This window comes from Cololabis saira, chromosome 13 (genome assembly GCF_033807715.1).
Source record: "Cololabis saira isolate AMF1-May2022 chromosome 13, fColSai1.1, whole genome shotgun sequence".
Classification (NCBI taxonomy): Eukaryota; Metazoa; Chordata; class Actinopteri; order Beloniformes; family Belonidae; genus Cololabis; species Cololabis saira.
Genome location: NC_084599.1, coordinates 15,511,731 through 15,633,626, shown reverse-complemented (window position 1 = coordinate 15,633,626; position 121,896 = coordinate 15,511,731). Strand labels below are relative to the sequence as shown.

Below are 121,896 nucleotides of genomic sequence, written 5' to 3'. Positions count from 1 at the left end.
GCAGCCCCGGGGGTTGCGTGACTGGCAGGGTGCTACTGCCCAAACTAATAATTTCCAGGGAGCATCAGAGTAAACAGGGAGGATATAAAAAGTCTGAGGGGGAACCCCGCTCGAAAAACCACGAGGCGTTAGTTTTTAGCCTGCACTCTGGTGACAAGCTGTTCCTAATGTGATTTCAAGGTCGAAATTAGGAGATTTTATAAGCTTTGAGGAATCCACAGGCCCGTGGCTCTTTTCTTTTCTTTTTTTTTTTTTTTTTTTTACTCTGCGGGTCAGAAAGAACACGGTTTGATCCCCTACTTTTTTTTTTTTTCCTTTTCCGTGGCGTATTCCTGCAGGAGTGGGCTGGTTCTGTGACTTGGAGTTTAGATTGCAAGGGAAGAACACGAAGAAGAAGTTCGCACCAGTTTTGCCTCCAATCCAGAGGAGGTTTCATGAGCAGCGGCGCGGCAGGGGAGGGACGCACTGCCAGCACTCGGGATACCCGCTCACTCACTCACTCACACACACTCACACACACTCCCTCTCACACACACGCTCCTGCCCACCAGAGACCAGTTAAAGCCGCAAGAAAACTGCAAACACGCATCAGAGCAGTCGCCTAATCCGATTGATCTGCAGCAACAAACACGCGTGAAAAACTAGGGGGAACTACTGGACACCGGAGAGGACGAGCGGGTGTTTTGATTTCCTTTTTTCCACCCTTCCTCTCTGAAATCACTTGAGTTTTACTCTTTCTTTTATTTTTATTTCATTTTATTTTAGAGGAGTTTTAGGGACAAAGGACCCCATCCTTGACAGAAGTTGCATATACTCCTGGAGGTAAGTGTGTCTCATGTAAAGATTATTTTGCGTGGTTTTCCTGCAGTGCGTCTTGGAGCTTCCAGCTCCAATGTTGAAACCAGAAGAAAAAAATAAACTTCTTTCATTTTTTTAAAGAACTTTTCTGAAGGTTTCATTTAAAAATGTGCATAAGGATCTATTAAAGACCAGCGCCGACCAAACTCCTTTAACCAATGCCTTTGAAACGCCTGGCAGAGAGAAAGAGAGACAGGGAGGTTTTGCGGTTTACAACTCCGTGAAGTTGAAAGTTTCAGATACATTTCAGTCAAGCCCCAACTCGCGTGTTTTTTATTTTTTATTCCATCTTATCTTGATCTTGGTTATAACTGTGGCACAGGTCGCTAATTAGAGCATGAACTTAAAACAATCCTGTTGCTGTTTGTGTCTACAGACGGTTCCCATGCTCCCAAGGGTGACACGCACCCAGTAAATGCAGTTCCTCAATACGCGCAACATTTCTAACCGCCTGCGCTCCATGTGGCATTTTATTTTCTAATAACTTCAAATGCCGAATGAGAAAGTTTTTCTTTCACACGGTGTGCATTTTTTCCATACACGTTTGTGTCACCCATGGGTGCTTTTACGCACCTGTGAGAATCCTATCGGACCGGAGCGGAGCGCTTCTCGTGGATCGGCTTTTTTTTTTAATTTATCAACTTTACAAAGACACATATTAATAGTTTTTATAAGTGAATTATTCATTGCAGAATAATGACAGTTTGAATCTTGTTCGTAGTTGTTTTCCTCATCCGGTTCATGCCCGAGCGTCTCAGTCGGTGTCTAATGAGAGACATATACCCCGAGTGAGGATTTGAATAACTGTATTTAGCAGCCTGGTGAAGCCACACTGCCTCCCTTCTGCTTTCTCAGGATAATGAAAGATGGAAAAAAAAAAAAGTCTTAAAATGGGAAGGTCTGCGTCGCATACCGTAACTAAACCGTGATTTGCATATGAAAACTTGCTTGCCTGAAAGAATTCCGCCTGCGTTTGCGATATCCGTGTGCGTCCAGAGAGGTGACAGGCTTCACGTATACAGTCTCCTCGGGACTGCTGCCTTTTGTCACACATCCAGAGTCACTGCTATAAGATTAAGAGCTGCAAGTTTGGATATTCTTCTTAAATTATTCATCATATCCCACGCGCTCCTGCAACCCCCCCACACACATCACCCCACCCCATTCGGTCCCGGGCACGCTGCACTTTGTAAAGCCCCTCATTATGCTCCCTGAAACGGACAGAAGAAGAGGCCGAGCCTGCTCGCACTGGCTGCTGAACAGGCTTTTCTGTGCTCCACTTCCCTGCTCAACATCCCGATGGATGCGTTTCCCACGACGCAGGCCGAGCTGCATGCGTGTGCATGTGCAGCCACCCCCCTCGCCCCGGATGATGGGCAGTGGGTGGATGACTTTCCCATGCGGGGGCATTTTCTCTTCTAATCTATAATCACCCTCTCAGCCACAATGCCAGCACATCAGTCAGAGCCACCGTGCCCCCCCCCCCCCCCCCCCCCCCATCCTCCATTCATCCTGAATGCAGAAAGGCCCTGCAGACCCAGCCCTCCTCGCCGGAACATTCCAGGATGCAGTGTGAAAAGCCACATCCAGGGATGGACGGTAAAGAAAGGAGGAGGGGAAGGGTGGGTCAGGAGGAAATTGGGCTCTTCTTTCTTTCTATGACGCTGTTGTGCCGCCCTTCCACGGTTCTGATGATGTGGATAGAGCTCGGCACTTAAAACTGGAGAGTGGTGTTGTGGATGGCGAGGTGACAGGTTCTGATTTAGACTCATACACAGAGTGAAACGGAGGAATGTGATGGTTTGGCTACGCACACACCCACCAGATGAAAATCTCCATTCTTGGATCAGAGCTCTTACCACAGTCTCTACCAATTCATTAATGAACTGTGTAGTGGTCCAAAAGATCCAGACCTGATTTGGTTTGGCATGCCAGAGGTTCAGGACTCGTGTGGTTCTATCCTTGGCTCATCGTTTTCCCCTGCTTCAATCCCCACGTTGGCCCTGAAGTGACAGCGGTGATGGAACTCCACCGAGGACCCACCATAAATCTGCCTCCAGACTTCCTTTAAGAAAACACACATGGAGGCGTAAGGTCCTGCGAGGCCATGCCAGGCGTCTTGTTGGGTGGAATCCGAAATGTGTCTTTATTTGTGTTGAAATTAAACTGTCTTTTATTCCCCTCCCGTTCTGTTAATGAGCTCCATGTGGCAGCAGGCAGGCAGCTTATCCATCTTGACAACGAGCTGGAGGGAAGGAGAAAGAGGCCGGTTCAACAAAGTGAGAGGAGAAAGGGGAGGTCAGGGGCAGTTTGCTGTGCACGAGCACATGCGCGTGCGTGCACGTGTGACAGGACAGGATGCGTCCACGAAGTCGTTCCTGCGATCAGGAGCACCTCGCAAACATGGGATAACCTTTCTGCTGGGATCTCGGTCCTCCCCCCCCTGCACACTCACAGATCAGCTGGTGGAAAACTGTGTCTGAGTTGTTGCGTGTAATTGATATTTACTTGCTTTAATCTTTGGTGGATTGTGAATGATTTTAATGTTGCGGTGGATTGATGTTGTGCAGGAAAGATTGCATCCCTCCAGGGGATGCAAATGCAAAATGTGAGCGTTTTGTTTTTGGCTATTAGACAACATTTGCTTGTAATAACCCCAAATCAGAGCCGGGTCAAAGCTGTTAAGGGAGAAATTCTATTGAGGGAATGTCATTCTTAAGTGAGAGAATAAAGGGATCATTATTGTTTTTTTTTTTTTAAATCAATTTTTCAGAGAGCCCTGGGAAAATAAAGTGCTGCTTTTGTCCTTTAATCCCATTACACAGTTTTTTGAGGTTCCACTAATTTCCATTTCGTAGATACAGAATCTTTTCCTCCCAAAATTCTCTGTAAATCCCATTAAAAGTTAAATAAAAACCTAAAAATACACAACTGTTAAAATATAAAGTAACAACAAAACAAAGTTGACACGATTGTGGTTTCCGTTCCTTTAAAACTGCAATCATAGTTTTTTTCCCCCCCTTGATCTAATTAGATATTGGAGCTTATTTGCTCCAGATGCTGTTTTTTTAACGTGTTATTTTTGTAACGGAACTGTGCAGCACGAGCGTGGTGCAGGCCTGGATGTCAAAGTGGCTCCAGTGGCGGGACTGCGTTGACACTGATGGTCTGTGCAACTGCTCTGGAAGTCGGTGGTCATCTTTTTTTCAATATGCACGCTGGCAAGAGGGGATGAATGCTTCAGCTTGTGTGGGAGAAGTGTCACATATGAAGGCAACATCAAATGTGCTAATTACAGGGGTGATAAAACCCTCCGTGTATGAATGTCGTGACATCAGCGTGGCGGTCATATCTGTATGTGGGGGAAGGGTTCTTCCGGGCTCTTTACCAGGTCTCTGTGGTTTTTGGGGATGTTGGAATGAAAGACAGCTCTGCGCAGTTATGTACATACCACCTTAGCGCTGTCTTGGGTATTAATAGACACTTCTTTGTTCCGACTGACACGTTTTTGAAGTGGAATGGGACAAGCTGAGGCGATAAGGATCTCAACTCTCTGTGTGAGTCAAACCTCAAAGTACCACTTAGGCGGCTTTTCTTTTGCTCTCTGATGTCTGGCGGTGCGACGGGAGGCTGGGGTCAGACAACAGCAGAAAGCGAGACACTGACAGGAGCTGTCAAGGGATTTTTTCTCTTAAACTGAGAATTGCAGTAATGTTTGCAGTGTGGCTATCCGTCCATGCCGGAGTTCTCAGGTTCTACTTATCTGTCCCTGTTTAGGGAGGCACTGGAGGAAGAAGTAAAAGCGAACTGAAAGCGAAGAAATTATCTGTGCATAAGTGTGAAAGAGATTATTTTGCTGGGTGAAAAAACTGTGATCAACGGGAAGAGACAGACAAGGGAGGGTGAGCAGAGAAAAGGAGAGGGAGAAGGGTCATTAAAAGGACACCATCTCTATTGCAGTAAATGGCAGTAAAGTATCTGGCTAATCTGCCGTCATTATGCTGATTAAATCACAAGGGATTTGGCGTTCCCATCAGCTGCAATCAATGGGGCAAAATCAATAGACAGGAGATATGTGAGAGGCTCTCAGCCATGGTCAGCTGCACCTCGCCTCCACCACAGCTCCACCCGTGGAGTGCAGCACCACACGCTTTAATATCACCATCAATAAAACTTAAATGACACGAATTGGAAGATTTTATGTTCAGCGCTTTTATAAAATACAGTGGTGTGGTTCCCCGGGGCACCAAGTAATGTCTTTTCCTTCACACATTCCTGTTTAAATCGAATCCCTCCTTCCGTTCTGTGGCCGGGGTACCTATTCACGCTCTTCGCGTGTCATTCACTCGCACGCAGCGATTCATTGTCAGTGGGGTTCTGGTAAATGTTAATTAAAGGGTAACGCTGAGGTCAAAACATGAGAAGAAAACACATTTTTAATATGGAACGTGATATGTAACGAGGGTGTGGGTGAACGTAATAAAACAAAAACCTATATTGTCCAAAGTAAGTAATGCACAACAGCTATAACTTGTTAGGAACAGTTTTGATTTTAGTTGACAATGCTCAAATTAGTTGATTAGGAATTTTAATTAAATTGGTTTCTTGCAGTAGACAAAAAACTGAATGTATCTCTTATGTTCATAAATACATTTTGAGCTACAACCGTCATTAGTTAGTTGAGTTTAGTTTAACAAAGATGAGCACAGCTTAGTTTAGCATAGTAGCTAAAGTCAGTGACAGCGGTCACACCAGCAGGCCAGTCGGAAAGCTTTTCTCCAGAAATGTGTCTTGCTGTTAAGGGACAGTTTGACCTTTTTTATAAATGCTCTTATTGGAAACTATCCTGAGCATTAGCTGTGAAAATCTAGCCTTCAGGACTTGGGAACGCCCGTTTGGAGCATTTTGACCATGTTGGAATAATCATAACAAGCAACAAAACATGGAAAACTGTGCAAAGGTTATGGGGCGGAAAATGGCAATACCAAATTCATGCATAATCTAATGTGGACATACATAAAGAAATCATAGCAAAACTTCAACGTCGAATTGTATTTCAGTTTTTTAATGACGTCATGGATACGACACTGTTGTGTTGACTCGATTCAAGTAAGCAAATGAATAAATAAACTGCACACAAAACACAACATCCACCAGGCGTGCAGTGAAGCAGTGTGGCGGTCTACAAACATGATGCTGACATGTTTTTCTATACACAGGCGGGGCGGGGAAGTCATGAAAACTCCGTCCGTCGTCTTATTTATTTATTTACTTATATGTTAAATGAAGGCTTTGTGAAGTCATGCTTCTCTTAGCCATGCAACCAAAAGATAAACCGACAACACGGCATGTGGCTAGTATCCGCTGATCTACACAACCACCTCCGTAAACATGGCTGATTTCCCAGGAGTGCCATGACGACCCAATCTCAAACCCTATAGCTGGTTATTTGAAGTGGAAATGTTTGGCTCTAGCCAGGACTTGGCTGTCTTAACTTGACCTGGGTGTTAGCTTGCTTTAAAAATATAAAAAAACATTGGCATCACCCATGAAACCCTCACCTTCTTGTGCACTTTTGAAGTGTCTATAATGGGGTCTCTAACTCATTTTCCTTGATTAGTCTTTATGCTCAACTGCTTCCTGATTGCAACTCCATATCTTTTTATCTACACGCTGGCGAGGCAAAAATGTCAAACTATCCAGTATATGTACATTCATGATTGAAGTGAAGTCCGTTCCCTCTGTGTTACAGAATGAGGCAGTGTAAACGTTGGAGCTCGGTGCTACTGCTGCTGTTGGGGCTGGGATCTCTGGCCCAGAAACTGCCCACGAGAGATGAGGGCCTCTTCCAGATGCAGATCAGAGACAAGTCGCTCTTCCTCGACTCCTCCGTCATACCAGACGGAGCTGAGATCAGCGGCTACCTGTTCAGGGACACGCCTAAAAGGTAAGCACCTCGCACGCACATAATGACTGAAAGACTGACCTAATCCCGGTGATTAAGTCTGCCCACTTTTTTGTCAAGACAGCAGAAAAAAAAAAAAGGCAGTTCCACCTTTCACTGCTGGCTCATTCAAAATAAACATTGTGGAAGATATTAAACCCGGTGACCTCTTCCTGTAAATACATAGAAAGATCAGACGTTTCTCAGTAATGTGATCTTTTATGCTGACGCAAAAAAGTAAATAATAGATGAGAACGTCTCTCAGCTCAAAGGGGAGTGAACAAGGTCGACCGTATCACAATGTCACTGTTTTCTTGAGCATTTCTCCGTCAGTCGGCTCACACACTAAACCCTGCGCACCGTTTGGGATGACATCAAACTATGGTAAATCATAACTGCCAGCGCTGACATCGGGCCTGCTATTTTGTTTTTACAGGTACTATTTTGTGGTGGAAGAAGACAACACCCCCCTGTCTGTGACAGTGACACCTTGTGATGCTCCTCTGGAGTGGAAACTCACCCTGCAGGAGCTGCCAGAAGAGTCCAGTGGAGAGGGATCAGGTATAAGTGACATCAGGCAGCAGTGGAAGAGGTTAATGACATGTTACATGGAAATATCACTATCTCCCACACGTAATTAACCCACACAGAAATGTTTGCCTTTATGTTTTGGTGGGTTTTAATTAAGTTACAGTCGTAGTGTCTAGTCTGACCACTAATGAGGTCTGACTCGGCCCAAGCTGATGTCTGTAATTTCAGAGAGGGGCTCTACCTTAGCCAGCCTACTGAATCAAAGCCATTACATCCCTTTACTTAAAGCCTCTTGGTCTTCTTGGGGTAAATCCTGCAGCTCTCTGTCTGTCTTTCCTCCTTCCTCTTTCCCTTTATATATTTATCTTTTCTGTTGCCTCGCATCCAAACTTTCTCTGTATGGAATAACAGGACAGGGGACCTTGCCAGATGAATAGAGCATCGAGGTGTGACGTGAGCGGTTATTTTAATGCCTATGCACGGCTACCTGAGTATGTGTCTGTGCTCTTGTCAGATCAAATACTCCAAGATAATTTATTGTGTAGTTACACGGTCAAACTGACCTGAGCCTTACTTTAGGAGAAAAGAATTCATTCTCAACTGGAAGACTTATGACAAATTTGAACTAATCCCATGCAGTGCCAGCAGTCTGATTTCACAAGATGTGCTGCAGTGAAGAGTTACGCCGATGACCCCTTTCCTGCATTTGCAGCCCTTTCTGCAAGATGTCTCCAGTGGGAGTAGATCTTTTGCGCATTAATTTTTAGTACACCACTGAGCACACTCTCTGGTCGACAAACATAATATTATGGTTGCCTGCTCAACCTGGAGTACGAGCTCAGGCTGTTTCTCTCGCATGGAGGCTACAAGGCGCCTCTTTGTAGTGCAACTTCCCCGGGAGCACCAAGTGAATGGTGGCCTATGATCTTTGGGGATGTTTGGAGTGAAAACATGACTGCAGTTTGAGCGGGGCTGATCATCCATGAGACTTGCAGAGCGTCTTCATGATCTCATAGCGTTAAACATCCTTAGTTTGGTGAGAAATGTAGTTTTTGTCATAAAAAGTCAAAGAAGGAAAAGAAGACATGACTAGAAATGTATGTAAAGACCGGTAACATAGATCTGGAGCGGTACGAAGTCAGGAGCTCATGTTGTGCATGTTTGCTTTTCTTTTTCAGGAGAGCCTGAACCTTTGGACCAGCAGAAACAGCAGGTGACCGTGGATGAGGGCACGGAGCTCTTCACCTACAAGGGGAACGATGTGGAGTCCTACGTGTCGACCAGCACGCCCTCCGGCCTCTACCAGCTGGAGCTGCTCTCCACTGAGAAAGACAGCAATTTCAAGGTGTACGCCACCACAACTCCAGAGTCCGACCAGCCCTACCCCGAGCTGCCCTACGACCCCCGCGTGGATGTGACTGCGCTGGGCCGCACTACGGTCACCCTGGCGTGGAAGCCGACGCCCACGGGCTCTCTGATGGGCCAGCCTGTCCAGTACTGCGTCGTGATTAACAAGGAGCACAATTTCAAGAGCATGTGTGCTGCTGAGGCTAAAATCAGCACTGACGATGCCTTCATGTTGGCCCCAAAGCCTGGCAGGGACTTTAGTCCGTTTGACTTTGTACACTTTGGCTTTGTTCCCTCTGACAATGGTTTTGGCAAGGAGAGAGGCCTGACGAGCAACAAGATCTCACGGGCGTATGCAACCAAACCCAAAGTATCAGACATTCAGAAGGTGTGCATTGGTAACAAAAACATTTTCACTGTGTCAGACCTCAAACCAGACACACAGTACTACTTTGATGTGTTTGCAGTGAATTCTGCCACGAACACCAGCACTGCGTACGTCGGGACCTTTGCCCGCACTAAAGAGGAAGCTCGCCAGAAGACGTTTGAGCTGAAGGACGGCAAAGTATCAGACGTTTTCATCAAGCGAAAGGGCAGCAAGTTCCTGCGCTTTGCCCCCGTGTCCTCCCACCAAAGGTTCACGCTGTTCGTCCACTCGTGTCTGGATGCGGTGCAGGTGCAGGTGAGGCGGGACGGCAAGCTGCTGCTCTCGCAGAACGTGGAGGGGGTGCGGCAGTTCCAGCTGCGCGGGAAGCCCAAAGCCAAGTACCTGATCCGCTTGCGAGGAAGCCGGAAAGGAGCCTCCACCCTGAAGGTGCTCGCCACCACAAGACCCAGCAGCAAGCAGCCTTTCCCTTCTCTTCCCGAGGACACCCGCATCAAGGCCTTCGACAAGCTGCGCACCTGCACCTCCTCCACGGTGGCCTGGCTGGGCACACAGGACCGCAACAAATACTGCATATACCGCAAGGAGGTGGCTGAGAATTATGGCGAAGAGCAGCGACGCCGGGAACAGAATCAGTGTGCCGGGCCAGAGACCCGCAGGAAGTCAGAAAAAGTCCTGTGCAAGTACTTCCACAGCCCGAATCTGCAGAAGGCTGTGACTACAGAGACCATCACGGGTCTGGAGCCGGGCAAGACCTACCTGCTGGACGTTTACGTGGTGGGACATAGTGGCCACTCGGTGAAATACCAGAGCAAACTGGTGAAAACAAGGAAATACTGCTAAATGACTCTGCAAAGAAGAAATCTATTATATATATTATAAATATATAAAATAAGTTTATTTAACACTAAGTGATATTCTACTAAGGAGTGTATGCAGACTGACTACTCACGCACCTGATGGGCCTGTGGCAGTGACTGAACTGTTTGTAGAGAGAGAGATATCAACCTGTATATTTTTGTTTACATTTCGTTGTGGCATGTCTGAGTGGCCCGGAGCGCGAGCTTCTCTGTTACCAGGCCCGTCGTCTCGACATCACGCTGCCACCGGGGAGGCACAACTTCAAAGAAGGTCCTATTTCATCTTGTGTGCTTCTTTGTTGCTGCATGACATTTGCTTTTGTCTGTCATGTTTGTCAGGTCCTTCAGTTACAAATCACGCTGACTGGAGGAGATCCAGAGGCCTCCCACTTTATATAGATCTCTCACTGCATATTCACTACAAGTTGTAGGAGGAATTTAAATTATTTTGTACTTCTTGTCTATCTTTTTGATTGTCTTTTTATTGATGACAATAATAACTGTACCAAGTAAAGTCGCAGTTTTATGAGGAGGTTGTCGTAGTTCAGACATTCCCTGATGTATCTCAGCCAGTGTTTGCTTTAGAGCCCATCTTGTAAATGTGTTCTGTGCTAGAAATCTGTATTATCACTGTGTGTGTGTCACATGTACAGAGCTGTCCTGCCAATATTCATGTACATAAAGACTAAATATAGAACAAGTAATCCCTGTGTCACCCTGGGTGTCATGTTCTTTTGCCATGCAGCTAGGATCACAATTTGAGCTGAGCAAGCACACAATGCATTGTATCTAAAGACTCAAGCATGTTTATATATGTAGATGAAATGGAAAAGGCATACCTGTGCAAGAAAGTCCAGAAAAAATGTCTTTCAGCTCTAGGAATACTTAAAATACACTTGGATGGACAAGCGTGATGAGAGGGCCAAGCTTTGCATTTACAAAGAACTAAAACATTTGGTTTCATTGATTGAGGTGATTCATGTGGTATTCAAAATAGCAGATAATTTACATTACATATACCCTGGATATTTAGTGTTTTGTGTCATCAACTTTATTTAATCTATCAATACAAATTCCATATTACATTTTGGGTCTGCAGCACATTTCAAGTTACGAAGCATTTCAGCAGTTATTTTGTCCCGTTCTCTCTGCAAGCATGTATTACGATGTGCACTAGTATGGATCCTTATTTGATAAAAACCCTTTTATAAAGCGCTTCAAGGAAATTTTGATACATTTTTTTTACGTTATTATAAATATAAATTGTTAGGATCAGGAAGGTTGGTTTTGTTTTAGTCTTGAAATGGATGTAAATTAGCAAATGAAATGTAGCTGATAAAGCATAAAATATTATAGGTAGACGATAAAAAACTCATTATAGGTAGACAATAAAAAACAAAAGTAAATGTAAAAATCACAGTTTCAAAATGTCTTATCTTCCCAACTTTTCTTATTTTAAATTTTGGGGTTTTATTATTTGCAAAAACAACTGTTCTGTATCTTGTTAATACTTGACATAAATAGATTTTAACAGATACATATTTGTGCCGTTTCCATCTTATCGCATGAGAATAACACCTTTGATTTGGTTTGATAGTTTTGGGTTTTGTAAATCAAGACCAAAATGCATTGTTTTTCATGCTGTACGCTGTTCAGCCCAGACATCTGGTTCTCCACAATAGAAGATGTATAAAAAACACAAAATGTAGACACTGCTTACATTTAATCATGCATCTTTGCATCTTTGCTCTAGCGCTCTGGTCAAAATGACCCAAGCCAGCACGAGGGCCACAGTTCCGAGGGCTTGCCTAACCATTAGTGCCTTGCAAGGATTAAATAAACTACAATACTAGCCATTTTGGCACTAATAAGCTATTATATACATCTCGTATATGTTTAATCTAAACTTAATCTTTTAAGAGTTAGCCCTTTCATGAACTGCCATGAATACTCCACCACTTCTGGGTATGGGATGGCCCTACAAGTCTGTCTCTCCTCGCCTAGCCCCATGTACACACACATACTGTATACAAATCTCATACATCAAAGCCCTGCACTCATTACCAGGCAAAAGATAAACAGTGAATCCTGCAGATGGTTAGCCCTTGGATAGAGGTTTCTCTGTATGTCCGTGTTTGCATGAATGTTTGTGAGAGGGTCTCTTGACGCATGTTGGGAAAATAGGAGCGTCTGTAAACCTTGTTTTTTCTCCCTCCATCCTAAACTGGTTGAATTGACCAGAGAGCACACTATTTTTAAAAGTTTCACAGCTGATATCGTTCACATGTGCAGGATAACATTTGAGTATGCCTGGCCAGCTTTATTGGTGGTAGTTTACAGGGGATACCCATGACTCTCCTACAGCTCTCTGGAAGCCTCTCCACATTATTCCAGGGCAACGACAGGTTAATGGAAACCAGGTGGAGCCTCCTTGCATTTCCTGTGATTTGACTGACAGCGAGTTGCGCTGGTAAATCAGGGTGCAGCCCAGAATCAGTCAAGATGGAAATATGGTAATTCTTTGGAAGCAGCTGTTTTTCTTGGCTGCAACAGACAGAGAGAGCTTTTCCATCCACCTGAGACTATTCAGAGCGTACGGATATGAACACTGATGTGTGTCTGGCTTGCTGCTAATTATGACTGCAAGGCAAAGAATTCTATCAAAACTTACTTGTAGTTTAGGCACTGGAAAAAAACAAACTGTAAGTAACAGTGAATGCAAAGATTGGCTGATGTGCTGAAGTACTTTTCTTTGAATATGTTTCTTGCAATTTAAAAGCTGTCCAAAAAAAAGTTAATACACTCTTAATTTGCAATGAAGTTACAATTTTTATGTCTTTTTTTATTTATTTGCATTAACCCTACTGATAGACCTGACACATTGCCCATTAATGTTTAAACTTTGATGTCAGTTTTTAAGACAGAGCACCGTAAATCTGCTTTATTATGTGATGTGTTTTCAAACTGCGCTATAAAGCAGTTTATTTTTAACCCACCCACATCCTTCTCCTAAGCCCAATTGAGTAAATAGTTTCTCAAGCCAACTAACAGTTTTAGTTTCAAGATCTAATTAACCATTACTGTTGATTTCCACTGAAGTGGGTGATGAAGTGTACAGGGGCAACAGTTTATCACTTTAAATAATTTGTTTATTAAACATACTGTGCAGCATGAGGCTGCAGTAATTTAGGTTTAGCACAAAAAATGAAAACAGGGGGAAGCATGTAGTGTGCACAGCTGCAGCTCAAAAGTACACTTTTGAAAGTTTGTTTGAGACTGTGACTTCAATTTCAGTTTCCCTACTGCAGAACATCAGCGATAATGCAGATAAAAAACAAAATTGTAAAGAGAGATGATGTATTTGTTTGTAATCAAACATTTGCTAGAACCAACTTGAAATGTATGAGGTATGATGAAAATTTTCTCCTTTAAGCCAGTAATCATAACTGCTTAAATCAGCCCAAAAACAACAAAAACAACAACAACAAAACATCCTTTTGACTTTAACCATAGCCTGTATAAAAAGATCTGGACAAACCTCTTTTACAGGTTTTCTGAAGCTTATTTGAAGCTTATTTTTGGGAGCTCTGGTCAGTGCCATATTGGCAGGAGCTTACTTTGGTCAAGTGAAAATGGGTTTTAAGAGCAGACAGAACAAGTCCAGCTTTTGGTTGCAACACTTTACCTCAGTTACCACAAGCTGGATATTTTAGCTTAGCACATACTTACCAACGATGGAAACGTTACCTCGCACTCATTCTGATCAAATCTGTCCATCCATCAGTTTCAGAGTTTCAGATGTAATTTAAGTAGCAGCATCTGACATAAGGACTGCCGAAGCTGAAATGAGGACTAGCTACCACAATTGGTGATCTAGCAAGACTTAGGAGAGCTTGTTTTGCTGAGAATTGTACTAACATATTGCCAGAGATGTCTCCGCGACTGGATTGGTCTGGGACAAAGGTGGCTGCTGGAGGGCTCCTGTAGCCTGCCAAATTGAAAAGCAGTGCGGAGGTCTCTGCAGATTAGCCGGCAAAGCCTGTTTCGTACCCATGCATGCTATGAATACGGAGTGACCCAGGAAATGGAAAGGGACCCAGGTTGGGACCCTGTTGGTGGAGGTAGCAACCGTAGCTAATAATGCCACAACATAGTGCATGTCATTGCATTTTCTCCTTTCTGTTTAGGCCGGGACACACCGACCCGACACTAATCTGTGAGGTCGCCCATATAGAAAAAGAAAGAAGAACTACTGGAAATGACGGCTCACTCTAGTCTAGAGTTCTGAACAGAGACCGCTGAGATTGATCATAGAGACCGAGGGCTAGTGGTTGATTCGTATGCCAACACTGAAGGACGATGGAACGGAACTTAGGCCTACCAACCCCACTCGAGTCAATGACCTCGCCCGACTGCCCGACGGCAGATTATTGGATTGGTGTGTCCCGGCCCTTAAAAGCACCACATAGTTCGGTCCGACCTTGTGACTTAAAAGTCTACTCGTCATGACATTTTAGCTGAACTCTGTAGACCATATAGTCAGCACAAATTCCCTGCAGTTCCATGACTGACCACTAGTGTCTGGCAGCAAAATCAAGTCAATTTCCATTGACTCCCGTGTTAAAATGTCCAACTTTATAGCAGCGTATTTACAGCCAGGTTCAAAAAAACATTTGGGATCAATCGTTTGATTTCAGAATTTATGTAAAGCATTACATTCATTTCTAATATGATTGATTGACAGTCAGCTTAGCCAATGGCTAGCCGTTATCACTTCCTCATCCCTAATTGTCATGCTAACGCACTTAGCAAACCAACAACAGGTTTGTATTAACCCAGCGTCGGCTAAACCCAACTCTCATTTTTGTTTTTGCCATTGTGTCAACACAATAAATGGTATATTGTGCTGTAAACATCTGATGGCAGCTCTGATGTTGTGGTGGAGTTCGGCTAAACAAGCTAAAGTCCAAATCTAACTTTGATATGTGTGGTGTGTTCCACCAGCTTCTCCAGTAACATGGCTACGCTTTGTACGAAGAAAGACGGGCTTCCAAACCACTAATCACAAACCAGTGGGTCACATGACCTCATGCTTCATCCATTGTTTTATAGTCTATGAGCAAAACCTAACTCGAGATGTTAGCCTGAGTTAGACAAACAAGCGGGACCCTGCTAATAAAACCAAGGCCGTGTTTTTGAGTGCATAAATGTGTTTACATCAAATACCCAGACGGTGCACTCAAAACGCTCAGAAAATCGAGCGAGGAATGCTGTGCAGTTGGTGGACTCAATCATCTCCATCTTATTGGTGTAGAGGAAGTGGTGAGACACTCATGTGCACATTTTTGGTTTAAAAGAAGACAGCAGTTTGTCTTCAGTTTAAACTCTCATGAAAGAGACGAGAGATTAGACACAACAAGGATTAATTTTGTCTGGAGTTTACAATTGATAAAATGTTCAGTCTTGGTGGCGGCGTTGAGGTAACTCAGGTAAAAAAGTAAAAGAAGAAAGCCTTTGTCTATTATGATAAGCGTACAACTGCACATATGCTTTTGGAATACACTCGTTGCAAGGTGTGTTGTTCTGAGGAACAACACACCTTGATGTGACTGTTTCAAGTGAACCTGCCACCCTTTACGTGAAGGACTTACTCCACTAGATCTAGATTTGAGCTTAAAACTACATTTGGTGGTGTATTCTCGAAAAAAAGATCTGGCTCTTAACTTTGAAGAGACGTATTTAATTATACTTTCCTAATATTATATTTAATGTTGTGAAATAATTACCATCACACGTCCATTACGTTCTGTGGAGTACTAAAGAAAACAAAATTAAAACAGAAACTGACTAAGCTTTACAGAAAGTATGTTTCACCACAAATGTATTTTTTAGAGAGATTTTGCAGTCGACATTTGGGTGTGTGTGTGTGTTTTTTCTTGTTTCCGTGCATAAAAACGATTGCTGCTCAAATGAGTACTGAGTGACACATTTGGACAGAGACTGTGAAGAGAGAGCAGAGACTCCAACAGAATCCAAACAGACAGGCAGACGGCAAACAGGCGGACGTACTGGGAGGGCTCTGAGCAAAACTTCTGTGGCAAAGAAAAGCAGGGAATCAAGTTTGTGTGTAAAACCCTTTGTAATGACTAAAGGGCTCCTGGCATCTATCTGGATGGTACTAATTTTAGAGATGGTTAAATTAAATCAATCAGTCACATAGTGGTACAGTGTAGGGGAAAAAAAATCTTCAAAATAAGCAACGTAAAATGAATCATGATACTTGAAATCTCACACATGCACACAAACAGTGAGCCCCAGCTGGGAAGTAACAGGAGTATACGGAGATGAAAATGATTCACTTTAGCAGCTCCTGGGATAGATTATTATTGAAGCTTAAGTCCAAACCAGTTCTGCAAAGCTCTGATTCACCAGAGGGCCAAGTGAAAAATCTCAGGCTTCCCTCCAAACTGATCCTGACCAAGAGCCCATTCCCAGGAAGGGTGGAGAGGTACCAGAGGCCCTTGGGCATTGCTCGTCTCAGCAGATCTCCATTAGGATAACTCCAGCAGTCAAGATAAATGTATTTTCCATTTGAGTCCACTGAGTATTTAGCTCCCATGTCAGTTCTATTGTCAGATCATCACATCAGTCAATTAACCCAATCTTCACAAATCAAACACGTTTGAGGATAAAGACAGTTTTGCCACTGATTTGTCCTGGCTTGAAGGAGATTTCTGTGCATGTGTGTGTGTGGCTCTTGACATGTAATAGCCTTGTGTGTTTGTGTACTCAGCGCCATCACTCCCTTAAGTCGGAGCTGTCCAGGGGTGGTCCCTCTGCTCATGAAATCACATCTAAGTGCCTGTAATTTCTCACGCTTCATCAGTACTGTAATTTCAAAAGACTTGGTCTCAAGACCCTCCTTATACTGGGGACCTAAGGTTGTCAGATGAAAACATGGTTTATTTGGTGGCCTCGAAAGCTTCAGGAAATGGTTTGCTGGCTATTCAACGACAGCCTTGAAATAGGGGGCTGTGGTGAGGAACCGCCGGCGCTTGTGAAACATGAAACAAAAGGTGGTCTGGTCGTTCAATCTGCAGTATCAGGTTTGGGAGATTTCAGAAAAATGCACACATTCATTTGGAAAATCTTGTATGGAACCAGTTGTATATTTGCCAAAGTGAGGTTTCCCCTCAGTGAAAATATTTACTTAGAAAAGAAAAAAAAACTAAAAGTATTTATTTCAGTGCATTCCTTTTCTTCGCTGTGTCCTAAATGTGGTTTCTGTAGTCTTTGGCCCTCAGAGACTGGCGCACAGTCACCGAGTGGCTCAGCTCCAAGACCGGGTACATTCAGGGTCAGAATCTTGGTCCTCCAGGCCTGATCATGCAACGTCTTGTCCACACCCAAACAGGTATTTATTTTTTTCATTCATAACACGGGCGCACAAACCAAATGGTGACATTAAAGAGGTGTAATCCAACATTGTAGTCTGAATCTGTATTTTGGAACTTCTTGCTGCTCCAAGGTTTGACTGTATGTTATTCCTCTCTTAAAATGTATTCTGTTATACATATGTAATTCATCACATCAACATTTAGACAGCTGAAAAGTTGATTTTCATTCTAGACAGTTGTTAAATATGTGGCTTTCCATGAACTTTGGAAACATAAATTCTAGCATCACATTCCTTGGGTCATTGAAAATGGATCGTTTTGGAAATGTATTCCCGATGAAGAGGATTCCTTAAAGTCAATGTGGTAGCAAAGATGAAGTCCTACCTTAGAAGAAAAAAAAAGAAAAAAGAAAAAAAGAGCACAAAGTAAGTGTTGTTCCATGTGTATGCAGAATAAACCCAGTATATTCAAGTCTACGGTGGGTGACTTTACTTCAGTGAAGGGACATCAGTGAAATGTCATAAGGGGGAGATTGCCGTGATTGTTCTGATTCTATTATTGACCAAAGGGGCCAGGAGAAGGAGAGCTTCCAGGTCATGATGTTGATGGTTCAGCCGGTGGTTAAAAGGCGATATAGTCGCTCGATTGTTCTGTGTTTTGTACCTGAGTGCTTCCAGGACTCGTGGGGGCTATAAAAGTTTTACCACGGTTGTGATGACTCAGAATGGACACAGAAAAAGGTTTCTGCAGCCTGAGAGCAGCTATAACACTTTATATTTCTGTCTAAATGCTAAGTGTTTTGTATACTGCAAACTGTTCTGTTAATCTTATCTGTCACTTTTAGTGATTAAATGCCCTTTAATCAATGGCATACTCTTGAATTTACCATGAAGATGTTTTTTAGGCCTTAATTAATCAGGAAATCTTAAATTTAACAATTTCCTGTTAAAACAACAACAATACCCAGAGATCCAGTTTTTGCCCTTCTCTTTCACTGTAAATATCTTGTTTCAAGTAACCACACAGTCATACTCTGCTTGCATTAAGTAATATCCACTTTAATTTATGAGTTTATTATCTTGTTCTTCAGTCTCCAGTTTATCAGGAACCCAGAATTAAGAATTACTTGCTAATTTTCACTTGCTGGGGCAAGTATGTTATCAAGTAAAATCATCTAGCTGCATCGATGGCTAATTTCACGAGAATGTAATACTTTTCTGCAAGATTGTGTTGTTTATGTCTTTTATATTAGTCAGAATTTTTGTGGTGTACCAAAGTGAGTGTCTGAATTTCATAATTTCCAGCTCACACAACATGATGTTCATCGTCTCCAAACCAACAAGATGATAATGAGGGTAAAATCAATGCTGCACTTTGAACACACAACTCGCTCTGGCTTGGTTTTTAGCCAGTACCAAAAAACTGGGAATTCCTTCGAGACCAGTGCAGATTCTTGGTGATTTCCATCTTATCATATAAAGAGTTCCTTACTTGCAGAGAAAACCTATGTGTGTGTTTCAGTGGCTTCTTATGCAAGTGTTGGAGATCAGAGGTGGTGGGAATAACCCAGGCATTTTAGTGAAAGCTGAGTGAAAGTTAATGGATTGGAGGGTCCTTGGAGGGCACAAAGGAAAAAAAGGGTCATGACATTTATTCTTCCTGACCTGACAGGCCAAGGCAGTGACAGAGGAGTTGTGTGGGGGGTTGTGGTACAAAGGCCATGTCAGATCCATGATCGAGCTTTTCACCCAAGAGTAACTCTGTCTTATGGCTGAACTCGAAATACACGAGAAATATGACTCCGGGCAACTTATCACAATATCTCAAATACATTTATAGAGAGTAAGACATCCCTACTGAAGGAGATGTTTACCTCGGGTTTGAAACATAAACTCTCTCAAGATGGGACACTCGAGTGTACCGGCCCATTGATTCTGCAGTAAACATGTACATCATGATTCAGTCTTTACCATAATTGGCAACTGACTCTCGTTATTTGGACCAATCACCAAGCAGTTGGGCAGAGAGCCACAAAACAACAGGAAGCCATTGGAATAAACACAAGCTATAAACACGGTAAACAAAACCAAGAGAACACTGACAAATGCTGATTAAAGACTGGAGACATTTGATGAAGAGGTGTCTGAAAACAGAACATACACAAACAATCTGTGGTTTGTGATGATGATCTCTCGCTCTGTAGGGTAAAATTTATCAAGTCAAGGTGAGTGGATACAGACTGAACATAACAAGGATTGCATAAGGATTGAACCTTTTAATATTTTTACACCAGTGTATTCATACTTCCTAACAGGGAAACCACAACATTTGCCAAGTGTTTACATGGTTCATCAGCTTTGATTCGGAAAGCCAGTTTGCTTTACTCAGCATGGTTTTAATTTGACATCAAAAAACTTTTCCTCCTTTGTTCTGCCTCATCTGTCAAATAGAGACTGCTTTTTAAATGGGATTTGTTTTCTTTTTTTACATTGGGGTTAGTAGGGTTCATTTTAAGATTCTAGAGAATCTTTGATGAAACAAGTTTGCAGTAGTGCACATACAAGCTTGAGTAACTTTTTTGAAGTTTTTGAAGTCGCCGTTAATGCCGAACAATACCCATTCATGTTTTGCGGAATGAAGCCTGAGTCACCAACCTTCCGGTTAGAGGATGACCTACTCTACCCGCTGAGCCACAGCCGCCTCCGTTGTGGTTTTATTGCCTTTTGAATGGACTGTTGCAGGACGAAAACATCTGTCAGACCTGTAGTGTTTGCACGTTATGGTTTCTGAGGAACTGATACATTTAAGTCGAGGCAAAGAGGACATTACAATATTCTTAGGGTTTTAGGATTAATGGCTAATGGGAGAAATTGATCATGGTGGGTTTTCCTGAGTTACGTGAAACTCATGCATGTTATGGAACAATTCCCTGTACAATTACCTGTAAGTCTTAATGAGTCTACATCTGCAATGACAATCATAGAGAACCATCCATTTTCTGCACTCAAACTGTTATGAGTTTGCAATAAGTTTTTTCAAACCATATATTATTCAACAATTTGTATGTTATTGTAATTTACTCATGATTTTTGTGGCTCCAGTGGCCATGATGAGAGGAAAGAAAATCTCCTTCATTTTAATCACCTTTATTTGTATAGTGCAGGTTCAAAACAATGTCACAGCACTGCACGCAGGAAGACAAGTCCACTTCTATTATATATTAATTAAATCCAGTTAATTGTAATTCAGTTAATCTCCTTTATTCCAACAGTCAAATTGCACCAAATTTTCACTTTGATGTCCCATGTAACTTAAAGTAATATATCAATATATATCAATTATATTTTCACTTTCCCCTATTTGCTGTTATCAATATAATGATACAATGCTGAATAATGACATTAGCTATAAAACTATTTATTTCATATACCAAGGTAACACAATTTATGTGAGGCTGAAGCTATTAGCATATTATATATTCTTTTTGTTTACATGAAAATACATTATTCTTGGTATATTAATTTCGTAAAAAAGGAGTTCAACCTGTATAAATACAGACTGTAATTTAAAAACTAAATCTTCTATTTTGTCATACAATAATAGAGAAGTGTGCTTGAAATAGTCTCCTAACGCAGACACGCTGCTGTAGTTTTTGATTAAACGTTTATGAAGACCGTTGATATTTTGGTCCTGACTGAAATGGCCTTTGTTACACTGGAGTTGAACTAGAGGGTAAATGACTTCATAAAGGGCATGAGATGAATAAAGGCTGACTCGTCCAAAACTACTCAGCACATCAGGTTGTTGAGCCAATTCTAAACTATTTAGTTCACGCTGCCAGCCCAGATCTAATATTCGGCATATCTAGATTGTCGCTAGATTTCTATTTGAACAGCCAAACACCAGATGAAATGAGATTTTTCCTAACTGCATTCAAACCGCATACTGAGGTGGTTTCAGATGTGATTTCGATCAGCTTTGAAAAGATTAATCTCAGTCCGAATCGTCTGGTTACTCAAATAGCCTTTTTTGTCATTTGCAACGTGACATAAACAATGAATATGTTTACAACAGGAGTTACGGCATAGAGAGAGAGGAGGGATTTCTACGTTACCTCGCCTCAGTTGTCCAACAGCTACCCTGCCTGGACCATGCACGCCACTGTACTGACATACCAGCAGCAACAGCTGCCCCGAACAATACAACAAACAGAATCACCCGCCAACTCTGGCGCTTTTTTAATAACTTGTCAAAGATTTGTACCATGGCGCCATATAAGGATTAGCAACAGCAGCAAAGCCACTTCACCAACCTCAATTTTGCTTTGTTTACAACTTTTCCATAGCTATAGGTTGCTATAGTTACCATGAGGATTGGGATATGTCAACAAGGAGACACAGATCGGATTGTGATTGGATATCCTGAAAATTGGGTTTTACTGGCAGTGTGAACGCAGCCTTAGTCACACAATGAATATGGCCACCAGCAATATATTCAAAGTTTCTGTGGTACGCCCAAAAACTGACCACTTGTGTGGTTAAATAAGCAGAAATATCATTTTCAATCAGAATCATCTTTATTGGCCAAGTTTGAGCGTGCCAGACAGGGAATTTGACTCCGGTTGTTTTGCTCACTGTACCCAGATTTAAATAGTAGCAAACAGTAAATAAACAAATGTGGCTCTTATTAATATATATACAATTAAGGTGAAAGGTGCAGCAGTATGAAGTGGTTATTGAACATATGCTGCATTGTCACAGCATATGATTGTGGTTATTATTATTATTATTATTATTATTATTATTATTATTATTATTATTATACTATTATTATTATCATTATTGCACAGTGGTTGATTACTCTGAGACTTAGATTATTCTGAGGTTTAATATAATTCCTAAACTGTGAGATTATTCAAAAACATTTAATTGAACATGAACATTGTGCAGTAATGTTGTAGATATAGTCAGCATCCATGTTGTCATGGGAACACTTGACCCCCCCCCCCCCCCCCCTCCTTCCCGTTGGCTCAAGTGAGACTCCCTGGCCATTCCCTTCATGTGATCTGGATGAATGACACACAGTGCATACTGTATCTTCATTGCTGCTCAACTTTATTTATATTTTACAGATTTGTACTTCGTTGCTGAGGCACCATACTTGGAACCTCTAACATTTACAGGGGAACAAAAATGAATCTAGTCAACAACATCAGCAACATTTTTTGGGGTCTCTCTCATGTTAATTACAGGGTCATTAAAATGGTATTAAGAAATGTTCCCGTTTCTGTTTGTTTGTTCGTTTTCTCTCTTGCAGATTTCAAAGCCTTGTGTGCCCCTTGTGTGTTTCCCTGTGTTTTCTCTCATTTCAGACTAGCAGCGGATGCCACCCCCCACCACACTCAAATATTTTATATTAATTATAAAAAATTATATATAATATAAAAAAAGAATTATAGATTAGATTATATTAAAATGCATATATATGCTTTAGGTTTTACCAAACTTGGTATTAACCATTAATATTATGCAAACGACCCGTGACCCTGCAAAGGATATAGAGGGTATAGATAATGGATGGATGGATGGATATATGCAGACAAAAAAATGGTCTTAAGAAGTACTAAAACCTGTATTAAGATGAATATGATGCTTGCCTACCTGTAAATAAATCTAAATGCTGTTGGAGACCCCTTAACTATTTATTATATAAGTTAATTTTACATATTTATAATATGCTAGATCATTGTTTAAATTTAAACTGTACCACAGAAACTTTTTTCCATCTCAACAAGCTGCAGTTGTACAAATAGTAATATGCTTTTAAGTACATGTTGGTGTGATGTAACCAGGGGTGGAAAGTAACAAATTACATTTACTCACGTTACTGTAATTGAGTACTTTTATGAGTAATTTATATATTTCTAAGTAGTTTTTGAAATATGTAATTTTTACTTTTACTCAAGTATATTTTGAACCAAGTATTTTACTTTGCTACATTTGAACCCCCTCACGTTACTGAGTACAAAATTTATGGTGAAAATCTTGTGGGCATTTTATTTTGGTTTATTGTGAATAGCAGGATCCTGCGGGCATTGGGCACTTTATTTTGTGTTTGAATACTTTGATTCTGGTTTTAGTGTTGTCGGTTGGACAATATGTTTGCACTTTACAGTAGCCTACAGGTTGTGACTGTCCTTTTTGTCCTGTTCAGCGGAAGTAAAAGGATCATGTTACTGAGCTCAGCTGAGCTTTTACAAGTGTGGATGTGTACTTTAATATGCCTCGAAGTTAATTAAAACAACTTGTGCTGGATTTGATTCGTGACTCTTCCTTTTTTTGCATTAAATAACTGAAAGTAACTTTTACTCAAATTACATTTTAAATGAAGTACTTTTGTACATTTACTCGAGTAAATCTTTAGATGAGTACTTTTACTTATACTTTGAGTAGGATTTAAGCAAAGTAAAGATACTTTTACTCAATTACAATTTTTCAGTACTTTTTCCACCTCTGGATGTAACACATGAATGGTAATGGGGGTTTCAGGTGAAGTGTTTCTATGCTGTTAGTTGTTCCATCTGTAAGAAGCTGCAGGATCCAGCTGTGGATACAGTGCAGCTGTTGTGCAAACAGGCTGAATGGAGCGCAGGCTGCAGCGTGCCTGTGCTGAAGGGAAAGGTAGTAGCCTCTGGTTAGAAACTTTGGACCAATCAGGACGCCGCTCCGCTTTGCTGCAGCAGGAGCAACAGGAGTTCAACCTGGACCTCTTTCATGAAGAAAACTATCCGCTTAACATTCACACTGACCATGTCTTTTCATTCCCGCTGACACATGTGATAGCCAACTAAATGTCATTGAAGGAAACGTTTCCCAGTGATGACAATGTTGGGTATGTACGTGCCAGACAGATTTTCCCTGAAATCGTCAAAGGTCCAGGATGGAATCGGTCTTTACACGGCGAGACGAGTGAAAAAGGTTTGTTGTTTTCTGACTGACTGGGGGAAAACTCCGACACGCGGTTTACAGGACGGAGGCGTTTTGAGTTACGTTTTTTAAGCGGCTTTTAGCGCTGTCGACGCGTAGTTTTTACTCTCCTTATTCCTTACAGTCGCTGTCAAGAGAGTAGAGCCTGAATTATGGTTCCGCGTTAAATCGACGCAGAGCCTACGCCGTAGCATACGGCGTCGTTGCGCGTCGCCGCGTACCTTACGCCGTAAGCTCTGCGTTGGTGTACGCTCATGACTCCAGTGACGTCGAGTGCCACGTAGCTACAGTAACTGCGCTGCTTTCATGTCGGCCGACGCGCTCGTGCCGCGGACACACTTTAATCCTACATGTAAAACACTTGACTTTACTGAACAATACACATGTTCTTCTACCTCCTCACATATGTGCAGAAGGCGTATGAAGCTGTGAAATGTTTCAGAAGGAGGGGGGGCTGGCTGGCTTGTGTGTGTCACTTATATGTTCACAATGGGATTCAAATCTGTTCAAACCCTGGCTGAGGATGGTTATGAAAACAGCACGAGCTGCAACACATTTTGATTTTGTCACTCCCCTTGTTAGATCATCAGGATGCGTTCAAAAAATGTCACTTTAAGCAGTAGGCGTGTCCCACAAAGTCATTCAGCAGTTATCATCACTGCAGAAGTCATGTCTCGGACCGTCCTCCGCTGATGCGGATTGGGTTGCAATATAATGATTGTTGGCTGCCATTGTGTTTTACGAAGGCTTCATGCTCGAGGATTGATGGCTCTGTTTGTTTTCAAGGGAGAAAAGTTTGGCCCATTTGCTGGTGAGAAAAAGCTGCCCAGTGAGCTGGATGAAAGCTCGGACACCAGGCTGATGTGGGAGGTGAACGCACGCACATCCTGCATTGCTTTCTGCACAAGCACACACATTTAAAGCAAGAGATGATTCATATCTAGGCCTTTTTGACCAATTTATATCATTCAAAGCTGATTTAGTATGTATTTGTTTTTGTAGGTTTCTTTTAGTACCAGAACCACAACTTCAAAGCTTGGCATAAACTTGTCTTAGTGCAACAGTTGGAGGGCTGTTTGCTTCTGTACATTTACTCAACCGTAAAAACCATAAAAAGTAAAGTACGTCTGAAGGTCACTAGGAGCTGGCCCTAAAACATCTAAAGCATGGTTTATGTTTCTACGTTGCACCACCATTGTATGTGTGACCTAGTCGTGAACCCTGTGTCACAATGTCGACTGTACCCTCGTAGGTACCTCCTAACCTGAACCTCCTGTAACCACGATATGGTTGATATGGACTACATTAACTGTAATAGGTTTACTTGGTAGCATCCCTGATACCAAAATATGTGTGAATCAATGTTGAAATATGTTTAGGCAGAAACATTGAATCCATGTTGAGGCCATGTTGAATGGCGTTGTTGTCCGCGACAAACAGAATACATTTATTCTACATTGATTACACGTTGGCATTAGAATTGGATGATTAATTGTTGTTTGATCCACCATCAATCGTCGAACCATCCAAAAATCAACCTTTTTGACCATAATTGAACATTGATTTAACATCTTTTGCTATCTGGAATCATATTTCTATCTATGTTTTTGCTGCTACTACTACTTTTGTGTTATTTTCATAGACTGTAAAAGACAATGGATGAAGCATTAAGTCTCCTGACCCATTGGTTTCAGAAGAGAGGTTTTGAAGCCCATTTTTCTTCGTACAGGGCACCACCATGTTGCTGGGGAAGCCGCAACTTGCCCAACGCATGTCAATCAAAGTTAGCTTTGGTTACCAGCTCGTTAAGCGGATCCCCGTCGAGATATCTCCAGAGCTGCAGGCAGACGTTTACAACAGAATATACCATTTAACATGTTGACTCAATGGCAAAATCAGACATGTACTTCATGTTTAGCCAAGATTGGGTTAATGCAAACGAGTTGTTGCTTCAATAATCACGGCAGCATGACATTTACGGATGAGGACGTGATAATGGCTAGTCATTGGCTGAGCTGACTATCAAGAAATCGTATTAGAAGTAAGTTTAAAGGGGCTCATTCAGGCAAGCAGTCTTGAGCAGTGTTTTATGCTGACTTTTACCCCTCTACATGGTTTAGTCCAATTACTCCATCTGTTAATATGTCTATTTAAGGAGAAAGACGCACTAGTCTCTCACACGCCAAGCTCACCACTGCTCTTAAATCCCAACTCCCACATGTAAGCTCTGATCTAATCAATCTCTTAGTAGGATTGATGAGAAAGGAACGTAACTCAAGTGTTTTATCAATAGCAAAGTACTTAAAGTCTTCATTGTTCAAGTTCAAGTTCAAGTTTATTTGAGGTACATCATTGCATAACAATATGAATAATGATGTTTCTTACACTTTGACACAAGAGGACCGCTCTATTGAAAAAAAAAAACAAAAAAAAACAACAACAACAACAATAAATTGTGAGAGTTGACTGAATGAAATCATGCATTACGCTAGAAAAAACTCCATTTGCAAAAGCCAATGTTTTTCAAAATGCTCTCCATATCTAAACATTTGAAACCAAATCACATTTCAATTATTACTTCCAGTTCCAATCTCTTGTGGAAATATGGTTCCTTTGGTTCCAAAAACAAAGAAAAGATGACGGCAGCTCTCAAACCAGTTGTCATGGTGGCTTTTTCCTACTGCATCATAAAAACATTGAGTGGACAGTGATTTCCTTTCCTGAAACAGTGCAGTCTTCTCAGGACTGGAGCACGCACAGCCCTCAGTTCTGCATCGTCTCTGATAGATTGCCTCAAGTCATGTTTATTGCCTGTGGTTGTCCACTTTTCATCATTCCCCTCAGTGTTTTTTTATATAGTAACTGCAAAGATTTTATTTTCTAATAGTTTAATAAAATATGAGGAAAGTTTGATTTTGCACAATTTTAGCTCTTATGTATATTTAACCATGTACAACAGGTATTTGATATAGGTGCAAAAGAAAATAGTAAGCCTGATTACTTTTTACCCCACTTTGTCCAATAAATGTATAAAATTCAACAATGATATTATTTATACGTGCACATATATTCACTGTAAGAGTACATCAAATACATTTTTATTATTATTAATGTGGGATGTACATTTTGAAGTAAGGGTTTCATCAGTTAGACAAATAATCTTCAAGACTCTAAAATACAAATGAAAATACAAATCAATATCTTTTTTTATATATTAGACAGAGGTGTTCATATAAAAACACTAAGTTAAGTCTCCAGGGACCTTTAAATTGATTGGAAGTACAGTGCTGAAACGCTATAAGTAGGTACTTGAGTAGTTTAATATTTTCAAAAAGAAATATTGTACATTTTACATCACAGTATAAATCCATCCAATCAAGACATTTTGTATCTTAGACACATTGTTTAGATATTTAAGAATACATTTTTAACAAAGAGACTGGATGTCTGAATGCCCTTTAGTGAAGAATATGATAGAAGAAGAAGTGGTCGTACCTGCAACACATTCAAAAGGGCCATCGTAGAATCAGGAATGCTTGAAAACATGGCAGGATGCAAGTTGGACCTTTGTAGCCTGTGGATATAAATGGTTTAGTTTGAGTAAACACAAAGTGTAGTGTAGTAGTAAATACAAATATATTTTTTTATTTTCACATAAACATGTTACCATACACATAGTTACATACACATATATATACCATTGAACTATATATATTACATTTCTGCCTATATGTCTAAATGTTTTACTCTTGAGCTGCTACTTTTCTCATGGTCTCATGCAGTCATTTTTTTCTTTTTATTGTTTTGAGCTATATATTCTTTTCTTTTTTGGGCACTAATGGGCTAGAAAAGTATGGATACAGGAATGTTGGTGGAGAGAGGGAGGGGTGACATACAGCAATGGACCACAGGCTTGGACTCAAACCTGGGCCGGTTGCAAAAACTTTGGACGTCTGTCCATGAAGCACTCAGTCCACCAGTTGAGTTATGGAGCATCATGCATAAACTAAGCTTTCAACCCTAAAGAGATGCATTCATTTAGCATTTGGACTGAAGATTGAAAACAAACGCTAAAGGTGGGCAGCAGATCTTTCACTTCCTTTGGTAGTTTCAGGATCCATCAGATGTATCTAATCTGCCTCTGAATGGAACCTGCTTTAAAGTTAGGAAGCACTCTCTAAAATATGTGAAATGTATTCAAGTCCTTTAGAGCTATGAACACACAGAACAGCGACAACAGAAATGTTTTTAAAGTGTTCTTAAACACAAGTGTTAACTACAGAGAAAGAAAAAAAGTAAAAAAGGAGACTTGTATTATAAACCTGTATGAAACACATTTTAGTACATATAACAGGTTCTTGGACAAACACAGACTTATCCAATTATGTTCTCTTGTTCTCTATGATATTGAAAACTTAAAGGGGACCTATTATGTCATCTATTATGGCCTTGAATGTCTTAAAAACAATCTAAAGCTTGTTTTGTCTACATAAAACAGAAATTCAGCCTGTGGGCCATGTCTCTAGTTTTACCGCTTCTAACCTCTTTTCTGTGAGTGACCCTAAGGGGCGGGGAGGCTATGATAATGAGGCTCTGTGCTGATTGGCTGCTTGAATGACGTGTAGCAGGGGAGGGAACAAACCCTCGCTCCAGGAAGAAGAGCCGGCTGCGTACACAAAGCGTCTCCCATGCGAGAAGCTTCTGCGACAAAATAAGATTGAATTGAATTCTAAACAGGTACACCACAGTTATTTACTCCGATTCTTCATCATTTCATATGTTACAAGACAAATGAATCATGTTAACTGTAAAGAAATCACAACACTAAATTTTCACAAATGGCAACTTTATTGTTAAAAAAATAAGAACATAAGTTGTATATAAATAAAATGTATGCACTATTGCTGGCTCAAGGAAGGACCGTGCATCTTCTGAAGGTGTCGTTGAACAGCTTCAGGTGCTTGGAAGATCTGAAACCATGAACAGAAGAAAAATGTATTACGGTACTAATAGAGCTCCGGTGTTACCTAACACTCCGTTAGGGCAGGGGTTCTTAACCTTTCTGACCTTGGGGCCCAATTTTTTCAGTACAGAGTGGCCCGGTGGAGGTCCATTTAGAGAAAATTTACTCAAGCGAAGTTCCAGAACATCATAATATATATATATATATATATATATTATATTATATATATTATATATATATATGTCATATATATATATTATGATGTTCTGGACCTTCGCTTGAGTAAATATTCTCTAAATGGACCTCCACCTGTGTGTGTGTGTGTGTGTGTGTGTGTATTCAAGTATATTCAAGTAGCCTCATAGTTGTATCAACATCTGCATCTGTTATATTAAAAAAAAGTACATATTTGCCACTTAACATGTGTAACTTGAATTACACATTTTTTTCTCTTAAAAATAAAATACATTTTATTTTATTTTTCAAATGCTATCTTATTTTATTTCTCTACCAGCAGTTTGAATTTCCCCTTTTCTTTGTTAATTGTCTCAACACATTTTTATAATAAATTAATATAAACATTGGTGAGCCTGGAACGATATTTAGTTTTAATTATGTTCATTGTGGAGAAAGCTGCCTCACAGCTGTATCTGGACCCAAACATGGGCAGGATGTTTTAAGATGGTCAGTTTATTTTCTGTGACTTCAGTTCAGACTTGAGTGGATATGTTTGATGAAAAACTTTGTGTTTTGTTTCAGTGGCGTTTCATTTTCGCACTTTGAACGCCACGGCCTCTGAACGTATGAGACACTGGTTTTGTCCCAGTGTGAAGACTGAACCAGGATGAATCTGTCCATTCCGGGTTGAACTTCCCTTTCCACCTGTTACGGTTCTCATCTCTGTATATAAAGTCAAGATAATTACCGTATTTTGACGACCATACGGGCGCCGTGTGGAAAGGAGCACCCTCAGTTTGGTGTCATTTCTGTATTTAAAACACACACACACACGGCGCGCCTTGTGGAAAGGCGCCGTCTACCCACACGGAGCGCCGCCTTAACACACACACAAGTATACAAGTGTGCATATTTAAAAATAGAGCGGGAACAAAACTTAGTTTGACTGTACTTTATTTAAGATATTACATTAATCAGTTGTCAGGACTCAGCGCGTCAGGTTTCATCGGAGCCTTATCAGCTGCGACGGGCAGAGTCCGCAGCTCTGGCTGCTGAGCAGTCTAGTCACTTTCCGATGCTTTTTCGAAAGCCCGAACAGTAATCCAGTCCAGCAGACACGTCAGCCCTGCATCTACATGTACAATCCTTCAGCAGTTACGACGGAGCCGCCCCGAGCGGCACCGACCTCCCCGGCCACGGGGACGCGCCGGGATAAATTATCACGCCGCGCTCGCTCTCCGTTGGTGGGCGCAGCCGCAGACCCAAGTAATCGATCCCTGATCCTGGCGGGTCTAAACTCTGTGCAAAATGAAGGATTTACTCTGTAAATACACACAATTTCTCTTACTATTACACGTACAGCTAGCTGAGTGTCTTCTCCTCATTTGGTCGGGAGTTGCTATGCAGTCCTGCGGCCCCCGCAGCCCACACGTACAAAACAGATTTTTTTTTGCGGCCCACTAGGTGGCGCTCGCGGCCCAAGTGTGGGCCGCGGCCCTATGGTTAAGAATCACTGCGTTAGGGAACACTGGAGCCGCCGGGGCTCCTCACCGGTCCGGTCCGGTGAGTGGCCCCGGTGCTCCGGAGATAAGCTAAATACTTAGCCCATGCAAAAACAAACTTGTAGACAAATATAAATAACATAAAAAAATAACGTCACTTACCGCTGACTCGTGTGCAGTTGCCGGGTCCGTACTGTGGGAACTGATCCTTTTATGAGGGTAAATGTCGATGCAAAACCTAATTTTTACTGTCCCCTCGTTGCTCAAACAGTCACCGCTTCTGAACAATGGCTGAAGCTCCAGCCGGCGGAGTTAATTGTGGGCGTGGTTTCAGCAGTGGAGGCCGACCTATGGAAATCAGTGCTTACCGTTACGTAACGATAGGTGCTGATTCTGAACGGCTTGTAGAAATCACATGACACTGGAAGATTCAGCCGGGCCGGGTGTACAGACCTTGCAGAAATTCATGGGATTTCCTCTTTCCTGTGTTGGCAGGCTGAGGGGAGACCACTTTATATATGTTAAAACAAGAAAAAACATGTTTTTCATAATAGGTCCCCTTTAAATTATGTTGCAGATCTGTGATCTACTGACTGACCTAAAGTGATTATCTCCTCGTGTTGAATAAAAGCTGCTGCTGGTAACCAAAAAAGTTAGATGATTGAGTAGGTGTTCATATGTAAGGCCAGTACACTTTGTTGAACAGAAGACAAACCTTCAAGGCGATGAGAAAAAAAGATGAAGAATCAGATGTTCACTGCTGACTGCAGTTGGAGTTACTGTTTTTCTTTTTCTTTCAGGTCCGTGGCAGTAAAGGAGATGTGCTGTATATTCTGGATGCAAGCAATCCTCGCCATGCCAACTGGCTGCGGTTTGTCCATCAGGCGCCTTCGCAAGAGCAGAAGAACTTGGCAGCGATTCAGGTACATTTCCACTGCATGGACAATGAATCCGTCAGACCTAAATCCCCAAAAAAGAAAACAATAGATAACACAGGCTGTGCATGTCATTCTGGACCGACAAATAAAGAAACCTCCTGGAAAACCTTCAGAGAAAGATCAAAGCTTTTGTCACTTTTTCTGGCAGTTTAGGTCAAGAAAGCAGATGTTTGTTTTTGTATTGTAAGACAAATCTCATGATCGTGTTAGTTTAAGTGACTGTGAGAGTGAAAACTGTAGCATGAATAGGATAAGTCTGCAAACCCACAAACTGAAGGGAAAAGTAATCTAACTTGACAGTTATGATAGTTTTTCTAATGAAGATATGTTTAATGGAAAATGGGGAAAATCCATTAAATGAAATTGCCTGCAAAAGGATGGTTATTGTTCAATTACATTATAAAACATACATATTTGGCTCCATGTTCCTGTGTAGCCAGATGTTTAAACCATTATATATCTTTTATAAATGAGTGTACATTTGGTGTAAAATAGGAAAAGTAAGAAATGTTCTTTTCTCTTCATCTTTTCTCCATCCTTTCTTTTTTTAACTTCTAAAAAACTCCAAGCAAATATTTCTCAACATCAGTAGCCAGGAATACGAGTCCCTCCAAATCTGAACACCTATAAACAACAACAAAAAACAGAAAAAGGAGTAACTTCTGAGAACAAACAGAAAACACATTCACTCGCACTTGTGAACACGGAGCTCTCTAGATCTGGGAAACCTCACCTTTTGCACTCCTGTGTAGAAGATAAAAAGTATTGCTCTTTCTTGGTGGAAGAAAAATAGAAGTGTAAGGAAAATAATATGAACATGTCAGGTCTTAAGGCCAAGTTCCTGCCATTAATACTGGAACACACAGAGTGATTGGTTGTTTAAAGGTCATGCATGTGAGTTAAATTTCTGCGTTTCATCAACGGTGACATTTATTGTTTAGCTTTCCTCTTCTTAATCATTATTTATGTACATTTAGAATCCCATAATTAAAACAAAATGAAGCTTTGATTTTATTAACATGACCTTTAAGGACAGGGAAGATAATGAACACATTTTTAAAGCTTTGTGCCTTTGACCCTTGGCCTCAATCAGGCCTGTTGTCTGGGTGTAATAAGTTTAACCCTCAGTTAACTTCCATATCTACTCAGTATGTCTGACCATAAAAGGTTCCAGTGATGTTGAGCAATAACCTGACCATGACCATCTTTTGCTTGTTAGGATGGGGAGAACATCTTCTATCTGGCGGTGGACGACATAGAGACAGACACTGAGCTTCTCATAGGCTACCTGGACAGCGATATGGAAGAGGAGGAGGAAGAAGAGGAAGAAGTTATAAACGATGAAGATGAGAACAGTAAAGAGGCCAAGCATCTTGTGGAAATGGGTACCGTGAAATGTCCTTCATTATTTTTGCGAATTTTCCAGTTGTAGTTAAATCATTTACGGCACCAGCATGAAAGAAACAACAATTTGTGCCTCAGAATTCAGCAGTGTGTTCTTGGTGTGTGCCACATTTCCGTAGAACTTGTAATAAAGAAGGAGGACCACCCCTGTTTGCTGTGTGAGAGCAGTTTTCCAAGTGAGGAAATCTTGGCAGCCCACCTCCAGAGTCTGCACCAGCGGCCCAGCACGGAGGAGAAGGAGTTCAAGTGCAGGAACTGTGGCAAGAAGTTCCCCGTCAAACAAGCTCTGCAGCGCCAGTGGGTTTACTGTTACATCAGTTGACCCGTTGCAGAGTCGATTTATTTAATGGTGTTTTTCTTTCTTACAACCCTCAACAAGAGGCTGCTGAGAATCCTGAAGGCATTTAATCAGCCCACCGTCTCAGATTCTGTGCATGGTATTTTAGGAAAACTAATTATATTTTGAGAAGAAATTATAGTTGACAAAGACACTTAATTTGATTTCTTCAACATTGACATCATTTTCACATCAGGAGGCGGCAGCTGCTTTGTGTAGCTTCGCTGATCTTTGTGAGACATGATACATTTCTATGCAGCTCGCACAGCAGACTTCAAAAGCGCGATAAACAATTTTATAATGTTGTTGTTACCCTACCTGGTAGAATCGGGTATATTAGTTAGTTACTTAATATTTATTTCGGTCAATCACAAACATAAAAATCAACAAACAAGACAACACAGGTTTTTCCCTGGTCAACATTGTGATTATTTTGACCGAAAAGGTCTGGGCTTGAAGCATAAAGCTTATCTTGCCTACCTTTTAACAGAATAGAATATACAAAAAGAACAAATGAAGTATCATAAGTCTACACAAAATAATAATAATAGTAATAATAACAATAATGACGATGATGATAATAACAATAGTAATATTAATAATAATAGCAATAATAATGATAATAATAATAATAATAGCTCTGAAAACAGAAAGTGAGAAGATGCTAAAGAAACCGACAAAACCAATTTAGGTTGTCATTTCATCTCGTGCATGTGTACATTCTTCTTTGTTTGCTTATTGTGTTTCTATTCTATTGTGTATATTGATATCCTTGTCAGTCTCTTTTAAATCCAGAAACAAAAAAACAAAAAATTACTGTCACGACGGCTCTGGAGCCATATCCTGAATTTATTGGGGAACTTTTTGAGAGTGACAAAACATTTTGAAATCAGTTCCCGTCTCCTGCGCTTTGATGCACCGCAGTTCTCAGATATCACAGCAGGAAGGTTCATCAACATATTTTAATCCAAAGATTCAAAACAAAATGTATAATTAGTTTAATCAAGAATTAATCAGCTTAATTGATTCTGTCTGTCTGTTACTGACCTTTTGTTTTCTCTGTTATTGTAAGATTTCGTTTTTGTAACCTGTATGGTATCTCATTTGTTTTTTATTTTGAATTCTACTTTGACTTCCTCCTCAGTGTTTTGCATTGTTCTGAGTCACTTGATCCGTCAGCTGACTCTAAAGCTCACGAATGCTCCCTCTGCCACTACACCTTCAGCTCAGAATCCAGGTAACACAAACTGTACACTATTTATACAAAACAATGTAAAAACACACAAACATGTCATTCTAAAGCACATAACTTATACTGTTGAATGAAAGTCATTTCCACCTCTTTTATCAGAGCATTTCTTCTTCTTATTCCTCTTATTCATATTATTGTATCCCTTGTTGACAGTTTTGAACAGCATAAGGAAGCCTGTAAAGGAGATGCCAGATTCATATGTAAAGCCGAGAGCTGCGGGAAAAGATTCAAGAGCAAGGATGCACTGAAGAAGCACAAAGGCAACGTTCACACAGGTTGGACTCTCCGTCTCCACTTGATTTTCTGGGTTTTTCTCAGGTCTTCATTCTCTCTCTTTTTCTGGGGGCTCACATTTACAGGCGTATCACGCTGTGATTTTTCAAGACTTTCATGTAATAAATGTAATTGTTCATCAGCAGCTTCAGCGCTCAGCAATAGTGCGCAACCTTGATGGATCCAAATCTTTGCAAGACACATCTCTAATTACTTGAGCTCCACAATTGCTGACCTGTGTGTTCTGGGGCGGCTCACTCGGTCAGATAATTGGACCTCCGTAGCTATTTATGATGGGATGTAGGGCAGCAAGAATCTGCACAGCATCAGATGTGAATCAAGTATCAAGCTGAGATCAAGACATTCATCTGAAAGACTGATGGAGCCAGTTCTGGGTCCTTTATGCCTTTTCCCAAATGTGGTCAAGACAAAGGGCGTGTGTGGGTGTTTGTGTGCGCATAAAGGAGGAAGTAGATCAGACGGGACAGATGTTGATGGTGTAATTTAGATGGGGATAAATGGACGACGTCACTAGTCCCAAACTGGTGTTATCACTGTATCTGTGGTTATTACTGGCAGTTTTCCCTAACTTTGCAGTGATGTTTCATGAAATTGTTACTCAGTGTTGTCAGTCCTGTAGATTCCCATGGATTTGTAATCATCTCTTTTTTTTTCTTTCTTAGGGAGTGCACGGCGAAAACTCACGTGCACCATATGCAACAGAAAATGTTCTTCCTCTCTGAATCTTCAAGAACACAGAAAGGTGAAGTTTGTACAACGTCTGCTGTACAGCTCAATTAATCCCAGCGCATGCTTTGCATCGGATCTGGCAGGATTTATCCGGCTTGTGCAGTTTTGCATGATCCATTTTTACAGGGAAGTGTCCTTGATGCTGTCTCTCGCTGCACAGTGGTATCCATCACACTGCACTGTTTCTGTAACCCAGCCTAACCCCTTCAGCTCACATTCTCCTCCGCTTAACATGCTTCTGAGTTCACTTATTCCCCCTTTATGATCACGTTGTTGCAAATGTATTCTGGGTGACACCGAACAGAGGGATGGTTTCTTTTTCACTAGTTTATCCCACCGGTCTTGTGAAATGTAAGAGGCTCTTTTGGCAGGACAGTAAGGTTTTAACCTTGGCGTCAGAATTCTCCCTACTTATTGATGGATTGCAGATTTTAAGATGGCTGTTTAAATGCTGTTGAAAAGCATTTTCACACTGCTAAATATTTGTTTTGTTACTGTATATATCATCCCATTTTAAGTTCATAGTTTGGCCATTTCAGTCATTTTTGCTTGGGTAGTTCTTTCCAGACCGCATACCTCTGTTGCACACAGATGAAATGTTTCTGTAATGACCTGCTATTAAATTAATCACTTTAGATAATTATTATTAGCTTACATGTATGAATGATGGTTTAACTTTTGCTACAGCGATCAAAAGGTAAACAGTAGAGAGATGGTATTTATCGTAGAAAGTAAATGCATAGCCACAATTTGCCTCAGCTCCGCTTTTCTCCCACTGAAGCTCGAATGTTGCATCTCAGGCAGACGCTCAGAGTTGGCCTTTTGTTGGCCATATTTTTCAAGTTATTTAGCACAGTCAGATTGGTAACATCTTAAATGACAAAGTGAATAAGGCATTGGTGGAGTAACACAAAATGCTCGATGCTTCAAAGTCATCCGTTCATGTGGCATGAAGGCACGTTGAATGATTTGATAATATGAAAATGTAATCAGATCTCAAGCCAGTTAAACATCAGTCAGAGATTTTGGACCAACTTGCCAGTCAGTAATCTCCACTGACGCCACACAACACCAAACGTGGGATCATTTATCGGAAAAAAGGAGCTGCATCTCGTCAGTAGAGTGACAGAAACTTGTAGAATCAATTACAACGCGCTTTAAAGCGGTTCTGGTGGGCACATTGCCTCCCCGAGACGCTTTTTGGTTTTTTTCTCCACTTTACTTAGTCACCTGTCTGATGCACTGTGTTTACAAATGTTAGATTTTTCTCTTGTCATATTTGACTCAATTGAAACATGAGGGGATTAATCCTCACACCATTGGGAGCGATTACTTGAATGGTGGAATTCCAGCATTAATTCCTTCCTTGATGATGTTGCACTGCAGCACAGCTTGAGCCTGTTTGAACTTTCATGCCTGATGGCTCTGCATTGTTTTAATGCGGTCCCCCATGCGTTGGCATCCTCTATGTACGGGCCCCCCTCTCAAATGAATGAGAAAGCTGCCTTTTTTCACATGCAGCTCAAGGCAAAGTCCGTTGAGTTAAAATGCAAGACGGAAAATCTGTCTTTGCTGCTGCCAAGCATCCAAAGCTGCTTTTTCTTTTTTCTTAACTTTCTTAACTTTTTCTTAACAAGGTTTATGTCAAAATTGTCTTAAATAACACATCTTACCATTTCTTATTCCTCAACCTTCATGCAAACTTGTAAATGTCTAACGTTATTCTCTGGAGTTAACCTTCAGACATTATTGCATCCCTGTCAGGTTATTCCACTTTAGTCAAAAAAAAATTGTGAAACATTTAAGGTCACCTGGAAGTTATGACATGCAGTTGTGCAACAGTGAATCAGTTAACCTACTTCACATGTCCGCGAGACAGTATTCTCCTGTTTCAGATCTCTCGGGTGTTTTAAAATGGGAATATGTGATATTCCTGTGTGACCCACAAAGATGTCTACGTGCCAGTTTTACTATTATGTGACTAATGATCGTAGAGGTGTTTTTATACCTCTGAGTCGGCAACACCCGTGGTTCCAGGCGCAGTGTATTTGGGTTGCCTTTCCGTGCATTTGTCCCTTTCTTATGAACACGATAACTCTTGAATGCTTTGAGGGATTTTTTTCCAACTTGGTGCCGTCGTCCATTTGAGCTGGGATTTGGTTGGGATCGGAAAACAGCGTAAAGCAATGAATTAGATGACAAAATAGCACAAAGTGACGGTAATATTGTGACTTTTTTTTGCAGTAACATCTAAATTTGAAGTACTGCCAAGTGTTCAAAGTTGCTTCGTCCAAGTTAAATTAACTAAATTATTTTTAAAATCTTTTTTCTTTGAGTTCAAGACATCAAACAAGAGGGCAACACCTCTCATCCAAACACACTTTCTGAGCTGCATTCTGTTATGAAACCGAAATCAGTGAGGCAGAATGAACTCCGATAATTCAGGTCACCATTACATCATGTCTTAACAAATGACTTCTTTCCACCAAAGCATAAAGATGCGTCAAAGAACGGCTTCCAAAGAAAACATGAAGTGTTATTATAAATGTGGCACATTTATGGTTGAAAAATGTGCCCTGTTTTCACAGCTTCAATCAAAGTTGTTGGTGCATTAAGTATTTTTCGTGCAGAGGAGCAATCAGACTTTCCATAATGACAATTTAGCTCACAAGCAGCTTAACGCTTCCATTATCATCATTTAGCTGAACAAGCTTTTGCAGCGGCAGCTGTGACAAGAGGAGCCGTGTTACATTAGCATATGGTATTGTCGCTGAACACTGGGGAGCTATTGAATGTGCAATTATTGGAAGTATGCTCTGGAGCAGAAAAGCGATTGAAACTTTTCATAAATGTAATTGCTTTTCTGCATGTAGACATCAGTCTAATGGAAACAGACAAGATTTAGCCAACTTTGGCCACCGCAGACAGTTATCCTTCCATTTCCAGAGGCTGTGACTTTTTAAAATGACCACAAGGACCAAAACAATAAAAGCGCGTTCTCTTTTTTTCTCTCTTTTGTGTCGTAGATACATGAAATATTTGAATGCCATGGGTGCGATAAAAAGTTCATCTCTACCAATCAGTTGAAACGACATTTGATCACGCACTCTGGTAAGAGAATCCTTCACAAATTAACTGCTTTTTTTCATGTTCATCATGTCTGTTTGCCACAAGAACTGTGTCTTTATCTCGTCAGAGAAGCGACCGTACACGTGTGAGATCTGCAGTCGGACATTCAAGCGCTTGGACCAGGTGACGGCTCATAAGATCATTCACAGCGTGGACAAACCATATAAATGTAAACTGTGTGGGAAAGAGTTCGCTCACCGCAACGTCTACAAGAATCACAAGAAGGTGAGTACATGTGGAGTTGGAGCTTATGATAAACTTGTATCCTGGATCACGCAGGAATTTTAAATTATTCAAGACGACAGCCTTCTGGTGATTGTACAGCATCATAATTTGCATGCATTGTGCACATGCCCTCGTCCACAAGTGTACCGTCCCCAAACACACCTCTTTAAAACTCGCTGGCGTGTTCCAATACATGTTTGAGTAGGAAGCGGCACACTCACAGTAGCCAAATGAACCAGACTTCAGGGATCACTTGTGCTTGGCCATGGTTTGGATTGTGTAGTGTGAGTGTGGTGTGTAAACTGTAATCAATCAGGGTCTTGTTGGTGGCTGTTATCTCTGGGGTCCCCTTCCACCTCTAGCCCCAGTTTTCCCATGTTTACTTTTGGGATTGAGTTGTCATTCAGATGGATTGGTGAGAGGGGTTACCCACGGGTGCAGCGGGGTCAGAAAAACGGAAGTGTTTTAAACTTAAATCCCCTGAAGCTGCTCACCTTCATGAAGTAAACAAACCACACTAACTGCAGAACCTTATGCACCTTATGCCTCTATTTGTGTCCATTTTTCAGTCCTCTACGCGGTATAAACACTCTGATACTGCTCTGGTTTCTCTACAGACGCACTCTGAAGAAAGGCCTTTTCAGTGCGAGGAGTGCAAAGCGCTGTTCCGCACCCCCTTCTCTCTGCAGCGCCACCTTCTCATCCACAACAGTAAGTATGACTCTGCCACTGCAAAGCTGAAGCTGAAATCACATTTGTAGAGATTATTTACTGGATATAAAGATTGTGTTGTCACATATAAGTTGATGCTATCCAACTTAAATCGAACTTGTGTTTAAGCTTCTGATAGCTAAGTTCACAGGGTTTTCTGCGGTTCCACATGCCAACGAGCAGATATATTCTTCCAAGCCTTTTTCTAAGATGGTGGAGAGTGTTGTTCACCAGGTTCACTCACATCTGGTACATTTTGTAGCCTGTAAGTGTTTAGAAGTTAAAACTCTGATAGCAAACAGAGAAGCAGGAGTTGCCAGTAGGTAAGAGTCTGCTAAGTTGATGGTCAGTAAGAATAATGAGGTAATTTGAAGGAATGTTTCAAAGAGATGAGAGTAAACAAAACCCGTTTCACACGGATCTGAACAGAAAGGTTGCTTAAATTGGCCAACGAATGAGGAGCGATTTTTTTAAACAGTTAATTGTGTACTTATTGAGACCCAGAATAAAAATAAATAAATAAATAAATAAATAAATAAATAAATAAATAAATAAATAAATAAATAATCAATCATCATCATCATCATCATCATAAATCAATCTTAAAAGCTTTTCCGAGTTTGGGTCATACAGTGAACTTTCAGGCCAGATGTGATGCTAAGTGGTGCCGCCTGCTGATTCACTTAAAGAGTTGATAAATAGTACAATATTTATGTGATTTTGTGTGCGTATCTATTTATAAAGTGTAATTTAATTAAATATCCTTACCTATACAAAATTCCTGTTGATCAGGACCCCAAGAAATTTTATCTCATTAATTGGTAGTACTTAAAAATATTACCATACATCGAAATATCTTGTTTTTTCAAAACTTGCACCATCACCATTGACCCATTTTTCTAAAACCGTTTCCACCATCAAACGAATGACCTGTAAGATAAATATGATCAACATAAAAAAATGTTATGCCCTCTTCTGCTTTTATTTTTAGATTTGATTTAATTATTTTAACAATTATTTTCACAATTACTTTTCTTTATGTCTTTGTTCCTGTTTCAAATGATCTGATGGCAAAATTACAGCACCCTACTATGTAGATACAAGATATTGATTAAAAAAATGTAAAACTTTGTAGATGAACCATCACCTGAAACAGCCCTTCTCCCTTAACATGTGCTTCAGAGCACAGTTTCATGCATGCCATCGCCGGTAAACAGTAGCCTCGCACCGTACTGGTCATACCAGACCAAGAAAGGATGCAGCTGCAAAAGTCTTGAGTGTATTTTCAAGGAGTAATGACGCATGTAATTGCTTCTGAACTCAACTGTTCTGTCAGAAGAAGAATGCGTTATGTCTTCTCTCAAAAGTAACTTGATCTTGCTGTAAGACATTTTTTTAAGCTGCTCCACTGTGGAAAATGTTTATTTGTTGCAGGCCCGGCACTAAGTGTAATAAGGAATAAAATATCAATATGGTTTATTTAAAAAAATATATTGTTCTTACTTTTGTATTGAACCCAGATTTTCCAAAATTTAAAGTTGAAGAAAAAAAAATACAATAATGAATCCTGTTATTCTGATCATTGTCAGCTAAAGTATTGTATCAAAAAGGAATTAAGCAAAAAGTGTGTAAATGTACTATTAAAACCCTCCGCATGAGTTTTGTAGGTTATTGTCCCATATCTTCATTAACTGTCATCTAGCTCATCCTTTACCGCATGGATGTTTCCATTAATAACACACGCCTTCTGCCTGCGAGGACATGAGTCCCACATAAACTTTGTGTGTGGAGAGTGGAGCTGCGGTTGAGGCTTGGCAGAACGCAGCTCTTGTCCTCAAACTGAGCCAGATAACAAAAGAGATTGTAAAGCTCAAGGCATTTCCTGCCTCTGTCCCAGGCGGCCGGCAATATAATACCGTGACTTGTATTATGCATGTATCATGTTCTAGACGGTGTTTGTGGGACTTTGGGATTAAGGGTGTGATTTCACTCCACTGTAGGTGGGAAAATTAAAATGAACTGCTGATAAATTATTATGCCATGAAATAAATGTGTCTGTCTCTCTGGGTTAAAGCTGGAGCGCCACCCGATCCCTCTCGAAATGAAGCACATCTGTCGCAGAACTTAACAAGTGAAACTCCACAGGCTTCATTTTTATATTCTGGGAACATAACACTTCATAATCTGTGCATAATTCTGGCTAATTGCAGTTTTTCCTCTCTGAATCAAAGCAATGTTGTGCCGTGATAACCATAGAGAAAAGAGAGAATGGGTGAATCAACAGAGACATAGTTATACTTTTATTTTTTGTCCGGAGTCACGTATTGTAATAACGATTATTTTTAGAAAGTCTTTTGTTGTGGTAAAACTGCCCCAGATAACAGACTGTTGTTCTGCTGATTTAACCTTTAAATTGATCGGCAGAAATCTACAATAAGGTGTCATGATTGCCAGCTTATACGACTATTTGCCTCTTACGTGTAAACAACTTTTCGGTTGAGCCAAAAATGTGCAAATCTGACAGTAGAATTCAAGTAAAGGTTGCAACATTTGATTGCGAATCAACACACGTGCTTCTTGCAAGCGACACTGCACATTTGCAACTCAGCTGTGTTTCGCTTCCTAGACCCAGAGGAGTGTGTTTATGTGTGTAAATTACTACGACTGTCCATGTTCAAGTTGAAGCGTGTGCGATCTAATATGAGACCTGAAACCTTTCTCTGTGCATGAATGGACTCTGCCTGCGACAGCTTTGTTTATTTTAATTGTTATTAAGTGAATGTTTCATGGCTGAATGAAAACACAGTGAACCAACAGCACCCACTGGTTTTCCAGCGTACTGATCTGACCATCAACATCATCGAACTGGAGAATGAGCACAAAGTTTGTACCCACTTGCTGCCTCCACCTAAAGTCCTGTGGAAATTGAATGATCTTCATATAATGGAAACATGGACTCTACAACAATAGAGGCTGTTGTTTGGAGGCAGAGAGCAGGGGCGTGAAGGAAACATCAGGCTTCAGTCTGAGAACAGCTGAGACTGCACCACAATGAAAATGTCTGCAGACTGTCTGACTGCTATTTCAGCACGGCTCGGTGGAATAATGATTAAAAAAGTAGTTTTTTTTAACACTTTGAGAAAAATAAATCAGAGCCAAACCATTGTAAAGAGCATTGTTTGGGGCTGTCGGCTGCAATGAAACACTCTCTCTATGTCATTTTCTGCCCACACAATCACCTCGGTGAAATTGGGTCCTCTCTTGCTGTGCGTGATGACCGTGTTCAAAAGCACAACAATGGCTAACAGAAAAGTAGCGCCCACAAACGATCTGTTGTCCTTGCTGCAGGTGAGAGGACATTCAAGTGTGACCAGTGTGACGCCACCTTCAAGAGGAAAGACACGCTCAACGTCCACATCCAGGTGGTGCATGACGGCCACAAAAAGTACAAGTGCGATCTGTGCGAGAAGGCCTTTGTCACGCCGTCCGTCCTCAAAAGCCACAAGAAGGTGAACGAAAATGACTCAAGTCATACAGCCTCAATCACACGCAGTGATTACCTGTCTGCAGTCCCTTTGAGAGTGAATTCAGATGAAATTGTGGTTGTGTTTATTTGTAGAGAGTCAGACAATAACTTGTGAAACCTTGCAAGACTATACTGTAGGTATTTACAAAGATTTGAAATGTTCTCAGGTTTGACTGAAAACTAAACTTATTTTCCATCTTTGGTGTTCTGCTCGGCTTTGTTTACAGGCGAAGAAATGACAGCTTCACAGTCTCCTCTGCCAAAATACTTCCATCGTTTCAAATCTAGTCATATTCCTTGTTTTATCAAAGTGAAGCAGATAACATTAATAACATCGTGAGCTATCAAACCTACGGGAATCTGGATCCTAGCTGCATACAAACTAAATTCCTTTAATGATTAGAAATGGCAGTTAGTCCATTAGCTCCGCAGGGTTTCAAAGCCCCAAACAGATCCCTCTGCAGATTATGAGCCCCGAATCTGACAACGTCCGGCGTGGTTACAGATCAAGATTGAAACCAAGCAGCTTCTTGGCGCTCAGCAAAAGCATGTGTCTCAGAACAGTAGGACCGAAGACAGGCATGCTGGACTGTCTCACTGCCGCCGGTGTCTGGAGGCTGTTGAGATATCTGGCCGTGATCAAAGTCGGGTTGCCGTGGAGACAACTACTCGCTGGCTGTGTTCAAATGTGCAGAGTTCCTCGCCTTTTAGCCTTAATACTTTTGAAACTTTATTTTATTTGCACTTTGACATTCTGCAACAGCTTCTCTGTATAAAAGTTCTCGCCACAAATCATCAAAGATAATTTTCCCAGTCACGTGATTAGTGGAGCTCTGTGGACCATTGGTGCATATGGAAACTAATAATAGATAGTTACGTTATTACATGTTATTAAAATAGACAGTTGCGTTATTTTTCAGTAGTAGTAAACTTCCGACCAGGGTTCATAAGACCACAACATCAGTTGAACCCATCCATAAGTACTAAATTATGCTTCATAAGTCTTTAACCCAAGAGAAAAACAATTTGGATCATGTATACTCCCTGTAATATGTGTATATCCTAAAAGACACAACATGTATATATTCAGTTGTGTTTCATTTCTTCAGCCTTACAGAGTGGGGCCTCTACACACCTTCATACAGTATCAAACAAACACAGGGCCAGCTGAAGACCTGATGGTAAAAAATTGAAAGAAGGTCAACTTGTGTATATGTAGTCTCCTGACAGGATTTTATAAAAGTTTGCAGAATGAGAAAGGATTTAATGGGTCAGGATTACTTTTAACAACTTATTAAGCCTCATCAGAGTAAATTGCTATGTTGTATTTTTTAGTGGATACACCACAACAATTCAGTGTCATTTAAACGTGCTTCTGTTCCAGGGAAAGCTGAGTGAGCCTGAGTTGATTTTAAATGAGAGGGTGCTTGTTTGTGTGTCTGCGTGTGAGCATGTATGTGCATGCATTGTGTGATTTGCACGTTGTACAAGGAATCGTCACCTCTGGAAGAATGCACAAATGAATGAAAATTGCTGGCTTGCTGTTTGGAGCAGGCAGATATACAGCTCATTTTATATTGAGGTTTTTCTAAATATGTACGTTCATACCTGGTTAATTCCACACCTGGGATGCTCCCTTGTGAAATTTCCAACGTTCTTCCTGGCTGACCAGGTAAAGTGAAGGTAAAGTACCAGGGATGTTTCTTCTGTTGTACAAACAACATCCAGCAACGTTGCTCCATCTGGGCCGCATGTGTTTGTGTGAGTGAATCTGTTTCTGCGTTGCTGTGTGCGACAGAGCGCCTGAGTGTGTAGACATGTGTTTGTTAAAGTGCTTGTGTCTGTCGCTGTGCGAGCATGTGTTTGTGCGCGTGCGTGTGCGTGCATGTGTGTGTGTTGATGGAGGCTTTGTAACGAAACACCCGAGGTGTCAGACGGACACAGTGGGACGACGGAGGGAAAGATGGGGGCCCAGAGAGGAGGTGTTCCTGTATTGTTGTACTGCTGTTGAAACTGTCGCTCTGAGTTTGAGCCTTTCATTCTCATGATTATTCTTGGGAATTTACAGCAGGCTGAGAGGGAGGGACGGAGAAGCGTTGCATATGGAGCTCGCATGGGTGGATGGGGCTCAACACCGTGGACTGTTTTCAACTAAAGGGAGTGAAGGAAGAAGAGGGAGATGAAGGATTAGGAGATTATAGCATTTTTGCACCCTGGCCTTAAGGTCTCATCGGTTCTGAACCCTGAAAAATGTCCTCCGTCTGCATTTTTTCCCTCTGATCCCACTCTACTAATGCCTACATGTGCATCTTCTCCAAGTCTATTAGTCGTTAAGGAGGAATTATAAGAACTGTTACTTCCGACCCAACCGTTCAAGGCTGAATGTAGATTCTGGATTTGCAACTGCAGGAAAAAAGCATGAAATTAAATCTTGCTTGGATGTGTGGTTGTTTGAGTGTTTGTATTCTTTAAAACTTTAAAATTCCCACCACTTAACTTAAAACAAAGCAACGAACCGATAAGGCTTCAACAGTACTTACTTCAGTTGTATTGCTCAGATATGAAATCCGACATTGGACATTTGCTGATATTACAAATGCAAACTTATGAACATTAATCGTAACCCTTTTAAGCAACGTTTGCTTCTAAAAATGTGTAAACCCGGAGGAACGCAGGGACAGTGTGCGATGGAAGAATTAGTGTGTTTCTGTAACGTGTTTTTACTGGTGTATTCGCTGCTGGCTGGTCATTACATCACTTCAGCATTTCAGTATTTTAACAACCTTGGTTAGGCACATATTAATGTGAGTGAAAGAATCAAAATCAAGATAGGACATGGTAATAATCTTGCATGCAATGGAAGTAAACCTGATTTAATTCTAGTTTATTTTAAGCCTTTCTTCTCAGTCTTGCTCGTGCATTCATAACCGAAAGACACGTATAGTCATAGACTCTGTGATGAATATATTATGCAAGTATAAAGAGTATATTTTTTTCTAAAGCTAGATGCCATACAAATTCATATGATAAGATTATGCTTGAAGAGTTTGCATTTGCATGGATCAATTCAAATGGAAGCTCAGATCTGTGTCTTTATTTGTCCAACCATCACCTGATGTTCCTTTTATCATATATCTGCTAGACTCACACGGGGGAGAAGGAGAAGATCTGCCCGTATTGTGGACAAAAGTTTGCCAGCAACGGCACTCTTAGGGTTCACATCCGCAGCCATACAGGTGAGTGGTCCTCAGTAATGCACTGCTTCCTTTAATTCATGTCACTGCAACTTGTCCCACACAGCATTATGGCTGGGCGATATGGCCTAAGAATAAAAACACATTTTCCCTCTTTTTAATGTTTTTGATTTTAATCAATTTATTTTCTCTCTAATCAATATTAATTATTTAATGAAATAGATAAGCAAGTAAGTATGGGGACCTGGGTCCATTGTTACAGGCTATACAGTCCCTCTATAATAAGTAATATGTGTTTAAATAACACACATAAATTAGCAATAAAGGCTAATGTATTGTAACGTATTGTGCCTGGGGTCAGTTGTATTCAGCATGTGGATGAAGTCATTCTTCTCAACTGTAAATGGACACTATATCTTTTATAACTTTAATGTATACCCATCAGCTCTTCTTACGATATGGGAAACTGCGGGGAAACGATGCTTTTAACGTTGCCTTCCATTTTTAAATCTCCCACAGTCTTGTGCATCTTTCAGTGAGAACCGCACACTTTTCCCACTTTTTTAAGATACTGGAATAAGTCAGTCAGGCTGTCACTTTCTTCTCTTAATTTGTGATTATCTGGATCAAAAATACATTTTATTGGGGCTTGAATTGTTTCAAATGTTGATAAATATGGTAAAACTTTAGCAAAAGCAAGCATGACCTTTGAGTAGTATGTTTAAGATCCTCTGCTTTGTAAGATACTTGCTTCATCCTGAAGAGAGTAAAGCACCTGTTGTTTCAAAATACGCATTGCAATCTTCATGCCTTTCCAGAAAGCCTGATTCTTCAACTCACAAGTGCATCATAAAAAGATTGTATGATATGTTATAAGCGGGTCTTGCACCAGCCTTTGCACCGCTACAGAAATGCAGCCTTAGATGTTCATTAGACTGCCTTCAACTGGAAAAGCTACACATTCCTGTGTGTTTCCTTACCAACAGACTGGTGCAGAGGCCTGGCACATCCACACAGACGCTTCTTGGCTTGGTTCCCTCTTTTTTCTCCTTCCCATCTCCCTGCCTAGTCCTGCCTGTCCTCTTGTTCTCCATATTCCCACTTAAACTTAATCTCTCCGTTCTTTTACGTTCTTTCCTTTTTGTCTTCTGGTATTTTTATCATTTCTGGCCATCGACCCACCTCCCGTAAACCTCTTGGGCTCAGTTAATGTTGTTTGTTGTAAAAACTTACGTTTATGCAATAAAAGGTCAGTTATTAGTGCTGCATCCCTGCACACATCAGGGCCAAAAACGATTTCAGCTGTGCTTATGAAAACCTGTCAAACATTCTCTGCAGCTGCTTGTACGATTAGTTTGTCAAATGTTTACGTGCATTGAGTGGTGGTCCGTTAACAAGTCTACCACACTTTGTCAACAGCACCCTTTGTATCCGTGTGTGTCTGCTGTGTACGTGTGTTTGCATACATGTGTATGTGTGAAGGACAAACCAACAGAAAGAGAGAATGTATACCAGTGTGGTCCACAGGCCAGTCTGATTGTATTTATATAGAATAAACAAAAGGGAGGAATGCTGGGGGAGGGGTGGGAGCCGAAGGGACACCTAAAAGAAAGAAAGGAGCAAACAGAGAAAAGACTTCTCCAAGAAAGCATCCAGCCGGATGACCCGTGACCCTGACTGGCTGTAAATCTGTCCCCTCATTCTTTGGTCTGTTTTTTTTTCTTCTTTATTTTCTTGTTTGTTGTTTTTTTGTGTGTGTGAGGGGGGAAATAAGCTGGGATGAGCAGTGTGAGTGCTGAGTGACAACCCCTCCATCCTTTCTTTTAGTCACAGGTAATGTCACCCGACTCGTCCATTAAATTTAAAATCGTAAACTGTTAATGTTAAGCAAAAACTGAAAGGAGTGAAATGATGCCCTTTTTTCACGAGTAGTCACATTTTTCTGATGCGTTAATTTGCAAACTTTGGTCAGAATATTACAAAGACGCATGACAACAGCTGTTTAACCGTCACTTAACACAGTTGAGTGATGGTCAAAGTTGGAGCTACGCTGCAGTGTTGCCTGCGTTTGCCTTCGTTTGTCTGCGCTCATCTCCGTAGATTTTGAATGAGGTGATGTCATCCATAACTGAAATTAATCGTGAATACTGTGCGTTGTGTTGATTGCATTGTTTCCGTCAAAAGTTGGGAGATCCATAACTCTTCCTGCTTCAACACGTGCGTCAGCCAATCAAGTTACAGCCACAGCTCGAGCCTAACCACTGACCTCGAACATGTTGGCCAGGCAAAAGTGAAAAAGGCTCGTTCTGAACATGTCGGAAGACAATGGAGCAAAAATTCATCATTGCCGTCTTAAGCCGTGAAATTCACCTCTTTGCCTGTGCTTCTGATAAAAAACAACAGTTGGCAGATTGCAAATAGACAGCATAGAATCCCAGGCCATGATGACAACATGCAACATGATGGGAAGATAGGTGACGATGAACATGTGGAAGCAGTTCTAATCGATGAATGACATCATTTCAGATTTTAATGTGACTGGGTGTGTAACGTCTAGTTTATGAGGTGGTTGTCGTTTCAGACACCTAATTATGTATCCTGAATTGCAAAACAAAAATAGTTTAGCATTATATTATTATCTATTCTGAAGAAGTTTTTGTTTTTGGTCAGTGATCTCTTAAAGGTCACAAGCTTAAGTAGACGCCTCTATAAATCAGCTTGTCAGGATGGCAGACAGGAAAGCTTAATCTTGTTTGTCTTCCTGCTTCGCAGGAACAAGTCCGCATTGATTATTTACCTGCTAAACACTGAGGACTTTGTAAAGATTCCCTAGAGATTTCCTACCCGTATCGTTTTACCCCTGAGACAACCCCACAGTATGAGGAAACGTGGCAAGTAATGAGGATGAAGTGTGAAATATATGAAGGAAAACTTTGAGATAAAATCAACATGATGGTATGAAGCAGCTTCAAAGGCATGTGCTGTGTATTTGAGTTTGATTTCTTCTGCTGTTTCATTTGTTTGGAACATCGTGTTGAGCTAAAACAAAGATTACAGTCAACCCCATGAAATGTGAGCCGTCAGAAAGCTGGATGAAGATGTGAACTCAGTAGTGGAGATGGATGCTTTGAATGTTTTCTTTAATTGTTTTTTTTGACCACATGATGGAGCAGATATCTTACTCCATATCACAGCGCAGTGAGAGTACATTTTCACACCATGTTCGCCATGGTGTGGTGGATAAGTGTTTTGGAGTCATGAATATGATTTGGGTCAAGGGAGAAGTTGACAGAATCCAGTGACTTGCCGTCATATTGACATCATCAGACATGTCATTTTGGCAACAGTGATCAGTGTTTGCCCTCTGGCAACAACAGACTGCTTTATCCTGTCTAATCCTTGGAAAAAATAATCTGTTATGTCTAAAAAATGTCTAGCTCTGTTCATTTTTTTTTCATAATTAATGCATGGAAGAGCTAGTCAATACAGTTATTTCAGTATACAATGAAGTCCCATGAATGAGCCAGTTTGAAGGAGGCTATTCTGGGGATTCTTTGTTTATCAGATTAGGCTCTAAAAGCAATGTTTTCCTTCCGCACTGTGATCAGGTTAAGAAACATGATTAAAAAGAGTCAGACAACCTCAATGATAACAATAATCACTAGCCGTCTCTCTCACTCTCTCTCCTTATGCTTTCATCATTAGTTATTGCCAGATGCATGGAGGAATTAAGGAGTTGTTTTCTTTTTTAGCAAAAACATTTAGCCCTTGCGTGCGGACATGGAGGCTTTGCACAGTAGGCTGCAGAATTTACTGATTTAAACATCTTTTAACTGATTAGAAAGTTAATAAGGATTCACTGGACATAAATTGGGTCCGGTGTCCTGAGTTGACAGAGGTAGTTTATTAGGGATCCAGTGGCAAGCTGTCCTGCCATAGCACCGCTTTCCTTAGACATCTTTGCCACGTCTGAATAAAACCATATAATACTTTTAAACAAAATTTGTGCTGCAGTTATGGTTTACACCCAAACAGAGAGTCTAAGGTGCAGCGTTCTCACCGGCCCCACGCTGTTATTAATGCTCTGTTTACAGTAAATTATTTACATTCAGGAGAAGTCCCGGTGTCTGCTTCTCGTCAGACGTTGTGTTGACGTTAGCTCTGATAAACCTAAAGGTTTGTGTTAGCGCTCATGTGCTAAGGTTAGGTCTTTAATGCACGGAAACATTGCCATGTGACTTTTGAAATATTTGTTTAATTATATAAATGCTCATTCCAGAAAACTAACATTAAGGGGGTATATTCTGTTGTCTAGGTGTGTTGTAACATAGAAATGACCTCTGTTCTTCGTCTGAACCACGTTTTCTTCGGGGGACATAAAAAGAAAAAAAAGAGAGAACAATTTAAGTTGTTTTTTTGTTTTGTTTTTTTAACTTAGTGCAATAATTGCCTGGATCACTGTTCACTTTGTTGTGACAATCAGATAGAAGCATATTCCGATGCTTTTGAAGCTACGTTGCTGCATTAAGTGAACTAACGACAGAACAGCTGCCCTGAAACTGACATCTGGCAGAACTCTGCAATCACTGAACCTATTTACATGCACATGAAATTGTTTGTCTTAACGGTGGTCATGGTTACAGTCTTGTAAAGCAACAACACCGTGCACTGAGTAGTGGTCCATCTCTTTGAAGAAAAGGGCCTCACTGCTGCAGGTGCAGGGATGCTTGATTTATCGTGAGGACGGGGCTCTTAGACGTGTCCGGCTCTCATCTGCAGCATGTGCGCTGAGGCCCTGGCACGGACTTGTCTGGTAGCGGTACCTTAACGCTGGCAACTTTAAACGAATTGTTTGGGGAAGTGGAGAAATCTTCTGAGGCCGCGACTATGATGAAAAGGTCAAGTGTAAAAGTTGTTGGGTGTTCCTTGGACTCATCAAAGGCAGTCTCTTATCATCTTTTGCATACTGATATCACATTTCTTCCGTGGCCCCTGTCGGCATGTGCCACAGGGTGGAGGGGAGGACAGTGGAGGGGCACTGTCTGCCTGAACTGGAGGAAGCCAGGAATTAATTTCTGACGGGCAGCGCTAATGCCTTTCAGACCTGAGCCCCGAAGCTACAAAGGGTTCTCCGTAACACGAATGCTACGCGGCAGGCAAGACGACAAAGCCAACCATCTGCTAACCAGACATACGGCCTCATGTGCGCATATATACAACACACAAGGGGTGCCAAACGGATCGATTAGCAGACTTGGAGTGTGAGGGCCGCAGCGGGGGGCGGGGGGAGACACCCGGGGTCAAAGAGATGGTGTTCTGTTTCAGCACATGCTAAATCAGTTACAATCTCCACACACATAAAGCCCTGGCTCAGTGCTGCAGCCTCCCCTCATAATCCCCAAACAATCTGGCTCAATCTGGAGAATAAGTGGGGGGGTCAGTTACAGTAACACTCAGCAGAACAGGCGCGCAGCCTCTCACGTGAATACACGGATGGTGGAGGAATGTTACGATGAAGGTTTCTAATTAGCATTCGTTTATTTCCTGTTTTGTTAGGAGGTTGAGTCGCTCTCGCTTTATCTCGTTTTATCTAAAGCAGGCTCAAACAGTAGAACATGTTAAACCAGGAGTTGTGTTGAGGGTGCTATTTGAACCGTAAGTGAGCATACCTACGCCTGACCTCCCTCCGAATATTGAATACCATCATTTTCTCTGTTTGTATTTTCCAGATGAGATACACATGTTCAGAACTGGAGAGTGTATAGGTTAAGTAGGTGAAGTGGTGTGCACTTATTGCAAACATCAGCGTTGCAGGGCGTGGTCGTCTGCGCTGCGTATTAACTGACAATAGCCAGCTCCTGGGAGGGACGCGGTCCAAGCCGCACAGTACACCAGCTCACTGCGCCGCGCTGCTATTAGCGCACTAATGCCTTCCCCAGGTCTCCCCGAGGATAGAGTTGGGTCTTAACCCGACACCACACATGCTACAGAAGACATAGGTTTTGCTCTCCTGTTTCTCAAAAACACATCTGGGATTCAGATTTTCCTGTTTGTCAACAAAAGCCTTCCTAGAGACCGAAGTTTTGTCGGGTGGTGGGGGGGCTGGGGTTGTGACAGAGTGCTCTGTTGCCCTCATACACATGCTGTCGCGTGTGTGCGTGTGTGTGTGTGTGCGTGTGTGTGTGATCAGAGAACATATGTCACGTTAACCCTTTCCACACTAACCTGAGGTTACATGTTTTATTACTTGGTGTCACTGTGCTCCTCCTCGTGGACCCCTGAAACCCTCAAGCGGGTTTATGGCGGGTTTAGACCCCGACTTGTATATCTCCCCGATGACAGCCGTTGTAGCTTTCCTGTTGACAGAAACGGCCTCCGGGGCAGTAAATATACAGTGTCAAGTCTTGAACGTGCAAGAGAAATGTTCCTTTAATAACACAAATTTGTTGATAGCAGCAGGTTAATATTTCTCTTCTCACATATCCCCAAGGTGGATGTTCGGGTCTAATAAGCATCTTTGCATTTTAAATCCCAAAGAAACAAAGCTAATTAGCCTTATTACTTAAAGGAGCAATGCATCTCCCCCATCAATAAAATTACTTGCTTGCCTGTTAAAGATTTATTCACTGAAGACAGTTTATGTTACAGTGAGGAGGATAAGAGATTAGATTGTGGTGCTGAAGTGAAAATACAACATCATCCATTAGCACGTTTCTATTTTCAGAACTGCTTTGGTTAAATTGTGTTAACTGCAGAGACTCCCCCATTAGGTTTAGGAAAATATAGAGCAGTTTGGATGTCTGACATATTTTCTGATTTCTTGACATGGGAATTTAATTGTTATTTTGGAAAGTATGAAACTGTAATAAAACAAATAAATGTTTAGTAATCAGTTTTCCTGTCTGAATCTTTCAGCTAGGTTCTTCAGGTTATTGCGTCACCTCTTTTCTATATATTAGCAATCAACTGTGGGGCTCTATCTGGCCCGTGGATCAGCACGGTAAACAGATCCATGTGTCAGTGGAGTGTTTGACTGACAGCTTGTCACTTTCTCTTTGTCATCAGCGGTGTTTGGTCTGATAGGATCTAAAAGACTGCTTTTGATCCAATCAGGAGAAGCCGGGTTTCTTTTTCTAATATGTTTCTAAACTGATGGCTAGACGAAGCTCGGACGGCGAGCCACAAAGTGTAGCCAATGCAAGATTTAGCTCTACAGTGGAAAGTCAGAGAACTTCAGGCACGAACAGCTCAGGAGTGACTAAAACATGTTCCCCCAGTGTGTTGGAGCCCGTCATTTACATCTGCACAATACCGCTGTAATTTGATATATAGAGAGAGGATTCAAACCTCTCTGTGATGGCAAGCTCTAAAGATGAAATAATGAGCAGTTTACACCTGTTTGTAGGTGGTTCAATTTTGTTGAGGTGTCATGCATACATAATCATTTTTGTTGTCTAGGTGAACGTCCGTACCAGTGCCCCTACTGCGACAAAGCCTTCAGCAAGAACGACGGCCTGAAGATGCACATCCGCACTCACACTCGGGTAGGTTCTCTCCTCTCTGACTCAGCTCTCTTCGTTTGTGTATCCCTTATTTTGATATTTATATTAATATAAACTGTTGCTTGTATACACAGAGTTTCTCTTTCCAAATATTTGCATTTGTGAACAGCTGTGAACAAATGTCTATCAGGAAAAATACTGAAACGTGATGATATTGTATAAAACAAAGGACATTGATAATCTTCAACATATTATTCTAACGTCCTGTAAAAACGTAAACAAAGGAGCAGATACTGACATGTTGCACTGATCTCAAGTGTCCAAACTGTCCATTTATGTCCATTTTTTCAATACTTTGTGAAGGTATGCTTAAAAAACTCTTGATTTCACAAATTAATTAATATTCTCATTTGTCTTAGCTTTTGGCTTTTGGCAAAATGACATCATCAGTGCTTACAACCTCAACTAGAATGAGGAGCAACTCCCAGTAAATGACAAAATGGAAACATGGATGTAATCTGGGTCTTAACTGGCTGGTAGACATATAGTTGGGATGTGGTAATTCTACTTTTAAAATTAGACTAAGTATTTAGTCTCTGCTTTTCTATAATTTCTATAATTTTTGTATAATTTTCTAGGCATCAGTCTTTGAGTTCGACTGGATACTAAATCATAACAACTATAACTGAGATGAAGAGTTTTCACTTAATCTCAAAAACTAAGTAAAAGAGCATTAAATCAGTGATTCCTGCTCGGTATCATGTGACCCAATGATTATTATTGAATGATCTTGTGCAATGATTCGCCGCCTTGTCAAGTGAAAAAAGTGTGGCTCCTCTCCGTCTTTTATACGTACACTTGGTACGAATTGTGAAATAAAGTAGGGCCATATTTATAGAGATGAAAACGCGTGATCACATAGATAAAAATGCAAGATAGTGCTCAGGGTGGAGAAAGTAAAAGTCAGGTTCCTCGCTGGACGTTACGTCATGCATTCATTTCCTGATCGGGGACACTCCTTATTATCCTGTGACATATTTAAACTCATTGAAGTTCTGCATCAAAGCTCTCTGCAAGCACCTGGACATGTGTGCGCCTATGTCCCGTTTAACAAACGAGACTCAATATGTGTTTTATCTTAGTTTCCCATCATCAGTTCACACAGCAGTGGCGGTGGCGGTCAGGACCTGTCAGCGTGCCTCAGTGCAGAGATCTGCTTTCTCTTAATGCTCTCCAGCGTGCAACACGGCGCTGTAACAGTGCGTTAATAGTGGAAGTAGTCTGCCCAGGTTTCTGCGTCTGTGTAGAAACAGGCAGGTATAATTTTCTCGAGTGCTGTTGATTAAACTTGCTGATGTCTCGTTCCGAATGTTCCCAGATCTGTCTTTGCTCACATTTCTCTGAAATATGGGCTGAACAGTTACAAACAGCAGAGCCAGATGAAGTCACCGTTGAAAAAACTCATTCAATTTGGCTGAAGGAGCTGCAGCTCATTGTTAACGAAAAGATGATTTGAGATGGATGCGATTGGAGTTTCTGTGTTTATACCACAAACCACATCCCTGGCCGGCCAGAGAGAAACACATCTGATGCAGATTTGAACCGCTGACATTTGGACGTTAGAGGATTTTTTATTTTTTTTTTCAACTTCTGATGTAAATGGATTTACCTGCTCTGGACATTATACAATTACAGTGGGCTTCATTTGTTGTTGGAGAAAAGATTGTTCATTGTTTTTGGACCACTTATGAGGAAGTTTGAAGCTTCGTTTGTATGAATGAACAGAGGATTTGTCAGAATTAGTTCACTCCCAAACATATATGTAATTATTTTCACTTTGCATGATGATTGGTCTGTTTACTCATTCTAGTGACAAGATGAGAGACATGGGGTCAGTTTTGTGATTTTCCTTGTTTGCATTTATAAAGGGCAGCAATAGTTATACTCTCGTCCATTAAATTATCCTTCAGTTGGATCTACATAGTTAGTAGTTTCTTAAATGGACCTGACGATGGTGTAGCTAGTACTTGCAGGATCCTGGTGACTTTTTCGTGGCTATTGTGCCTGTAGTGCCTGTAGGCCAGATTTTAATTGGATATTTATCAGCTCGCTATTGTCTTGTCATTACCCAATTTTAAGTGTTACCACACAACTGTAAAGAGTTTAGAGCACTGCTTTTGCCGGGGCAGGGATTATATTATATATATATATATTAATGGTTCAAAGCTATAGAATAACCAGATATCTGAGTATTAGGGTTCAGTCCTTACAAAAGTCAGAGTCGCCACACGAAAAACATGAAGGCCAGCATCTATTTTCTTGTTGTTCCTGAGATATTTGACCTAAAATAGCACAATCTTACTGTGGCACCAGAAGCAAAGTCAGTAGATTTCCCTTTGGGGCAATAAGTGTTGTCACAAAATACTTCTATCAGTACTTCTAACAGGGTATTTCAATCTTGACTGACGCGGAGGACCAACTACTCAACAGGTTGACGCTGCCTACAGTCGTCCTGCTTGTCTAAAATTATTTCAACCCAGCATGGGGCTGCTTGTTGATTTCTAGCTGTAGCCCAAGGGTTAACGGTGCACGGCAACTTCCTGCTGGCGTGCTGCTTTACAAATACCTGCATATTGAGCATGTCATGTGAGAAGAGTGAATAAACACGACTCTGGCCTCGCATTTCTTGATGCGCTCTTTGCAGAGACTGGACAGATCCAGAGGAAAGGTCGGGTCATAGGTCACAGGATGAACAGCTGCTGAAGAGTGAAGGTCACTAGGTACAGATGTTCGATGTTACCAGGGTCACGGTGATGTGTTCTGGTTCCTCCCCATCAAATAAGTCTGTCCATGTGTTTTTGGACCTTTAAACTTTAACCCCTTGCTGTTTTTGTTCTTTTTTTTATGGAAAAAGATTATCTCTGTCAAAGCTGAGGATTTAAGAGGAAATTTGCATGACACTGATCAGGACTGAATCTGTTTGTGTGTGTTTGTGTGCGGTGGAGGGGTCTCTCTCCCTCTCACACACACACACACATACATAGAGAGCTTTATTTCCATTGTTTCCTTTTTTTTATGTCACAAACAGTTTCATCCTCAAAGCCCCTCACAGGCACGCTGGCAGTGAACCTGATCTTTACCTCCTTTTGTATCCTGAGTCACTGGGCACTCCTTGCCCAGCCCACATGATAGCGCCTTTCCCAGGACCCTTACTTCCTGCATTCAACCTGTTCCCATGACAACTAAGCCCAAAATGGGTAGAGCCTCTACTATCAGCCAGACTTGTCAAAAATAGTTTCCCTTGAGAGTGACACTGGGAACCAGCTCCTCGCTATCTCCTCATTTCTCTCCGTCGTTTGGGTGTCAGAGCCTTTTCCCCTCAGACTGAGCAGCACACACCTACTGTCCACTTCATCACTTGTACTGTTCATGAAGACACACACACACACTGAGACAGGCCTCCAAACGGCGGAGAGGAAATGTTCTTTGGTAAACTGATGAAGTGTGGAGACAGAGGATTGATATTCTACAGCCCCAGAGTGCCAGCACACTGATACACGTTCAAAGGGATTTTCTGTTCCATGTTTTCTTTCCCTTTTTTTTAGGAATCCATGTGTTTTTGATGGCCCCTCCGCCAGCTACTTCCTCCCTGCTGCAGGGGCAGCGCTGGCTTTCATTTCATATCTTCATAAAGTGGGGTGTGAAGTCAGAGAGCATCAGTGTGTGAAACTGAATATGTGTGCATTACAGGAGAACTTCCACATCTTGTGTTTTCCGCTGCTCTGTGCCTGCCTGTTTGTTTTTTTTCTCCGTGTGTGTATGCACTGACATGTGTGTGTCATTACACTTTTTTCCTCCAGGTTTTGTCCATATGTGATGAAAACTGGAGGATTATTTTTTTTATTTCACGTACTGCTCTGCTGCTCATTGTCAGATGAAGGGCCCCCTTTGATTTAGCGTGTTTGTGCCGCTGCAGGAGAAGCCGTATAAATGCAGTGAGTGCAACAAGGCCTTCAGCCAGAAAAGAGGACTGGACGAACACATGAGGACGCACACGGGAGAGAAACCTTTCCAATGTGATGTGAGTGTCCAGCAGCCTCTGCTCCACCTCCAACACAGACTCTTTCTTTCTTTTAATTGTTCTTTTATGTGTGTGTAAGTGTGATGAAGCCCTGGCCCGAGGCCAGATGGGGAGCTCAGCCAGAGACAGATAGGGATCTTGCTTCTCCGGAGGGGTAGAGTGGGCTGATCTCACGTAAACACATAGAGGGGATCAGGGGGATAATTTACCCTCTGCTCATAATACTGAAAGGAGTTATAATCATTCTCAGAGACTAGTGGGGAAATGCAACAGAATATGCTTGTGGTTTTTGTAATCCACTTTTTAAAAGCTTCAAAAAACCACAAATGGCTTCATCGCCATTTGTAAATATTAAAAACAAAGCGCCAGTTTAAATTTTCTTTCCCTCATTCTTTAAAAAAATGTATTTAAAAGCTCAACCTCTGTCTCGAAAACTCTTTAGCTGAAAATCCTATGATAGTTTATCTAAAACATTTAAACGGTATGAATTAAATCATACCAAAAAGCTTGCATATGACTCACATTTCAGGTAGCCTGTATGGTACCATTATTTTTCCTGGTTTGATTACAGAATAGTGTTGAGGAGATATGTGAGGAAGAAAGGACACGTACACGGTCCTGCGCTAAGGAAAGCAAAGAAAACAGATTTCTTCTGCTGATTTGATCTCCCAGTTGAATATATAAACGTGTGTACGTGAGTCACAGAGGTTGCAGCTCATATTATTGACTGTGCGGGTGACAAAGGCTCCAAATACGTCATTATTGCTGGTTTCCATCATGGATAGATTTATGAGTTTAGCTAAAAGTTTTAGGAAAACTCCAGTCGTAAATTGTCTTTATCCAAATGTAGACAAATAGAGGATTAGAAGTTGTGAGCTAGTTTATTTACCTTGCAAGGGTTCTTCTGAGGTCCACAAGATGACGACTATCTCATAATCCATCTTATGAGGTTTGTAGCTGTGTGTTTGTGATGAAGGTAAACAGATTCAAACCAGTCAGCATCTTGTATTGACAGAAACAGGCAGGTTTCAGGGAGGACGGCGGTCAGTAACGTATGTGTCAGCACACGCGCTTACAGAGAACTGGGGGTTATTCCCTCACACAATAAGAGAAGAAAAGATCAACTTTATAAAGTAAAAATAAAAAAAGGGAAGGTAAAAACTTGACCAACCAGCTCAAATGAAAGTGGTTCATTGATGTAACTGGAAGTTTGAAGTCTCCTGGTAGAAAGAGCTCATCCGAATGTCAAGCATTTTCATATTTTTCACATTTTCATCAACGATTTCCGTGATGCTTGTGGAGAACAAAAGAGCTCCCGTGTCTGGGTAGTAGCCATTAGCTAACTCACTGAAACCACAGCAACCTCACAAACGCAAAGCACATTTTTCCAACCAGAAGAAGAATAAGAACATTATAGTAAGAAATTCCATTAACCGTTTCATGCCATACTTTCATTAGTTTTGCTAACGTGATTAAGGCTCATATATTTCCCCTTTTCAGAAAAAATATACAGACCATCTGGGAGACAAACAGTTGAAGAACATTTGTCTCATTTTGCCCTCAATGTCTCAGAGTATGAAGGAAGTTTTTCTACCCTATCAATCACGCTCAAAACACTCCAGTACACTCAAATACTTTCTATTATATTTCATGAACTGACATCAAACAACATCAGACTCTTGATTCTCAGATTAAAATATCAGTTTGTATTTACACGCCACTAACACATCACTCCACAGCATCTCGTTGAGTTCTAAATCAGAAAATGCACCCAGAGCCTCAGAGAGTCATCTAAAGTTGTAGTTAAAGGCCACAAAATCAGTATCCCATTCAAAGTCAGTGAAGCCTCACCAAGACATGTCTGCCAACAATATCCAACATTCATCTGGATTCTTTTCTCTAGCTTTGTGAGATGTATATTCATGTAATTAATTTGACCTTAAACTATTAACTATAATAGAAATAACATGTTGGTTTTATTTGTGGGACGATTTTGAGTCACACAAAAGGTTTGCATGATTGCACGAACATTTTCCAGACAAGTTGAAGGAGCTCTGGATGTGGTGTCTGTCATAACCGCATTAAAACAATGTTGAATCATCCAATAACATCAGCTACAACGAAACTCTCATCAGCTCCTGTCACTGGAATAATGACTCTATTTTATGTGCGCCATCAGCGAGGGAGCACATCGGTGCAGATGTGTCCAATAAGTTACCTGCACAACCGCTGATTTGACAGTGTGTAACAGCGCTCCGCTTTCTTCCATAGATCCTGTTTTATGTCACACAGCCACAGTTATGAGCTGTCTGTTAGTTTTCCTGAATGCAGTCCAGAGATGGAAGTGAAGAGGACACACACTGTGATTCTCTGAGCTTCACGTCAAAGCAGGCACCAGCCGATGGTGGATTATCCTGATTGATAGAGGGGCAAGCAGTCATTTGTACAGTGTAAACGGGCTCATTTAGGATGGAGGTTAAAGCTGCACGCCGTGACTGGGAGGAAAAAGAGGGGAGATTTCCTTGGCTGAGCGTCTTACTTCCAAACCGGTCTGCGTCGCTGGCTGGCTGTTGCCTGCACGCTACAGCCAGCACAGACATGGGGGTTGGTGAAAGGGGTCAGTGGGTAACAGACTTGCATTAAGCGTGTTCATTTGCTGCAATTATGACTGTTATGAACCAGTATTTGTTGTGTTTTTGAAGGTTTGCGACCTGTCATTTAGCTTGAAGAAGATGCTCAGCAGACACAAGCTGACACACAACCCCAACCGGCCCATGGCAGAGTGCCAGCTGTGCCATAAGAAGTTCACCAGGAACGACTACCTCAAAGTACACATGGAGAATGTCCACGGGGAGACGGAGAGCTAGAGCCAATTATGGGAGCACGAATGAGATTTAGATAAAGTCAGGTCCTGTTTTTGTGTACCAGTAAACTACAAATACATACTGGCGTGTGCAGATGACTCGATAGCAGAAATGCTGACATTAATAATAGATGTATGTCAAAGACGGGAACCATTAAGACAAGCATTTTAAAATTGAAACATAGATTGTACTGTACATTTGTCTTTCCTTTTCCTTCCATCATATGGTTTCCACATTGTTTTCAACGTTTGAAGAAACAGATTCCCTGATATGTCGGATCTGCCTCTGGAGCCACTGTGTCTGCTCACAGAAACGCCTTACTTCCAGTCTTTCTGACTTGTGACCAGTGTTAATGCACATATTGTCTCAACTTAAACCTCCTCCATTATTGTCTGAAGACCTTTCTGTAGACAAATGTTGAAGAAAACCTGCATCCAAGAATCTTTCAGGGCACTTTTTTTTAAGTTTTATTAACATCCGATCCACATGTTTACATCTTTCTGTCACAAAAAACACTCGTTTGTAGGGAAGCTCAACATCCTTCATGTGTATTAAGTTATTCTAAGAGCGTACTACACTTGTAATGTAACAGTGCTGTCGATCTGCAGATGGAGGACTGCAGCTCTGAAAACGGTAACCAGCTGCGTAATCGGAAACAGCTCACAATTTTCAACTTTTGTTTACATGATAGCCAGAGAGTATAAACATGCTGTCGTTAGTCTTTCATTCAGCTTTTTCTAGATCTACTTGGGGAAAAGGTAGTTAAATTAGACCCAGATTTTACATGTTTTCTGTCTGTTTTATATAGGACTTGTTGTCATAGCTGTTGGATCTCCATCATTAGCCTGAGATGAATGCTTGCAGCCATTCCTCACGAACCCAACGTGTTTTCATACGAATGGCCCCGATTGTCATGGCTTATAGTATCTGTTTACATTGTTTTATATTAATCATTTCTCAATAAAGAGTTTGACATATTTCATTTAAAGTGCCTTCTGTACTAGTGCCTCTGCGTGCCTCCTCATTCAGTGTCCCGTGATTAATCTCCATTTCCCAGCTGTTTATTCTGCATCTTGACGCTGTGAATTCTCACTTCACACTCCTGTATTTTGAATTGTATAAAATCTCATCATCAACCAAACATCAATTTCCTCTACTTGCTCTAATTATGTGTTTGTGAACTGTGATAGAGAGAAAAAAAAATGGCTTTGAGAGTTGATTAAAAGCGCCGGGTTCTTGTTAATCTCGCCCCTATTCTTAGGCTGGCAGTATGACGGGAGTGAAGGCTAATTAGAGCTTTTTTTCCTCTTTCTGAGGCCACAGTCACCGCTCGCCTGATCTGTAAAGCCACACACTAAAGAGTGCCTCTGATGGTTTCTTTCTGTGGATGCGGGGACTCTTTCTCACGTCCATCCCCCCACAGAGGCACCCTGGTATCTCCTGATTTGAGTCTGAGAATTGCTCGAGCGGCCGATTGAAGTGGCTGCGACGTCTTCTCATCATCATACGGCCTGCTGTTCAGACTCGATAAATTTTAACATGTGGTTTAGGCTTCCTTAAAACCTAACTACTACAGTATGTCTTTCTTCAAGTAGTGCAACGTGGACTGTTTGTTCAACAATTAACTAATTTCTGGCGTTCCCATTGGATTTCTTCAAAGGTCACGGTGCAGAAATCCAAGATGGCAGAATGTTTCTGGGATCCGGTCGGGCTACCGGCGGGACATGGTTAGCCATGACTCTCAGATGGCATGCGGTCAGGTTAACCTGCCCTCCCACCGCATGGCAGCGCAGGGCGCGGCCTGAGCCACCCAACTGTGCTGAGGCCCGCTGGGCTCGTGCTGCTCGCTGCCAGCTCTTTAGCGGTGAGGTTTTCAGGCCCGCCTGACGCACTCCTGAACACAATGGCATTTATATTGCTATTGTAAACAGTAGCAGGAGTGTATCCAGCTGAAGTGAGTGGCAGGTCAGACTTATCGCACTGATCTTTCTACTAGTCCCTTGAACAATATGTGTTGCCGGTCACCTTCCGCTTCTCCGTCCTGGTCCAATTTTGTCTCACAAACATTCAATTTTATCACGGGACTTTCCCAGTCAGCCGTCGTCCTTGCCTTTCATTCCAGTTGCTCCTTTCTTAAGCCATGTGTGCATCCCTGCTCGTATGTGTCCCCCTTCCTGATGGGAGGATCACGCCAAAAGCTCCCAGTCAATGTGTTTCTAATTACATGTTTTTACTGGAAGCCCCAGTTTCCTGTGCTGCCTCCCCGTTTGTGAGTGTGGGCCAGACTGGGCTCCGACCAGCATCCACAGAGCTGAACGCCAGCCCCGCCCACTGCCCAGGAGTATCATTACCACGCCAGCCCCAGTTTATGGCAAACCACTGTCGCGTTAGGAATGGCACAGACACGTTTGTGTGACCTCCCTGTTTGGCAGACGTTGCACGGCAACAGGTAGCCGTCCCGTCCGCCGACCAGAGAAATGCAGGAACGTGTGCGTCCGCCGTCCAATGCCATGCGGAGGAATTTTAATACGGCTGAGAGGGGTGTGTTTGGGTATTCTGGTGCGCTCTTTCAGCAGTGATGGACATTCCCCCTGAGCCATGTTTCCATGGAAATAGTCAGTGGCTCTCGAGTAGCTAAAAAGATTTAATACTGAAAACCGACAAAAGGTTAAATGCTTTACGCGCGGCCAGAGGAAACTTTCCCATCTGGAGAAAGACGTACACCATTCCTGTGACATTTTTGTCTTACCCATTCTGGGTTTACTAGGTGGTTGTAACCCGCTCTTTACACTGGCCTCCAGGCGAGGTGCATCAGGTCAGGTAGACGGCACCATCCCACACTTATGCAAGGTTTACTGGAGCCAGCACAGAACCATCACATTCCTTCTTTACCTCACATTTTCATTGATTTTCCACAAGTTATGTTCAGCGCTAAGAAGTCACACGTGTAGGTGAAGAATTCAGCTTTTAATTATCTTTACATTAGTAATGTATCAAATGGAAATGGATGTGAAAACCCAACATCATTTTCATCGAATTCTATACTATGAACCATTTTAGTGTTTGTAAACTCCTTTTTTTAAATTTTATGGCCCCTGGTTTTGTTGTATTTGCTTATTTCGCCGCTCACATCATCACTGTTTAAGAAAAACTGCTTTAAAGGAGCTGTATGTAAGAGCAATAATGAAACAAATCACAAAATGACCCCGATATGTCAACAGACATTTAAAAATCATGTTAATTTCAAATACTTATGTCACTGACAACAGCACTCAAGCCAGGATATTCCAGTTTAAAAAGAGGAGTTGCAGCCCTCAACTGATGTTTATGTTGTCATTTTTTGTTTTGGCCTGAAGCTCCACCCTCCACCTATCTCCCAATCACCAAGTCAGTATTGTTTCTGAAGCTCCACCCTCCACCTATCTCCCAATCACCAAGTCAGTATTGTTTCTGAAGCTCCACCCTCCACCTATCTCCCAATCACCAAGTCAGTATTGTTTCTGAAGCTCCACCCTCCACCTATCTCCCAATCACCAAGTCAGTATTGTTTCGGCATCCGGGTTGCCAGCTCGGCTCTAATTATCGCAGCCATGACAGCCTACGTTCCTGCTGCATTCTGCAGCCTACCTGGCAACCTCTGGTCGGGGGGAGGAGGGGGAGGGTACACGCCGCTCAACAGTATTTTGAAAGTGACTGCAGTACCAGTTTTGGACATTTCTTACAGACGGCTCCTTTAAGCTTCGAGGAAGTCCAAAACGTGCCTCCCTGTGAAATATCAGGCTTCTGTAGTGTGCAAGATTTAAAATCCCAAATTCAAAAATAGAATTACAAAAAGATAAATATGGATAATAAAAAAAGAAAAATGTGTTCCTCATGTTTATTTTGGCACTCATGTCTTTTCAGACAGTGTTTCCGCAGAGAGCCATGTTAATTTGTTGCTATACAGTATATTTTTTGCATTTCAGACCTACAACACATTCCATCATTAAAGCACCTAAAGACTTGGCCCCGGCTCTTACACTTGTTGTTGATAGATTAACCCTCCCATCTTTGGTTTGCAGCAGCTGGTGTGTATGTTTTCTCAAAATGATTTGGAATACTGATTACTCTGACTACAAAGTACATTTCCACAAACACACAACACTCACAAACACACTCCGTGATGATCCAGACCAGATGCCTCTGAGGCCAGAGATGCTGATGCCACCTCTGGACAAGGTTTACACACATTTCTTTGGACAGCATAGTTTCAACTAGCATTTGTGACTGTAGCACTATACTGTAATGACTACTACTACTACTACTACTACTACTACTGATAATAATAATACATTACATTTATTTAAGGCACTTTCAGGGCACTCAAGCTCACCTTCGATGCAGTACTCTCTGCACATGTGCAGCATTGCACCCTCGCCCTTTACACCCTGAAGTTCCTCCAGGTTCGTACACTCATTCAGTGACATCATGCTTTTGTAGAAAAAGGAATAATCCAATCCAGTCTTGCTGTCAAGCATGTTGATTTTAAACATGTCAATGATTTTCTCATATGTTGACAAAATAGAAGTCCTCGGACCATCTCGGCTCCTCAAAGACTTTCAAGGATGCGGTTTTTGTGCCAAACAGTCATCACGATCACTTGTTGACATTTTTCTTTCAACATTCTTAAAACATTCGTCTTTTATTCACATAAATCAAACTGTTTCTTGTGGGATCTATACGTGTCTAAAGTGTTGCATTGCAGTTTGTCTCTGATGCCCCCATAAGGCCAGAGACATCCCTTAATGCTGGTTTTAATGGTACGAACTGTCACTTTTCCTGAAGGATTGTTTCCCGTGTGGGACGCTACATGATTAGAACTGCATGTAGTACTCGGAAAGAGCGGGATGTTCGTTTATACAGTACAAACCAAAAGTTTGGACACACTTCCCCATTTGTTTTTAATGAGAAGGTGTGTCCAAACTTTTGGTCTGTACTGTATGTTCAAACTGCTTGCAGGAAGTGGAACCACTTCTGACACACCGGTTGTTGAACTTCACCCTCAGTTCTGAGGCTTCAGGATTTGAGGAAAATCTAAAGTAAATAAATAAATAAATCCTCATATTTTTGCCAGGTTATGAAGTTGGTCGACTTTGGTGTTCACTTGCTGGGATGTATGCTCCTGGGAAGACAAGTCTTGTGATTAGGGTTGCCACCTTTCAGAAATAGAAATAAGGGACGCCCTGATTCCAGCAGCGCAGGAGCCAAAAAAAAGTGAATAAAAATGTGTTTATTTTATATGAAAAAACAAAATGCTTTGATTTAAAGTTTAAAGTGCTTTAATAGCATTGCATTTTCATGACTGTACAGACAGCCAACCATATAGCAGCTGAAATAGCCTCCTATGCTACGTATGTCCACATCAGCCCAGATGTAGAATATAGCCTACAGGTGAAGAATATGGTGTAAAAGTTAATTTATTTCAATAATTCAACTAGAATATGGTGTAAAAGTTAATTTATTTCAATAATTCAACTAGAATATGGTGTAAAAGTTAATTCATTTCAATAATTCAACTAGAATATGGTGTAAAAGTTAATGAAAATACGGTACAAATCGTGTCCCGTATTAATTCAATACGGGACGCAACATTTTTTTCTCAAATAAAGGACAATTCCGTATTTTACGGGACGGGTGGCAACCCTACTTGTGATTCATCTTCCTCGGCTTAAATCAAAGGCATCTGATTAGCAGCTGCTACTAACCTTCGATAAATGATTATACGGTTATACTCTTTCAAACTGTAATTAAACACGGGAGACGTTTGCAACATGGAGGCTTAATCTCAACCGCTTGAGAGTTTAAGACATTATTCAGTGTGCCGTTCACCTCTGGGGCCTGGGGCTGGCCGGACCGCTCTTGCTGTCTGCCATCACTCCTCGGCCTCTTTAGAAGCTGCCCAGCTGTCCTCACCTCAGACCCCGAAGGGTGTCCTGTGTCTGCCGCGCAGCCCGGCGTCGCACCGCCGAGGCAGAGCAGCTGCGGGAGATCTGAGAAAATCTGGGTAATTTTACATAACGGACAAGTGCTGAAGCTTTGCTCAACTTCAGCTGCGGTATTCCAAATTCAACTTGGCAGAAAACATACAACAAAACCGAAAATCCAATAAGATTATGACTTTTGCCAAGGTTCAACAAGACCCGCAAAAGACAACATCCGTATGATGAGCTGCCAAAAAACAAATCCAAGCCAGTCTTTTCATTAGTCTGTGAATATTTGCAAATGTAGTGCTAAAGGACGCCCCGTCCAGACCCGTCTCTCCGGGTACGTCCGTCCCTCCTGGGAGCCGCCCGGGGATTTATTGTCAGGTGATTAGCAGTGACAGAGACGACTCAACAGGTCTAGCCAAAACATTTGTGTGAACGTGACGACAGACACGACGTGATTCTTCTCTTTTCTCTCTGGTCAGCCAGTTGCTCATCCTCCCCCTCCCGCCGTTGTTATTGTCTCAGCCTGCATAATCTGTGGGAGACCCGTGTCACACGGCGCAACATAAATGGTACCAAGCTCCCGCTGGGCTGCAGAATCCGGGGTAAAGACGGCTGGAACACACACGGAGACGCTGAGAGGGACGGATCGCCCTGAGGAGACTTAAGCACACATTAAATCATTTAACTCTTTTGAGTACATTTTAATTCAGTAATGTGTGAAAAGATTGAGAAAATGCACATTTCTTTTTAAAAAAAATGTGGAGCGCTGATGTGTTTGGAGCAGCAGTGAGCAATCTGTGAGGTAAATCTAACCGGTGACACAACATTGGCCTTATTGTCCCGGCTCATGCTACGTTTCTGTTTTGAATTTTGCAGCATGTTTGAAACCGAGTCCCGCGTGTGAGCTTGGAGAAACCGTACACCGCAGCGAGGGCCTGCTTCCTGTCAGAGCAGCAGGAGGAGCAGCGCGGAGATACACACCTTTCATGTGCTGATTCGGGTTTCGCTCCAGTGAACAAACACACACACACACACACACACACACACACACACACACACACACACACACACACACACACACACACACACACACACACAGACGGCCAACATGTGCACGAGGCAGCTAACTTCATGGCAAAGAGGCCTCCAGTGTCTGTGGCCCTTCTGAAAAGTGTGAGGTGGGATCACGGGTTTCTGTCTGGTCTCCTGTGAATTGGCCACCCGGACCACACACACACACACACACACACACACACACACACACACACACACACACACACACACACACATAAGCAGACATGCTCTGAATGATAATTTCCTCGCCTTACAGGGACATCATTGGAGGGCCAGCGACTGTTGTCAGCGAGAACAGCTGCTCGGGCCAAAACACATCTATCTTCCACAGGAAGTTATCAGTCAAACAAACGCAATGCATCTATTGTTCTTGTCCTGTTGACCGTGACCATATCTGTCTCTACCTCTCACACACTCAGCCCACTCAGCCCACACACACACACACCGAACAAGCAGACAGGCCTGCGTGTTTGTACGCTCGCTCTCTCTTCCTCGTCCCCTCAACAGAAAGGGCCGCGCGGAAAGATCATCAAGGTCCCTCGTATGAAAGGAGGCCAGCACACCCCCACATCCATTCGGCTTCCGCGGTGGGTCAACAAACGCTCTCTCTCCGTAGCCTGGATAAACACTAGCAATTTGTGTGTGCATACATGAAGGCAGTATTATGTAATTGTTTGGAGGGGGAAAAAAAGCAGCTCATTCAGCAGCTTGTTCGGGCTTTAACAACAGCCAAGCGGCATCCTGATTCTTGTTTCTTCAATTTAAAGAAATAGTCCTCTGGGTTGAACTTTGATCTCCAGCGGTGCCAGGAGGCAGAAGAAACTGTATCTGGATGCCAGTGGATATGCAAACAGCCAATCAGAAGTAAAGACATGGGGCAGAATGATAACCAGGCCGATAAAACACATACACAATGCCGCTCAGTGCTGTAAAAAATGTTGGATCCAAGGTGTTGTTATCTAGCGATCTTGGTTGTTATGAGTCGTGAGAACAGCGGGGTACCAGACCTACGTCATGCGAGAGGTATGACTGGCCACGCTAATCCAAAGATAACGAAATAATACCGGTACTTAACGTTAAGAAATAACGCAGCTTAATTCAATTACAGTACTTTTCAACTGCCTTTCTGATGAAAGGTTTCACTTTTGTTACAAATATATAGGTTATAAGCTAATTTCCTGCTTGGAAAAATATGCAAAGCAAAGGAATGAGATCTCTTTTGTATTTTATGGAATTTTACTTGTAACAATTTCATTATGATGGATACTACAGGGGAATAAAAGTTTTTCTTTCATATGGGAATCTAACACAGATGTGATCTTATTCACAAAGCTGACAAATCAAAGACAGTTTAACACATTTTAATCATTTACAAAGAAACTATAGAACAGTTTCTTTTTAATTGAACTTTTTTTTGCCTTTTAAGCCAAACATAATGTATATAATGCCTAGCATGTAAGTATAATACACAGTATTATGGACGCAGATACTGATGTAAGTGTTAAATGACATAACAGCACAGGTGCTGATTAAACAATTAAGAGTCAGTCTATGCCCAGACTCTGCACATGTACTGCACCTAAACAGAAACACAAGGAGAATTCAGTCTGTCGTGATTTATTTCATATGAATAAAAAAAAGCTGGCACACATGCGCAACATCAGTCTGTGCTTTGCCTTCTTGCTTCTCAGCTGTCATCAGAACGGAGTGATTTATACGAGCCTGTGTTCATGCTCACTTGTTGGAAGGCGGATAAAATAAGGAGGGGCAGATACCTGTTCCCCTGAGCGGCGCTCTGTCAGGCATCAGCCTTGATCCCATAACTCCAGGAGCCCAGTCCTGTCATGCTGAAGAATGAGTGAGTTCAATCTGGGTTGTAGAGTAGTCGGGGCCTTCAGATTCTCATAAATTATGACCCTTGTTATAAATAAAATCCTGTCTGCAGAGTGAAGCGGGGAGAAGTGGAGAAATCTGGATGCTGCTCAATGCAATGAAAATCAAAGCATAACAGAACTCAGAGAATGCGCTGTTGTCAGCCATTACAGCGACATGGGATTGTCTTCTGATGACAATATCTGCTCAGAGGGACCAAATGCTTTTCTGTCTTTAAAATGAAAAGAACCAGATCGCATTATGAGAAAGACTTCACTTACATTCTCGAGTTTCAGCTCGTGCTGGGTCTGAGACAGTTTACCTCCATGTCCTTGAAGGAGTCTTTGATGCTGTAACCCTCAGTCTTTGTGCCTCGGTAGCACACAATGATGTTTGTGTAGGACTTCCCGCAAGTTTCGCCTGGCAAATGTGGGCTGCCCGTATATTTAACCTCTTTACAGCCACTTCTCTTACATCTCCTTTATCCTCTACCGCAGTTTACTGCTGATATGATCACGAGGTTATTCAAGCACACCACAGTGGAAGACTCAGCACATTGTTCTGGACTATCTGGGAGTCATTGCATTGTAAGTTGTTTTAAATATTATGTTTGCGGTAACTCGGTGAGGCTCCTAAGCTCCATTAAACAGAGGAGTTGTTATTTTCTGTATTTGTTGTTGTTTTTCTCAACTGTGGACACGGCGAGCTCCAGGTGCAGGCTGTGGTGGGAGTCCGCAGGGGCCGAGGACCACCACACACAACGTCTCTGGGGGGGAAATTAAGGAGTCTAGTCTGCGGCATGACTGGGATGCCTTAAGGAACAACATCTTTGAATTAATTTTACTAAAGAAACAACATTTCTAAGTGGCATGTGAAACTAATGACACAAATGATCCAATAACTGAATAAATCAATTCTATTAATGTTAAAAAAAATGAAGACAAAGTCATGCTTAAAACGTTTGTGAACTCTTTTTGTTTTTCAAAATATCTTTTTGATGCATTTGGATATATGTGTCATTGAAATAATGATAAAAACCACTCTCAACATGTTATACATGAAAGAACAATGATTTATATACAGTGCATGTTTTGCATTGTCTCTTTTGTCATGCATGCTCTAGATCCGTGGTCTTCAACCCTGGTCCTCTCAGGACACCTGTCCTGCATGTTTTACTTGTTTTTCTGCTCCAGCACAACCCTGATAGACATGACTGTGTCACTAACAGACTTGTGCAGACCTGGACGACCTGCTGCTAATGAGCATTAATTAGAATCAGGTGTGTTGAAGCACAGAAACACTTAAAACATGCCATGCGTTACCCACCAATAATCTAACACAAGACCATTGCTCTAGAGAGAAACTCAAGGAGCTGGCTGTTTAATTGATGGCATTGATTTGTCAGGATGCACCATCCTAGAGTTTGAACATAGACATAGTTTCTTTTTTTTTAAGTAACTCTTGCAACTCTTCACATCCTGTGGCCTAATTCTGACTTTACGAGTTCATTTTGCACGTACATAGGTCGAAGCTCTTGTACAACACACGCGTCCATTATACCAGTTGGTAGATTGTTGATGTTGATTAAAGCCTAATATTGATATTGTGGAGTTTCTGCCAGTGACATTTGTTTTTTGTGTGTGTTTTTTTTGTTGCTAAATCTCAATGTTGAGTAAAAGAAAATGTGTCACTTAAATTGTTTGAGGCGCTGAACTTGACCGGAGGACCTGACTGAAACAGCTGCTGCAACTGTCACTCAAAAGGTCACGCCCCTAAATACGTACAAGTTGTTGTCATGGATGTAAAATGTAGCAAATTATACATATTTTTTTGTACCAGGCTGTTTTTGCAATCCTGTAATGTTATGGAGGGATTTTTGTTTCCTTATTATGCAAGCAAAGAAAAATAAACTTTCAATCAAAAATCAGATTGATAGCAAAACTACTACTGTATAGAAACTGTAATTGATTTTTCTTTAAATTGAAAAAAAAAACAAAACATATTCAATTGAAATATAAATCCAAGATTTTTGTTTGCAAACTTTAAAATTTTGTTTGCGAATCTAAAAGTTTTGTTTGCGAGTCTGAAAGTTCTGCAAGCTTCGGTGCTGGATGTCCTGGGCGGGACCTAAACATGGAAGACGAGTGTTTATTGGTCAATTCCAAATAAAACCATCGTATCATTTTAAGTAGTAAAACAAAGGTTATCTACATTCGCCAGTAAAACCATGAAAGTCCTGCTGGCAGTAAGACAGAAAGTTTGGAGAGAACATATTTTTCGTACTCTGTGTTCTCCGCTCACGTGGAACTGGCCAATAAAGACTTGTCCCTTCGGTGTACAGTATAAGAACATTTTGGGAAGACACTGCTTTATTGCAAGGTAATGCAACATATTGCGATGGAATGCAAAACTGTTGTGAGGCAACACAAAGTATTGCAAGGTTATGCAAAAAAAAAATAAAAAATCACCCTATGTCCCACAGGGCTCTCCGTTGCTGGACATAAAAATAAAAAACAATTTTTCTGCACAAGTAGTGTAAACAGATACATTCACATCTCTCATGACGTCGCTGTTGTTTGGATATTTGGTCAAACTGTGTTTTTCCCCGTGTAAGAAGATGTGAGCAGTCCTGTAATACCTCTCAGGAGAGAGCTTCAGGTCACGCTGATACGTACAACGGTGTTCGTCTTCAAAGCATTCAGATCTTTCAGAGGTTTAGCTAGTTTCAGGTTTTGTGTCCCTCTCATCCCTGGGAGTAATAAGCAAACTAAATTTTAGTTTATCTATATGTCATGGGCTTTCAAAACAAACTGTAATTCTAGATAGCAAACGCACAAAGTCTGGCCACATTTGTCAGGTTGTTTTGCTGTATTAGGGGAACAGGAAGCTCGGATTGAGGCTTGTTTGAAGTCGGCCTTTTTGTGAGAAGATGGTGTTTGGAGTTGCAAGCACGTTTTAGTCCAGGTTACTTCTACAACAGCTTTTGACTCTTTGTTCTCCAATCAGAAATGTGTTTCAGTTTGACTTTCATTAAAAGCATGTCTTGAAACTGGATCCGTTTCTTTGTACGCCCGCTGAACAGGAACAGTGTGCAACATAACTGGAAGCAGATCATCCTAACCTTCATCAAACTGGGCTGCAGATGTGTTTGTGTGCGCCTGTGTGTACGTGTTGCGTGCGTACGTGAGTGTAGGTGCACAACCGTGTTGTTTGTGTGCAGCGTATATGTCGGTGTGTTACATCTCTGCTCTTCTGAGACACTGTCTCTCCAAGTGTCGGTCTTTCTTTTGCAAATGTTTCAAATGGCCTTACAGCAAATTGTCTTCACTGCGTATTACATCATTCACCCTTCAGACATGTTAATGCTTATTTCATTCTCTCCTCCTGCCAAGGAAACACCCTTGCTTGTAACACAGCAACACACTTAGCATGCATTTTCCACTGGAAACAGACATTAAGTGGCACTTTAGCTGTCTGCTGAAATATTGAAGAAACATTTTCGAGATTTAACGCTTTGCTTACAGTAGATGCAAGATTGTTGCCACGCATGCCACGAAGCCCCTCAACCTTGTCAACAGGCTTAACTCAGACCAAATAAGGTGTCTCCTAGCAATTTTGCAAACAGTTTGATCTCCGCTTCATACTTCCCTTATTGGAGGAACGTGATCCTGTAACAGAATGAGGAGGAAAGTCTCCAGAACGTATTGGTTTGCCCAGAGCTGTTATATAAAATCTCAAGTCCCCTTTATTCACATCGTTACAGGAGCTCCTCAATCAGGCCTCCTGGGGGAAAAAGAGAAAGTAAGCAGAGAAATGTCTTCCCAGCACAAGCAGGGAAGAGCTTCCAGATGTGACATGTCAGCATCAACGACAATCAAGGAGGACTTGGTGGTGGCTGACTGACTGACGGGCTCACAACGTGAACGGGAACGTCACCACAAGAAAGAGAAAAATAATCCTCCTTTCAATAGAGGCTTGTGTCTGTTCCCTCTGACATTTCTTGAGGTTAATGTTTATAAACCAGTTTTTCCCTGGAAATATGAGCCGTGCGAGTGTGTGTGAATGTGTGTGAAACCAACACGCATTTGCTTGCGCGCATTCGCAACATGTATGGATCATTTAATCATAGTGTTCGATGCCAGTGGTTTTTGTGTTCGGTACTTTTGTTGGCAAAGCGTCGTGGTGACATATGAATTGAGCTGATTGCACGGTTATGGATAGGCAACAAAATATTAGCTTAGAAAGAGGCTGCGGTTGTGGATACACAATGAAGCCAAACCTCTATTTTATTGTTCAAAAGAAATGGTTTGTAAATTTTTACCAGACAGGAAAAAGAATTACAAATATTTATTTTGTGTAAAACCATTAATCCTTTCTTTTGCTATTGTGCCTAGCTAAAAAGCTAATAAAGTTTATATCTGATTGATGGGTTATTTGTCTCATAGCTTAGAGAATTAACGGCAGGAGTCTTAAAACTTGAACTTTTTATTAACCAAAGTTGTAATCACAATAATCCAACATTCTCAAGGCTTTACTGGAGCCAGTATCTCATTTTTGGTTAACCTACCAACTAAAGGCATTCACCAATGATCTTCTGGCCTAACCGCTCTACGCAAGTGAATTCAATTTAGTTCAACATGGTAGCGGTTTACGTTTTTCAGTTAAAATCACAAAGTGTTTAGTAATAATGCCGTTTATATTGCAGCTGTGATCGAGCTTTCTGTTGCATGATACACTATCTGAACTGCATGCCACTGTCCTATGTCTTATTGTTGCAAAACATAATATTAACTGTAATGTACGGGAGATTCTTGCCTTTTCTCACTTTAACGCAAATTTCTAACAATAAAAACATCCATCAGCGGCCATTTTTAGGTCTTCGCTCAGAGTACTGAAGCAAAGCAGCTACAGTGAACGCCTCTATGGAGAAGGATCCACTATAGTGAGCTATACTGTGTTTCCACGTGCGGGGAAACACAGCCCCTTCAGCCAGCGTGTCGCAGCGACACACAAGAACTATTGAAGCGAACAAACAATAAAACTTACCACCTGATGGCGATAACACACGTTATTTTCTGTTTTCAAATGGCCAGCAGCATAAAAGGAGACAAAAAAGAAGAATGCAGCAAAAAAGAAGAATGCAACAAATAAAGAAAGTGAAGGAGAAACACATGAAAAAGGATGGGACAGAGATGATTCTTGGGTCTTTTTCTGTTGTCTAACATACAACGCGTGGTAGCGATAGAGATTAAGAGGAAACACCCCGCTGGACCTCTACATTGGTGTAATATACCAACAAGGCCCGAACCAAGTCGTTGATCCATCTGTGTTTTTTTTTTTTCTAGTAATCTCAGTCCTTCATCAAATGAACTCACAGCAAAATGTTTCTGGTCTAAATGGTTCAAATGAGCTGTGTTCACATAAGCATGCTGAACGTGATTAAGAAACGAGCAGGGACCCCCCTGTGAGGTAGTTCCTGTTGGCCAACCTGAGTACTTCTACTACAGGAACGTTTTTCGCCCAGTAAAGGCTCCTGAAGGCCACTTTTGCAGGACCGTTCCTGATAATGGAGACATTCACCAACGATCCGGCACCGGAAAAACTACCCGGATCCCCCGCTAATGGAAACGCTGCCATAGTTTCCTGCCAAAGTCTGGAAAACTACTCACACCATGTAAAAGATGACAGCTGATTTATCCAGGTTCAAACTCAAATTGCTTGACAGTGTTAGAGAGAGATACGCACCAGTTTCCCTTCAAGTATGACATGATACTGGCCATGTGGGCAGGAGGTGCATGAGAAAGTGATGCAAACGAGATGATCAGTGGGAAGACTGAAAACAAACCTTCAGCCTTTCATCTTCCTCTGGCGTGTGACCGACAGCGTATTAGATACGAGGTGACACACTCATCCATCTTCTGGGACTAATTGGTTTAGACTGATCCTCAGTAGATATCTTTGTGATGTCATACATACACGTAACTGTGTTCCTTCACATTCTGTTTGTAAGATTTTGAACGCTCTGATGAGATTTTAAACTGACAGTCATACATGTCTCACTTCAAAGGGTTGTTTTTTCTTTTGATTGATTAGGTTCCTTTTCTACTTCCTGCATTTCTTGGCTCTGGAAGAGATGCACAATCATCCATGGTAAACCCTGGAAAATAGGGATATCTCCAAAAAGCCTGCATCCTCTTCTGCTCAGTACACGGAAGATATAATTAGGTGGTGTAGGTGCATTTGTGCATGCAGTCACTAGGTCTGTGGGCCACGTGCACTGCACTGCACAGCCAGAAGGCCAGCTGAAGAAGTTGACAGTGCTGAGTTCCTAATGTGGAGAACACACATACACTTAGATTCAAGCACATGTGGGGAAAGCGACCTTGTCAAACTCAGTCACCAGGCTGGCTTCATTAGCACGCGAGTACAGCTAGGGCCACTGAGTTCTGGCTAAATGGGCGACGGAGATCTGATCAGGCCCACCGTTTCCTGCTGGGCACAAAGTGGCTTTCACAAGCATCAAAACATGTGTCAGCCAGATGCTTCTGGCCTAACTCCCCTTCAAAGAAACAATTAGGAACAATTATCGCAACATATAAATGAATTTCATCCATGATTAAAATGTTTGGGGTAGGGGCTGAGCAGGACGCCCAGCCAGGTGGTTGTAATCTGGATGGCAGTCGCACTGGGGCTTTGCTCAAAGGAGGCAAAGGAAAGAAAAACCTGCAGAACTGTTTATTCAGGCACTTGTGAGCCTGGACAAGTGCTCCTGCTCCCCCCCTTCTGCATGTTGGCCCTACCAGTGAATGCATCCGTCTCTTAATACCACTTTAATGAAGGTCATTCGTTTTAATGGAGCCTCATTTCAAACTCCAGCAATTAAAGCTTGCGCTGCACTCGCCTGTGAGGTTGTTGAGACAGTGTGAGTACCAGTTTTTCAAATAAACAGTCCCCTTGCAGACCAGCGAGCATCTGAAGCCCATAATCCAGCTCGCAGTGGAGGAAAGGGGAGAAGGCAGTCCACCTCCGAGGAGAGATCAAAACCATGTTCCAGAGATGAAAACCACATTTATTTAAGTGGCGAGCGGGATGACAGGTGGCTCCACTGCGCTCCCGGGATAACAGAACAATCATGAATAATCAGGTCTGAAAGGCTGAGAACTCAAAGAGGAACTGTGGAGTGATACAATGAGATTCTGATGTCAAGTGTTTGTCGGGCAGCAACTGGAACCCGCTCTGCTCCCTGAAGGATCAAACTCAGTGTGAGTGTTGGCTGTCGTGTGTGTTTACGGCATCCTGCGGAGGGAAAGTGATGTACGCAGAGTGTGTGCGTTGAGGTAAATGATGGAAACCTTTAAAGTTATCGCTCTGTCTCTCATTCGCGTTAGATGAATGAGGTCTCATAAAAAACAGCGCAGTTGATCCTACAGAGACGTGCACGTGCAGCATGGGGGAAAGACATGAAGATTATACAGTTTGATTCCCAGATGAAGGGTGTGACGAGGGACGCTGCTATATATTTACTGTGTTCCCATCAGTACTTTGAGGTCATGACATTTCTTTGAGACACACACAGATGAGGGTTAATTCTTCTAAGTCATTAACGAAAACTCCTACTCTTCAGTTGTTAACTGTATGCTGGTTTCACATTAAATATATGTAAAAAAAAAAAAAATGAAAAGAAAACTGTTTGCAACTGTCTTTTGAGAAAAACCCTCAGATGCCCAATCTCCGCTAAACTGAAACCGACTTCCCGTTCATGTGCTTAAATATATCCTTGGAAAAATTTATGTGCTCACTCCCCAGATTAAAGAGATCCATCTTTCTAGGTATGTCATCTACCCAGCATGCTTTGCAGCATCCTGGCGTCAGATGGCATAATGTTGATGTATGATCTGTGAAGAGGAGCCTTGTTTTATCTCCTTCTTGGTGACATGGGACGGTTGTTTTATCTCCCATTGCAGAGCCAGGAGATGCTCTCCCCGCTCCCTCCGACTATCTACTCTCCTGCTGAGGAGCTGATGAAAGTGCGGGGCCACCTTGTCCGGAAGGCTCACATCCATCAGAGAAGCAACATGTCAACCCACGAGAGCAGTCATCCTCGAGGGCTAAGGGAGCGTACCGGCACAGTCAGATGGAGTTTAAGTTTGACGAACAGCTCAGCGGAGAGGCTGTGGGTGAGGATGCTTGGCTGGCAGCAGGTCATTTTTATGTATTAGGAGATATTTCAGGGGTCTGCGCAGGAATACATCTTAGAGTGGCATTATTCCAGGGTGGACATTGAAAGGGTTTCAGTCAAGTTTTTGGCAATAAATAAATATTTGTGTTACTGTAAAAGATATCCAAATGATGAAAAAAAAAAGAAAAAAGAAATAAATCAGCCCAAGCAGCCACTAATTTCAAATAAGTAGTTTCCACTATACCAGGGGTTTTCAATTACGATCATCGTGTCCCCGTCCTGCATGTTTTAGATGTTGCCTCGCATCAAAACACCTGATTCTAATTAATGGTCCTCATTAGCTTGTCATCAAGGTCTGTACATCTCTGTTGATGACACAGCTCCTTGTATCACGCTGTGCTGAAGCAGGGAAACATCTCAAACGTGCAGGACAGGGGGGCCTGAGGACTGGAATTGAAAACCCCTGCACTTTACCATCTTGCTCTGCACAAGCATATTATTTCATACATTTTTACATTATCCCCACCTTGTGAATTTATTATTTATCTGTTTATATCCCATAATTGATTGATCCCGGATCTCTCTTTTCAAAGAAGAAAAAAGAAAAACGCTACTAACCCTCACAAAAGTCTGTAAAATAGCTGGTGTTTTTGGACAGAACTGTTTTATTTGAACTCATCCAGCATGTCAACACCCCAAAAGACAGAACTACACAGTCTTCCCCGGGGCAGCTGTGGCTATAGGCTACCCTATGTGTAGTTTACCATCACCAAGTATGAATGGAGGGAATGAATAACGTGACCATTGTGAGCGCTTTGAGGCTCCAGAAAAGTGCAACATAAATGAATGAAAAAAAATGAATGCTCGGACACTCCTAGCATGATCAGACGCACCGCTTGCCAATAGGCACGCTTGGTGTCCCAAGCTAAACGGCGGCCCCCGAGGGCCGACCAACTTTGAATCGCAGCAGACAGTGCTCGGAGAACTCTTAAAGAGGTCCAGCCTCGACCTCTCACTGTCGCTGGGTCTTACACACACAGACCTGATGACAGGTCTAACAAAATGAAAAGAAGCTATCCAGTTGGAAGTGAAAAACGAAAGGGAAAAAAACAGGAGGAGCAAAAAAAAAGCATCAAGAGGTAAGTAGTGCAGATCATACATACGCTAATTTGACGCAGAGCAGCTCAGTCTGTCCTGCTGATGTTCAGTGTCACAGTAAAGACACCTGCAATCAACTTGTTTAGTCAGCTAGCAGGCCAAAAATAAAGTAGCCATCTTGGACAAAACTCGTTCTTCAGCTATCCATTTAAAGCTGTGACCAGTTAAACTAAACTGTCAAGCTAAACATGCTAAGTTATAGGATTCATTGGCAAGAAATTTAGAATATGTGCTACTAAGGTCCGTGGGTGGAAGTACTTGTGTGTTGTGTGCCAGTTGTGTTTGTATTTTATTTTGAATGAACACAATGTGCACTATTCAAAAACACGTTTGTCCCTCACATTTTGCAAGAATACTGTTACACAATAAATGAAAACAGTTACATTTAAATAATTACATAGCACATGTGGTTTGTTGTTTTGTTCTTTAAAAGACGTTGTAGTTTTTAACATTTTCTTATAAGCCAAACCCACCAGAACAATTTGGGAACCACTGATTTAACCTGAAGGTTTGTGGAGGTACCTTTAACTGGTTAGTTTGCTTTTGGTCTGATATTTCTGTTCATACTTTGGTTCATTAAGGGTTGAGGACATTTGTTTGATTGTCAGCTCTATTCAGGTCCCGCCACTGCATCTGAACCCAGTTTAGGGTCTGGGCTTTGACTGGACCTTTGCCCGACTCAAGAGTAAGTTATAGATTTGCTGTGTACTTTGTGATTGTTACATTGTGATTCTGGTACATTAAGACACATTTATGATCAAGTTCTTGCCTGCAAGATGCCACTTAAAGGAGCATGAGGCTCCTTTTAAGAAATGAGACTCTGTAGCGCCACCCTTCACCGCGACGGCCGTCGGCGGTACTGCAGCCAACAGTGAACCCGGCACGGGAGAACAGGGAGAACGCACATGCAGCGTCATGTGACGTCACATCCGCAGCCCAGCGCGGGAAATTCGGGACCGAATTGCAGCACATTTGCAGCACACAGCCTGTTCAAGGCAAAGCAGAGATACACTAGAGGACTCATTCTTTTGGGTTTGGAACGCTTCATCTGACATTATTACTAGAAAACTTAAAATGTATACGGATTTTTTTCATAAATCTTGCCACAATCCGGCCTCAAGCTCCTTTAATCCTCGTCTGTCCAAAGGACATTGTTGCAGACTTCTCACACACCTTAATCATGTTGCTATGTTCTTTTAGAGAAAAGAGGTTTTCTGCTGAAGAAGCCATACTTGTTTGGGAAGGTTTCCTAGAAGTTCAACTTCCTTCATTAACTTTAATATCTGATATGTAAACTGAGCCCTGTTGAGTCTGAGATGCAGCACTTTTGGCAAAATCTATGACACTGGAGTAAATCTGCTGGGCCATACACTGGAACATATACTCTATGTGAATAATCTTCCTCATTGACTTCAAATTATCTGGAAATATCCTTACCACCCTTCCAAGACGGATAGGCAGCAACAAATGCGTCTAGACGATAATTGCTGTCTTTCCTCCTCTGCATTGAGTTAACACATACCTGAATGCACCAACTCAAACAGCCAAAATGTCTCTTCACACTTTAGGTGATGAATGAATTATGGCCACTTGATATGGAGCACCAACTTCCCACTTACCCTCTGCCAGGAATGGCATATATACGAATAATTCACACACTACTTCCACATTTTGGCTTGGGTTGTGTTCAGTACATAATGTCAAGGTTTAAAGGAACAGTCTGTAAGAATGTAGGTTAAAATATCCCAAAATAACCTAAAAACAGCAAGAGAATGAGAAGAAATAAGTGCAGTCATGTCATAAATATGACGACTATGTATCTGGCTGCTGAGATGTCTACTGAGTTAGCGTGCTAAATAACTAGCTTCGGTCTGTGCAGTCTTGTAATATCAGTTTTTGCCACGTGTGGCGGTCGTGAGCAACACAGCAGCCTCAGTACAACATGAAGAAGTTGCACGGTTTGTGGGCCTACGTGAACCTGAAGTCAGTCATGTAGGAACTGCCCCCAAGTTACCACCTTAGGATAGAAACAGCACCGATGGCTGAAGCTCTCGGAAGAGAACTTTACATACTTTTAATTTGGTAAATAAACCACAGATGATTTTATTTCACTAAACATTTTTGATGGTAGAGTAAATCAAGTTACTATGGCGTTAATTCAATGCCAAATGTATTGATCTTCACCGCGGCCCTCCTGCCCGCAGCAGATTGACTGATTTGACTCCTTTCAGAAATGCAACCGCAAAAAAAGGAAAAGCACAACGGAGAAAGACAATTCAGAAATGGAAATGGTTTTAGAAATGATGGCCACAAAAGAAAAGTGTAACTGAGAAAAATTAAATTTGGAGATTTTATTTTCCTGTTTATAGATTCTATGTTTTGAGTCTTAGATTTGGGGTTTTGATTTGAAACACCGTTGGTGTTGAATTAATATGATGAAGATAGAATTGATTACGAAGGACTGTTCTCGTATATTACGCGAGAGTAGACCAACTCACCATTCTGACTGAAGTGTGGAGTTTGGATCACACTTTGCTCCTTTGATTTCATGTACTGTTGTCCACACAGATGTTGTTCTTGGGTTTACGTGGTACTTAATTTTAGGAAATGTTAAAGTCTTAATGATTTAAAAAAAAAAATAAAAAATTTCCTGATACATACAACTTTTCAGTCCTTTACTGGGTGAGTATTAGCGACTTTAAGACAGTAGAACTGGTCTGTCCATCCATCCATCCATCCATCCATCCATCCATCCATCCATCCATCCATCCATCCATCCATCCATCCATCCATCCATCCATCCATCCATCCATCCATCCATCCATCCGTTTTCTCTCTACTGTGCACACTCTGCACAACGACACGGTGCAATAAAAACATTTGTGCTTGAGCAACAGCACTATTTCAATATATAGACATGACTAGGGTACAGCCAGATAATTTCAGACACATGTTTGTGAGACAATATTTTTATAGGCCTGTTAAATGAAAACAAATGTACACAAAGATGGGAAATCAGTCCAAGCATTTTCTTGTATTTCTCCACTGAGCGATCAACACACTTGGCCACTTTGAAGTGGTTTTTGAGGTCTAATGATCGGCACGTTGCCTATTCTCACAGACCAAATGCTTCTATTTTTGCACAGTGACACCCCTCCCTCTCTTTTCAGCAAATTAAGACAAAATGCAACATCCATTTGGAGGTAATTGCTCAAGCAGGCCAATCCTTTCAGTTTGGCCTCGTTGAATATCTGCACCTTATCCTCGAGGCTTAGTGACATTCAAATCTGCGAACATAATTTCTCTCCCTTGCGCTCTCCCTCTGTGGTGCCTGATTGCTTCCACACACTCGAAGCAAATCCAGCTGGAGACTGTAAAAATCAGCTTCATGTTTAAAATGGGTAGATTAGCCCTTTTAAATTGGTTTCTTTTCATGTTTTTTGCTTTCCTGTGTGTCCAGCCTAGCAGTAGTGGGCAGGCTGAGTGTGTGTGGGGGTCTGAGCGGCTGCATGAGAACATACGCAGACGAGTGCAAGGGATCACTAATTAGCAGGACAGACCTGCTCCCCACCAGATGTTTCTTTGAAAGCTGTTAGCGCAGGTCCACAGCGAGGTGTTGGAGTCCCACACGTGAACCAGAGAGCTGTCAGGATCTTAGGCCGCTCTCCTGAGGGAGACCTGGCTCTCAGCTCCCTGCGTTAACGCTGCACCGCTGCATGCAGCATCACAATCTGGCTGGTCCAAGCCCCCGACTATCAGGCAAAAACAGTGACCGCATGACCTCCTTCCCTCAGATTTATCACATGAGTTAGAGATCCTGCAGAACTTTATGATACCTTTGACGCATCTACATTGGAAGGGTAAGGTCAGGACAGAGATGGTTTTGAGTTTGGGTTTCTAGACTTTCTGCGTGCAGACTCTCATTGCCACCTCTCAATTTTCAGAAATCTGTCATTTCGTTCTACGGCTCATTCCGAATTACTCGTCACTCATCACTTTAAGGAGACAGACGGAGGGAGAGGCTTAGAGCAAACCTCAAGCAAAACCCATCTGGGAGGCTTAATTACAAGTAAGCTCTGTTTAATAAGCAGTGGATCATATATCCCAGCTCAGCGTGTAGAACAGGAGAGAGGAACCTCCAGAGGCTCAGGAATCTCGCTGTTTGTGTGTGAGCGTACATGATCGCATGCCAGCGGCGCTGCGCTGAGGAGCTGTTTTGGGCTGGCACTGGGATCAACTCTGGGAGAGGAAACCCATGACTAACTCGCTCCCCTCATCAAGGCCCACTGATGAGGTGCTCTTGAGCAAGACACCTTCAACAGGCCAACATGCTGAGTGCTGCTGTACAAGAAACTAAACATGGGTTTTTATCTACCTGCTTTAATGGAAATGGTTGGCTGGTTGGATGTCTGGCTACTGTTTCTCACAGGTTGAGAGTTTATTTGTAGTCAGCGATTTGCTACTATTGATGAATTTTCCCCAGAAGTTTGGCCTGAGTATTCAAAAAAATAGTTAATATATGATAACGGTTATTGCATGATGCCCCCAAATGTACTCTTCCCTTGTAGATGCTTTGGATTCACATCTGATAAATGAATGTAATGCAAACTCCTTAAGGTTAGCACAGTGCCACGCTAAAAGTGCATACAATAAACACTCGTCATGAAAGAGTGACACGCTTCGTCAGGGTACTAACATATTCCTAGTGATATTATTGATATGGTAATGGTTTTGATGCTGTTTTCAAACATAATGTTAAAGATTTTGTCTGGTCGTTGAACAGACTGATGCCTGACTATGTATTTTATTTAGTAATTAGACTATAAAAAAGGGATTTTTTATGTAACAATTGTCTTAATGTGACTACAATGATGTAATGATTTGGATTAATCGGAATCAATACAATTAACAATACATTATAAGGAACTGATTTAAGTCTGAATTAGAATTATTTTGATTTGATCGCATTAAACTTGTTTACCTTCTCTGTAAAAGGCAATTGGATGACATTTACTGTGAACTGATGATGAACAATGAACTGAAATACATTTAAAACTAAATTCATCATATTTCATACAGTCTTTCTTGTTAAGCTTTTAAAATACCAATAAGTACTTGTTAATTTCCATTGAAGTAGCATTTATAACTAGTCTTAACTAATATCTCCTGCCCATGTTGTCAAGTGACAACTACATTTTTCTGTTGATTACTCTGCTACTTAAAGGGAGTATTTCTGAATTTTACTTCATGATCACAAGCACGGACACAGATCTTCATCCTCCATAACCTGAGATGTGTTACTCTGACTTCGAGAGGGAGAAAGATTGACTGAGATGTTCACGTTAAATAGCTGATACTCTCTTATAACTCCTCTGAAATCAGTGAATTCACTCTTCACATTTATACTAATACAGGTGCTGTGAGTTTGCACAGCACTCTCACTTTCACACAGTGTTACAGTTTCATATGAAGCTATCAAGAGAGATCTCAGAGCAGCATTAGGCTCTGCAGCAATCATCGAGTTACACAATAAAAACCTTCACACCGAGAGGTTGCACTTACTGGTATCACAGGAGTGACACTTATACGGACATAAAACGACTGATTTCACTCTGCAAGGATTCATCCCAGGACCAGCTGGAAGCTCCCAAGTGAAAAAGGAGCTGTAAAACAAACCTCTTCAGTGCTATAGAAATCACGTGTGCATTTTTAGCCCCTGACGCTGTACTGTACTGTCCGTGCATCTGTGTTTCCTGCTGGTGTGTGTCTTCCGTTCATATTGGTAGCTTACGTTCCCAGCTTATCTTTGTTTTCAGTGAAATGTGATAGCGTTCTGTTGGTTGCAGTTGCTGTGGTGACATCATTCACACAGTGGCTCTGCGATGCACTCAGACATTCATGCTTGTGCCTCCAAACAAACAGAGGTTGTGAACGTCACTTTGCTATGACATATGCAGGACACAGCTTTTGTACAACAACCAGCATGATTTTATAACGCTAAACAGATTCCATCTAATCTATCTGTCAGCTTAAGCAAGTGAAACAAAATAAGGGTTTTAATGCAGTGTAACATTCGTGATGGGGGGATTGCCCAGAAAAGTAAAAGTATGCAGGTTTAAGAAACTCTTGTGTGATGTGTCACAAGATAAGATTATCACCTCGTCTGTCAGATGACATCCCCTTCCTCCCCTCTAAGCTTTTCCTTATATATCCACCCATGATCATTTAAAAAAAAAATCTTACAGGATTAGGAGAAAGGAAATTCCAAACATTTCTTTGAAAATCTTTCTTTGCCTGCTTTTAAAAAAAGGCGACAAGTAAGGAAAGTGGAAAAGTGAAAGAGGGGGAAACACATGCAGAAAAATGCACAGAGATCAGACTTGAACCTTGCAGCAAAGCCTCTGTACCTGGAGTACATGATCCATCCAGCGAGCGCCAAAGATGTCCTGCAACAGCCCTTGGCACTTCATCTGACAGCCTCCGCAGATTAACTAGAGGATATCAGCCAGTTTTTATACACGACACAAAGACCATTTGCTTTATAGTGGACATATTATTGGAAAAAAAAAATCACTTTTTTAAGGCTTGACTGTTAAAATCTGGTATCTGGGGCGCCTACGAGACCATAAAAACATCCCATTAAACTATTCAATCTGTGTTGAGAGTTCTGTCCCAGTCAAGACGACTGGGAGAAACTGAGTTGTTCAGATTTTGGTCCTGTTACGTCACACCAGGGCGTCCTATAACCAACAGTGTTCTGAAGAGCCACCAGATTATTTTCGACACGAGCAGAAGTTAATATTGGATCAGCTGCCATCAACACACGAGCAGGAGCCCTTGAATGGGACCGCTTCACTAACCTAATACAAAGCTGGATCTGTAGCTAAACTCATATTAAGAGAGGGATCAGTACCAACTGTTCATGATGAAACTGTAAGTGTTTTGTGTTTTGCATGTAGTGCATTTCTTTGGTGGTTTATCACAGGCTAACAGCTGCTGTGGTTTTCATATAAAGTTAACGGTGTTGTCAGCGGTAGTCAAATGTCTTATCAGCACACCCTGAAGAGGGAAAACTACACCAAGTCATAAACAATGAATGTGAGCTGATCATGTTTCTCTTGGACTGTCTGGTCAGGGCCCCCAGATGGTTTAAAAATAAATAGATCCATAAAATAAAATAAAAAGGAGTATCCAGTTGTGGATATTTCACTTTCTGTTTATTTTGTGAACCTGTGATCATGAATTTGTTATGATAATGACGCTCTTTGACACTGGATCTTAGAGAATTCAGATGGTGAAATGCTTCATACTTGAAGCATGTCAATGCTGTCATTGTGAGCAAGTAGTCAAGTATTTATGACAGCGTTAGAGCACAATGTCATATCAGAAAAGACGTTGATTAAGGTGACTGTATCTTGTGTTTCCAGAAATACCATCGTCAGCCGTAACTATAGTCTTCATCATCATCCTTCACTGTCCTGCGAAGGATGATGACAGCCAAGGCAAACTAATCCACCTGGATTTTCTTGTTAAAATGTACATCTCCGATTCAGTTTTAGTCTTACATTGTTCATCATACTGATCAAGTAATATTCGGAGTTATTGATCTTCTATCTGTGGACATTTTCTCTGTCAATCAGTGCGTTGTTCTCCTGGAAGTTTTGTTCAAAGATAAATCAAGGACTTCTGACTTGACTAATAAGCCTGGGCTCTAATCTGGACTGTTGATTGACACTGTCTTCATTTGGATGTTTACACAATGTCCCGCCGTGAGCGTCTGTCATCCAGTCACCTCTCATACATGTCATGAAGTGCTCTGCAACCCCGCTGGTCTGGCCCTGAGTCGATGTAAGATACACAAACTGAGCTCCTGTCGTCACTAACTAAACTTCCAAGTGCTCTTGGAAGTCAAAAGCATCAATGCTGTGTGTGTAGACCTTTTGACTGACCAGCTTTAGTATTTTTGCTAATGACTGGGCTTGTTTTTCTTCTGTTTTGGTAAAAGTTTGGTAACACCATGAGCTCTTGACAGTGTGAACTACATCACTACTACATTAATGACCTCAATAAGACTCATGGATAAACACAAAACCTCGATCTGATTTAGCTTTTCATCAATATCATACAGTGAACACCGCATGGAGAAATGGTACATCATGTTACGTAAAAGATGGTTTTAACATGTATTGTCAATATAAGCTGCAAATTCTGTTTTCTTTCCTCCATAAAATCTTCAGTTCCAGTTACCCTGTCTCTCCAAAACATGAACGAGAAAGGACATTTATTTTGGAAATATCTGTTATCTAATGTTTACACTTAAAAAATAATAAAACTTTGTACATTTCAGTCTCAAAAGAGCATCTGTTTGCTGTTCTCTTCATACTGTATCTACTTACAAAAAAGGAGGTGACAATTGAAAACAGATTCCACTTAAGAGCTCATTCCAACTTTTAGGAAGTAATTAGACCTTACACCTCAATTTAGCTATCAATGCTTGTTGGTACTACAAATATGCATGTAGCAAATCAGCAATGAGACATAAGACATTTGATGGGACATTTATTTTCAGAGACAGATGTGTGCAGCTGCATTGCAAATACAGTTGAAGTGGAGGTGCTGCTGTAACCTGCACAGGTGTTTCTAACCTGCACAGGTGTTTCTAACCTGCACAGGGGTTTCTAACCTGCACAGGTGTTTCTAACCTGCCAGCGGAGTTCTGAATCTGAGACGGTGAATCGGTTGTAATGAGGCTAAAAACACGTACAGTACGAGTGCACTTGTTCCCTCCTTTACAATGGAATTGTTAAAGGAATCAAGATTGACATTTGACTTATTTGTTACCAAATGTAATCGAATAGTGGTTTTAAAATATGCTCAGAACTGCCTCATATCTGTATGAAGGTTATTACAAATGTATTAACAGTAATAATGTGTTAACACAAATTCTGTTTGATACCACTATTTTTTTAAACAAGATTAACACGTAGACTTCTCAGGAAGTATGGCCCTCGGATGGGGACACGGAACCATATGTCAATCAAAGTCATGGCTGCCAGTTTTCACACTAGACCCCTGTTGGAGGAGCTGCAGGGCTGCTGGCAGACGTTTACGCCAAATATCCAGCCACACATGTTGTTTCACTGGTGTTGAGGCCAAAATTAATCTTGGTTAGTCTAATTATACTTTATTTACTTAATCCTTTATTTGAAAGAAGGTGTATATGAATTGGTTTGTGGGGGCATGGTATTGTTTGTGTTGTATATATTATGGACAGATAAGTTCAGAAGGAATCATTTTTTGTTGGTTTATTGCCTTGTCTTCGCCCCTCCTTTCTAGTGTCAGAGCGTCTGCAGTAATTTCATTAGTGACTATTGACACCTGCAGATGAAGGGAAGAGTGTGAGAGTGGGAAGCGGGACAGTTTTTTGACCGAATGTTGCGGCTTCTCTATCCAAACTTTTGTTTTTGACTGTGTTGACCCGCTCAGTAGCGGCTCACAAAAGTTTGGATAGAGAAGCCGCAACAACTGCCGATATCTAAAATTACCGCTGCATTTATAACAAACTGCTGGTTATGAACCATTGAGCCGATTGTCAATCAAAAGGCTACGTATCTTATTATAAATAAATGTATTTCTCTATCTAAATCACCAGATGTGATTGAAAAATTGAAAAAATGAAAAAGATGTCATGGATGTGAACTTATACAATACAAACCAAAGCGTTCTTTAAAAAAAAAAAAGAGACTGTAAATATGTTTATTAAAAATTGCCAAAAAAAATCTACAAACAACAACAAAAAGACTGGGGATATTTAATTTGACATTATTCTGAATTTCTCAGATCAACATCAGCTGTTGCATGTGGAACAATTAGAAAAATATATTTTTATGGTAAACAGCATTAGAAAAATTTACTATTATTTAACTATGAAAATCTTTCAATTAATTTCGATTAAAAAATGTAGTTGAGCGATGGTCCTCGTTGGAAGTTTTAACCACAGGTTATCATCATATCATTACGATGTAGAGATTGAAGACACAGCTGAGACTGCTGAAGTAAAGGAATTCATGCTGGTGTGAATTATCTGTGCATGTTCTGAATGACACCCATACTGCTCCTTCGTGGCAAAAGTTAGACGCACTCATGAATATAACATGCAGCGTGATCCACATTTCTCCACAATAAAAGGCTTCTTTTCAAACTCTTTCCTCATTTGTCATTTACAAGGAACGTCTATTTTTTCCATTCCTGCGGTGACATTGATACAGTGTGTGGGGTCTTAATGGTAGACTGAACTATATATTCCTGTTGGGTAATTACACACTACGGTACAAGGTTCTCCTTGCAACCCCCAGGATACGACTCCTTGCCTCTCTGACGAGATGGGAATTTCCCATTACAGTGAGCAGCCTGGTGTTTCAGGTGTTCAGTGCTGCTTTAATATGGAATATCTCCCAGAAATCCTCCCTTCAACTTCGCTTTCGTGTTGTTAAAGCCGGGTTTTTTCCTTTCTTGGAGATCCTTGATAATTTATACAAATCTCCTGACAGAAGATCTCTGGAGCTCTTAACCTCAAGAGTTTGTGCTCCAGAAGCAAGAGATGTGACGTTGTGATGCAGAAGAGTACAGAGGGAGAAACAGCAGCCTATCAAAACAAACATCTTCAATCTTAAGTGCAAGGATCGAAGCCAGACTGACAATGAATTGACTGTCGGTGCAGAATCACTCCTGGAACATTTCACATGAAGCACGTGGTCTGAGCAGAGCTCCTGCCAGGGAGAGTTTTATTGCACTGCATGGTGCCGGTGCTCGGAGCCCTGCCATCACAGTTTCCCCACTCCGGGTGCCTCTGGGCACCACAAAATGCCTCTGTGCACTGTGCATCCTTTGTGGGCACATTTGGACTTAAATACTCTTTATGCAACCCTGGCAGTATATTATACAGCAGGTCCCTGTGTTTTTTTTTTTCTTTTCCATGCTGGGGTACCACAGCTGCATTGAACCTTACAGACATGACATCATGCAGCAGACAGATGCATGTTAACAGGCAATCCTTCAAGAACACAAGTGTCTTTTGCATTCACTTCATTTTGAATTGCTTCAACCTGAAGTCTTGAAACCAAACTTCACGAGTGACTGAGCACTGAACAATCAAGACCGAAGCATTTCAAACTTGTTTGAATGGGTTAAGGTGATGAAAAGGCCTCCCGTGCCTAAACAAGCTCTTGTAGGTCACATGGTTTCCAAATTACAGCATTTGCTTTGGTTTTGGTGAGACAATATTACTTTGTATTACTGAATTACAATATTATAGGTGTTTTGCCCATTTTTGCGAGAGAGGGCCAAGAATACTGTCTGCATACTTCACAGGAGAGGCCAGAACCTCTTAATACGATGCTATCCAACACACACTGCTTTATGAGAGGCCAAAATGAGATCTTACCTGTGAGATGGCTGATGTGTAAACATGGTGGGAACAAGAGGGCATCTAAATGAGCTTTCAACATCCTCAGTTAACCTGTTTAACAACCAGCTAGAAAAGCTGTGGCAGACAGTAACACAATCATTTAGGTAAACATAATTACTGTGTCACCACAAGCACCGCTTTACTTATTCTGTCTGCAGACTGAAGTAGGTTATGATTTTGAGTTACCATTTGGAGTCAGTACAACAGTCGTTTTTCATACAAAATTAATTTGACAGACAACAAACAGTATTTATTTTGTGTAATAAATAAAGCACATCCATTTAATCTTGCTGTCATCAGGGTGTTGAAAGAGAACGGATGTGATGATTTCATCACACTCATCTACTCAGGCGCATAGTCTGGATTGTGCTTGAATTGTCATTGTTAACATGCACACTTTATGGGGCACTCATGTTACTGAGGCTGGCAGGACATGAAAGAGCATCCCCAACGCCGTAATGAGCCCCGCTCCCCTGAGTCATGAGGTCCTGGTGAAAACTGCTGCTGGAACTTTGGTGCTGATGGAGTTTTGCCAAGGCATCACTGCCAGTCGTTTCTAGTCTGGACCGTGTTTCTGTGTGTGTGTGCGCGTGTGTTTCTGTGGGGCTGTGTAATGATCCTGGTGAATAAACCATTCTAACTATGTATTTCTCTGTTGGTCTCTCATTTAGAGACCATGACTAATATGGACCTTCATACTATTCCTGGAAGATGGATATTCATATGAATATAATATAAAAAAGCACAAAAAAAGTTTTATTTCACAGCTTTTCTCACTGATGGCAGCTTGGTAATCACAACCAGAAGGTTCCTGGTTTGAATCCTGGCAGGAGTCTTTCTGTGTGGCGTTTGCATGTTCTCCCAGTGCTTGCATGGGTTTCTCAAGGTACTCACCACTTCAGGTTAACTGTTGACCTGTCCTTCTCTAGGAAGTCTATAGGTTATCTGGTGACCTGTCCAGGGTGTACGCCTGCTCTAATCTAAGTTATCTAAGTCGATTTAGATAAAAGATTGATGAATGGAGATTATCTGACAACATGGGCCAAAAAAGGGTAAATATTAACTGTGCGTAGTATGTACTTTTCGAGCCTTGTGGTCCATAGAGCCGGTGTTTATCTTCTGTAGCGCAAACAAACACGTGGTAACCACCCCCAGGATAGGACGCTAGTCTATCGCTGGATACTTCCCCTAGCAAAGCTAGGTACCTATTCATACACCTGGGTGAAGTGAGGAAAGCTGAGAGTAAAGCATCTTTCTCAAGGATGCACAAAGTGACGCCAGTGCCAGGGTTCAAACTCACGACCTTCGGATCATGAGCCCAAAGCCCCAACAACCAGACCACTCCACTTCCACCAATAGTATGGGGTGACTTAATTCGTTTGATACAACTGTAAGTGGTCCACCATGCATTCTTCTTAGCCAAGAGCTGAAGGAGTACAAGGAAACACCATTAAGTACTTCAATCATTAAGTATTTAACCGGTCTGCCTTCGTGCACAGATAACAGTTGTGCACATGCCTCTTAAACCAGTATTTTGGTTTGGAGGTTGCGGTGACAGATCAGTGGAAAATGAATGTAGTGTGTGGATTATGTGTGTAAAGACAATCAAACACTCACATCAAGCTGATGGATCCATGTGATCTTTATGTCATTGATTTAACATGACTACACTCTTTCTAAGGCATTTGTCAATATTCATTTCTGCAAAGACTCAGTTCTCACAAGATTTTAGCACAAGACTTTTCCTTCAGCGAGACTTCAGTAGAGACGTGTCTCCATTCTGTGTTCAGAAGCTTATAATAATCACAGTTTGCCTGTTATCCAGACCATTCGCACGTCTGATTGCGAAGACCTTTTGTGCTTTGGTTGCTTGTGAAATGTATCATTTCTCATTTTGAAGAAATACTTCCAAGCAACAGCTTTTGTGTGGTGAGTTGGAAAAGAGGAGAAAGTCAAATGAAAATACATTTGTCTTTCTGATATTTAACACTTTCTTCTCAAGGTTGAGCAGTTTTGTTTCTTGGATAATCTGCTTTCATTTGTTGCCTAACTTATTTCTGAAGAAGAATTCATCAGATGTTTTTCATCAGTCCTGGAAGTTAATGATCGTGTCCCCGCTCTTTTGTGCTTCCAGTCCTCTCTGTCTGTTGCTGCCAAACTCTGCACTTGTGGCATTTCTTCTTCCACAATATAAGTTCCTTTGGAGTCATCCGCTCAGCTGTGAAAATCATTCCTGTGTTTTAACACAGCCCTGTGACACGGGCTTTTAGCACTGTGAGATCAGTCAAGCGTTACTATAGTGTGACATGGTTCAGAACCACTCAACACATAACTGCCAATAGCCAAGCAAGCCATCAGCGCCAGTTCAAAAACACACAAATCAAGTTCCTGCTTGAAAGAGTTTGATGAAATGAAGGGCTGATTAAGCACAAGGCTTTAATGGCAAAATCCTGGAGATCACATTAAGTCTCTATGAGACCCCAGACGTGGTACAGTACTGAGGCCAATCCATCACACGACGAGTCATGATCCAAAACTCCTCATCTTAACACGACTCCAGCATAAAACCCCCAGACAAGAACTAGAAGTGACCTGGTCTATTTTGGTAGGTGAGAGCGCGCCTGTATCGTTCTGTCTGTGTGAATCACCAAACGTCTCCAGGCTCCACGGTAGATAAGAAAGGGCAGCAAAAGGCACAGGGGTATTCATTACTCACTGGATGCCTATAGAGCGCCGAAGAAGCCACACCTGAATCCGGTTTAAGGGTGGAAATGGAAGCGCAGTACCCCCGTGGAGTAATCCCTTTTATGGCCAAAGCTTACCTGTGATATATGGAAAGGGGAGAGATGCCAGCGAGGGAGGCGGTGGGACGCGGAGGCGATTGGACAGATTCCTCTGGGCGTCGTGGAGGCCGTGTGCAGCTTTGAACTCAGTCCAGGATCATGCTGAGGGTGATTAAGTGCTGCTGTGCTCCCGGCGGAGGGGAAAAGAATGAGAACTTGTTTTCAGTGAGCCAACTGACGGACGGTGACCTTAATGACTGTACCTCTGTTGTTACGCGGCACACTTACAGGAATTAAAAGCACACTCCCAACGTTACCTTTGCAAAGTTTTTCAACAGTGAATCACATTTTTAATGGCTTAAAATATTAACATTCCATGTCTAATAGCTGTGTTTTGCCCAAATGTTCCTATATTAGGGAATCCCTAACTTGATCTTTGTATAAAATCTTAACTTGCTGTGTGTTTTGACGCCACAGATCTCACTGTGGGTCATCGCAAACAGATTTTAGGCCATCAAAAATGCTGCCAGTGTAATGAATGGCAGACGAAAGAGGAAAAAAGTGACTATTAATGTGTAATAATAAAGTTTATGGTGCTTGAAATACAATTAATTTTGTCCCATGGAACATTTTTCAGATTGACCCACCTATTTACCTTTTCTGGGAAAATAAAAATGCTAATATGTTAAAATGACAGTGTGAGACTTTGTAAAATGAAGGACTGTTAACAGGTAAAATGATTAAAGATATCTAATGACCAAGAAATTATTCAAAATTTGTCATAATTTGACCCTGAACATCGACATCAGTCAGGTACATGTTCCCTGAAAGGCCTTAAAATAAAGAGAAACCTTCCTGCACTAGTTTATTTTCATATGCTTTTCAGATTTCAAATATTCCTGATTATATTATCTCATAAAGAATTTATGATATAGCAATAAGAAATATGAAAAGGCCAAGCTAGCATACTTTTTAAATATTGAAAGACTTTTGTTAGGCTGTAATAAAAGAAATGAAAGTAATATCCTGGGCAACTGACAGAGATCCTGCAGGCCAATTCACATATTGTATAATTTTTCCACCAGCTAATTCATATATTCATATCTAAAATGAAAGCTGATAGTCTAAGTCAGGAATTCATGTCTGTGTTATTATGTGTGTATGTGTCCGTGGTGATCATACTTTTACGTCATAGCTGTTTTATCATGCACATTCTCTACAACTTCAAAGGTTTTACATTAGAAGATGAAATGAGGAAGTCATCCGGTCTTTATACCGTACCAAGACAAGGTACATATTACGAACTGAAAATAACTCACGACGTGTTGTTATATCTATATAATGGTATATATACTTATATAACTTCAGACACTTGGTGTGGAAACTAAGCACACCCCCATGATTCAATAGCTTATTTTCTCATGGTTGGTCCTGTAATATGATAAAGGCCCAAACCATCGCCACCACACCGCCGTGCTTTACAGCTGGTATGATGGGCTTGTGCTGATATATTTGGTTTTCAGCAAATGAGAGACACTACTTTTCTATTATGGCATATGATATTTTTAAATAACTAACTAACAATGTGTTGGTCATGTGACGTTTTCCCCCAGTTTTTCAATCTTATACCTTAAAGTACAGAATTGAAAGAAAAGTGCTCTCCTCGAATAACATATCATATAGTTTAGAATTATGATATTATAGTTTAGAATTAGATTTATTTTAAGAATTTCACCAAACTAAGCAAGTCAAACACTCCAAACACACACACACACACACACACACACACACACACACACACACACACACACACACACACACACACACACACACACACACACACACACAGCCATTGTTAGTTTTTCTGAACCCCCGCCTCGAATCCTGTCACACTTTGTCGGAATAGCTGCAACACAGGGGACTCATCTACCAAGGCTTTTTTTATTACTTTATTGCTTCCTCCCAAAGAAAAAGAGCACAAGAGACTGGAGACCAGCCTCCCCTTAGCCCGCTCCCCACAAGCCCCCCCCCCTGCTGGGAAGAACAAGCCTGTGGTGAGCAGGAGGCCTCCCCCTTCCCCAGGACTGGCTCTGTGAATAGTTTGCTGCAGCCATCGTTATCCTCCCAATTAACACTCGTTTGTCTTCACTGAATTCAATTAGAGCCATATTCATGAGTGGCCGGCAGGGGAGTCCTGCTGGTGGGAGGGTGGCTCGCTTCCCTGCACCACATCAGAGCTCTGCAGGTCTCCTGGTTCAGTCGAGGGCATGCATACACATGCAAGGTAGCCTCCTCCTTCATAGACAAAAAAACAAAGCAGTGAGGAGCAAAAGATTAAGTAATGCAATGCAGGTCAAAAACAATGAGATATCAAACTTTTCACTGTGGGCAGAGATACTGTTGTTGATTTCCATCTACCGGTAAGTTACCCTATTTCAGTATGACTAATATCAGCAATATCTGTTTATACAGAAATATTTTAGCATATTTCACCCAGTAACTTTTAATATTTGCAGTTCAAAGGTTGTCTTATTTAGATTCACAGTTTTTATATTAAAGTCTGGATATAATATCAGTACTTCTTTTTTAAAACAGTTTTACAGTTAAACTAGCAGCTCTTTGGACTTCTAATATGTGCATGTTATCGTGCTCACACTGCTGCTGCAAACATCTTGAGTTAAGCATCTAAAGCTCAGTAACCGCTGGAGACCTTCACCGCTTATGCACTTTCCAATTTGTTGTTTAGCCAATTGTTTCAGGGAGAAAATATTGTGTTCAGACACTTATGACATTACCGCCAGCACTTTTTATCCCTTTGCGGCCTAATTAGTGTGATGATTGGCTTGTTGTTGGAAGCACGTAGAGGACGGCCGTTGACATTGCCGCTAACTGATGTTTCCAGTTATGTTCGCTGGCGATGAGAGCGGCACAGTAGTGCTCTGAGCTGGCGTCACCCTGCGATCGGGATCACGATGACATTGATGCTTGGCATACGGGCTCAGACCACACTCCATACAGTAATGCCAGAAAGCTTAACCCATAAGATGTAACATATCTGAGCTGAGACACACCACAATTAACCCACCAGTCACTTTTGTAGCTTTTCAGTCAGAGTGGAACCCCAGTGGCACGTAATGCCAGATCACATTATAATTTCCAGGCCTTTTGAACAAAAAAACTGTTGGTGCAGAACCCATATCTTTGTTGCCAGTGAAACCCAAATGGTGCTTGAGTCCCAAATTATTCTTGACGTGTTTCAGTCTCACTGGCAAAAAGCGGGTGTGGACCTCACCAGTGAAAACGACCAAATCCACCATAACAACAGTTATTTTGACTCAGGAAAGAGGGTCATTTTTACTTCTTCTTTCTTTTTTAATTTAAAGGAAACAGCAAGAAAAGGAACAGGGCAGAGAAAGGGGGGACAACATGCAGCAAAGGAGTCAAACCTGGACTAATAATGGACATAGTCATCCAAGGCAATATTGAATCAAATCTAAAGACCACCAGAGCCACATGAAGGATGCTGCAGGATGTTCCAGCAATAAGGCTAGAGTTTCTCTCTCCACCTGACCGCCAGCCTCCACTGCCTTCTTGTGTGTGCTGTTTTCCATACAGTTTGGCACCACCGTTTGCTCAGGCTCTTGTTTCCAGCAGTCGATCTGTCACCTCCTCTCTGCAGACATAATGCAGATTGGGAAGAAAGAGAAACAGCTTGCAGACGGACCGTAAATGTATGAACCAGTGATCATTTACAGCAGATATTGTCATTTCTTCTGATTTTGCATGAAATCTTGGTTTTGGTGTGTCGTGTTGGATGTGTCAAAGAGCCAATAGCAGAAGTCTCATAGTGGATTAAGATGTTGACCTGTGAATGACACAGTTTAGAAGCTGTCATCAAATAATTACCGTTCATTGTTTCTGGCCGTTGAATGTTTGTGTCAAGCTTTACGGCCATTTTTCCAGCTATAGGAGACCTATAGTTGGAATGTGAAGGAGACCTTATGCAGGTGACGGGCTGGATCATATGTTTCAGTCTGGTGCCCCTGCCTCTACCTTTGGTGCCGCTCCATAAAGCATCCCATGTAGTCAACGCAGACAGGATGTGTGGACAGATAAAGCCAAATGAAACACATCTGTCTGGTCGTCTGGACTGGCTTCTCTGTAGTTAGTGCCATGTCAGCACCGGGACACACTGATACTGCAGACCAAAGTCTCCATAGGGAGACGAAACGGATACTTCAGAGTGGTGGAGCAGAAAGTGCTTATCCCTCTGTGAGTCTGACACGGGGGGAGAGGGAGATGGGGAAACCAGATAAGATGTCACTGAGGTTGAGCGACTCTGACGTTTCAATTGAGAGTCGTGGGCCGCCGCTGCTCTTCATGAACCGTGAGATGAGACTGAGTTATGGGTTTTGACTTCCTGACTCGTCTTAAATCTGCACTTCGGATTAGAAACATGAATAAAAGCATGCATTACCATGTTTTATGAGTTCAACTATTGTCTCTCTTGAAACAGCCCTCTGATCATATTACTATACATCTGACCCGTCTTCTTTTTCCTGCTTTACGGCTGCTGGTCCCTGGAAACAGCAAATGCACTGAGAACACAACGCCAGCATTTTAAATTTGTATAAATGACTTACAGCAACATTTTCTTCCTCTTGTTTAGCACTGATTTAGTTTTTACAAAACCCCAAACCCCTTTTTTTACAGCTAGATGTTCCACAAGTCACTGTTTACCAAATACAGTTTGTGTGTGGTTTTATGCAGAGCAGCTTCTGTAGTTTCAGTCAAAACTATAAGTCAAACTAAAGCTGTTATTGTCAAAGAAAACATCCATCAGTTGTATCCAAAGATGACACTATAAAAGTGATGAGAGATAGATTATATATTAACACAGGAGCCCAGAAAAAACCAAGCAATGAGATTATATTGAGATTTACAGCTCTGCAAGACTGGATGTAACACAGATTCAGGTAATAATTCTCTGTAGGATCATTACTATGAGCCACACTCTCCGTTTTATTAGCACGCTTCTTTCTTCAACCTCACGGCGCTGCTGCGTGCAGCGGCCGTGTTTATGAGTTGTGGGGCAGGAGCGTGGGAACGACGTTTGCTGGTGTGGTGAGTGGATCTGCCCTGGTGGCTTTCTCTTTTTCTGCCTCCTCTGTAACTGTTCTTGTTATTATCGCATTTTTCCCCCTTCTGTATTGCAAATGTTTAATTTTAACCTTCTGACGGATCCAGAGCCAAGACATAGTTCAACTAACAGCCTCTTTGACATTTTCTTTTCCCCAGCTGTAGATGTTCAGACTGAATCCATAAACAGCCGTGCACGCTCACACTCACTCCTACCATCAGTTTAGAATCACCAATCAACCACACGTTCATGTTTTTGGACTAACTCGGGAGGTGAAATCACACACAGGCACATGGAGAACAGAAGACCCGGAGGTTTGAACCTGGAACCTTCTCGCTACGAGGAGACAGTCCTAACCACAGCCCATTCTCATCAGTAATCAGAAATGTTAATATTATTTAAGCTGTTAAAGGGTATAGCAGTTAAAAAAGTCCTGTGCGGTGTGTTTCGGTTCCTGCTGAAAGCCCTCGTTCAGGCAGTGAAGGGTGAGCGTGATCCCTTAATGTGACACTGAACTAAATGCTCATGCTTCGCAAATCCTGAGATCATGTACTGGCCCTCTCGGAGAAGTGTGTGATTATCTCGTTGTGTGCACATGCACCCACGCTTGAATGCTAAGCAGCCTCGGTGAATGTTCATATCATTAGCCCTCAGAGTTGCCGTTTGTGTGTGAGTGTGTGAGGTCTGCCTGCTCGGAGACCCCGACGGCCTGCAAGCCCAGGCACACAGGCCACCGCGTCTTCTCAAATCACCTTCATGTGGAGTGACTTTTTGCTCCACTGGCGACAGGACAATCCCACTCTTCATTTAATGGCTCGTAATTACTTCAGAGTAGTTTAACAATTGCATTAAATTCAAGCTGAAGTGTTTGGGCTTCTTGTCTCCAGGATACAGGACAGGCCTGGTGTTGGAAGTGGAAGACTTTCCCCGTTGGATCCAGTACGTTGGACCAGCAATCAGCCCGTGTCTTAACTAGTGGAAATGATGACAGAACAGAAAAGCGCTGCATTATTTTCAGCGCATTTTCTTTCCAGTAAATACCAAAATGAAGAATAAAAAGACTGTCCTCCAAAAAGGGGGTAATATTGGCACGGTATCACTCGTGGCATTAAAAATCAAGATTTGGATCCAAAAAAAATGAAAAGGCTTCGCCCAATGGAATATAGCTGCCCACATTCAAGAAGAGACGAGACAGTTTTAAGAGGCTGGAAAGTTTCATATGACTGTTCTTTTTATAAAAACAAATCTATATCATTCTGAAAGACAGGCCTCCAGCAATGAACTTCTACTAACCGAAAACCACTGAGCTCTAGCATTTCTCTGATAAGGCCAGGAGGTATTAAGAAAAAAGTTACAGTATTACACCCCAACTCTTGATGTTGAATGTTCTGTTTCAACTGAGCAGATGTGAGTTTACAGATGTGCAAGCAGCAGAGAAAAGACGGTGCTTGTGTTGAACTGCAGCACTTCTTCTTGGCTGAAAACGCCACACTGATGAGTTCATTTATGTAAAAGCATGAGCTCATCCATAGTTGGCGCACATGAAACCCAGTCAAAACACAAGGAAACGGGCCTAAAAGCAACAACAACCGCATGTTTCGACTTTTGGGGGTGTTCATAGGATCACACACCATTGCCGCTTTTCTAAAGGTCACAGGGTTTTGGAGAAGAAGAAGAAAAAAAAAACCCATCTGGAGGAACCTATGACACAGAGGTGCAGAATATCAGGTAACACTTAGGTTGTATTTTTTTCCACAAGTGTCAGGTTTGGAAATGTTAAGCTCTGGTACGTGCGTATGTGTCTGACAGGGTTTCATTACTAAAGTTCCCAACAGGGTTGTGTTTGACTTTAACACTTCACTTTGCGGCTCCTCCAGCGTCGGTCCGTAGAAATTCATGTGAAATGTGGTTTCTGTGAGCATGACAGCATTATCTGCAGCTACCACTGTTTCTGAAATGTCACATGCCTCTCTTGACTGTGTAAAACAAAAGGAGCAATCTTGGTGCTGGTCATAAATGTTTCCTTTATCACCACTGTGACAAATAGCTTTGGTAGCTGTCACAGCAAGCAGCTCAACAGGGCACTTTGATTGTATAGAATTAAATGCAAGCAGCTGCAAGACAAACTGACGGTGCCATTTGGCTTTAATTACTGAAATGTCATGGAAAGAAAGAAAAAAAAAAAAGCACCAGTACAGTTAAGCTGGAAGACTGAGAAAATAAAAGAAATCCTTGGAGAGGTTGAAAACGAGGGATATATGACTGGAAATTGAAGAAGCCTTCCTCTTTTATGATTTTTGTCTTTTTTTATGAATAAATGCCTTCATTGTTTTTACATGTATACCTTGATGTGAACTTCTAACAGCCTAAGAGGACTTCCCTGGAGGATGGTTAACTTCTTCTGAAGTACTTCTGTTGTGAAGACTCCCCATCCAGAAATAAAAACTCAACTGTGAATGTATCTTTATAGACTGTGTTTATGGTATAATACATATTTCTGAATGTCCTTTATGCGAAAACAGAAGACTTGTGTGATAAAAAGGCTACAAGAGGAAAAAGTAGGAAATTACAACAACAACAACAACAATCAAAAAGTTTAGCGTGTGAAGTTAAACAAGAGTGGTTTGGGTATCGGCCTCAAACAGATGCAGCGGGTTCGGGGTGGAGCACCAGCACTCCCAGCCGGGCTCACACTCATCACACTTGATTGATTAGTGTGTAATTAGGTCGGTTTGCTGATCACCGGTTGACAAAAATACAAATCCCAGCCTGAGCAGCATGGACCAGAGAGCCACAGACTATCGCGGCACGGCAACCCCGTCCTTACAGTAGCCTGCGGAGTAGCGCATCTAAGATTTCCCGTTTCCTGTACAGATGCGACATTTACCAAAGCGCTGGGGAATTCCATGTGGTTTTCTCTGATGACAGTTGCGAGTGGCCATGGGTCACACAGTGCTAAACAATGTGGCTCAGTATTCCAGGATGGGGACACGCCAGGGTACAAGGGCGTCCAATAAAAGATAAAGACTTCGACTGAGCATAAAACACGTAGCCCACATAAAGGTAGGGTATCGAGGCTTTAATGTCCGGGTCAGCGCACCATGTTGAATGCAATAATTCAGTGATGCTGGAGTGTCAAGTGTTGGCAGCCGTGTCACAGCTGGTCATGGTTTCCTCAGTATGAGCTGTGGCTTTTGCAGCCACTTCTTCAGGGTCGTTATAGTGAGCGGAAGAAGGAGAAAACCCTAACCGCCCTTTCTGAGCTCAAGCAAACCACTCTTACAAACTTAGCTTCAGTTACACAAAAACCAAGCGGCTGTCACCAGCAACAGTGCTCTTTCCCTCCGGCACATCACAAATGACCAGACGTTAACCGCTCCGGTCTGAGGCTTCCCCCTGAACCCTGACGGCAGGTAAAGTCCAGATGGGCGCTGAATCCCTGGAATCCATCATCATAAATACCTAACTGCTTACATTTTTTTTTAAACTAATATGACTCTGTGTAAAAGACTCTTCTATAAACTGATTTTGTGTTCTTGCAGAACTGGCTTAGCTTTTATTGTGACGCATAAACCATCGTAATGGCTTGTCATTTTACTGCAAAGTAGTATATCACTTTTATAAACATTGTCAAAATAAGCCTGATTATATGTTTTTCATTGTATTCAGAGGGTTAAAATTACAGAAATGTTTCCATAAGATGATTAAACTGTCAGCATCCACTCTCAGAGTGTGGCGTGTTCTGAATAATGTAGGTTCACGTTGAAAATAAGACCCCTTTGCCCCAAAAGATGAAAACCTATTGACTTAAAACGTTTCTTCCTCCTTTTACATACATGAATGTGCACGCGGATACTTCCAAGAAATAGAAAAGTACCTCCTACTGTAGGTGTCCAGCAGCAAATCTGGAAGCTCTTACACATCACCATGAACTTTATGAGAACAGTTGGAGACTTTTATTTGATTAGAAAGACTGCATAGAATCAAAGGTACTCTGAGTTGCATGGATTTTTAATGTAAAGCTCTAGGTAGTGGTTTGGGCTTTGCGACTGCTGTGTAAGAAGATAAAAGGAGGGATGGGGTATAAGCCAAGCTTATGGCTCTCATTTAAAGCCTTACACCCTCAGCTAAGCGTTGAACTATTGTCTTGTATTTTGGTCCTCAAAAGAAGAAGAAACATAAAATAATAAATTGCAAATCTATCAGTGAAAAATAAAAAAATGCCTAACTAAAACACTTGTTTTAATGTAAAAATGTTTTAACCTTAATTTCACTTAACTGAACATAAGTGTGTTTGCGTATGCGATCTAAACGGACATTCTTCAGCAACCTTCATTATGTATATTCACACGTTCTGTTTATACTTTTTTGAAATCAGAATTGAACATTTTGCTGCACAGTCTGAACAGTATGGAAAATTAACTATAAGTCCTATAGGGGAGACTGTTGAAAAAAGGATCCCTGATTAACCATGGTTACTGTAAATTTAATGGGATGGAGCTCAAAACAGCCAAAAGCCAAGGGCCCCCAAGAGTTCAACAAGCTGCATATAAACAATGATGTTAAAAGTTGGTATTACCACTTATAAATCATAAAAATGCTGTCATTTGTCACATGCCGTGCCCGTGTTCAGTAGTGTGTGGGTGCGTAGGGTAAAGAGTTTAAGTGAATCCAACAGAGAAAGTTTGGAAAGCTGGCAATGGTGAAAATAAAAGCAGCTTTACTGACAACGGACCAAAGAGGAGCACAGTAATAAGAGGCAGACTCGTGTCTCGGCTCATGCTGGCAGTTGGTGGTGTGTTCTGACACCGCGTCCCGTGTTACATGTGAGCAGAAAAATAATGTTTCTTTAAGAGTGACAAGGTCTGCTAATTCCCATCTAACATTTTTCCTCAAGCCACGGGTCCACAAGCCTTTTATGGCCACCTTCTGTCTTTGTAAGGTTTGTGTACCCAAATCAATAAGAGGTTGACTGAATCTTCTGCATGCACGTCTCTCTAGAAATACAATACTTGCAAATCTTGGAGAGAAACAATGTGGCACGTGACACTAATACCCACACAGTGACAGCGCATGCCAGCGAGAGCTGCAAGCACTTGCAGCCCTGCACACTTCTTCCATTGAAAGCTTTATTGGCTATTCTTGTCTCCAGAACTATGTAATTAGGTTCCTGCTTTTACCTTTTCTCAAATGTTGCTTAACATGAGCTGAAGCCTGGGTCGTTATTTAGTCCCATCGTGCATCTGGAGTTGCTCCTCTCAGTTGCTGAAACAACCCCTTTCTCTCTCTCCATCTAAAGCACTGCTATGACGAAGAGGAGAGTCATGAATGAAAGTGGAGTATCAATCCTGAAGATGTAATGATATAATGTTAATTTGGAGAGCAAGGGAAACCATTTATAGCAGTAGATGTGTCTTTTGTCGTCCTTTTTGCTTTTCAATCCATGAATTTCATTAATTGCTTTCCACTGCTGAGAGTAAAGACTTCAGATTTTCTCAAATTTAAAGTCTTTACTTTAAAGGAGGATATATGTTGCATCAGTTCCATTTTTAGCATGAATCTCTTGTCATAAATCTTCAGTGCAATGTATAGTACAGATGGAGAGATGAAGTTCCTCAGCTTTCAGCTTCAGATGCCGTTACTATGCTACGGATGGGTTGGGATGATAAATGCAGCCCGGTGATATACAGCACTGCAAAATGGAAAGGCATATTTATGAAGTCTTTTAATCTCCCTTGACAACAGCCTTGCATGAGCCAACAGGCTCATCTTCCATGGCCACATTAGACCAACTGCACTCTTCTCCCATGTGAATTACTGCTGTCACCTGTCGGAGATTTCACAGGACAGCGCCTTATTTGAGGTCATTTTCTGTCTCTCCCAGCAGATCAGCGGGTCCAGCAGAGCAGCAAGCCGATAAAGTTTGGGATTTTGAAGAGTGCGGATTAGAGGATCAAAAGGCAATGGCGCTAATCCCTCCCCATTATTAAAGATGATAGCGCTATAAGTGACAACACATGCAAAACTTCTCCCAACTCCAAACTCTTGGTCGTGGATGTAAGTACTTAACAGAACCAGGCTTAAGGGATGGGGCTGCCTCAGAGCTGGATTAAGCAGGAGAGATGGGATGTTGATCCTATAGTTAGTCTCTCAGTTCCTTAAGTTTCCTTTTCTTTTTTTCCCTTTTATACTCCTTGCACTGTGAGGAAGTGCATGAGTGACTGTGACATGGAGACTGGAATGCACAAGCATCGGAAGCACCAAGGTTGTGGGAGCTACTGTCTCTTCACTGTACGCTGCAATTATCTCCTGGAGCTCATGAAGCTAATTGGAAGAGATGTGGGATAAATCCCAGCCTGGGGGAATTGTGCTAATTTTCCACTTTCAGCTGACCTAATAAGGGAGCCATCCATAGTACTGGAATGATGATAAAGTGGAAGATGAGAGATGGAGAAAGAAAGCAATGTCATACCCATTCTGTGTTAATGTGCATACTTAATATCCCTCAGACGCTGTGTTCTTAGTGCACAATACAGATGATCCAGTGTCTCTGGTGCCTTCATTCCTTTAAACAAGCATTTTGGTTATATTCCTGTGCACAAGCGTGTTATTTCTGGGAAGTGAGCCCAGTACCTCTCCAGCTGACGCTGCCCTGATATTACTTTGTCCAAAGAACATCCCAAACAGCACGGACACTCACTTCACAGATTCCTCCCAAGCAGTGAAGTGTCCACAGCCCACAGTAAGGGCTCCTCTATGCATATGACAAATCTAATCCTCTTTTTCTGGACTTCTGGCAGGGAAGTCTCTATTCAGACAACTTTAATCACATTAACCCCCTTTTTTTCCACCAACTGTGTGCCAGACCTGCAGCTTCAACTTCGTTCCAGGGTTCTGTTGTGTTGGGAAGAGCCAAAGCTGAGGCTGTCCAGGAATGTAAGTCTTACTACGTTGGCAAATTTTTAGACCACAATGTGTAACAGTGTCTACAGTATGTATATATACACACAGTACATCTCTCTCTCTCTCTCTCTCTCTCTCTCTCTCTCTCTCTCTCTCTCTCTCTGTCTCTCTCTCTCTCTCTCTCATTATAAATAATTATAAATTGAATTATAAATAATTACATTGTTATATTTATCCAGTGATTTGAACTATAAAGTTATTTTCAATTTACCTTCACCAGTTTTAGATCATTTTTATTGTTATGAATCTTTGATTGTTATTGTTATGAATCTTTATTTCGGCTTGTACACAATTTTTTACAAAACAAGATGAAAAGGTAAAAAAAAAAACATTTCTTTTGCAGAAAAGGTGTAGGCTGAAGCCGTAGCTTATAGTGCCTACCCTTTTTTTCTTATGATCAGCTTAAATATGAGACATTAGCTTTACTCCGTGGAAACAAACAATACATAAAAAAGACAAAAATAAGTAAGACAAAATATAAAATTGACGTTTCACATTCTAGAATGTTTTTGATAGTATACTTTATATTTATAGTGTTTTATATTTATTTACAGTATTTTCTTTAAACATTTCCTTAAACTTGAAGATAGAACTACACATTTTTAGGTTGTTATTACAACTATTCCAAATTTCTCTATATATTTTATAATTTATAATGTATAATGTATATGTATGTATAATATAACAAAATCGCTGAATCTTCATATTTACTGTTCAAATACTGAGAGGCATCGTGCGCTGAGGCTGCAGCTAGATGAGCCTCACCATGGATCGCATCGACTCGGCTAACTGTGTTGGCTATGAAGTGAGACCGTATTGTCTCTCTGTATGTCGCTATTAAAATGTTCAAACACTTTTGCTGTATGAACAAAATTTCCATAGTTTAGGTGATGTATATAATCTACAGGTTTTGTAACGTATTTCTTGTGCTGAGCAATCATAAAACAGCAGCGGAGAGGCGCTAAATGAGGCACGCTGTTGCCCTGCCTCACGGTAGGGAGCAGTCGTGATCCCAGTGATTCCTCTTGCGACTTCTCAGCTGCAGAATAAGTGACAGCAAGCTACAACCTACCAGTAATAGTAAGTGGAGCATCTGTTTAATTTTTCCATTTGTGTGACTTTACTTTCAAAATTGAGGACTTAAATTATAATGAAAGGTAAGAGCATAATGACATTTATTTTAATTAAATATGCTTGTTTGTGTGCTACAGTTTGTATGTGTAAATAAAGCTGATATGAGATTTTAAACATTACCTGTTATACTGCTTCCAATTAAACAGAGAGAGAGAGAGAGAGAGAGAGAGAGAGAGAGAGAGAGAGAGAGAGAGAGAGAGAGAGAGAGAGAGAGAGAGAGAGAGAGAGAGAAAGAGAGAGAGAGAGAGAGAGAGAGAGAGAGAGAGAGGCTCTGTTTTGGAGCTGTTTGCGCTCATAAGGATGCGTACCATTGGACCCAGTAGCCTACGGTATATTCCTGAGGCTCCCCCAATGTCGGACACATCGAGGGACGTGGTCAAAAACATTCTCCAAGTCCACAAAGCACCTTGGGACTGGTTGGGCAAAATCCCATGCCACTTCAAGGACCCTTGCAAGGTGGTAAAGAGTTAGTCCAGAGTTGGTCCAGAGTTGGTCCAGAGTTGGTCCGGAGTTGGTCCAGAGTTGGTCCAGAGTTGGTCCAGAGTTAGTCCAGAGTTGGTCCAGAGTTAGTCCAGAGTTAGTCCAGAGTTGGCCCAGAGTTGGTCCACAGTTAGTCCAGAGTTGGTCCAGAGTTAGTCCAGAGTTGGCCCAGAGTTGGTCCAGAGTTAGTCCAGAGTTGGTCCAGAGTTGGCCCAGAGTTGGTCCAGAGTTGGTCCAGAGTTGGTCCAGAGTTAGTCCAGAGTTAGTCCAGAGTTGGCCCAGAGTTGGTCCAGAGTTGGTCCAGAGTTGGTCCAAAGTTGGTCCAGAGTTAGTCCAGAGTTGGTCCAGAGTTAGTCCAGAGTTAGTCCAGAGTTGGTCCAGAGTTAGTCCAGAGTTGGTCCAGAGTTGGTCCAGAGTTAGTCCAGAGTTAGTCCAGAGTTGGTCCAGAGTTGGTCCAGAGTTGGTCCAGAGTTGGTCCAGAGTTGGTCCAGAGTTAGTCCAGAGTTAGTCCAGAGTTGGTCCAGAGTTGGTCCAGAGTTGGTCCAGAGTTGGTCCAGAATTGGTCCAGAGTTGGTCCAGAGTTGGTCCAGTGGTCCACGGCCTGATGGAACCCACATTGTTGACCCTGAATCTGAGGTTTTACTATCAATCAAGCGATCTCCTCCAACACAGAATTTAATTAATTTCATTTCTAAATGCTGCATGTGTACTATGTACTGTACACTGTTGTGGAAAAAATATTCAGAGCCAACCATCTGTGAAAGTGTACTGAGCAATCAGAGACAAAAATGTATTTTCAGGTGGTTTATCAAAACTGTCACAACAGGTTTTTGGAAGACTGGCTCAACGTTGCAATGAAGTCAGCAGATTATATAGTAGAAAAGTGAGTGTTCCTCACTGTTGTTATTATACGCATGGTCAGAAGTATGGTCTTCACAGAATGGAGAAGATAGCATATTTAGACTCTGCTATAGAAGTCTGTGCAAGGAATGTCAAAACACTTCAGCAGAAAGAAAGGCAGGGGGAATCATCTTCTCAAGATTATTTGTTTAGTCTTTACTTCTGTAGCTTCCAATATGGCCACCACACTCCCCAATGCATTGGACGTTTCCAACCAGGTGACATTTTCCACAAGACATTATGGTTTCATATTTAGAGTCACTCTTTCATATCTGTGAAATGAATGCGTGAGCCAAACACTGAACTTGACACTTCAAAGAGTTGGCAGCAGAAACATTATTACAGGACAGGTAAACCTGCTTGATGGACAAAGGAACCTTCACAAGTAACCGGGGTCTTTTTAGGGGGTCCTTTCCTCACACCGTTTCTACCACATGAAGCCAGGCTAAATAATGTCGGGCCATTAAAACAGACCTAGGTGTAATAGTTTTGAGAGTAGCCAAACTTTTTATCTGCTTACCGAGCCTGAATCCTAAACCTACATGTGATTGTGTAGCCCTTTGAGAAAGACCGTGACAGTTGCCCCTTGAAATGCCCCTTGATTCATTTGTATTCAATTCTCTGCTTTCAAAAACACATTCTGTAACAAAATTTTTCACAAATAAAAACATTAACAGTTTACAAGCATGACATTCCTTACAACTTTAAACTAACAAAATGCAATCAGACCAAACTGGTTAATCAGCAAACATAATGTAAAAATTCAAAACAAATCATACCATCAGATGACCGTGAAACTCCCGATCCCTGAAGCGCCACGGTTGTCAGACATCTACTAAACTCTACCTCATAATATAATAATTTTAGCCAACCAGTGCAACCTGAAAAACATGTGATAAGTTTTTGATTATTAGACGTATTACATGGCTCTGAACTGCTCAGATCATGGGAAGTGCGGCATGATGGGAGAAAAAAACTTCGAAGTCACTAGTATCAGTTGGGATCATTATTTCCTTTTTCTTTTTCTGATCCCATGTTGAATATTTTCCATGAATATAATTCAATTATGCAGATTTCTTTTCTTTAAATCCCTTCCATACTCATCAACAGCAAACAAAAAGTATATTTTGAGAGCATGACTAATGTTACTTCATATAGATTACATACCTCAACATGCCATATCATGTCAGAGATTTACGTTGTTTTCTTTCTTTTTTTTTCCCCTTAACCTTCATAACACTTTGGAACCGAATTACTGTATTTTAGAATAATCAAAAGAAACAAGAAACCCAAAAACACCTTCCAACAGATGCAAGCAATGACATGCGAAAGCCTTTCCAGATTCCAGCACATAATGCTTTTAAATGGTCTTGTTTAACAAGCAAGGGAAGTGGTTTCCCCCCATTACCCACAAACCCAGAAATCTTGCCCAGCTAAGGACAGGGATATCCCAGAGTTCACTAAGAGCAGCATCAATCTTCTTGTCCCCAAAGACATGTGCTTATTCAGTGGGGAAGGAACAACCAAGATCTGGACTGTGTCAGAGCGCACTAAACATGCATCACACAGCCTTTGCTGGTTCAGCCAAACCGCTCGCACTGAACTCAAATGCCACCAGAACAATCTGGTGTAATTGATGTTTTCTCAAGTGCAGTCTCAACACCACTGGATAAATACAGCACACTGTCTGGATTCCCACAAAGAAACTTCAAACGCTCGGGTAGCTTCAACTTTTACAACGAAAGTTTTGTTGTGAGGCGAGAGAGAAGCATGGCACCTCAAAGAAAACGCTACAGTCGTTTTGTTTCTCTACAGCTACAACCGCACGCAAAAGTTTTTCAGAAATTACACATTGTGAATTAATCCATTATCTTGAGGTTTCTTTTTTTTCCAATTCTATTTTAAAAGCCCAAGTAACAAAAGCTCCAACACACTTCCCCCACACTGTTCAGAAAAACCACTAAATCCTAACTTTCATGCACAAAACATCTTTAAAGCTTCAATAAATGCATAAAAACCACAACTAATGAGACACAGAAAATTAATCTTGCCCTTTAATCTTGCCCAACATTGTTAAAGGCGGTATCAGATCTTATGCATTTATGTCCAAAATGTGTACATTAGTTGCAGTTTCTTTTACTCTATTTCATCTATTTCATTATATACTATTAAATTTGCTCTACTACATCTTCAGCTTACACTGTGGCTTGGAGTTTGACATCTGTTATAGCATCAAATCTCTTTCTTTTCCTTTTTCTTATCATTATCCTGAACAGATTCACTTTGATCATTTTTCTTTTTTACTCTTTCTTCACAAAGCAATAAAACGCAGATTCTCATGCAGCTGGGGCTGGCACCTCTCTGGAGCTATGCTTTGATGCTGACTGGCATTTATGAGCGTAGTTCACGCATTAGGTGCTTGTCAGCTCATGTCCTCTTGTTCATGTTCTGTCTGGTAGGTCAGATCCACCTTCACCGTGCACCAGGAGGACCGAAAATCTCTCTCGGAAAAAACAGGCACAGAGCAGTCAGATCATGGCCTGAGTCAAACTATTACATTTACAGTTCTGTTAAGCTGCTGCTTCACTCAAACACTGATGAGGTCCCTCAGCAAAACCAAAGGTAGCTACATGCTGGATACAGCAAGAACACTGATGGAAAAACTGGTTGGAAATTAGCCTATTTATTTGATTTTGTCAAGAAGAAACATTCCTGGATTTGAGGATTTGTTATTGTCAAATGTGGATTGTATGTAGGTAACAAGACTTTCCAGAACTATATCTCTGCTATTTCTGACACGTGGAGGGCTAACCATAAGAGTTTTCTTGGGATGATGGGTCAATGGGTCATTGACAGGTCAAGTTTGGGCCACGAGAACACCGTTGTGGTGTGTAAATGCATCAGAAGGACACGCGCGCTGATGGCCACCATTACTCAGAACGAATGATAGTAAAGTGTTAACTGTATGAGCCTGTTGCTTCTGGCAGATGAGGAAAACACTGCAGTTACTCAAAATGAGGCAGCATTGAGACATTAGATGCCCTCTCGACTGAATGTGTTGATGATGATCACTTTTTTCACTTAAGTACCGTCATGGTTTTATGGCTGTAGGATAAAACTGCATGTAGACTAAAGCTTTAAATCTTTCCCACATGGAACCTGTATCGTCTGCTTCTCTCATAATAATAATTTTAATTAAAAGTTACATGAATTTTACAGGTTACGCTGATCCTATGCAAATACGATTTTAGCTCTGTTTTCAGAGGCATGTATCCAGGTCTCAGTTTTGAGGAGAATGCATTTAACTAATTTATGACACAGAATGAGTAATGTAATATAGTAATCAAACAAAGGAACGAGTAAAGCTATTAACTAAACCAATACTTGCATATTACTTTGCAAAATGATTGAAGTTATAATACTATTTTTTGTAAAGAGGAACCAGTAATGTTGGTTGTATGTGTCAAGATGGAAATGACTTGATCAAAAATCACATTTGATTCATAGCGTATGTATATTTCTCCAATATTATTGCACTTGTTGAGATGATTAAAAATAGTTGACGATGCTGTGATTTCAATAAAGTCATTGATGAGGAGAGTAGATTAAGCCAGGCCTCAAAGTCCCATTTATCTCGGGCATGTTTCTTTCTCACTCCCAACTCCGTGTTTGAAAAATGTTTTGGCTTTCCGACGGGAGGGAAAGTTTCCGGACAGGTCGGACCCAGTCGTGATGAAAGGGATAATTTCTACAGTCATAGTATCTGGTACTGTAGCAGACAATTTTCTGACCTGAATTTAATTTCCCAAGAACATATACAGGATGCGACAAAGCTAAAACACCGAAACAATAGCAACATGCAATTATGAAAATATTAAAATTAAACTGACCCTCAAGGATTAATGGTCATTTTTCAATGACAGGTGTCATTTTGAACCTTTAGAATTGAAAGTAATTCTCAGCCTTTTTGTGTAAATAAGAGTGCATGACCGTGTCTGACTTGTGGGAGTTCTCTTCATGCCCGCCTGGCGTGCCACAGCCAGTGGGAACGAATCCAAAATTCTGCGCTTTGCGCTAATGTCGCTTTGGTTGAGTGTTTCTGAACAAAATAACACGAGAGTCACACTGTTCACAGTCAGTGTGAGATTTTATAGACTCTCTATATGCTTCCAATCTGCAATATCCGCCCTGCCCCGAGAATGCAAAGAGAGAAGGGCCCGTTAAAGCAACCCCCTGAGGTTTCCTATAAGGCTCAAAGACACTGAACATTATTGCATTTTGTAGCGCTTTCACAAGGAACTTGTCCTAAAGAAACTTTAGCTGCTTCCTTTTAGCATCCTGGAAGCTAACAGAAAATGTTTGTGTGTTGTTTGAAGCAATTTCAATAAAATATCCCATTGTTATTTATATACTGGCAACTGCTTTATGAATAAGAAGGGTTTTTGGTTTATGGCAAACCTGTAGTTTGAAGTAAACCTTATTTTCAGCATTGTTAATTTGAAATGGATCCAGGGGAAAAATTCTGCGTAGCTCCAAGAATGGTTTCTACAAAATACTATACTTGCATGACAACGGTCGGCCTCACATTTCACACCACAGCTCCCTTTTCCCTTCTTCATTTCATTTCCCTCTCATTTTCCTCTTATCCTTCCTTTTCCTTCTATCCATCATGTTAACGATCCACCCATTTGGGGCTTCTGATATCCCAGCTCCTCTCAGAGGATCCTGCTTGGCAGAAATAGTTTAGAGCAGCAGAACTGTTTCCTCATTGATTTTTGGATCTGACCTTCCTGTAACCTCATGTAAAACAATCGCCTGTGTGCCCCGAGCGCCCCCACCCCACCCCACCTCAGCAGGAGGAGAAGTCAAACTTGCTAAGAAAAAGAGAACTTTATCACACTTCCCTCCTTACACAAGGGAGACAATAGGGTCTCATAACATGAGAATAGGAAAGGCCGCTCCATCCCATAGCTTGCGGATCTCTGAGAGGCATCAGTTAAAAAAAGTAGGAACAAGATGAGGAGATAAGGTTTTCTTCACTACGTGGAGGAAGAGATGTTCTACATTCCCCCGGAGCAATCTGATGAATTAAGCAGAGGGTGAGGAGGTTAGCTGGGAATACCCTGCTGTGTGTTGGCCTTAAACGTGTGACTGTGTCAAACTGAAGATGACTGGCAACCTGAGGGTCATAACTCTGGGATTAAACACTGTATGTGCAAGGAGTCCAATCTGGAGATGCATGGGCAAGAATGGAAAAAGGTGCAGCGCAGCACAGCTGGTGCTCAGCTTGACCAGTTACTGAACTCAAATCTTCACAAGTCTTTTTTTTTTCACGAAAACCTCAATAATTAATAAAAGTGATTGCCTACCTTTTCCATTTTCAGCATGCACTTGGGTCACCTTCAGCCACATCTGTTTCCACACTGACATGTTATCACGGTTCTTCACCACGGTGGGGAGTTCACTGTGATGGATGAGCATGTGTTTGGAGAGACCTCTGGAAATAACTTCTGTCTTGCTTATGAAGTTTGACATCAGTCCAAACAGCCTTGGAAAGAGGCAGGAAAGGTGAAAACATCAGACTGAGGTTACAAGCAGACAATTCATTCCCCACTTTTTAGGGTTTAAATGCTGTGTTCTGCAGTCCTGGACTTGGGCTTTCAATTCAGGGAGTTCATAGCAAAGTGTGCCAAACTAAATAAACAAATGTGTCACTCGGCAATCCTTACACAGAAGCCATGTGTCCAAAGGAAGTACTTAAAAACCAAGTGCTCTTTTTGTTTTAGAGCAGTCCTATACTTGACTTCACCATCCTGTTCCTGAGATGATTCACTTAGTCTCCAGGGGCGTTTTTGTTCTGTCGTGTACACTGGGGGGGTAAGTGGGGGTGTGTGTGATTTTTGTTTGGTTTTGTAGTTTATAGCTGTAGTGACAACAGTTGAACAATGACCGAGGCAGCTCTCGGTACTGGATCTGTGGTGAACCAGCAGACTGATACCTGGATGCACAGATAATTTAATTTAATTTATTTTATTTAATAGGGACAATGCAGGTTTACATGTGATCACATTCACTCATTACAAACAAGCCAATGTGACTGATGTTCTGCATACAGAGATTATAGCTATTGCTAGTTTCCATCTCCTGTCCCTAGTTAGGCTTTTAGTAAAAGAAAACGAAAGAAAGGAGAAAAAGAATACAAAAATACATTCAATTTTCAAACATGCAAAGCTATATCCTATTTACAATTCTCAGCTTGCAAGAGAGCACCCTATTAGCGGTTACAGGTGATTAAAAATGCGTACATTTCTGATTTTGCTTCAACCAGTCTTTGACATTTTTAGTAAAAACCTTAAAATCTTGAGTTGTTTTTATCTCAGTTGGCAGTGTGTTCCACATTTGAGAAGTGCCGCTTCTACCATACTCAAACAGAAATCATCAGGTTAACTCTGATTTCCTGACAAAATATCATATATACAGCATGTATATGTATTTATCCATCTCTTTGCTGCAGTATGTCCAGGACTCAGCTGCAGGGCAACAGCCTGAACAGACACCTCCTGGGGCTCTTCCAGAAAAAGAGGCTTTCTGAAGCCAACCACGATACCTGTCCTCTCCAGCAGTGTGGGGTTTGCCCTGACGCCTCCTTCCAACGAAACACCTCCACGGGACGGCTCATGTCAGCAGCATGCGTTTGCAAACATCATTCTCTTTGTCACATCTCACAGTTCATGACAACATGTATTTCTCTGCTGCTTCCCAGCTGCTGTCAAGATGAAAATGTCTTCACCTGTAAAGTAATGAAGTAAAGCCATTGTAACATTCGTATTTTGTTTATGTCTCAACTAAAGGCCTTCAGTTTTGCACAGTAGCTGTTGCTGTCATGGTGGTCCTGATGGAGAATGGGACATGCCCATTAGGTCGTGACTTCTCAGTGACAGGTAGGCCACATATGGCCTGCGCTCTGGTTTATTTTAGTTCAAACTGTTTCCATCATTTACACGTTGATCATTTAGGAAGTTGTGAAACGGCCACTGAGATCATAGAATCACTTAGAAACCAATTATTGTGGTGATAAAATACACGTGTGTAATATCTTCAGTCCTTTCCTTTTAGATATCTATACAGTCATTTCCTGGTGACTAACTGAACTTTGGTATTCTCAGAAAGACAGGATGTTTGAGCAATATTGTTTTTGTTCTTTAGACCATCAGGCTGACACTTCACATATACAGTCTGTAGACAGATACCAGTCAGCTGGGATGTATCTACAGCCGGTGGTGTGTCAATGTTACCAGGATCCACAGTGCAACTTGGCTTGGTTTAGCCCTGAAAAACCGCTCGGTGGGATGTTATGTTGACTGTACATTGACTGGATATGCTGTAGGCAAGGGAAGACATTCAGCCCTCTTGATGTCCTCTTCAAACTCAAGTCTTCAATTCTCATTCATCATCGTCTTCGCGGTTTATACAAACCCAGCAGAAAGAAATGCAGCATCCATCTCAGCAACTTTCATGTTCATCTTGACATTCTAGTTTGCTTTTCATACCTGTTGATGTCCCATCAAAACTGTGGTAAAACGACTTCATCACTGAGACTAAAAGAATGATTATAGCACTACCAGAGGCCCCTAGATCCCACTGGGATCCTACAATGTAACAGAGAACAGTTGGACGGACCAGGGAGGAGCTCGTTACCGTTTTCACCTCCTAGATTTTACCCAGCACCCTGCTAGTGGAAACACGGCCCCGGGCTTTCCCACATTGTTTGTGAATAGGAAGTCTAACTGCAACTCCACCCCCCACCTACATCCACCACCAAAACCCCAAAGCCCACAATAAAAGGTCTACACAACAGTTAGATGACGTTATGGCCGATCTATAGACAGTTTAAATATAGAGCTGAGATTCACATTTATTGCTTTGTCTTCCTCCATCCCAGTGTAAATTATTCTTTACAATGGTGTCTCGCTGAGGCCGTCACAGATCTATAGTGAGAAGCATTAGTCCTCACTGCTTGTTTAATTGCTTTTCTTTGTCAAAAACAAGACAAAGTGAAATTGCTCACTCTGCACATTTTAGATAACGTTGCCTCCTTCTGGCTCTTTTGCTCTTATCTGATTCTCTGCACATGCTGCACATGTCATACGTGTTCACTCGTTTCGTTTGTATAATATGTAAGACACCAGAAGCAGCAGCAGTCATGAGCATGACACAGTCGCAGGCAGCAGAAATCACCCAAAGCTACACACAGGCGGAAGTGTTGTGAAGTCACAAAGTTAGGGTTAGAACAAGATCCAAACAAGACATTCCAGCTCTTTATCAACTGTGGCAGCTCGGCTGCAGCAAGCTGGAAGGGAGGGGAGGAACCTTGACTCGGGGGTGCCCTTACCTCGAGCACGCTGAATGTGAAAGTGTGTCTGTAGCCTTATGTAATGAGAGCTCCTGGGTTAATGTGTCCACAATAATTCATATCTGTCTTAACTGAGGGAGATCTCACCAAATCATTAGTGAGAGAAGAAACAACCACCGGCCGTCCAGACAGGATGGTCTGTAGGTTGATGTATGTCTTTATCTAAGGAAAAAAGATTGTTTTTTCTTTTCCAACCATTGCTCGTAAATGCTAGTAAATACCATGACACCGAGCTGTACCAACTGCATTTTAAATGAGGTTTTACTCCCAGAGCCTGTCCAGATTTGCTGGCTTGTGTTTAAAAAAACTAAAAAAAAGAGAAAAGAAAAACCAGAAAAACAGAAAGATGAGCTGAAAGGGGAGGCTTGCTGATGTGTTTGGCTTTGGTCACAAGATGCAGAGGAGGATAGCGGACACTGCATGTGCATCTTGATACAACGTTTTTCCTGCTTGAATCCGTTTCTAACTGTTTGCTGCTTAATAATCAAAAACAGATACAGATATGACTTTTTCAGACAGTTATACAGAAATGGCCCCAAAAGAAAATTCTCACTGAGTTATGAAAACATGAATATTTGACACTATTTTTGACATTTGAAAACAGCAGGGCTCTTCAGTTCTTGGGGGAAACTCCTCTAAAGTTGAATGTAATGAATGATTAATGACACAAACACTCAGTCAGTAGGCTTTAATATATATATATATATATATATATATATATATATATATATATATATATATATATATATATATATATATATATATATATATATATATATATATATACAATGAAACAGTAGACTGGGTGAATAAATGCCAAACCCTGAAAACAGCACTAGGTGCAGATTATAAAGATTACTCAAGGTATGTAAAGCCATATTTCTGGGAATTTCAAGGAAATCCATTCAACTACTGTTGAGAGGTTTTGGTCTGGAAATAAGTATTTTTAAATAGACATCTGTAGAGTTACTCAATAATATGCCAACAGTAAGGATTTAAATCCACACAACAGTATAATTGCTTAAAAATCATATTTAGCAGGACAGGTGTGCTTTAAGGGAAGTTATATCAAGTCATGCTTTGCAGCATTATTCTTATTTTGGCTTAATTTACTTTTATTTGTATTACTTCCTTTGCTCTTTGTTCTTCTGGGACTTGGAACAAGGAGGGCGTTTACCTGGACCATCAAGGTCAAACAGGTGCTAAACAAAAAGCAAAAGCCGAACTCCTGAGTGTGTCTCAGCCGCGTCACCGGCTGATATATGCTGCAATAAATCACTGATTAAAGGAACATACTGAGATGGATTTATTTATTGCTGCAATTTGCTGTAACATATGTTTTGTTTAGAGTCACCCCCCCTCCACCACCACACAAAAACTAAAACGCAGATAGGAGTTATATCACCACAAAACTATGGTTACCAGGTTTTACATGCAGAATCTTTTTTTTGGCTTGTTTTAGCACCTTGATTGATAAATAAATCTGTAACACAATCATTTCTTTCTTTTTCTCAACTCTCAAGGGAGCAGATGCACGTACGATCTACAGATACGAGAGGACTGGAATCAATCTGTAACGAGACACATCTGCAGGTATGGATGCTTGAGCTCTTTTCCACATAACAAAAACCTTCTCTTCTCCCCTTCATTCACAAATAATTCTTCTGAATACGTGGAAATGTTACAGATAACTAAATCCTGTTGTGGAGAGGCCGTATTTCTGTACTTCTGGATGAGACCCAGCTGTCTTCCCAGTTTGAACTTCCAAATCTGTGTGATCCATATATCATCTCTTTCCCTTTGCTGTTTCAGGGCCCTCACTGCCCCACCGTCTTGCTTCATTCCTTTTTTCACCCCTCTTTTACCCCAATCTGTTTTTCCCTGTTACCACTCCCTGTCGTGTTTTCTGGCTTCTCCAATCCTTCTCTGTCTCCCTCTTAGAAGCGTTTCCCCTGCAGCCGTGTCACCTACAGCTAATGAGGGTTTTAATCATATATAAGGAGGAAGGGAATGTTTGCGCCCAACTGTGCCTGCAGGAAACCGTCAAAAGAGACAAGAAAAGGGACAAGAAAGGGAGAAACACACTGCATTTGCACTGCAGGAAAACAGAAGTCATCTTACCACATCCTGTGTATGACAGCAGAGCAGCCTTAAAGTTCACCTAAAATGAGGGCAAAAGCTATTTGTCTTTCCACTTATCTGGACCAAACGTGACCGGTAGCTAACTACAGAACTGGATCACATCATCTGTCTCTCAGGCTTAACAGAGCAGCTCCAAAAAAACAAAAAAAAAAAGAAAGAAAAGCAGATGACTTTTCAGAGTGTAGATAACGGTCAAATCCACGGCCGTCTGAGTGGAGGCGTAGGGACGGCCTGCCACCCAGTTTGGCCCAGTCTGCAGTATTTACTCAGGGTAATACGCATGTAAAGCCGGGGTCCAAAGAGAGAATCCAGGCTCAGACCCCATAGATCCAGAGCCAGAGAGGCTCTAGTGGCCCCCTGGCTCCCGTAAAATTAAAAGCAGTTGGAATGTGGAGTCTGTGCAGAGTGAGAGCGTTGCATCTCTGCAGCAGCTCAGCTGGGACCAGGCTGGTGGAGAACACCTGTCTCCAGAGTTGACGGGCCCCCTAATCTTTGAGCCCACATCGTAAACAAAATTTTTTTGTTTGCACTTGTGAGTGCATGTGTATGCGCTCACTTGAACAGAAAGTAATGGTAAGCAGCAGAAATAACATCTGTTAAGGGTCATAAAATCGTCTGCTGCTCCTTATTTTTGGCTTATTTCCCAGTGGAGGATTAAGTTAGTCCAATGTTTTTCTGTGAGAATGATGTTTAATTTTTCAGGACGCTGAATAGTGGACAGTAATGCTACTGGCTCTACCAGGACCTCATAAATGGCAACTTTCTTTTAAAGGAAAGCAAAGCTATGAGCAGCTAGTCATTTCTTAGTTATCAGGAAACATCTTGCAGCAGCGATAGAAACTAACAAATCTGTGGCATGAAGTGAGACAGGAAGAAAGACAGTGATGATCAGCAACATATCCTGTAGTTGACATTAGATGTCTGTAGTCCTAGGCCACCACTGCATGTCATATAACACTGAATGAATAAAGTTCTGGGATTAGAACATTGTACTTCACATGCAATAATACTGATTTAGTTTAGTTTAAATCTGACCTCATCACAAAAACCTGGTTTCTATCTAATTTATGGAACTGGCCTTTTATCCATCTATTTTATTGTTTGTCTCAATTTTATTTGCTTTGGTCTCCGGCAGGCCTGCGTGAGTCATACGTTCATGGATGGATGACCCTTTCACATCTCTACAGTGATGCAGATTCTCATATTTTAAAGTCAATCAATATTTATGCATTAACCATTGAGCAAATATCTAGCAGTGCGTGTATAGAATAAATCACTCTTTCAGATGAACCCTGAGCAATAATCACTCAGTGCTGTGGTTTCTATCTGATCTGTATGTCACTGACACCGGATGCTGTGTAGACCCAACTTTATTGGCTACAACACAGCTGACATATTTTGTGCTGTTCTCTGCCCTGAAGTAATAATTATTGATTTTTTTTGTACTGTTTGTACTATTTTAGGGCACAACATTATTTATTAATGTCGTTCAGATAACGACATCTGCACCGAGCAAAGTGCCCCGCATGGCAACCCTGATGACAGTGTCAAGCTGTAACCAGGGTAGAAAATATTTAAAGCTCAGTTTATGTCTGTTTTTCATGCAGTGGGGGTGTTGTGTTTATTATGTCACATTCTTTCACACGAAGTGAAAGAGCAGGAGTTTGGGAGTCCTCGCGTCCATTCAGTGGAGCATTACCCAGTTCTTTGATGGACTTCATTTGGCCCAAAGGAGAACGACGTAACCCTATTTATTTAAATGCACAGCTTTGTTGGCCTTAAATGCTGTCCTGTCTTCGTTCCACAGTCACTGTGTCTCCATTCACAGCAAAAAACAAAACCCTTTGACCCCTTTTGTCTGCTTCATTTGTTGCCCCATTTGCGATCTTTGTAGATTTCTTGATTTAACAATTTTCCAGTAAAACGAGGCTATTTTTCTTTAGACGTACCTTGGGCTTTGGGATGGGTTTGTGTGCTTTTCTGGTGGGAATCTGCACCTAAAGACCTTTTTCTGCAGTGATGCCGTAATGGGAATGCCCATCCGACTGACATCGGCATAAAAGATTTCAGTCTGCTTACTCCTCCTAGCTTGTTACAATTAAAACTGTATGTAAAGGCACAGAAAAGATTCCCAGCCGAGCCGTCCTCAGGTCTGGCCAGTTGTTCTTATTTTAGATAATAGCTGGATTAACTAATTCAGCACAAGCCATTGTCTGTGCTAATATTCAATCCTTTCTCAGTACAGTGCAGGCTTGGCAGTTAAATCTCTCTGCAGTCTTCTCGATGATAATATTTCAGAGAACAAAAAAGGTATTTGAATTTTATGTCTAAATTTAAAGCACCGCTTAATCTTTTGTGTTGATTCTCAGCTCTGAGCCAAATCATTTTGAGGTGATTCATGGGTCACCTCCTCAAGTATTTTCCCTCATAAGTGCAAAGTTTAAGAAGGCAATTTATTCTGATTTCTTTTACAACAACCGAGCTGAAACATTGATGGGGTTTAAAGCCTCTTTGCGTGAACTCCAATGGTCATTTTCAGGTACAAAAGAAGCACTGATGCTTCCAACTGTGGTTGGTACTGTGCACTTAATGCAACTGTGTGTCCCTTTAAATGTTTTATGCATCTGGGCAGAGCCGGCTCTGTTGGTGTCAATATGTGGGCAGCTTTACGAGCCAGTTGTAGCTCTGCTCACGCAGAGTTATGGAGAGACCTTGAACGATACCATTGACGGGGCTAATGGCAGTCCGTCTGCAGCCAGCTAAAATCAACACCAGTGTTATATGCTTTAGTGAAAGACTCGCCAATAAAACACCTCTCTGAGAAAATCCATTGTAGGACGTCCCATTGGGACCTCAATCTGCATCAGGACTTTGTCGTCTAACAGGGACATCCACTTTGAAACAAAGTTTATTGTCATAAAATAATGACAAACCAGGGTTTGGCCAACTCCCCGCTTTAATGACCAAGACATTTGCCAATTTTGTCTTTCAGGAGAAAATATGATCTCCTCCTTAAGCGTGACCCACCACAGAGAGGGTGTAAAAAGACTAATGCAGAGAAAGGCAGGGAAGTGCGGTAATATGAG

General features: G+C 41.5%; 2 protein-coding genes across 2 annotated transcripts; both read left to right on the top strand.

Moving 5' to 3' along the window:
* Window positions 1-384: 384 nt before the first annotated feature.
* Window positions 385-10,629, top strand: ndnf (neuron-derived neurotrophic factor). Its single transcript, XM_061737935.1, has 4 exons — window positions 385-822; window positions 6,611-6,805; window positions 7,239-7,363; window positions 8,512-10,629. The coding sequence occupies exons 2-4, from the start codon at window positions 6,612-6,614 to the stop codon at window positions 9,906-9,908; spliced, it is 1,716 nt and encodes a 571-aa protein (XP_061593919.1). The 5' UTR covers window positions 385-822; window position 6,611; the 3' UTR covers window positions 9,909-10,629.
* Window positions 10,630-24,095: 13,466 nt separating this feature from the next.
* On the top strand, window positions 24,096-62,124 carry prdm5 (PR domain containing 5). Its single transcript, XM_061737072.1, has 16 exons — window positions 24,096-24,299; window positions 25,095-25,178; window positions 31,751-31,873; window positions 33,108-33,273; window positions 33,412-33,589; window positions 34,774-34,866; window positions 35,035-35,156; window positions 35,838-35,917; window positions 38,931-39,015; window positions 39,101-39,258; window positions 39,876-39,969; window positions 43,318-43,478; window positions 46,638-46,731; window positions 54,148-54,233; window positions 58,168-58,272; window positions 60,975-62,124. The coding sequence occupies exons 1-16, from the start codon at window positions 24,201-24,203 to the stop codon at window positions 61,137-61,139; spliced, it is 1,893 nt and encodes a 630-aa protein (XP_061593056.1). The 5' UTR covers window positions 24,096-24,200; the 3' UTR covers window positions 61,140-62,124.
* Window positions 62,125-121,896: the final 59,772 nt, after the last annotated feature.

Excerpts from the sequence above, each read along its gene's own strand:
- ndnf (XM_061737935.1), top strand. The coding sequence starts at position 6,612 with ATGAGGCAGTGTAAACGTTGGAGCTCGGTGCTACTGCTGCTGTTGGGG. Across the intron at positions 6,806-7,238 it reads TTCAGGGACACGCCTAAAAG|GTACTATTTTGTGGTGGAAG; the intron begins GTAAGCACCTCG and ends TTGTTTTTACAG. Across the intron at positions 7,364-8,511 it reads GTCCAGTGGAGAGGGATCAG|GAGAGCCTGAACCTTTGGAC; the intron begins GTATAAGTGACA and ends TTTCTTTTTCAG.
- prdm5 (XM_061737072.1), top strand. The coding sequence starts at position 24,201 with ATGACAATGTTGGGTATGTACGTGCCAGACAGATTTTCCCTGAAATCG. Across the intron at positions 24,300-25,094 it reads CGGCGAGACGAGTGAAAAAG|GGAGAAAAGTTTGGCCCATT; the intron begins GTTTGTTGTTTT and ends TTTGTTTTCAAG. Across the intron at positions 33,590-34,773 it reads AAACAAGCTCTGCAGCGCCA|TGTTTTGCATTGTTCTGAGT; the intron begins GTGGGTTTACTG and ends CTTCCTCCTCAG.